Source organism: Phocoena sinus, chromosome 9 (genome assembly GCF_008692025.1).
Source record: "Phocoena sinus isolate mPhoSin1 chromosome 9, mPhoSin1.pri, whole genome shotgun sequence".
Taxonomy (NCBI): domain Eukaryota; kingdom Metazoa; phylum Chordata; class Mammalia; order Artiodactyla; family Phocoenidae; genus Phocoena; species Phocoena sinus.
This window is the reverse complement of record NC_045771.1, coordinates 75,416,013-75,560,191: the sequence shown is the minus strand read 5'-3', so window position 1 is coordinate 75,560,191 and position 144,179 is coordinate 75,416,013.

Here is a 144,179-nt window from a genome sequence, read left to right as displayed (position 1 = left end):
ATGTCCTTAAAACATTTACCTTTTAAGTAAAAGGTAAGAATCACATCAGAATGCCTGTTAATATGTAATTTCCTTCTCAGAAGAAGTGAATCTTTAATTTTAATCACAGTGAGACAGAGTTTCTTTATGGAAGTATTGGTGGAATGTAAGATACAAAAAAATTGAGCTCCACTTCTAAGCAACTGAGCAAAATGGGATTCAGGGCTGACCCACACAGCTTGAAGTTCAGCTTTCAGAGCTTCCCTAGTTGTGGATGTCTTTGGTGGTGCTGGGGAGGAGAGAGTAAAGCAGCAAGGATCCTATAGCATGCTGTGCTATGGAAATGCTGTGCTTATTTATTTTTCTTTTTGTAACCATTTATCATGGAAAATTTCAAGCATACACAAAAGTAGAGAGACTTATAATGAACCACCTCTGCAAACATTTATTTTTAATCGAATGCCTTTGACCTCATTTGGGAAAAAACAAAGTGGTGAATATAGGAAGTCCTTACAAATATGGTGGAACCTAAAAACCCTGGTCTAGTCCTGGGCAGTGTACCAGCGTATACCAGCATAATATGTCTCCAACGTACACCAGCATAATATGTCATTTTTAACAACAGGAACACTTTCTGAACTTTTGACAGTGACATCTTTCTTAGGACTCCTGTGGATTTGATAAGAGTTCAGGGCAGAACTCTAGAGCTCATGGGAACAGATCTGGGCATCTGTCCTAAGTCAGGTATAAATGGAGTCGATAGTAATAGACACAGCAGGAGAGGCAAGTGCTAAAAAGGCATCATCACAAGTCCACAGTGGCCTGGGGAAAGCTGTCAGATGAGGGACATGCTTGATTTGTGGGCTTTAAAAATGCAGGTGACCTGTGGTACCCAAGGGCAGGTCGGGGTGCAGCTGGAAACTGCACTTGAGCCCCCGATTCCCACTCACCTTTAAGACTTTTAGTTCCAGCTGCTGCAGGTGAGCGCTCCAGGGAGCAGAGGCAGCACATTCCTTTTTCATAGGAATGTCACTGTTCAATGTACCACTCGGAAAGCCCTAACACCCCCCAGGGCCTGCCAAAAATAGATGGGGTTAGTCACTAGTGATATTTACAGGGGTTTTTTTCCCCCCTCCTTCCCCCTTCTCAGGAATGACAAAAGTTTTTCTTCTGTTTGCTTAGTAAACTTATCTCCCTTGAGGATTTTCACCTTGTGAAGGAAAAACATGGTTAAATTCTATACTAGATCTACCGGATCTTATTGCAAAATGAAAATATCTAAATTGCTATAGCCAGTTTGGGGAGGTGTTTCAACTATGCTGATAATGGAAAGGGCTGAAATGGAAACTATAAATCGGGGAAAACTGGTGAATTAGTGAAGAATTGAAAGGAGTAAATCCTCTGAAGTAGTAAAACTCTGAAATTTCTCAGCTCTCCATTTGGATAATGACTGCTTTCCCACAGAGTAGAAACCGAGGAAATGTTTATCTAAATACTGCAAAATTCATTTCTAACCACATTGGTAGGTGTCCAGGACTCACACCTGCTTTGTAGACTGATAAAACGTAACCACACAATGTCTGGCAACAGGGATGTGCTAATTGAAAAAGGAACCCAGTGAGAGGTACCAGTTACCAAGGGTAAGGCCTGGCTGCCCATTCATTGGTTTGTTAGTTCACTCATTCACTCATTCATCCACTCATCTTCCTTCTTTCCCACTGCAGGGTCTTTGGGCTCATGAATGCTCCTAGTAGAGTTACCTCCTACTCTTCCTTCAAATCTCAGCCAAACTTCACTTCCTCGGGGACACCTGCCGAGCCCCGTTACCTCCACCTCCACCTAACAGATGGGTCAGGTTCTTACTGAACTGCTCTCTGTGGTATATAACAGACAGTCAGTAAATATTTGTTGAGTGAATGAACAAGCTAATCCTTCATCCAAGCATTCTTTCCTTTGTCTCTTCACTAAGCAAGAATTTACTAAACAACAGCTGTGTGAGAACTCCGGCCAGGTGAGCCAGGCAGGAGAGCAAACTTTCATACCTGAGAACTCAAACAAGTCAGGACCCACCTTTTCAAAACCAGAGGGAGCTGAGAGTGAGGTGGATTTCAGCCTGGGTCTAGGGGTAGAAGTTTGTGGAATTAACCAGAATGGATAGAGAGAGAAGAAACAGTGAAAACTAAGTTTACACTTGTGCCAAGCTCATGGGACTCTTAGAATTTGAAGTATCATTTTCCTGGTAAGGAAGCTGGGGCCTGGAGAGATTAACTGACTTATTTTGAACTGGTGGACATCGTTCTCTGAGATTCCTTTGAACTGATTAAAAAAGTCATTGTGTTGGGCTTCCCTGGTGGTGCAGTGGTTGGGAGTCCGCCTGCCGATGCAGGGGACACGGGTTTGTGCCCCGGTCCGGGAAGATCCCACATGCCGCGGAGCGGCTGGGCCCGTGAGCCACGGCCGCTGAGCCTGCGCGTCCGGAGCCTGTGCTCCGCAACGGGAGAGGCCACAGCAGTGAGGGGTCTGCGTACCGCAAAAAAAAAAAAAAAAAAAGTCATTGTGGATTGAACTATAGGAACCTGCAGCATGTTTTGGTGCCTTGGATTTGAAGAGAACACGTTCTTTCCAGAGAAGTGGAAGGACTCAGAGTGTGGACCCAGAGGAAACATCTGGAAAAGAAAGGGAACATCTCAGAGTCTCAGGGCTCTTCTACCCTGGGAGGGTGGTGACCAAGGGGGTATTAGCAACCTACCAGGAGAGTATTCTGGGATGGGGTTATTTCTTCAGCAGTTGATTTAACCACTGCAGAGTTTTACCAGAAAGTAAACTTCTCTCTTGGCAGTGTAGAAACTTCTGGGTGGTTCCGCTTCCTGGACATTCGTTCTATTTAACTCAGCTGTTCTACTTAATAGGCCATCACTTGTGTATTTTCTAAATAACTGCACCTCATTTGCAGGGTTTTTGTGGCTACAAAAGTAATACACTAGATTACTTGGCCCCGTGACACTCCTGTGAAGAAACTAAGACTGGAAACCTTGCCGTTTGCCCAAGAGGCACAGGGCAGGTTAGTGGAGGAACAATGGCTTGAACCCAGTCCCTGACTCAGGTCCTATATTGCGTACCACAGGCGGCTCACACCAAAGGAAATGTTTCTCCAACAGGCTGGAGACACATGGCAAAGTGTGATGGGGGTTTTGAAAGCACTCAGATGTCATTTTAAATAATCTATGTGCCGTTCTTCTCAGAGGTATGTTTACCTATTTTTCTTCTTACCACGCTCCATAGCAGAAGGTGACAGAGGTGAGCAGCAACTTAGGGTAATGATTGCTAGCAATCGATGATATGGTATTTACTAGCTGGTAGACACCAAATACTTCGTGTATCGATACATTTGTTCATTTCATCTCACAATAAGTCTGTGAGACAGGTACTATAATGATCCCAAATTTACAAATGTGGTGACCGAGGCACAGAGAGGTAAAGAAACTTTTTTAAGGTCTCACAGTGGGTTTAGTGTCTGATATCTGTCTTCTTGATCAACATTGTTTTTTTTTTTAACCTACTTTTTACCTATAAGATTATTAAGGCATTTGAGTACAAAGGAAAGGCCTCAGTATTGCTTTCTAGAAAATACTCTGAAAACTCTGGGTTTCAAAAAAATTACTTTTCTTTCTAAAGTAATTTTCTAGAAAATTACACTCCTTGAATAGGCAAACCATCAGCACAGCACAACACTCACAACTACTAAGGAGGGTATAAAAAAGCCAGTCTCCTTCCATCCTGTACCCCATCTGCTCTGTTCCCTGCTCCAGAGGCATCTGCTGTTAACAGTTTCTGGTGTTGAAAATGATGTTTGGAGACTTGCTTTCTCATCTGTGATTAAAGTAGAGAGAAATGATGTAGCAGGGGCCGCAGCTGCGGCCTCAGCCATGTCCTCGGTCAGGACTGAGGTGTCTCTGGGCCGTCTGGCACACTGGCAGGGCAGCCGGCCAGAAGCTAGAGGGCGGGGAAAGTGAGGAACTACCTGGGAAGGATGAGGGCCTACGGGGGGAAGGAGCCTGCTCCCACATCGAAGCTCTTAGGCTTAGTGGGGGGAGAGGGGGATTCTGAGGAAGCCGTGGTGAGTTCCTCAGCTCCCATGGCAGATCCCCTGATGGAGTCATTTCTGAGTCCTTAGGGTTGGAGGGAACCCATTGGGCTGAGGCTGCAAGGGCTGTGGAAGACACTAAGTGCTGCATGGGGACCCCTCTGTCACAGCAAGCCTCAAGAAGGAGGAGAGCCTTACTTCCTCAGCTCAGCGTAGATCTCTGTAGAGTGTTGGCACCTCTGAGTTTCCTGGGAGTGGTGATGGAGGGTCACTGAGGCAGTAGGGCCTCGAGGATGCACAGTGGGTGTTAGAGGTAGGCTTTCCAGGTCAGCCTATCCTGGGGGCTCCAGAACAAGAGAGGAACGAAAGGGCAGGCTCAACTCCACAAAATGGTAGCTGCATATAAGGGGTAAAAATGTTTGCTGATTCTTTGTTATTCTCCATGCCTGAATTGGCCCTTTTTCTTACCTTTTCCTGTCCAGTTCCTGCTTATCCTTTAAGATGTGGTCAGGCAACTTCTTCTCTCTACCCCTACCCCACCCCAGCACCTGTATATCTGTCATTACCTGAGTTGTATTAAAATGATCTGCTAATGAGTCAGTCTGAGACCATGAACTTCTTCTGTTTAGGGGCGGTTTGGATTAGTTTTGTAGTTCTGGTGCCTGGATTTCAATAAATATATTGAGGAAGTGTAGAGTTCATGCAGGATGATCTGAACTACACCAGGGGTACCATTCCTCCTTCCAAAAGTTCCCTCAAAGATAGTTTGGGCAAGCTAATGGTCTACTTTTTGTTAGCTTGGCAGACAAGAGAACTTGCCTTTAGGTTGAGAATGGGGCTAAGATGTTTGCTAAACTGTAGGCGATTTTGATTTAAGTATGAGCATATTTGGAACAGACCACACTGGAAAATGGGCCACATTCACACGTCACCATAACCATTTAATTATCTTAGATAGTCATCAAAGTACTGACTGTATTACTCAAGTTTGGGTCACTGAAAAAAAAAACAAACCCAATTGAGAAATCTCATCCTGTTTCTGTGAGGGAAATGTTCTATGAGTGTCTATTCAGATAGTTTGAAGAAAGACTCCATATTATTATTTGTTCCCCACCTCATTGTTTGTTTGTTTTTCTTTTTTCCAATGTCTTTCTGTATTCCAGATGTGGTGCTTTAAATAATTTGACTTGAAGGCAAGGTTGGGATATAGAATACAGCCAGTGCAGAGGCTGAGAAGTAAATGCCTAATTGTTTCTAAGTGACAGAGGGGAAATAGACCGTAACTAGTACACTTCTGGCATGTAGCCCTTTCTGTCTCTTTGGAAGATTGTCAGGGGCATAGGAAAAAATAAGTCTGGATTCTGTGAGTAGGTTCTGCTCTGTATCGTCTCAAGTAAATGAACTAAATCTGCACTTAAAGATTGCAAGTCCACATGTAATGGTGCAAGCTGAAGGTTTTACACTCTGTAAAAATGGTAATTTCCCCCCTCAGAAGGCAAGGAGACAGGAATGGGAGGGGTGGGTGGGGGAATCAATGTGTAGGTCAAAAATTAGAATTTTAAGTTCAATCTTCTTAGTCATCACTTTCATTTCTGTCTTCTAGGGAAATCTGACACAGCTAGAAAGCAATGGAAAACACTAAGGGTTGCAACAGTTGTTGAAGAGGAACTGATCATATCATGGAGATAAAAATGATCTCTTTAAAGGGGATTAGAAAAGCTGGTCATTTAAAGGTAACAGTCTTTGGGGCGAGGGGGCGGGGCGCGGCTAACAAGGGTTCCAGAGGCCAATTAGTCCCTTGTTAGCAATGTTGGCCCCATTTTAGAATGAGGAATGGAAGGATTTTGATGCTCTTCCTCCTTTTCTGAGCATGGATTTGCAAGGTGGGCCGCAAATAAGTTTCAACCCCTTTCGGGGTGTTTCCCTGTAGAGAAAGTTCTAGATTCACTGTGTTGGACAAGTGGTTTTCTTTTATTCATTCTTTCCTCTACATCTAATATTAGCCTTTGGTGTTCCTGGCACTATATATGAGCCAGGGGAGGGTTAGGAAGGGAGTAAAAGATGAGGCCTCAGAGGGCATTGGAGGAAAACAACACAGTAATGATAAAGTAACATTTGGATAACACTTGAAAATTTAAAGGTCACATCCCATTACTTTACCCCATTAGTTCTCTCCACAAACACGCTGCATAGCTTTACTGTCTCCATTTTACAAATGAGGGGAGTGAAGCTTGGAGAAGACTTCCCTAGGATCACATGCCCATAAATGACAGAGTCTGCGCTTAGAAACAGTACTCTGGCTCTAAAATTGTGTCAGAATCCATTGAAAATTGGCAGTTATAGTCCAGTATCTGTGCAAGCACATGCAGATAAGGCATCTCGAATGGTCGGAGTGGAATGAGGCTCCTCAGGGATGGTATCTTGGGGGGAGGATGCAGTGCATGTGGATTACTGAAGAAGCCAAGGAGATCCTCCCGAGGGGAGGAAGGTGGAAAACGGCACGAGAGGAGATCAAGGGCAGGAATGAGCTGCACAAGTGGGTGGGGGGAAGGAGACCGACCTTCCTAGGCAGAAGAAGCTTGGCTTCAAAAAATGAGAGACAAATCTAAGGGACATTGGAGATGTGGATATAAGGGGTAGGGGAAAAGCTATACCTGGAATTTTCTTTCTGTGGCCTCAGGGAGCCCATGGCAGAAGGACTGTGAGCTCTCCTAAGAACATATTCGGCACTGGTGCTTTAATGGGTAGAAAAGGGGGTTGCCAAATGAGTTATATATAGATTTTATGCTAGGGAAGTTCTTATGCAAAATGACTGAACACGCTCCATTGCCCTGCCTGGTTACTTATAAATGTTGCATACGTGCAACGTTGATGGGAAGTTGATGGGAGTCCAGGTGTCGTCTAAGAGACTGCTCAGAGAATAAAATGAGAATCAACTTGCAGAAGCTGATGACAATCTGTCCCTCTGTCATAGTGGAGACAGCTTTAGCCATATTCCCATTAAGCATTTCCTCTATCTAGCACTGTCACCTGGGAACGTTGGGGAGACAGAGCCTTATTCAAGGGAGGGACTGAGAGCTTGGGGGTGGGAAGAGAAGAGACTGAACCTGGATGATCTCTGCAGTTATGTAACTTTCTAGCCATATATCACTTCACAAACCACTGAATTCATAGGCCCAACATCACCGTGCATGGGGGTCACTCCAGCTACCTTGAAATCTGGGACCCACAGTGGCAGCTGGTCATGTCGAGGAGACTCCTCTGCACAGCGTCACAAGCACAAGAGAGAGCTTCGAACTCGTGAGAGATGACCCTGAGAACCCACAATCATAGAGTGGGGAGGCTTACGGAGCCTGGAGAGGGGAGTTGGGTTACAGAAGTGCCCTCCCTCCTTCCTCTGCAACTTCCCGAGGTCCCAGGAACACACAATGGAAGGAGACATTCGAAGAGGTAGAGTTGACGCTGCACCCAGCGTCTCACTCGGGGCGGTATTTGCCTGATTCGAGGACAAGGATTAGTGTTTGCTTATCCATTTTTGTTAAGCATGTAGGCTCTAGAACCAGGGAGGGTGCAAGTTTATTAAAATTCTTAGAGCTTGAGTTTCCTCTGTAAAATAGGGATAATAGTAAAGATGATAGTAAAACAAATACAGTCTCAGTCGTGGTGAGCAGCAAATGAGACAATGCATGCGTTGCAGCTCGGGTTCCTTGGGACATAGATTATGAGATGGAGGTTTGCGTGCAGGAAGGTTATTGGGGAGTCCTCTTGGGATCCATACCTTTGGGAGAGTGAAGATAGCATTATTGGGTGAGGGAGAAGGTGAACTGTGTTGCGGTTTAAGGAAGGTGTCACTAATCCCACAGGTGTCTATGCAGCTGAAATAGCCCTTCAGAGTTACCCTGAATTGAGACAAAGGTGTGGGTCTTATATCCCCACATTGACCAGTCATTGGATGGGCTGTCCCTGGGGAAGAGGGTGTGATCTTCCGCAAAGGACCTCTTCAGCAGAGGGTCAGGCCTGGAGGGATTCAGTGGCTAGCTGGCAGCTGCCATCACTCTTAGCAGGTGAGGGGAATGAGTGCTTGAGCCCTAAAGGCGGTGGTAAATCTGGGTAATGCACCACAGATCCACTGCAGCCCACTCTTTGTGCCTCTGCTTCCCTTGTTTCGTAAATAACTTCTGCAAATTGCTCCTCTGGGGCTGCGGGGCTTCTTTTCCTGGGGAAACTTGCAAGAGGAATGAACTAGAGCCTTCACCGCAGCAGCTGCTCTGGAGGCTGCCCCTGAACTCAATTGTCTTCCTTCTCTACAACCCATTCTAGCTTCTCCTTCCCCTTATCTGGACCAACGGCTTACTCGGGGGGTGCAAAGCGGGCTGCGGCTGCTGTACTTATCCCTTTTCCGTTAAGAGACACCAGGAGGCTTACCTGGGTGCCAAACACAGTCTTCCTTGTTCCCCAGTTGTAAAAGCAGCCCTATCACTTCCTGATTCTCGGGGTCAATTATTCATGCCAGAATGGTAACTCCTTTCCCTGTCTGCTGTTCTCTTGGTATGAGAAACATGACATAACTGGGTGGCAGCCACACCTCATCCTTTAATGAGCAACTTACTGTGTTACCAACATGCTGGGAGCCACTGAATCTTTGTAGCATTTTTCTCCTTCCATCTGAAGGGCACGTGTATTACTAAGACCTCCAACATACTTGGTCCAAGTAACACATTGTCACCAGTAGAGTGGACCAGTATGATGTTCTGCAGGATGTCCAGGGGGCCAGGCTTCTTTGGACTATATCTTGGCAGAGGCTGGGGGAGTTAACACACCCTTGAGCAAGGCTGTCAGTGTGTACTGTTGTCTGTCCCAAGTGAAGGAGAACGGTTTCTGATCTTCCTTTCTGATAGAGATTGAAAAGAATGCGTTTTTCCGATCTACGGCTGCAGACTATACACCTGAGGCGATGTTAATCTGCTCTAGCAAAGATATCACATCTGGCGTAGCGGCTGCAGTTGGGGCTAGTGCTTAATTTAGTTAGCACTGGTCCACAGTCATTCTGCATGACCCACCTGGCTTTTGTAGAGGCCAGACTGGTGAATTAAATGGCAATGTGGTAGGGATCACCACTGCCCCCGCATCTTTGAGATTTGCCATTCCCCTAGGGGTCGGATACTGTTTTCAATTCACTATCTGTGCTGGAGTGGGGAAGGGCAGTTTCAGAGACTTCCACTTGGCTTTCCCACTGTAATGTGTGGAGGCTCTGCCGACAACCTAGTGTGTCCATTCTAGTTATATATTCAGGTACAGGGAAAGGGATGACTGGGTGGGTCAGAGGAACCAGCATACCCACTGTGAGCTGAACCTGAGACAGGATCCCATTTACTAATTGGTTCCCATAGCCCCACCCTAATGGGGGTTGGGCATACTGTTGCTTTGGATCTCTGGGTTTCACTGTCAACCTATGTCCTACGTCTAACATTCCTCAAAATATTTGGGATTTCTCCTTCTCCAAGTATACAACTACCTGGGTAAATGACCACAGATCCCTTTAGAGACGAATTGAGGTAATCATTACTGTACATACTTACCATGGTGTTAAAGGTCCTCCCTCCTAGGGACTTTGTCTCTCTTTTAGTCAATTATCCAGATCAAAACACAGACTCAGATCCAGAAATTGAACTAGGGATCATGAGTTTTCGTTGGGTTGCCCCTAGTCTCTTGATCACCTATCCTTGATTTCCTTTGTATACTGAATATTACCCTTACGTCTTACCCTAAAAGTCCTGTGTTCTAGTACCATCTCTATGGATTTTGGTAATTGGGACCTATTTGCTTCTGGTGGTTAAGGGCAGCTAGCTGGCCTCTTCAGAATTCTACCATCCCCATTGCTATCAGTGAGGCCAGTTCTACAATAACATCTCCTACCATCAGACTGGCCCTACAGAGGGTGGCCAATGATTAATTCTCAGTGATTGATGTTGGTGCCCGTCTCAGGTGTCCAGGGCATTCCTCGTCACTTTGATAAACAGAGTGTCTTCTGTGCCTTCCCGTGGAATGAGGTCATCTGGTGCATTTCCTCGTCTTGTTTCGTGGATCTACTTTAGCACGCTCACTCCTCTGAGCACTTTGACCCCCCTTCCCACTGTTTGCCATGGCAGTTCTGGCACTTCCACTTCACCGCTTTCTCCAAACTTCCAAAACTCACCCTAGATGTGTCTCAGCACTGTCTTCTGGAGTGTTAAATCCTCTGTCACAAACCTAGTATCCTAGTTCCTGCTGCCATGTGCTAGCTGGGTCCTGCAGTTTATTTGAGGGGCATAAACCCTTTCTTTTATTAGAAGATCCAGTACTCCCTCAGTTAGGTTATGTTGTACTTTAACCGTAGTTATTGATGTGATGGTCAAGATGGGAGATGGGAGTAGATCCTGAGAGAGTATATTAGTTATGTATTGCTGTGTGACAAATTACTCCCAAATCTAAGAGCTTGAAACAATAAAATTTATTATCTCCCAATTTCTGTGGGTCAAGAATTTGGGCATGGCCTACCTCTGTGTTTCTGGCTCAAGGTCTCCCATGAGGTTGCAGTCAAGATGTTGCCTGGGGCTGTAGTCATTTGAAGGCTTGGCTGGAGATGGAGGACCTGCTTCCGAGATGGTTCCTAACGTGACTGCTGGCAGGAAGTCTTAGTTATTTGTCGGCTACGTGGTTCTCTCCATAATGCTGCTTAAGTATCCTTACAACATAGCAGCTGGCTTCCCCCGAAGTGGGTGATCCAAAAAAGAACAAGTGGTCTTTTATGACCTAGAGTCAGAAGCCACACCTGGTCACTTCTGCCGTATCCTTGGTCACAAAAGTCAGCCCCATTCAGGGTAAAAGGGGACTATGGAAGAGTGGGAATATCAGGAAGCAGGGGCCATTGGAGCCATCTTTGTGGCTGACTGCCACAGGCCAGTATGTGTTGTTTTGCAAGAAGAGGCCTCAGCATTATCTTCCGGTAAGAGTTGAGTGCTAGCCTTTGATAAAAGGAGTGAGCCAATTCTGCAGAACCAGAGCATTCAGGGAAATCTGGGGATTTGAGATTTTTTTAGTATATCAACTTATATGTCCCCATCCCAAGTGCCAGAGTCTTGCCTCCTCCTAATCAGAGACCAGATTCTGATGTGGAACAACTTGTGGGTGGAGAATTCAATCTCTTCTGGGGCTCTGCTATTCTTCTAATTAAATCCTGGGTCTGATGCTCAGCTTTTTCTGCCCTCTGGCTGCAGGATATGAGAGTTTCTTTATATGCTTCCAAGGAGGCCTTCTGGTGTTAACGCTTAGCCTCCATTGGTTTGGATTAATCACACTCAGTCTTTCATTGCCTTCTCCAGTGCATCTCTTATGATCTTCTTATGATCAGTATTTACCCCATCTCTCAAATGCTTGAAAAATTGCACCTGCCAACGCATTCCCTTCTGTTTCCCATCCTAGTTCGCCCTAGAGAGAGTTTTAATGTTTGCACTGCTAATACATTTGAGGATCTATTAGTGCTTCGTCTTATCGATGGAGATGAGGACCTCATTGTAGCCTGTATTAATGTCTGTTTTTTGGGGGGGCAACTCCTGCACCTTTTTCAGACAACTGTTGCCAGACAAGTTCACTAAGAAACAGCCTCTGAGATGGAGATTCGTATGTTGAAAGGTAGCTGGGGAACAATTTTGTGAGTGAAGGAAATAAGATGGGACAGGAGGAGAAGCTGAACAGCAATGTAATGACAGTCCCATGGGCTCAATCAGTCCCGTGGGCTGCTTTCGATGTGGGATGACGCTGCAGAGTTTACCAAAGCTGAAGCAAGAATGCTGGGCCTTCATATCTCTGCTCTTCAGTTATTAGATGGGGCTGCCTCCAGGAAGGGATGAGACTCTGGGGAAGGCAGCTCTCTTCAGCTGAGGGAAATTCCAAGAAGGATTCATCTGAGAGCTCCCAGCCACCCACAGTCCCAGCATCTGGGAGAATAGGTGCCTTAGTTCTGAACAGAGTGGTGAATCTGGGGGGGGCACAACACAGCATCAGGGCTGAAACTAGGTTAGGTAAGGCAAGTGAGGTCCCCAAGGCACAAAATTTAAGGAGGCACATTCTCTCAAGTGCCAGCCTGCACGTGCACAGCCCTGAGGGTGAGTGCCTCCTGAAATTTTGTGCCTAGCTTGTCTCACCTCACCCAGTCCTGGCCCTGCCCAGCATCCCCTACAGCGTGTGGTATAGGGCCTGGCATATGGTGAGGGCTCAGAATTATTTTGAAGTTGTCTGTGCTTACACAGTTCCGCACAGGTGTTTTGTCCACATAGCTGGAACGGGAAAGCTGGCTGAGTGAAAGCAGCTCTTTAATCCTTGCTCTATCTTTGTTCGATAAGGAAGGCATCTTCTTTTTAGTGCTGGAAATGCCTTTCTGGAAGTGGGGGCTATGGTAGGCACCAGTGGTTCCCTACCCATAGCTCTTGCTAATAGAACTCCAAACTTGGGGGTATCAGGGTGTTGGATGCTTCACAGGAGAAGGATCGCTCCTCAGCCCTGGAAGTGAATTGTAATTGGCCTAAGCCAGTCATGGTTGTCATTTTCCTCTTGCCTGTGATTGATTTAAGCATGGGCACTAGATAAAATTCTGACCAGTAAGATAAGGGGAAGTCTGCTGGAGGCTTCTGAGTAATATTTTCCTCATTGATAGAAAGAAATTCTCCCAAAGAACTATTCTGTGGATGTTGCCTATACTTGACTCTTAGGACTATGGCAGCCATCTTGGGGACATGAGGGAAGCCAGCTCACAGGTTGTATTAGTCAGGGTTCTCTAAAGAAACAGACCAATAGGATATACATATAGAAAGTGATTTAATATGAGGTGTTGGCTCCCACAGTTATGGAGGCTGAGAAGCCCCATAAACTGTTATCTGTAACCTGGAGGCCCAGGGAAGCCAGTGGTATAATCCAGTCTGAGTCCAAAGACCTGAGAAACAGGAGAACCATTGATGTCGATTCCAGTCCAGGTTTCAAGGTCTGAGCACCAGGAACGCAGACGGCAGGAGGAGATCAATGTTCCAGCTCAAGCACTCAGGCAGAAAGGGTCGAATTTTTCCTTCCTGCCCCTTTTGGTTCTATTCAGGCCCTTAATGAACTGGATGATGCCTGCCACATTGCAGACGGCGAGCGAACTGCTTCACTGAGTCTGCTGATTCAAATGCTAATTTCATCTGGAGACACCCTCACAGACACACCCAGCAATAATATTTAGCCAAATATTTGGGCATCCTGTGATCCAGTCACGTTAACACATAAAATTAACCATCACAAGTCCACCCCTTGTCAAGCTGGCATCCATATGCTTCTCCTTAAACCACATTTAATTTTCAAATAAGACAATAACAAGGTTATAATTCTTTCTGACATAATAACTCTCCTGCAAACAACCCCAAATGCATTAATCCCTTCCCCAGAAGAGGAGGAAAAGTCCCTGAATGGTGTTTCTTGAGATTCGGTAACTTAAATACTATGATGTAAAATTAACAATATTGAAATACTGATATAAAGTCAATACGTTTTATTTTAATAATGAGAGGAAAGAGAACAAAGACACATGTATTCATAGCCAAATATGGAGGAAATACTCATGACGATTACAGTCCTTATTTCTATAACTGGTCACATGGTCATAGCTGGTATTTATAACTACCTTCTTCCACTACCTACTCTGTATTCTCTTTCTGTTTAGCAAGTACCTCAACTGGTTGTGATTCTTTACCCTGTAGGGTGACCCAATCCTTTATTCCTGAAGAGCCTGGGCCATTCCTAGTTTTGAGTTGTTGTGGCTTTCAATTGACCTTAATCACAGGATATGGTAGCGCTAGAAGATGCCCTAAGGGACCCCCTGTGGACAACTCTGACAGTGAGGTTCCATTCAACTCAGACAGCCAATCCTGGCCTTGGTACTACTGTTGGCTGACACCTGTGTTTGTCACTGTATATCTCTACCTCACAGGTACTTTTTGGGATATCTGTCCAACTCACAAGCCAATACATCCCCTTTTCTAGGAATTGATTCCTCTTCCTATGTGGTCCACGGGCAGTCAGGGATCACTGACAGGTCCTGGCCATAGCTGGCTGGTGCAGGGGTGGACTCCTGAGCTAAACCAAACTGGTCATTTTCTCTGTTGGGATTTTGTAGTCGTGACCATGAGAAATGGGCATTCTCTGTGGTTCCATCCATAATGTGTAAACTTGGAAGCTGTGGAATGGCCATCTTCTGCCCACCATGAAAATGGATAAGGAAAAAAAACAAAAACAACACCACAACAGTCTGCCGAGAGAAGGACAATTTTCTCCTTGCCTCCAGTCTTTGGCCTTTCCCTTGGGCATGTGTTGCGCATTTCACCTTTGTCCCTCATTTGGTTACTCTGCAACATCCTGGCTTGCATTGATATCACTGTTTTGTGCATGTATTGCTTTTCTCCTCAAGTGTATTTATTCTAAAGTCTTTCATTTTCATAAGTGAGGACTCGATCTTATTTTCAATCAGCAGTCAATTTAGAATCATCAACAAGAATTGTACAAATGCTGTTATTGGAGCACACAAAGATAGTACTAGAGCAGAAAGCAGAGGAGCCATGATGCCTGGGGTTTGATAAGTATGCTCTCATTCACTGTGTATGTGTTTATCCTCTCTGCCTTTGTTCTGTTACAGTCTTTGTGTATGCCCTTGCCTCTGCACTTCCTCTGGAAGCTCTGTTGCCAAGATACAAGGAAAGGCCAAGCTCTTGATGTGAAACTCAATGTTAATAAGAGAAGTGGGAAGGAAAGTTGGCAGAGATCATGTGTTCTTTGGGTCTGCTTAAATCCATACCAGAAATGAGTTTTTGACAACACCAGGAAAATTGGAAGGGTGCAACAATGACTAAGGTAGTAACGTTATTCTGTTCCAGGAGTATTACAATAATGAGAATGGAATTGGTGCTCAGTCCTTGGCTTGAATGCAGTCAACCCTGCATTACAGTGGTTTTGATTCAAGTGAAGGCTTTGGATAGCAATGAAGAGTAGTTTGGGAACACTGGAAACTGACACATGTACTTGGTACCAGGATGATGGGTGTTTAGATTTTAATTTTTATCTTAAGTTATTATAACATTAATCCTAAAATTACTTTGGTATGGAAATCAGTCTATCATATCCACATGTATCAATGCTATCCAACTAAATATGTTAATTTGCCATTGTCTCTAGAATTTTTAAAATAATTAAGACAAATCATTTTTTTTTCTGGCATTATTGCCTTCTCAGTGCCTAACATCCTGCTTTATACACTGTGTTAAATAAATACTTGCACTTGTGCATGACTAAACAGCTAAATGATCATTTAGAAAAGTGCTTCTCCAATTTTTTTTTTTTTTTTTTTTTTGCGGTACGCGGGCCTCTCCCGTTGCGGAGCACAGGCTCCGGACGCACAAGCTCAGCGGCCATGGCTCACGAGCCCAGCCGCTCCGCGGCATGTGGGATCTTCCGGGACCGGGGCACGAACCCGCGTCCCCCGCATCGGCAGGCGGACTCTCAACCACTGCGCCACCAGGGAAGCCCGCTTCTCCAATTTTAATGTGCATTAGAATTACCCAAGGATCTTGTTAAAATGCAAATTCTTTTTCATTTAGTAGGTCTAGGTGGGGCCTGAGATTCTGTATCTCTAACAAGTTCCTAGATGATGCCTACACTGCTGGTCCAAGGTCTATATTGTGAACACCAAAGATCTAGAAGACTAGACAGAAAGATCTCCATAGAGATCGTCACCCTTTGGTGTTTTTCCTCCTGTGTCTGAGTCAGTAGTAAGGTGAGTTAAGGAGTGAATGCATTTGGAGGTCGGGAGACCTGGATCCTTGTCCTTATCTCGTCACTAATTAGCCCCATGACTCTGGGCAGACCCCTCACTCAGTCTCTTTGGACCTCAATTTCCAGTTCTCTAAAATGGTGGAGTAGGGCTTGGATCATGTTTCAGGCTGTCTTGAGGAACCCTATATAGTTCTACAGAGATGCTTCAGGGACCCCCAAGAAAAAGCGTGAGGAGGAGTGAAGGCAATGAAGAAGGGGTCATTCTTGAGAAAGGTGGGAAAACAACCAGGAATGTGTCCTGTCACCAAGAAGGTGGGTTTAAGAAGGATGCAGGGGTGGATTGTGCCCAATGCTTTCATTCAATTGTCAATCAACACAGCATTTAAGGCAAGTATGTTTCCTGCTCCTGGGATTTTAATGCATGTATATTCTAAGAAGTCTGAAAATGAATTCTGGACCTGACTCAGTGGTTGGTATCTAGATCACTCTTAAGGGCAAAGGAAGAAGGAAGGGAAATACCACTGAATGAGTTAGTAGCTGCAAAAGCTGTCCCGCTGTTCCTGGGGTCTGATTTACTCTCCCTCCTTCCCTCTGGTTTCTCCAGTGGACTTTTTTTTCCCCCGCAAATGGCTACTTGGGAACAGGGAGACGACTGATTCATTCAGTTGCCATTCTTGAGCAGAGCTCCAAGAGGAGATTATGGTCAAATTCTGACCATGGGTGAGACATACATGCTGAGATTACTTTTATGTCCTCTATTAATTTCCAGGAAAGAGAGAAGGGGAAGGAGAAAGGAAAATTTTCCAGTGACACGTTTCTATTGTTTGAGACCATTTTTTCTCATCCTGTACATTAGAATCACCTGTAATGCTTTAGGAGACTACTGATGTCCAAGTTATAGCCCCAGAAGTTCTGATTCAGTGGGTGTGAAGTGGGACTCAAGCAGTGTCTGTGTGTGTGTGTGTGTGTGTGTGTGTGTTTCCCAGATGATTCTAATGTGCAACCAGGGATAAGAACTGGTTTAGCACTTAGACTTAGCATTTCCCCTCTTCTTTCAGTGTGACTGTGGGCAATTTGCACTGAGTCTGAAACTGCTCAGTAAGATGCCTGTGATGGATGTAGATTATTTAAAGGCCATCTTGATCTGGACAGAACAGTTATGTTAACTTTCTGCTCAAAAGTGATTGTTCCCGGGCTTCCCTGGTGGCGCAGTGGTTGAGAGTCCGCCTGCCGATGCAGGGGACACGGGTTCGTGCCCCGGTCCGGGAGGATCCCACATGCCGCGGAGCGGCTGGGCCCGTGAGCCACACCTACTGAGCCTGCGCGTCTGGAGCCTGTGCTCCGCAGCAAGAAAGGCCGCGATAGTGAGAGGCCTGCGCACCGTGATGAAGAGTGGCCCCCCGCTTACCACGACTAAAGAAAGCCCTCGCACAGAAACGAAGACCCAACCCAGCAAAAATAAATTAATTAATAAACTCCTACCCCCAACATCTAAAAAAAAAAAAAAAAAAAAAAAAAAAAAAAAAAAAAAAAAGTGATTGTTCCCAGGCTCCTGCAATGTTTCAGCTTCCTCAGGTGACTCTGGTGGGTGCCTCCAAGGCAGAACAGTGGGTTTTAGGTAGCAGGGGACTCAAGCTGGTGTTCCAGGGACCCAGCAATTCTTCCCCTAACTTCAGCTTACATGGAATGTTTTAGCTAAGCGTAAACTCTCTAGGTGGTAGGGATTGTGTCTGTCTCCTTTTGCCAGACAAATGTGCTGGAATCTCGCCATTGGGAGTGAAATTTAGAGCCAGATCTCTAGGACCCTAGAGTAGGCTCCACAGTGGGGCCCAAGCATTGCATACCATGACCTCATTCAAGTGGTGATGCTCTCTCTCTTTTACTCTCTTATCTCTTCTCATGGTTTTGAAGGGGATCAAAATATGCCACCCCCAAGTATGCCAATTTGGCATAAGGATTATTTTGAACTAAAGATATTTGCGATTCAATAGAAGCAGAAGGAAGCCTTCTCAGAACTTCCTTTATCTGACTAAAAGCAGAAACTCCTGAGAAATAAGGACTGTCATAAATCCCCTGTGCTGGGGAAGTTTTATGGCCATGAAGAAGATGGAGAGTTGGCACTAGGTGGACCTGCACAAGCAAACCTTGCTAAGATAACCCTTATCTTCCATTAGTTTCTCATATACTTAATTTCCCACAGTTTATAGCTGCTAGAAGCCTAAAGACCCTTCTCCTTTATCTTGATACCTCTCTACAATTTATCATTGTTTGTTGTAATTTATATATAAGCTCTCAGGCCAATCCACTTCTTTGGGTATTCACTTCTTTTCTAGGAAGTCACTTGTGTCACATAAAAATTAACATCAAATAAAATTTGTATGCCTTTTCTCTTATAAATCTGTCTTTATCAGTCTAATTTGTAGGGCCCCAGTCAATGAATCTAAGAGAGTAAAGGAAAAATGTTTTCTTTTCGAGCAGATTTAAAACAGCTCTCAGATCTATGGGTCTCTCCCAGTTTTTGACTCATGACCTGTTGGAAGCCTCTACTTGGATATCTCATGGGCACCCTTGAAAATCAACATTTACAAAGCTGAATTCATTATTTATTTCTCAAAACGTTCTGCTTTTCTTACCACTCCTATCTTGTTTAACAGCAGCAGCTCTGTACTCGCCATCACTTGGGCTGAACACATCAGAGCCCACTTAGCTTTCTTCACAAGCCATTCATGGAGTAAATATTTATTGAGTGCCTACTACGTGCCACTCATTGTTCCAGCCACTGTATATACAGTGATGGATAAGCCAAACAAGGGCCTGCAGTCATGGAGCTTGCAGTCTCATGGGGAGAGAGATAATAGACAATACAGACATTACTTTCAGCTAGTGAGAAGTGCTATGAAGAAGGTAAAGGAAGGGGAGAGGGAGTAACGGGGGAAGCTACTTTAGGAAATGTGGTCAGAGAGAGCCTTTCCAGGGGCTCAAGGGGCTACTTGAATGATGAGAAGGGCCATGGAAAGATGGTTGTTCAAGATGAAGAGAACTGCACACACACACACACACACACACACACACACACACACACACACACACACACTGCATCTTCTTTATTCATTTACCTGTTGATGGACATTTAGGTTGCTTCCATCTCTTGACTATGGTAAATAGTGCTGCTATGAACATTGGGGTACATGTGTCTTTTCAAATTACTGTTTTTGATTCTTCCAGGTATATTTCTGGGAGTGGAATTTCTGGATCATATGGTAGATCTATTTTTAGATATTTGAAGAGCTTCCATATTGGAAAACTCACACTGTTCTCCATCATGGCTGTGCCAATTTTCATTCCCACCAACAGTGCACAAGGGCTCCGTTTTCTCCACATCCTTGCCAACACTTGTTGTTTGTAGACTTTTTGATGAGAGCCATTGTGAGAGGTGTGAGGTGATATCTCGTTGTTTTGATTTGAATTTCTCTAATAATTAACGATGCTGAGCATCTTTTTATGTGCCTGTTAGCCATCTGTATGTCTCCTTTGGAAAAATGTCTGTTCAGGTCTTCTGCCTATTTTTTGATTGAGTTGTTTGTTTTTATTGATATTGAGTTGTATGAGCTGTTTATATATTTTGGATACTAATGCCTTGTCAGTCATATTTGCAAATATTTTCTTCCATTCCAAAGGTTGTGTTTTTATTTTGTTGAGGGTTTCCTTTGCTGTGCAAAAGCTTTTAAGTTTAATTAGGCCCCATTTGTTTATTTTTGCTTTTATTTCTTTTGCCTTAGAAGACAGATCCAAAAAAATATTACTACAGTTTATGTCAAAGAGTGTTCTGCCTATGTTCTCTTCTAGGAGTTTTATGGGTTCAGGTCTTACATTTATGTTTTTAACCCATTTTGAGTTTATTTTTGTATGTAGTATTAGGAAATATTCTAATCTCATTGCTTTACACGGAGCTGTCCAGTTTTCCCAGCACCACTTGTTGAAGAGACTGTCCTTTCTCCATTGTATGTTCTTGCCTCCTTTGTGTTGATTAATTGACCATAGCTGTGTGGGTTTATTTCTGGGCTCTCTATTCTGTTCCATTGATCTATGTGTCTTTTTGTGCTAGACCACTCTGGTTTGATTACTGTAACTTCGTAGTGTAGTCCAAAGTCTGGGAGGATATGTTAGAACATTAAACATGGTGCGAGTGGGGAGTAAAAATGCAGGGTTGTTAAAATGCATTAAAACTTAAGATATCATCAACCTAAAATAATCATACTTAGAGAGAGGTTGTTATATATGAACCTTATGGTAACCACAAACAAAAAGCCTGTCATAGATACACACAAACAGAGGGAAAAAATCCAAACATTACGCTAAAGATAGTCATCAGATCACAAAGGAAGAGTTCCAGCTTTGTTCTTTTTTCTCAAGATTGCTTTGGCAATTTGGGGTCTTTTTTGGTTCTATATGAATTTTAGGATTATTTGTTCTAGTTCTGTGAAAAATGCCATGGGTATTTTGATAGGGATTACTTTATTTATTTATTTAAAAAATTTATTGAGGTATAGTTAATATATTACAATGTGTGTTAGTTTCAAGTGTACAGCAAACTGACTCAGCTACACATATATATGTGTATATATATATATATTTAGTTATACATATATATGTATATACATATATAAATGTTCTTTTTCAGATTCTTTTCCATCATAGGTTATTACAAAATATTGAATATATTTCCCTGTGCTATACAGTAGGTCTTTGTTTTTTATCTATTTTATATATAGTAGGGTGTATATGTTAAGCCCAAACTTGATAGGGATTACTTTAAATCTGTAGGTTGCTTTGGGTCATGTGGCAGTTCTGTTTTTAATTTCTGGAAGAATATCATACTGTTTTCCACAGTGGCTGCACCAATTTACATTCCCACCAACAGTGCACGAGGGTTCCCATTTCTCCACATCCTCACCAACACTTGTTATTTATTTTCTTTTTGAAGATGGCTATTCTGACGGTATGAGGTGGCATTTCACTGTGGTTTTGATTTGTGTTTCCTTGATGATTAGTGATGTTGAACATCTTTTCATGTGCCTGTTGGCCGTCTGTATGTCTTCTTTGGAAAAATGTCTGTTCAGGTCCTCTGCCCATTTTTTAATTGAGTTGTTTGGGTTTTTTGATGGTGAGTTGTATGAATTCTTTGTATATTTTGGTTATTAACTTCTTATCAGATCTATAATTGGCAAATATCTTATCCCATTTAGTAGGCTACCTTTTTGTTTTGTTGACAGTTTCCTTCACTGTGCAAAAGCACTTTAGTTTGATATAGTCACATTTCTTTATTTTGGGTTTTATTTCCCTTGCCTGAGGAGACATATCCAAAAAAATTGCTTTTTAAAAATTTTTATATTTTTTATATTTATTTATTTTTGGCTGCATTGAGTCTTCGTTGCTGTGTGTCGGCTTTCTCTAGTTGTGGTGAGCAGGGGCTACTCTTCCTTGCGGTGCGTGGGTTTCTCATTGCAGTGGCTTCTCTTGTTGCGGAGCATGGACTCTAGATGCGTGGGCTTCAGTAGTTGTGGCATGTGGGCTCAGTAGTTGTGGCTCACGGGCTTAGTTGCTCCATGGCATGTGGGATCTTCCTGGACCAGGGCTCGAACCCATGTCCCCTGCATTGGCAGGAGGATTCTTAAACATTGTGCCAGCAGGGCAGTCCCAAAATTGCTGTTTTTAATTTCCATTTGCTTGGAATACTTTTTTCCATCCCCTCACTTTCAGTCTCTGTCCTTAGATAGATCTGAAGTGAGTCTCTGTCTTGTAAGCAGCATATATACAGGTCTTGTTTTTTTATCCATTCAGCCACTCTGTGTCTTCTGATTGGAACATTTAGTCCATTTACAGTTAAAGTAATTATTGATAGCTATGTACTTATTGCCATTTTGTTAATTGATTTCTGGTGTTTTTGTAGTTCTATTTTTGGTTCCTTTCTTCTTTTGCTCTCTTCCTTTGTGATTTGATCACTATCTTTAGTGATCTTTGTGTTGTGTGTATCTATTACAGGATTTTGTTTGTGGTTACTATAAGGTTCATATATAACAACCTCTTTCTATGTATGATTATTTTAAGTTGATGATATCTTAAGTTTTAATGCATTTTAACAACCTGCATTTTTACTCCCCACTTGCACCATGTTTAATGTTCTGACATACTTTACATCTTTTGTTTGTTTGTTTGTTTTGTGTAGCCCTTAACTACTTGTGGATATAAATGGTTTTTACTGCTTTTGTCTTTTAACTTTACTACTGGATTCATAAGGGATTGATCTACTACCATTACTGTGTGTTTGCCTTTACCAACGTGATTTTTCCTTTTGTAATTTTCATATGTCTGATTGTGGCCTTTCCCGCTTAGCAAAGTCCCTTTGACATTTCTTGTCAAGCTGGTTTAGTGGTGCTGAATGCTTTTAGCTTTTGCTTGTCTGTAAAACTCTTTAGCTCTCCTTCAAGTCTGAATGATAGCCTTGCCGGGTAGAGTATTCTTGGTTGTAGTTTTTTCCCTTTCATCACTTTGAATATATCATGCCCCTCCCTTCTAACCTACAAAGTTTCTGCTGAAAAATCAGCTGATGAATTATGGGAGTTCCCTTGTACGTAACTAGTTGCTTTTCCCTGGCTGCTTTTAAGATTCTTTATTTTTAAGTTTTGCCTTTAAAAAAAATTTTTTTTTACGTGTACAGTACGGTATTTTTTTTTTAAGTCTTTATTGAATTTGCTACAATATTGCTTCTGTTTCATATTTTGGCTTTTTGGCTGCGAGGCAGGTAGGATCTCAGCTCCCTGACCTGGGATCAAACCCACACCCCCTGCAATGGAAGGCAAAGTCTCAACCACTGGACTGCCAGGGAAGGCCCAGTTTTGCCGTTTTAACTACAGTGTGTCTTGGTGTGGATCTCTCTGAGTTCATTTTGTTCAGGACTCTCTGTGCTTACTGGACTTGAATGTCTGGTCCCAGGTTAGGGAAGTTTTTAGCTAGTATTTCTTCAATTAAGTTCTCTACCCCTTTCTCCCTGTATTCTCCTTCTGGGAACCCTATAATGCAAATGTTAGTATGCTTGATGTTGTCCCAGAGGTCTCTTAAAGTATCCTTATTTTTAAAAATTCTCGTAAAATTAAAAATTCTTTTTAGTTCCTTTTCTTTGTTCAGTTTGGGTGATTTCCAGTACTCTCTTTTCCTGTGCCCTGATCATCTCTGTATCATCTAATCTCCTGTTGATTCCTTCTAGTCTATTTTTTATTTCAGTTATTTCAGTTTTTTCCAGCTCTGCCTGGTTCTCCTTTATATTTTCTACTCTCTGTTAAAATTCTCACTGTGTTCATTTATTCTTCTCCTGAGTTATTGAGCTTTTTCACAATCATTACCGTGAACTCTTTATGGAGTAGATTGTGCATCTTCACTTTGTTTAGTTCTTTTTCTGAGGTTTTTGTCTTGTTCCTTCAGAAGTATGTTCCAAACATATTCTTCTGTCTCTTCATTTTGCCTAATCCTGCATTTGTTTCTATGTATTAGATAAGGTGGTTACATTTCCCAATCATTGAAAAGAGGCCTTATGGAGGAGATGTCCTAGGAGGTCCAGCAACATGCTTCCCTCTGGTCACCAAAGCTCTGTGCTCTAGGGGTGCCCCTGTGTGGGCTGTAGGCCCTTCTGTTGTGACGGGGGCTGACTACGATGGGCATCCTGGTAGGTGGAGTTGGCCTCTGGCCTAGCTGGTTGCCAGCCCATGGATGGGCAGGGCTGGGTCCCAGGGCCATTGAATGCGTGGCCCGGGGGTACCGGGGCTAGTGCCAGCTTGCTGTTGGGCAGGGACAGCCCCCTCGTGGTTGGCTTTGCAGTCCAGGGGGTCCCGGGACTGGTGCCAGCCTGCTAGTAGACAGGGAAGTCCCCGGTGCTAATAGGCTAGAGGGAGGATTCCAAAATGGTGCTTGCCAGAACCAGTGTCCTCGTGGTAGAACAAGCTCCCCAAATGGCTGCTGCCAGCGTCTCTGTCCCCAAGGGGAGTCCCAGTTCCCTCCTGCCTCTCTAGGAGGCTCTCCAAGATAAGCAAGTGGATCTGACCCAGACTCCTTTCAAATTATTGCCTCTTCTCTGGGACTTGGAGCATGTGAGATTTTGTGTGTTCTTTCTAGGAGTGGTGTCTCTGTTTCCTGCAGCCCTCCAGCTCTCAGGTACACAAGCCCTGCTGGCCTTCAAAGCCAGATGTTCTGAGAGCTTGTCTTCCTGGTGCAGGACCCCTGGAATGGGGAGCCTGATATGGGGCTGAGATCTCTTGCTTCTTCAGGAGAACCACTTCTCCCCAGTTGTGATTGTCCTTCTACTTGTGGGTTGCCTACCCAGGGGTGTGGGTCTTGTGGGTATTGACCTCCTAACTGTGTCGTCCTGGTTCCCTCTTTATATATTTAGCTGTGGAAAATCTTTACTGCTAGTCTTCATGTTGTTCTGATAGATAGTTGTTCTGTAAATAGTTGTAATTTGCTGTACCTGTGGGAGGAGGTGAGCTCAGGGTCTTTCTACTCCACCCCCATCTCCTCTTCATCTCTCAATGCTCAGCACACCCCAAGCTTCCCTCTTGTCTCTTCCAGGGTTACCACCCTAGGCCAGCGTATCCCAGCTTCCCTTTTGACCCTGAGGAGTAGAGCGTCCGGTTCATCATCTTCTTTCGGTCCTGGAACTTTTTTTTTTTTTTTTTTGATACGTGGGCCTCTCACTGCTGTGGCCTCTCCCGTTGCGGAGCACAGCCTCTGGACGTGCAGGCTCAGCGGCCATGGCTCACGGGCCCAGCCGCTCCGCGGCATGTGGGATCTTCCCAGACCGGGGCACCCGTGTCCCCGGCATCGGCAGGCGGACCCCCAACCACTGCGCCACCAGGGAAGCCCCCTGGAACATTTTAAAATTAGAACTGGCGAGTCCCTCACTTGATAGAATTGATTTCCCTCCTCCCCCATCCCTCTCCCCCACCCCCATGTATATATTTTTAAAACTTGGATGCGTTCTTGTGAAATGTGCATTTATTTTAACGTAAATGATATTATGTTATATATCCCATTCTCTTTCCTGATTTTTTCATTAAGCATTATGCTTTTAAGACCTATCCATGGGGTGTGTATTTCTCTAATATGTTGCTCCTAGCAAATCTTAGTATTTCATGGTGGACACTTTATTCAAGGTAGGCTGGGCTATGTATGCTGAAATAACAAACAACTCCCAAATCACAGTGGCTTAACACACAGGAGTTTATTTCTCATTCACACAGAATCCTCTGTAGGTCGAGCAGTTCTTCAGTGCAGCTCCTTTCTAAGCTGTAATTCAGAGACCTTCACCACTTGCATTTCATGGCTATCACACTGGGGACATGACTTTCAGGATTGCTGAGACGGGGAAGGAGCGAGCATGGAGAATTTATACCTGCTCTTGCATTCTTCAAACTTGTAACACACGGCACATTGACCAAAAATGTTATATGGCCCTAATCAACTGTGTGGTGGCCAGGAAATGTAGGGAGCACAGGGGTAGTCTGGGAACTGTAAATATCTCTGATACAGTGATCATCCACCATATTTTAGCTACATACCGCCCAAGTGGGGGGCATCTGACTCCCAACCGGCACGTACAATGCTACAGTGAATATCTTTGGCTTATACCCATGTAAACCTAGGTGAAGATTTTTCTGGGATGTGGTAGTGGGTTGGGTGTTGGCTCCCCAAAAGACATGCCCGCATCCTAAGCCCCAGAACCTGTGAATGTGACCTTATTTGGAGAAAGGATCTTTGCAAAGGTAATTATTAAAGATCTCAAGATGACATCATCCTGGATTATATAGATGAGTTCTAAATCCAATGACAACTGTCCTTATAAGAGATGGAAAAGGAGAAGACTGACAATGAGGAAAAGGCCATGTGAAAATGGAGGCAAGTATCAGAGTTGTTCAGCCACAGCCAAGGAATACCTGGAGCCACCCGAAGCTGGAAAAGACAGGAAGGAGTCTGTCCCAGAGCCTTCAGAGGAACACAGCTTTGATTTCAGTGGCCTCCAGAAATGTGAGAGAATACATTTCGTCGTCTAAGTCACCAGTGTTGTGTTACTTTGTTAAGGCAACCCTAGGAAACTAACACAGATTTTGCTACCTGGAAGTACCGTGCTGCTGTAACAAATATCTAAAACTGTGGGAATAGCTGTGAACCTGGGTAATGAGCAGAGGCTAAAAGAATTTTGAAGCTCGTTATATAGAAAAAGTCTAGATTCTGGTTAGAACTCATGAGGAAGTGAGGATCACGGTGGAGAAAGCTTCTGCCATCTTAGAGAATACATATATTGCCACACATAGAATGTCATTGGAAAAATGAACATTAAAGGCAAGAACTCAGAAGGAAATGAGAAGCATGTTACTGGAAATTGGAGGAAAGGTTATCCTTATTAAATAGTGGTAGAAAACTTGGCTGAATTGTGCTTTCTTTGTTTTGCGGAAAGCAGAATTTGTAAGCTACGAGCTTGGATATTTAGCTGAGGAGATTTCTAAGCAAAGTGTTGAAGGTGCAGCCCGCTTTCTCTTTGCTTATAGCAAAATGTGAGAGGAAAAATAAATGGAGGAAGGAAGTATTAAATAAAAAGGAACCAGCACTTTAATTGGGGGAGATTCTCAGTTTACCCAGACTACAAATGATGCTACAATTAGAAAATTTACTGTTGGGAAGTGTCCTCTAGAGAGAAGCCTGAGAGTGTGGATGGACAACCTTTTGATGAAGAAATTAGGCATGTGACTCATGGATCCACTCAGCTGCCGCCGCAGAAGCTAGGAATATAGAGTTATGCAGGAAAGATCTGTGGAGGACCTTCTTCTCTAATGGCATGAACCCCTGTGACATGTATAGAAGACCCACGAAGTTTCTGAGAATATCGTATTAGCAGAAGCACTGCCAGCTTGAACTGAAAAGGACAGAGACAGGATGAAAGGAGAGGAGGCTCTCAGACTTCCAAAATTCTACAGACAGGAAGTGCGCTGATAGAATACTCGACTGCAGACATTTGCTACCCTTCAAGAAAAGGGAAGAACGACTCTCAGGTGCTGCTATAGGCACAAAGGATAGGGTCACCATGGGGCCAGAGGGTGCATCAAGCCACAGAGGATTATCCTCAGGCTTTGAAACCTAATGAAATTTTCACTATTAGGTTTTGACTTTCTTAGGACCAGTGGCCCCTCCATTCCTTCGATTTTTTTCTCTTTTGGAAAGGGAACGTCAATCTTATAACTGTCCCACCATTATGTTTTGGAAGCAGATAACCTGTTTTGTAGTTTCACAGGTCCACAGATGGAGAGAAATTTTGTCCCAGGATGGACCATACCTCAAGTCTCATCCATACTTGGTTTGGATGATTTACATGATGAGACTTGGAACTTTTTGAGTTTGTGATACTTAGATGAGATTTTGAACAGAGTTGACCCTGGAATGGGTTAAAAGTTGCGAAGATGTTGGGATTGGGTAAATAGATTTTGCATGTGAGAAGAACATAAATTTGGAGGCATCAGAGGGTAGACTGTACTGGGTTGAATAATGCCACCCACCCTCCCCCCAAATCATATCTATCTGGAACCTGTGAATGTAGCTGTATTTGGAAATAGAGTCTTTGCAAACGTAATCAAGTTAAAATGAGGTCATTCTGGATCTGGGTGGGCTTTAAAGCCAATAACTCGTATCTTTAGAAGTGATAGAAGAAGAGAAAATACCGAGAAGAGAAGCCCATGTGAAGACAGAAGCAGAAATTGGAATTATGCAGCCAAGGAACACCTTGGAGCTGCCAGAATCTGAAAGAGACAAGGAAGGATTCTCCCCTAGAGCCTTTGGAGGGAGTGAGGCCCTGCTGATATTCTCGATTGCAAACTTCCGAGCTCCAGAACTGTGAGAGAATACATTCATGTTTATTTTAAGCTACCAAGTTAGTGGTACTTTGCTGAAGCAGCCCTCAGAAACTAATATAGATATTTACCCAGGGAAGGTCATAGGTCTGAGTGTATTTTGTCTTACTAATTTATCTGCCAAATTTCTTGCCATACTGGCTGCACCAGTTTATGCTTCCACCTACAGTACATAGAAGTTCTTACATTTCTGCCAACATTTGGCATTAGCCAGCTTCCTAATTTTAACTAACCTAATAGGTATAAGCAATATCTCATCACTCCTTTAATTTTCCATTTCCCTGTTTTGAATATCTCATGGTATGCTTATTAGCTTCTTGAATTTTCTCTTTTGGAAATTACCTGTTCACAGCCTTTGCTGATTCTCCTATTGGGACTGCTTTCCTTTTCTTACTGACCTTCAGGAATTCCGTATATATTCTACTTATTAATGCCTCATTGGTTTTAGACATTGCAAATATCTTTCCCCATTGTTTTTCAGCTGTCTTTGCACCTTTTCTGTAGTGTCCCTCATGGAACAGAAGTTCTTAATTTGTTTTGTTTTCTCTTTGTTTGTCCTCATCCATGCTAAAGTACACTAACCCCTTTTACTGGCTTTGTGGGAGTTTACTAAATAATATGTCAGTGTCATGTTAGATAACTTGTTCTCTGCTCACTTGCCCTTCAGCTGTTGTGTATATATATATATATATATATATATTTTTTTTTTTTTTTTTTAACCCAGTCAACTGTGCAATCATGCATTTGCAAAAGTCAGGGCCAGGAATGGCAGGCCTTATTCTGTAACAGAAAACATTGCAACTAATCAGGAACATTTGAGTCTTCAGCACATTTCCTTGCAGTCAGGCTGTTTGCATGTGGATGTGATGTTTGTGGTTAGGCCAGAAGTTACACCTTCCTCACCTCAAGACCCCCTGGGGACCTGCTGAGACATGTGAGGACATGTGACAAACAGCCCTTTGGCCGGTAGTGTAAGTGAGATCAGGTGTGTCTTATCTCATGGATTTTTAGGAGTGTGTGTTCACTGAATCATACAGTGTGAGAGCTTGAAATGACCTCTGGGATCATCCAGTTTGACCCTCTCATTTTACAGATGCAGGAACTGAGACCTAGGGAAATGAAGGGGCTTCTCCAAGTTATTCAGCTGTCAGTGAATTGCTGCAACTAGCATTCAGATCTCTTAACTCCCATTTTGTGTGTTTCCATTTTTCCGCCTTCCCCTAGAGGATATCAGACATCATTATTTTGGAGGGCTGTGGGTCTGAGTTAGAACTTAATGTAGGAAATCAAGGGCCTACAGAATTTAGACCCATTCAGCCTGTCCAACCTTATCTCCTGCCATTCTAGCTTAGTCTCTGCCTTATTCCTTTAATGTTCCATGCTCTGCTTTTACCTTCAAGCCTCTGCTCATGCTGTGGTCATCCTAGCATCGCCTTCCCTCTTCTTCTTGCCTGTCTCATCCTTCAAGGGCGAATTCTTTGAGACTCAGTCCTATCTCTCCATGCCACTGCTAATCAGCATTATTCTCTCCCTTCTTTAGGTTTTCATAACACCTGCAGCCTATACAAATACAATCTAGGCTTGATTATTTGCTGCTTTTTTTCTGGAATGTTCCTGTTGTACAACCGACTGAGCTAGTCATTTAATATCTCTATGCCTCGCTCAGTTTATTCACTTAAAAAAAAAAAGACTTGATCAAGATAATTTCTGAGGATGCTTCTAAATCTAACATTCTTTGTCTCCATAAGATTTTAAACTCCTCAAGGAAACGGGCTCTGTCTTATATTTCTCTTGTAATTCCCTTAGTCTAGTGGTTCTCAGCAGGGGACAGTTTTACTCCCTCAGGGGGTGTTTAACATTTAGAAACATTTTTTGTTGTCACACTGAGGGAGGGAGTTGCTACTTGTATCTGGTGTGTAGAGGCCAGGGATGCTGCTTAACCTACAAGGCACAGGACAGCCTCCACAGAAATAGATTATCAAGCTCAAAGTTTCAGGCAAGGTAGAGATACTCTGCCTTAGCCTCTGACCCAACATCATAGACATATAGTAGACACTGAATAAGCAGTTTCATTCTTCTGTCAAAGAGAATTGCTCCCTTAAAAGGGATCTTATCAGATATGGAGCTGTCATAGGAGAAGGAAAAAAGTGAGCATTCATGCAAAACTAATGCAAAGTCAGAAAAGAGAATCTAATTTTCCTTAGTCAAGAGGGGGAGGAGAGAGTACCATAAAGAAGGAACTGTTGGATGGATGAAAATTGAGAACTGATAAGTTATTTACTTTGCAGGAGGTATTGATTTAAGCAGCTTATCTTCTAATTATCTCTGGGGGAACTGCTTGTGATTGTGGTAAACAACAGTAATGATGACATTGGAACATACGGGGGAAACTTCTGGGAACTATAATTTTTGTTGTCAGGAACACTTATGTTTACAATATCCTCATTCTTACCTTCCCTTGAAATAAAGTCAGGGTGACGAAAGTGGCCTTAACTTACAGATGAGGCAAGAAAATTGATTCCATGGGCTATGAGCTCTGGCAACCAAAAAAATTATAGGCTCTCTTTCTAGACCTCTATTCAGCGTGGTCTGGGAATAGGGATGATGAATGGCTAAATGCTTTTGGTGACTTCTCCTAGCCTCTGCCTTGGCTGTGTTCCCAACGTCCTCCCTCACTGTGTTACGTCTGCCTTTCTCTTTAGGTCACAACATGCAAGAAAGCCAAGTTGTTATTTCTTTGTCGCCCTCCCCTCTCTTCTGCATCATGAAATAAATATAATAAGAAATATCCTAGACGTGCAAAATAGAAAGCTCCCTAAAAAGTTGGGATCGGAGGGAAAATCCATGACCTAAAGACTCTCTTGAGATGGATACCATTATTCTCAGCCTCTCCAAGCACTTGGCAGGAGATTACATTGTGAATTCTCCTGGCTACCAGACGTATTTGGCAAAGTTTCTGTTTAGATTTCATTTGGGGAAGAAAGGCTTAAGTTAAACATTAAAATTCATGAGAATATTTCAGTTCCTTGTAAAGTCTTAATCACAGTTACTTCAAGTGAGGTAGCACTTAGGGCTTCTCACAGAGGAAAAGTTCTTCTGACGGGGACTTCCAACAGTTCATTTCAGAAGATCGCTGAGTCTATGGCCAAGTGCAGTGCATTGTAAAACAGGCTGAAATACATACTATAACAATACTCATGAACTATTTTTTATGGTTTAGTTTCCTCTCTGTTGCCTAAAATTATAAACTTGGTCCACAGGAAAATGAGTACTTCTCACCTAGTCATGCCTGCGTTTTTCTTCCAGGTCTTCCAGTAGAAGAAAAATCAAATATGGGAATTGAAGCCTCTCATTCTCTCTTTTTAAATTTTCCTGTGAAGGTTTTCGGGAAAATATTCTGGGGCAAGGGCTATCACTGTAACCAGTATAGAGATGTAGGTATAACAGAAATTTGGTAAATGTGTATTGCTGCTGCTGTATTTTTTGGCAGATGAATGCATGACTTCTTTTTATAGAATGATCTGGAAAAAACACAGGAAAGCGTTATAAAAAAAAAAAACAAACAAACCTGTAAGTGTTAATAGCACATTTTGTGGCCCAGTCAACATTTCTGTTGGTTTGGAATTTTATTTTTGTATCCATTCTTCAAGGTTGCCTTTTTCACTTTTCAACTTGCTTCCCCTATACACCAAATAGCAATGTGCAAGGAAGTTGTAAGGAACTTGATTTACCATCTTAATTTCCTTTGAGATCACTGCATGCATGAGTGGGCCCTGTTTGGGATGTTTTCCCTCTTTTCCCTTTTGTGATCGTTTTTAAAATGTGATGCCAAAAGAGTCTGGGTAACTCTTTGTTTGGTTTTCCTTTCATAGCCTTTTATGCCTGCTTGGCTGGTTTTACAAGAAGCCACCAGTGAAACTCAGAATGGGAAAAGATGCGTAAACTCCTGCTCTGGCGGCAGAGCTTGTGGAGAGGGAGAAAGTGAGATCTCCTTTACACTTCATGAGAATGCAGAATTTAGCAAGGCTGTATTTAAAAGTTCTCCTGGTCCTCTATGGGAAGGACTGGCTCAGCCCCTAGCTACCGCCTTGTACTCGTTAGGAAATTGTTTGTGCTCACCGGTTGATGTTTTAGCATCTCACTGTATTTCTGTTCTTTCCCTGAATATAGAGGATAATGATTTTGCAAGTAACTTGAAGAGGCCTGCAGTAGGCAGAGTTCTCTGATGGGCCCCAAGATTTGGCATGTCTCCCTTCCATGTAGGTGCTCTACATAATGAATATGCAAGGCTATGAATACGATAGATTTTACTCCTGTGATTAGGTTATGTTATACGGCGTGGTTGATCTTAAGGGAAATTATCTGGTGGGCCTGACCGAATCTCACGAGCCTTTTAAAAGCAGAGAGCTTTCTCTAGCTGGTCGCAGAAGAAGCAGAAGCTTGTGGTTTCCTGCTGAGAGACCTCAGCCCTGAGGTCTCTGTAAGAAAATGAATTCTGCCAGAAAGCAGGGAGCTTGGAAAAGGGCCCAGAGCTCTAGGTGAGACTGCAGCCCCACCTGATACCTTGATTTCAGTCAGGTGAGACCCTGAGAAGAGAAGGGCATGTAGGCCCACCACATTCAGACTTCTGACCTACGGAAATAGTGAGGTAATGCATTTGTTTTAAGCCATTAAGTTTGTGGCTGAAACTTTCCATTCCACACAGCAATGGAAAACTATTACGAAGGAGGAGAAGGCCTCTGAGACGAGAAAGCTAAGTAAAACCAACATTCCTATGTTTGGTTTGGGGGCAAAGTTGTTGGGATGGCTAATTATATGCTTTACCTTGACTAGGCCATGGTGCCCAGTTAGCTGTTTGGTCAAACCCTAGTCTAGATGTTGCTGTGAAGTTATGTTGTAGATGAGATGAACATTTACAATCAGTTGACTTTAGGTAAAAGTGATTACCCTCCATAATGTGAGTGGGCCTCATTAGGAAGGCCTTAAGAGCAAAACATGAGGCTTCCTGGAGAAGAAGGAATCCTGCAAGACTGGCACATCAAACTCCTACATGAATTATGGGCTGCAGACTTGCCAGACCCCACAAAGCCATGAGCCAATCCCTTAAAATAAATCTCTTTATATGTATCCTATGGGTTCTGTTTCTCTGGAGAACCTTAACTAATGCAGTCATAAGCTCAGGTGCCTTAGGGACCACACAGATGTCTGAGGTGTGCTGGGGCTGAATGGAAGACAGCATGGGGGCCAGCTCAAAGGCAGCAGCTCGTACACTGTGCCACAAATTGTACCGGTCTTTTTCTTTCTTTCTTTTTTTTTTTTTTAACAGTACACGGGCCTCTCACTGTTGTGGCCTCTCCCGCTGCAGAGCACAGGCTCCGGACATGCAGGCCCAGCGGCCGTGGCTCACGGGCCCAGCCGCTCCGCGGCACGTGGGATCCTCCCGGACCGGGTCACGAACCCATGTTCCCTGCATCGGCAGGCGGACTCTCAACCACTGCGCCACCAGGGAAGCCCCTGTACCGGTCTTTTGATGTTTCCCAAATGAAGCCAGAAATCCAGAATTTTGTACAAAATTGCCCAATTCTAAATGTAGGTTACTAATTCAAAAACATATTTCTTAAAAACCTTGAGCATACTGCAAGTAAACAATCAGACATATCCAGAATATGGATTGTCCTATAAGGCACACCACCCTCGTTCCTTCAATAAATCAAAGTCATAAAAAAGAAAAGGAAAGGAAAGAAAAGAAAAGAAAAGATCGGGGCTGGGCCACTGTTGTAGATGAGAAAAATTACACCACATGTAACAACCACATGCAATGAGTGTCTTTGGCGTCTGGCTTGGAAAAAAAAATCACCTATAATAGATATCTTGGGGACAGTTGGGGAAATTTGAGTATGAACAAGATTTTAGATAATATTAGTAGTTTCTAGTTAACTTATTTAGGTGTGATAATGGTACTGTGGTATAATGATATATAAGGGAAGTTCTTAAATTTTTTTAGACATACATGTTGAGATATTTAGACATGAAGTATAATACTGTCTTGAAATTTCTTTCTCTCTGTACACACATACACACACACACACACACACACACACACGTGCATAGTAAAATGTTAGCAATGGTTTAACCTAGATACTGGGTATATGTGTGCTTATTGTACTATTCCTTTTATTTTTCTGTAGGTTTTAAACATTTCATAATAAGTAAAAAATTTTAAAGTCACTGAGTATGAGTAGGTTGCACGTAATATGTCAGTGGGTCTCAGTTTGCAATTGTGATCCATAAGGTTGAATCAAAGAACTGTGAGTAACTGCAGTTAGACTTCCTTTTCCATGCTTCCAGCCTATCATCATCTTGTAGTTGTATGTATCTCTCCTTCTAAATCTGTGTTACTCTTGGGCTGCAAAGGAAACTTACTCACCTTTGTGTTCCTGGTGTCTGTGCATACATGAGCATTCACTACATTTCTGCTGAATGGATAAGGAGAAGCCCAGGAAAGCTGTACCAGTAAAAGTAACGACGACAATAATGATAGTAGCTAACATTAATTGAGTCCTTGAAACATTCCAGGCTAAGAACCTTACAATTGTCCTTTGAATTAGATTGAATTAGATGCTGATAGTAGGAGTTCTCAGTCCCCTTTTCAATGAAGAAGGTGAGGCCCTCGGATGATTGGAAATTTGCAAGAAGTTGAGGCCAAGCAGTCTGGCACTAGTCCCCTTTCAAAACAACTCCCGTTCACGCCTTGGAAGTCTCCTTAACTAACGCACAAAATTTCACTAATATAAGTTTTACCACATTCTGTGTGGCAAACAAGGGAATTTCAGGAAAGACCAGCCGTGGGAGAAAGGAGGCTGGCCTGTAGCACCCTCTGCACCTGAGCTGAGGAGTCGTTTCCGTGGCTGAGTCGAGAATGCCGGGAGCTGGCCACTCCGAGGTCTGTGCGACTTCAGTGCGCATGCGGGGGTAGAAGCAGCCAAGATCAGGTGGCCCTTGGTTCCTGCACCCTGGGGCAGCTTGACCAGAACACGGGAGGGAGAGACACCTCCCTTCTCAAAGCCCCAGGCAGCTGCCAACCTGCTCTTCTTTAATGGCCCTGGGTCCTGTCTGGGCCTGGGTGGTGGCATTGGTCCTCGCTGAGTGTTAAATAACTTCCAAGGATGGCAGCTCTACTCTCTGCCAGGCCTCCCTTGGGGACCCACCACAGGTCATCTCACTAGGAAGTGGAAGAAGACTAATTGTGCTTGTCTTACCCCCCAGAAAACCACCCTCAGGCACATTTTTTTAAATTAATTAATTTATTTTTGGCTGCGTTGGGTCTTCGTTGCTGCGCGTGGGCTTTCTCTAGTTGTGGCGAGCGGGGGCTACTTTTCGTTGCGGTGTGCAGGCTTCTCATTTCTCGTTGCAGTGGCTTCTCTTGTTGCCGAGCACAGGCCCTAGGCACGCGGGCTTCAGTAGTTGCGGCACACGGGCTCAGTAGTTGTGGCTCACGGGCATAGTTGCTTTGCAGCATGTGGGATCTTCCCAGACCAGGGATCGAATCCGTGTCCCCTGCATCGGCAGGCGGACTCCCAACCACTGCGCCACCAGGGAAGCCCCCAGGCACATTTTTAAATCATGCGATACATATTTCTAGAGATATTTGTTAAGTGGGAAAAATATGTTTAGGTTTTTTTGCTCTTGGCTGGTCAGGAGAGAGAAAAAAATTTAAAAATGAGTGTCCAGAATGAGGGTCTCCGCCAAGCTGTCCCCTGGAGTTCGCCTTCTTCACCTTGAAACCTTCATTGCAGGAGGAGTTGATATCCCCTGGTGACCCTCACCCCCTTACCTTGGGTCTTTTTGACTGCAAATATGGTCCCTATGCCCATCGGTTCCTCCCCAGCTCTTTTCTCTACACACCTACTCCAGCCTGCTAGCCCTTTGTGTTGAGCTGTTAAGAATACTGTTACACAAAACTTCTCACACAGAGGGGGGAAGCCCATATGGAGATCTCCTTTTTATTTTTATTTATTTATTTTTTAAAGTCTGTATTGAATTTGTTACAATATTGCTTCTGTTTTTGTGTTTTGGTTTTTTGGCAGCCAGGCCTGTGGGATCTTAGCTCCCCAAGCAAGGGTTGAACCGGCACCCCCTGCATTGGGAGGTGGAGTCTTAACCACTGGACCTCCAGGGAAGTCCTGAGCTCTCCTTTTTAAATGAGTGAAAATTTATGCATTTTCACACTTGATTTGGGCTAGACAAATGTATCAGTTTCCTACTGCTGCCATAAAAAATTATCACACATTCAGTGGCTTAAAACAGCCCAAATTTATTATCTGGAGGTCTGAAATCCAAAATCAGTTTCATTGGGCTAAAATCAAAGGTGTTGACAGGAGTGTGTTCCCTCTGGAGGCTCTAGGGGAAAATCCATTTCCTTGCCTTTTTCAGCTTCTGAGGCCACCTGCATTCCTTGCTCACGGCCCATGCTCCGTCTTCAAAGCCGGTAGTGTAGCAACTTCAAATTTCCTCTGACTCTAGCTTTCTGCTCTGTCATCACTAGCGTTCTTCTCTTACTTGGACCCTCTTGCCTCCTTCTTATAAGGAAGCTTGAGATTACACTGGGCCCACCACGTTAATCCAGGATAATCTTGAACATCTCAAAATCCTCAGTTTAATCACATCTGCAAAGTTCCTTTTGCCATGGAAAGTAACATATTCACAAGCTCAGGGAGAGGGACCAGGACATCTTTGGAGAGCCATTATTCTGCCTAACACAACTAACATTTGGAATAGGTAATAATTCCAGATAAAGTGGTTTTGTTCTTTTGCTGTTGGTTTTGGGTTTTATTTTTTATTTTAAAAAATCATATGAGTAACATGTTTTATAAGAAAGTACCAGGCTTCCCTAGTGGTGCAGTGGTTAAGAATCTGCCTGCCAATGCAGGGGACACAGGTTCAAGCCCTGGTCCGCGAAGATCCCACATGCTGTGGAGCAACTAAGCCCGTGCACCACAAGTACTGAGCCTGCGCTCTAGAGCCTGTGAGTCACAACTACAGAGCCCACGTGCCACAACTACTGAAGCCTGCGTGCCTAGAGCCCATGCTCCGCAACAAGAGAAGCCACCACAATGAGAAGCCTGTGCACTGCAATGAAGAGTAGCTCCTGCTCACTGCAACTAGAGAAAGCCTGCGTGCAGCAATGAAGACCCAACATAGCCAAAAATAAAATAAAAATAAATTTTTAAAAAAGAAAATACCAAGAAAAGTATTAAAAATAAAGCAGAATTCCTTTAATTCTAAACCCAGAGATAATCATTATTAAACTTTTGTGTGTGTCTTTCAATCTTTTATCTATTCAGATTTTGGGGGTTTTGTTCTTTTGCTTGGAATCTATTTTCAGATGGTGACAAGTCCAGCTGATTTGTAAAGTTATAGCCCAAACAGGCCTTTTCGTTCAGCACCACAATCCCCCTGTTGAAGTTGCTTGGTAACTTTAAACGTTTTTTGCTTTTCTACATCTGCAACTCTATTTCTGTTTTGTAAGTAAGTTCACTTGTACCATTTTTTGATTCTACATATAAGCGATATCGTATGATATTTGTCTTTGTCTGGCTAACTTCACTCAGTATGACAATCTCTAGGTCCATCCATGTTGCTGCAAATGGCATTATTTCATTGCTTTTTATGGCTGAGTAATATTCCATTGTATATATGTACCACATCTTCTTTATCCATTTCTCAGTCAGTGGACATTTAGGTTGCTTCCATGTCCTGGCTATTGTAAATGGTGTTGCAGTGAACACTGGGGTATATGTATCTTTTTGAATTATGGTTTTCTCTGGATATATGCCCAGGAGTGGGATTGCTGGATCATATAGTAGCTCTATTTTTAGTTTTTTAAGGAACTTCATACTGTTCTCCATAGTGGCTGTACAAACTTGCCTTCCCACCAACAGTGTAGGAGGGTTCCCTTTTCTCCACACCCACTATAGCATTTATTCTTTGTAGATTTTTTTATTATGGCCATTTTGACCAGTGCGAGGTGATACCTCATTGTAGTTTTTTGTTTTTGTTTTTGTTTCTGTTTTGCGGTACGCGGGCCTCTCACTGTTGTGGCCTCTCCCATTGCGGAGCACAGGCTCCGGACGCGCAGGCTCAGCGGCCATGGCTCACGGGCCCAGCTGCTTCGCGGCATGTGGGATCTTCCCGGACCAGGGCAAGAGCATGTGTCCCCTGCATCGGCAGGCGGACTCTCAACCACTGCGCCACCAGGAAAGCCCTCGTTGTAGTTTTGATTTGCATTTCTCTGATACTTAGTGATGTTGAGCATCTTTTCATGTGCTTTTACTTGTCTTACCAGAGCTGCTCTTTCCAATTTCTAAGCTTTAGCCTGCTCCTCCCCCACCCCTATCATAAACTATCTTTTCATTTTTATCCTTTTTGAAAATTTGGGGTACAAAATTCATTAAGAATTTAACGGCTTGAATGAAATAAGAGTGAGAATTTAAAAAGCATATGTAATCTTGAGTGAAAGACCTGTGCCTGATAAAATCTGTCAAAGTGTGCATGTTTGCCATTATGTGTTAAAGTAGCCATTTGTTTCTGTGAGTAAAAGGACAAAGGCGCTTTAATTTTTCACCACAGTGAAAAACAAAATAATATCCTTAAAAAGGTAAAAGCTGATTTGATGTTCTGACATTTTCCACATAGATTAGAATTTTGGAATTTTCAATCTAAGGCCTAACTCCAGATCAGTTCCTACAGAGTTTAAAGATGATACATGCATCTTTGTTTTCTAACCTCATAAATAATGTCTATATGGTAAAATGTAAAAAATACCTCTTTTTTTTTTTTTTTTTTTGCGTTACGCAGGCCTCTCACTGTTGTGGCCTCTCCCGTTGTGGAGCACAGGCTCCGGACGCGCAGGCTTAGCAGCCATGGCTCACAGGCCCAGCCGCTCCGCGGCATGTGGGATCTTCCCAGACAGGGGCACGAACCCGTGTCCCCTGCATCGGCAGGCGGATTCTCAACTACTGCGCCACCAGGGAAGCCCCTAAAAAATACCTCTTTTTTTTTAAACTAAATTTTAATTTTATTTAATTTGAAAATTTAACCAGGGAATTCAGTCAAACAATACCCCTTTTAATAAGTAAAGGGACTCTTCAGTATGAGATTTATTTCTTTTGAAAGAATATTTTAGCTATTTTTAGAAGTGAAATGCAAGTTCTTCCATTTACAGTAAGCAGCGGAGTCCATATGAACAGGCTGGCTATTTGTATCTTGGGGGAGAGAAGGGAAATTCCTGTGAGAGTTGCTTTTCCCAAATTGAGTATTGACATAAAATCATCTTCAGTTTGTAAATTACTATTGACTATGTTTTTAGTTCAAATATCTCTTTTCCTTTTCACAATTCACTGCAGTGTTTTCCTTGGATTTTGAATTAATCCAACTGAAGTTTATCAGAACATTTGGCAGAAATTCAGGAAATGACCCTTGAGCACTTTGGTATGTGTAAATCCAAGAGGGTTATAGTCAGATTGAGAGTTTGGGGGCACTTAGGCAAAATATTTCTGTGATTTTTCAACTATCTTAAAACAGTACCAAGAATCTGCAGGAATTGAAATGTGTCCAGTTTTTGAACAGATATAATTCTTATCATGGCTTGCCTTCTTTTGTATTGCTCCAAATATACCCACACTCAATAGACACCCAACCAAACACAGACAGGAATGGAATGCTAGTTTATTTCTTCCAGAGCAGATTGCCAAAGACCGAATCAACCGTCTGGAATCCAGAATGGGAAGCAAGTTGCTCCTTAAGAAAATTATGATAAGACCTTAATCAGTACATACTTGAGAAAGTATTGCAAGTCTCTGAGAGATGCTATTTTTCCAGTTTGGCAGTTTTGCTAACTAATTATTATCCAGAAGATATGGCAAAAATAGGAGGGGGCGTGTAACCTCTGTAATCCCTTCTCAATCCCTTCTTTGCTCTCAATCCAGAGCAAAGGTAAAAAATGAGACCATTTGGTAAACTGCCAACCTTATTTTCATTCATTCAGTCAGTCATTTAGATTGGAGAAGGGATATGTAAGAGCTCTTTTCAAACATTTGAAAAGAAAAAAGTTAGGGGACTTCCCTGGTGGTGCAGTGGTTAAGAATCCGCCTGCCAATGCAGGGGACACAGGTTCGAGCACTGGTCTGGGAAGATCCCACATGCCGTGGAGCAACTAAGCCCGTGTGCCACAACTACTGAGCCTGCGCCCTAGAGCCCGAGAGCCACAACTACTGAGCCCACGTGCCACAACTACTGAAGCCCGCATGCCTAGAGCCCGTGCTCTGCAACAAGAGAAGCCACAGCAATAAGAAGCCCAGGCACCACAACGAAGAGTAGCCCCTGCTTGCTGCAACTAGAGAAAGCCCGTGCGCAGCAACAAAGACCCAACGCAGCCAAAAATAAATAAATAAAATTAAAAAAAAAAAAAAAGGAAAAAGTTAGATCCCTATACTCACTCTTTACTGTGGTAAATAAATTCTAGATGAATGAAAGATTTACACAAAGTCAACAACAAAATCCCAGAAGGATGAGTATTTTTATCATGGTGAGATAGGAAAGGGCTTTCTAAGCATAACATAACACCAAGGATTTCTAAACAAAAAGAACAACAGACCTGACCACATGAAAATTTAAAATGTCTATGTGGCAAAATATTTGCCCTGAACAAAGTTAAAGGAAAAATGAAAAGTGGAGAGAAAAGGTGCAGCCTGTATCAAAGGGTTGATATTTCTAATATACAAAAAAAAGAAGAAAAAAGAAAAACCCAATTAGAGGAGAAACACTAGTAAGCAATAATAAACATGCTAATATAAAAATGTAAGTTAAAACACCAATTTTATCTACGTGGATATAGATAATACAATATTGCTCAAAAGTAATAACACACTTTCCTTTCTACCCAGCAATTCTCCTTCTACCACTAGGCAGAACTTGTCAGGGATGTTGCCGGGGAACTCTCATATCAATGAAGGAGCTCAACCCCTTCATGTTTATTGTCCCTGCAGTGCCAAGGTGGAGAGTCACATCTGTTTCCTGGTTGCAAGGTAGATCCCTCCCCCTGTCATAGCTGATATAGGGCTCCACAACTGGAATGAATTTTTAGGAAGAAGCCCGTCAAGCATGAATCTGCTCAGAGGCTTGCTGTCTGGTTTTGTCCTCAGTTGCCAGGATCCCACATGGATACAGAATAGGAGGAAATTTTGGGTGGAAAAACCTGTCCCCTGTATGTGGGAATTGAGGCAGCACCTCCCTGCCTCTGCTAACAGGGGAGGGTCTCCGAGGAAGCTGAGCAATTCCCAACAATGGTTAATGCCCACATGCCACTGGGTAACTTTGTAAATAATGGGCCAAATGGCTACTTTTACTCTCTAATAAATAAGGTAATTAAACGTAGTGTTTTATTTTCCACTCTTATGCTGATTTTATTTTGCTCATAGAATTTTAAAAATTCTGTTTGTGATAGAGGTGTTAGCTAATGCTACAATGATAATCATATTGCAATATATAAATGTATCAAATCAACAGGTTGTACACCTTACATACACAATGTTATACGTTATATCTCAATTTAAAAAATTTTAAATGAGAATTTAAACAATCTGTGTTCACTTGGGACAACGACTTGTTTGGTGTTATATCTAAGAGAAGACAACACTTTGGCTCAGAATTTTCAGGTGACTAAATGCTATAATAGCTCCCATCTACTCCCCTTCCCTTTCCTCCCCACCCCTCCCCTCCCCTCCTCTCCTTTCCTCTCCTCTCCTTTCTTTCTCTCCCCCCTCCCCTGCCCCCTCCCCCTCTTCCCCCCGCCCCCCCCCCCCCCCCCCCCCCCCCCGCCGCCCCAGTTCAGGCACACTTAGAAAACATGTAACCATAATAGTAGACCATTACTACAACCAGAAGCCCCCTTCCTTTCTGTTCCTTTCTGTTCCTTTCTGAGTATTAATCTAAGGGAGAGCAAACAATCATTATCCACCCTTCATGTAGACACGGAAGTCAGTTATGGCTGAGTCACCTCCTGAGCCAGGTGTTCAGCTGAGCCCAGAGGGTCAAACATTCCAGGCAAAGGAGGGCAGCGGGGGGAGGTGTACTCAGACTGCATTGCTAAACCCACGGGCAGGGCCTGGAATCCTGTGAGTGTAAAGGATCTTGGAAGCATGTCTACAACATGTTTAAATGTTTAAGAAAATAGACCAAGGCAAAGTAATATTTCAAAAATGAGAGAAAGTAATTTTAGATGGCTTATCTTCTCCATTTGAACTAAACTGACTGCCACTAATGAACATTTTAACTCAGTTCAAATATTGCTCATTCCTTCTTTTTAGACCCTGTCTTTGCTTGCCCCTATCCTCCGTCTCCACCCACTGTTGCTTCTGGATTTTCTCTATTAGGTCCCATCAGCATGCTGAATAAAGGTAAAAATTATACTGCTATGGTAGTGCTCTCTTCTATCCCAGAGCCACTGTAATTCTTTCTGTAGTAGTGATTACTCCTATGCTTTTGTAGCTTCTTCCAGGGCCTTTGCTAACCTACAAGGCACCTTGCTGCAAACTAAATAAAACAAGAGCCCCTTAGGGATAACACAGCCCCAGCCTGGGCGCCGTGATGCGATATGGGCTATATGTCATTCCTGACTTGCCGCTCAGCCTGGTGCCTTTGTGCAGTGAACAGCCTTTGCAGTGGTATATGGTCGCCCTGCTTCCTCCCACGCCTCTTGCTCTAAAGTACAAAGAAAGATGAGTGGCTAGAAAGAGAGATATGTGTGGTGCTGGAAGGAAGAAGTTATGGAATTCAAATGCGACACTGGCCGAGTCTGCCCTCACAGCTGTCCACACTGACTCTTTATGCACTCCTGCTTCTTTTTACGTACTTCCTATAGCAGGTTAAAATGGCACTTTTTTGCTCTCAGAGTTGTGGCTGAGGCCCTAAGTCTGAGAACCAAATATTCCAACATCTTAAAGAGAGGTATTAGGCCACCTCTGCAGAATACGCTTAGAGACTGACTTCTGTTCTGCTGGCATTAGTCCATGGCTCACCTCCAAGTGATAGAATAAAAGGGATAAAAGATGCCAGGATTAAGAGTATCTTTGGAGAGAGTTGTTGGGGAGTGGTAGGGGAAGTAGATGGAGGAGGGAATGTTTCTGCCATTTCAAACCAACTAAGGGGGTCTTTAAGGGACACAGAGAAGTTGTCATGTGTCCTCTGGAGTGTGAGGGAATACCTAAAAAGTCTGAAGAGAAGAGATTGTCTCTAGCTGGCTGGTCTGGAGCCATGGAGTAGAGTCTGGTAGGTCATGAGCCATACTTCCAGAGTTCAGTGGCGCAAGGGCATTTCTCCTTGGTCAGATGAGGATCCCATGGACCAGACTCGGTCATTTAGTAATGGACTCTACCCAAGAAGACTGCTTGGAGGGGGAAGGTGACACTCAATAGATGGGGGTGGCATCAAAAAACCACTTGCAGGAGTCCAGCTGTTGTCTTTGGGAGACTCTTACCTATGGGCAGTCTTTGAAGAATCCATAAAAATGCTTCAGAAGAGAGAGAAATGGCATTTCAATTCTGTACCCTGAAAGGGCATTGATGCCAAATTATAACTCATGCATCAAATAAGGCCTTTTTTCCTGTTTCCTTTCCTCCCTACCAGGCTCCAGCCCAGGAAAGGCCAAACATCTGCAGGTCAGACTAATAGATGAGGTAGAACAAGCAAGAAGGGAGAAGCGTCCTCTCCTTCCCCTTCCCTCACTGATAATTTCTGGGTGTGGGGTAGGCCAGAGCTGGTGTGTGGGAGAAACTTAAAATTAAATAAATTTTGGAGTTTTGATAATGTCCTGGGTGCTAAACACAATCCATGGAGCTCTTATGTTGTTGTCAAGAGTAACTGGGGAAGCCATGAGATGTCCTGGAAGTTCTACCCAGGAGCAGGGAAGTACAAGTTGAGAGAACTAGTTTCATAGGATGTTGATGGGAAGGAAAAATGTTGCTTTGTGTTTCTACCTTTTCAAGTTTCAGTTTCTTTACTGAGCCAGTTCTGTATGGAATACAAAGGGTCTTTCTTGCAGAGAAGTACGTTTATGTTCTGGATCGCATCCACTCTCACCTGCTCAAGGCTGTCAGCCCCGCAGTTGTCTCCTTCCTCTTGTGTATCATTGACTTCCCCCTCTCTACTGGACCATTCCTACCAGCACAAAAAATGACTTAATACTACCTATCTTTAAAAAGAAAAAATGATTCCACATCCCCTTTAGCAACTGCTCTGTTCCCTGTTTCCCTTCACTGAAAAAGTTGTTAGCTAACTCTATGGTCTATGTTTCTCTATCTCTCATTCTCTCATCAGCTCACTCCAGTGGGCTTTCATCTCCATCACACCACTGAGCAGGCTCTTACCAGGATCAACAGTTCTCTATCTGCATCTTATTTGATTTCTCAGCCACGCTTGATATGGTTGACCAGCTCCTCCTTCTTGAGCCATGCTCTTCTCTAGGCTTCTGTGTTAAACATTTATCTAGGCTCTTCCTACTCTACTGGCCATTCATCTGCTAGCCCTTCCTGCCCTACCAGCCCCTGTCCTTGGCCTTCCCATCTCTGTCCAAATTCTCTTCCTAAACCGTTGTGTCCAGTCCTGGGGGCTTTATTGGACAGGGCAGAGATAAAACTTTCCATCCTCATAGAAAGTTTAACTGGCCAGTGCTAGTCTGAAAGAAGAAAACAAAATGTTCTGCTTTGTAAAGCAGACTTTAATCAGACCCAACAAAAATAAAGAGAAAAAACAAGAGCATGTGCCTGTGCATTTGGAGTGTGAGTGTGCGTGTGTTCATTTAGGAAAACATTCTTTGGTTCTGTGACAAAAAAACCAATCCAAATCATCATAAGAGAGAAGGAAAGTATTGGCTGACACATGCTGAGAAGTTGAAAGGTTCAGGGCAGCCTCAGCAGCAGCCTAAATGAGGACTTAGTCTATGTCCTCAGGATCCCTCTCTCTGCTCTCCATCCCCTGAGCTGGTTCCACTTTTAGCTCTGCCTATTGACACCTCATCTCCAGCAGCATTAAGTGCACATAAAACTCGGTCAGGTTAGCTTGTTTCCTTCACAGCTAACACCACCCCACCCCCATCCTGAAACTGAGTCTGATCAGCCTCCAAAATCACATGTGCCAATTCCTTATAATAAATCTCCCTAAGGAATTGGCTCCCTAATCTATCACGCGATTATAGAGGCTGATAAGTCCAAAGGTTTGCAGGGTCAGTCAGCAAGTTGGAGACACAGGAGAATGGATGGTGTCATTCCAGTCAGAGGGCCAGCAGTTCTCGAGACCCAGGAAGCTCTGATGTTTTGGTTTGAAGGCATTCAAGCTGGAGGAATTATCTCTTATTTAGGGGAGAGTCAACCTTTTTGTTCCATTCAGGTCATTAGTTGACTGGATGAGAACCACCCACGTTAGGGAGGCAATCTGCTTAACTCAGTCCGCTGATTTCAATGTTAGAATCTCATCCAAAAATACCATCACAGAAACACCCAAATATCTGGGCATCCCTTGGCCCAGTCAAGTTGACATAAAATTAACCATCACAGTCTCACTGGCCTTCATTGGTCCATGCTGCTTTATCCACCTCTGAGGCCCAAGTATAGGGTCATCTACATATGGGTTATGAATGGGGTAAAATGATTCTTTCAAAGGAAAATTGTAGGACAGTTGCGCAAGAAGATAGAGAGGAAGCTAGGGGGAAAAAGAAGTGTCTACCGCAAGTCACTAAGACATACATTTGAAAACTAAAATGAGATAGAACTAAAGAAACATTAATAAGTGATTGCTGGGACTTCCCTGGTGGCGCAGTGGTTAAGAATCCACCTGCTAATGCAGGGGACACGGGTTCAATCCCTGGTCCAGGAAGATCCCACATGCTGCGGAGCAACTAAGCCTGTGAGCCACAACTACTGAGCCCGCGTGCCACAACTACTGAAGCCCACGTGCCTAGACTCTGTGCTCCGCAACAAGAGAAGCCACCGCAATGAGAAGCCCGCGCACTGCAACAAAGAGTAGCCCCCGCTTGCCGCAACTAGAGAAAGCCCACGCACAGCAATGAAAGACCCAACACAGCCAAAAATAAATAAATTAAAAAAAAAAAAAGTGATTGCTATGTGCTAGGAATTGTCCTACACAGTTTATATTAACCCTGAGCTGATGAACTTATTGAAAAAGTTCACTTGTATCTTTTAATTTCTTCAGCTGTAGATTTACAGTGAACAAAAAAGCATCCGTTTCTCTTCACCCTTCACTCCCAACCCACAAGAAGGAAAACTAGGATTATAAATGCGTGAACTTACCTTGACCCCATGGGAATATATCTTCTTTTAAATGTAGTATTTCTGATCAAGAGAGAAATTTTGCTGGAAGCTTGTAGGTCGCTTTGGAAATAGCCCTAGGATATTTGTCCTCATTATTTTTCTTTTAGACTAAATTCCTGAATTATCTAGCCAAGGATAAAGAAACACAGTAAAGTGAGATGGAAGAGTTTGTGTAAGACTGATATTATTTCTTCCTTAAACTGTGTAAAGAGTCACCATTGTAATCTTTGAGACTGAAAGATTTTTAAAATTCTTTCAATCTTTTTAGCAGGTATAGAACTATTCTATTTCTTAGAACAATTCAATATAGAGAGGATTTAATTTCTTTAATGGATACAGAAGTGTTGAGATTTTAAATGTTTTCTACTGTCCATTTTGATAATAAAAAAATACTTTATCCATTTCATCTAAATTTTTAAAGTTACATAAGGGTGTTCATAAAATTCTCTTGTCTATTAAATGTCTGTAGTGATGGTCTCCTTTTTATTCCTGATATTGGTCATTTATGTTTTCCTTCTCTTTTTTTCTTGATCAGTTTTATCAAGGGTTTATCACTTGTATTAAGAACCAACTTTTGGCTTTGTTTATTTCCTCTATTATATGTTTCTTATCTATTTCATTTATTTCTGTTCATAATATTTCCTTTTTTTCTATTTTCTTTAGATTTAATTTGCCTGAAATGAGAATTAGGCTTATTGCTTTTCAATAGCTCTCCTCTCTCCCCTTCCCTGACCTCCCTTCCCTTCACCCAATATACACTATGCATTTGGACCTGTAAGTTTCCTTTATGGCATCACTGTTTAATATGTCATTTGCATTATCATTCAGTTCATAATATTTTCTAATTTTAGTTGACTTTTTGATTTTTGAGTTATTTGGAAGTACATTATATAATTTACAAATATTTGGGGGATTTTCTAATTATCTTCTGTTACTGATTTATATTTCTATTCCTTTGTAATCAGAGAACATATTCCATATGATTTGATTTTTCAAAAAAAAGGAAAGTTAACACTTCCCTTAAGGCCAGTATAGTATGTATTTTGTTAGTGTCTACTGTTAACATAATGACAGCGGCTCTTTGTTAGTGTCTGCATTTTACCATACTTTCACTCTCACCCTTTCTGCATCTCTATATTTAGAGTGATCCTATTGTTGACAGCACATAGTTATGGGTTTTTAATTTATTTAGTCTAATAATCTTTAAAAACTTATTTGCCTCATTTACATTAAATGGAATAACTTCTATAGTTGGGTTTAAGTCCACCATTTTGCTATTTATTTTGTTCATCTGTTCTTTGTTCTTCATTCCTCCTTTTGGATTTACCAAGTATATTTCATGATTTCATTTCTCTACTCCATTAATAGATGGTTAGTTATAAATTATTGTGTTTTTCTTTTGGGATTTCTCTAGAGATTATAATATGCATCCTTGATTTAATACAGTCCATCCTAACCTTTGTGCGATTGTTGTCATATATTTTATTTATATGTTATAAATCCCACGAGACATTATTATTACTGTTAGACGAAGCAGTCAATAGTATTTTATGTTTGCCCACATAGTTACACCTTCTGATGCTCTTCGTTCCTTCCTTCAGTCTCATGCTTTCATATGATCGTTTCCTCTCATTGTTTCAGTAGCATGGGTCTGCTGGTGAAATGTCTCTCAGTTTGATTTTTCTGAAAATTTCTTTATTTTGCTTTCATTTTTGATGATATTTTAAATGAATATAGAATTCTAGGTTGACAATATTTTATTTTTGCACTTTGAAAATGTTATTCCGCTATTTTCTGGCTTCTGTAACATATGTTGAAAAGTCAACCATTAGTTTTACTGTTGCTCATTTGAAGCTAATGTATTTTTTTCTCTGGCTGCTTTTAAGATTTTCTCTCAATCCTTGATTATTAGACACTGACAAAAATATGTGTATCTGTGGTTTGTTTGTTTGCTTGTTTTAATCCTGGTTAGAATTTGCTGAGCTTCTTGAATCTGGGGGATGATGTCTTAGCAACTTTGGAAAAGTTTGGGCCATTACTTCTTCAAATATTATTTTTGCTTCAATTTACTTCTCCTCCTCTTCTAGTATTTTGTTGAAATATGGTAGACCTTTTAACTTTGTTCCATGTGTCTCTAATGCTCTGTTTTATTTTTATACATGCTTTATATCTGTGCTTGAATTTGTATATTTTCAATTGTACTATCTTAGAGTCTCAAAATCTTTTCTTCTCTGTCAAGTCTGCTGTTAAATGTGTTCTCACCTTCAGTATTGTGTTTTTTAGAGAATATCCATCTGATTTTTTACATAGATTTCATATCTTTATTAATATTTCTTATCTTTTCATCCATTTTCACTCTTTTCTTCTATTTCCTATAATACATTAATCAGCTAAAATCCTTGTCTGTTACCTTCACTATCTGGATTATCTGTACGTCTGGTTATATTATTATTTATCTTTCCTCTTGATTGTGATTATCAGTCATATTTTCCTGATTCTTTGCTTGTCTAGTAATTTTTTATTATTTGTCAGACATTGTGTGTAAAAGCACTGGAGAGGCTCTAGATGATGCCCTACAATGGAGAGTGTTTCCACTTTCCCTGTTAGGCAATAGAATGAGGGGTTTATCTTTGAGAGGGGTAGGGGTTACATCGCAGCTTTCATAAGACTTAGTCCACTTCTCATGTTCTCCCTGTTTCTCAAACATAGCCCTTCTGGGCTTTTGATTAGAGCCTACAGGATCTCTGTCTTCTCAGCCCTGTAAGACTGGGAAATTTAGTGCTGTACTTTGAGGTTTCGAACTTAGCGATTTACCTTTCACTCCTTGCCCCATCCCAACTTCAAAATCTGAAAGACGTCCCAAGGGGTGTCTGGCTATGTGTTTGAATGGCAGGACCACTTTCTCTGGTTGGACTTTTTCTCCTTAGCACTATGAAACTAGAGGAGATTGTATTATACCTTTTGGAAGTCTTCAGCTAAACTTCCCAGCCTTCTTTGCATAGCCCCTGAACTCAGAAGATGTCCCATGGGGAAAACCAGTTGTGTTTAGCACTTCTCAAGTTTTTAGTTTCTCTCACCAGCCCCATGAGATTACCAAAAACCTCTCTGGTTTCTCTTTCCTCAAGAAAATTCTTTACAAGCCAAGTTTAATTCTCAGTCCGTGCCCAGAATTGTCGAATATCCCCGAAGAAGAAAACAACTATAGTTTATGTAGCCCTCATTGCTTCCTCATTTCCTGAGACCCTTAAAAATGTAACTTTTGCAATCCAGCTGACTCTTTCTAGTTGTTGCAATGGGAATTATAGCCTCCCATGACCTACCACATTTAACTTAGGGATGGAAGTCCCCTGGTCCTTATGTTTTGAGGATAAAGGCCCATTAATACGGTTACAACTTAAAGAATTGAAAAGGGCCACAGCCTGCCCATAGTACTTGGATTCCAGGAAGTAGAAGGTTACACTGCTTAGCCAGACTTAAGCCCTCAATTGCAGAGGCCCTGAGCAAATGTGTAGCATGGACTTGGGAGATATTGCCGCACTTGATGTGGGGAGGAAAGTTGTCAGAATGAATGGTGGCTCTTGAACAGACCATGTAAGTTTGCAGCAATAACCACAGCTAGCAGCAATCCAAATTGACTATGCAAAGGTAGGAAAGGAGTCTTATCCTCTCTTTGTGGGTGGTGTTTAAACGAGATTAAATGTGACTCAAAAAATTAAATAAATTTGTACTCCATTTCACAGAGGGAAACATATTAATTACACTGTTATTTCTAGTAGTATGACCAGGCAACTGGGTACAAAATTAACTCAAAGCTGTGGGAGTTTGAAGAAGTTTTATAAATGCCTTAATAATTTTATTTTGCTTATAGTCTTTTTCATGTGTATATATAGATGCATAAATACACATATATATGTTTGTATGTATATGTATGTATGTGTATAATATACATTTTTTACACTACCCTCACTTTTCAGTCATTATTAATATAAAATGGGGACTTATTATTTTTTAAAAATTATGCTTTAAAATTTTATTATTCTTTTCAAGAACAATATGGATATTGTAAACTAGATCCATACCTTTTATACCATGACTTTAGTAGTTTTTAGTTCCTTTTTTGCTTCATGTTTTAGACAGTTGAGGCTGCCTTCAGGTTATTTCTTGGTATTTTGTAAGTACTTGCATGCCTGACTATGTCTCTTATCGTCTTCATGAATGAAAAATAACTTTGAAATCCTCAGGCTACAGATTTTTGCTCCCAAACCTCCAAAACAGTCGCTCTCAAACTTGAGTGCACATTATCATCTCCTGGGAGCTTTAAAAAATACTGATACCTGGGTCCCACCCCCAGAAATTCTGATTTAATTGGTCTGAGATGTGGCCTGGATATCAGGATTAAAAATGAAATAAAGCAACAACAATAAAAAGTATGCTTGGGGCTTCCCTGGTGGCGCAGTGGTTGAGAGTCCGCCTGCCGATGCAGAGGACACAGGTTCGTGCCCCGGTCCGGGAAGATCCCACATGCCACGGAGCGGCTGGGCCCGTGAGCCATGGCCGCTGAGCCTGCGTGTCCGGAGCCTGTGCTCCGCAACGGGAGAGGCCACAACAGTGAGAGGCCCGCGTATCGCAAAAAAAAAAAAAAAAAAAAAAGTATGCTTGGGCTCGACTCTGGGTCAATTAAGCTCTAATTTTCGAGAGTGGGGTTTGGGCATCAGCACACTTTTTCTGCGTTGTGTGAAAAATTCTCAAGCTTGCCAACCCCACTGTCAGTTTCCAACTGTGGCGATCTTGTTCTTTATTTTAATCAATGCGGATTAGAATTTTGCTTTTACATTTTCAGATTTTTTTGTGATCCTTTCTTACCTGTCCTCTCCCTTTTTACTTGTTCTGTAGTCTCTTTATGCCAGATGATCTTCTTAGAGCTTTCCCCTCTTTCACTATGGAGGTGAGTCATTTTACATCTTATAAAATAGTTTTCTAAAATTATCTTTTGTATTTTTCAGGAGATCATTTTTGGGGAGGCTTGCTTTTCTTCTATATTTCCAAAATGATGATCCCTTGCCCTTTTTTCCCATAGTAGTTTTTGGTCAGACCTCTGTTTTTCTTGTTATTGTAGTTTTGGTTTACATGATTTCTTCTTTTTTCTCATTTCAAATATGGCAAAACTGATCTCATTGGCCCTACTCTCAGGTAATACGGATGACAGGGGATGACTTTTCTCAAATCCCCCTCTGTAGTACACTTGTAAACACTCCCACCTCCCAGTCCAATCCCAAAAGTCAAGGAGGCTTTCTCTTCACGTGATTTTGCTTTATGAGGAAACTTTTTCTCCTTCTATTTGCCTGACCCTCTCAGATTCCCATGGGCCACAGCGTAGTTTAAAAAACTTTTTCCAGCATCATTCTTACCATGCTGTTTTTCATCAATCATCCAACTGTAGTGCTTTCCTTGCGGGGACCTCTTTTCTTAGGAAGCTACGTACTACCTCCAGGATACCTCCCCCTTTACTTCTGGCCCAGCTGTTTTCTGGGTTTTCCATGTCTGCCGGATGGTGACATGGACTGAGGAACAATAGCCACTCCAGAGAGTGACAGCAGTGGGCCAGGGAGTGGCTGATGTGCTTCGCTGTGGGTACGTGGCTGGCTCTGAGTCAGTGGCCTATCAAGGGGGACAGATTTGAAGTACCTTCCTGTACCTTTTATTCAGGTAGATGAAGTCAATTGGGGTAAAAACTGCATAGGCTATTCTCAACCCACCTGTGTCTGGATTATAACTGGTATCATCTACAAAGCTCCACGGGCGATTCTAGGACATAGAAGGTGATCAGTGGTTGGAAAAAGCTGCAGAAGGGACTAGTGGGGCCGCATCTCAAACTGGAAACCCAGGCTGAATTTGAGCAGAATAACTCCATGGAGTTGGGATTCAAGGGAGGACCAAGACAATAAGTGAACAGGTTTTGCAGTCGTCCGTGTGATGGTGTTACTGGGACAGGGACCCTGAGAGGGGAGTGGAGGGCGCAGATATGAGAAATGGTAGAGAAGCAGCCTTGACAGGACCTGGATCCTGAGTAGATGTAGCAGGAAAGAAGGGGAAGAGCCAGCGACCACACCAAGGATGCTAACCTCCTGAGTGTTCTTTGCCAAATAAGTGCCTGTCTGGTCCTTTTAGAAATGGCATACTACGGTTAAAATATAACAGCAGTTACTTAGCTTTATCCATTCACTAACAAGTGTTTATTTAATACCTACTATGCGCCCGGCATTCTGCTAGACCCTGGGGATGCAATTTAGTTAAAAGGGACACAGCCCTTGCCCTCCTAGAGCCTTTAGTCTACATGCTTTAGAGACAGCATCAATCAAATCAATCACACCAATGAATGGAATTCACTGGGGAATGCTCGGAAGGAAGGAAACTCCCCCGCTATGAAAACATGTCATAAGGGAAGCTGAGGAAGGAGGGGACAAGGGTCTGGCACACAGCATGCCAGGCAGAGAGAACAGGTGACAGCTTTTCTGAGGGAGACAGAAGAGCCCCAGGGTGGCAGGAACTCAGAGGGTGATGAGAGCGGGTTCCAGATGAGGCAGGAAGGTAAGCAGTGCCCAACAGGAGGGGAGACACCTGTTGTCTGAGAGCCCAGCACTGCTCAGTTCCATCCATATCTCAGACTTGTAAGGTATTGCCAACTGAGCCAGTCTAAGTAAGCAAGAAGGTTTTTTTATGCACTACCCATGAAATGCCGTCATGTATGATGATTAACAAAATAGTAAAAGCTTTATTCTTTTCATAAAGCTACTATGAATATTTAATCTGGCTTGGAAGGTCTAAAGTGGTCCAATAAATCTACGTTGTAAACTTGACCAGAACTATCTCTTCCTGTAAAAGCCAGTGGATTTTCAAGTGAGGAAATCATTAGTCTAGACGTCATCTTTGTCTGAAAAGGAACAAACGAGCACTTGCATGTCTGCACCGTGATTCTCAGGATTTATGAAGCCTCTGTCATCCTAGTATTCAAACAAATTTATTCTGATCTATGGTCACAAAGGTGATTCCTCCTTACCTGAGTCTTTTTTTTTTTTTCCTATTCGTCTGCAAGTCCTATCATAAGCTAGGTTAAACCCAAGTGGAGAAGAAATATGAAACCCCATCAGAAAAAATAAATCCTCAGCCTTCAGGAAGCACATCTGATGTTTTCCCATTCATGGTTCCTTGAGTGTGGTGGATCTCTCTGTCAGAATTACTGCGGGCTGATTTCTTTCCTCCACTTTTTAAAATTGAGGTATAGTTGATTAACAATGTTGTGTTAATTTCAGGTGTACAGCAAAGTGATTTAGTTATATATATATATTATAACTAAACTAAATAAATTTATTAGAAGGTCATATCCATGTGTGTGTGTGTGTGTGTGTGTGTGTGTGTAGTGTATATATATATATATGTGTGTGTGTGTGTGTGTGTGTGTATATATATATATATTCTTTTTCAGATTCTTTTCCCTTGTAGGTTATTACAAAATGTTGAGTGTGGTTCCCTGTGCTATCCAGTAGGTCCTTGTAGGTTATCTATTTTATATATAGTAGTGTGTATGTGTTAATTCCAAACTCCTAATTTATCCCTCCCCCCAAACTTTCCCCTTTGGTAACCATACGTTTTTTTTCTATGTCTGTGGGTCTATTTCTGTTTTACAAATAAGTTCATTTGTATCAATTTTTTAGACTCCACATATAAGTGATATCATATGATATTTGACTTATTTCACTTAGAATGCCTCCATTTTTAAATTGATTTTTTTCCATACTAAATGTCTTATCTATCCATCTATCTATCCATCCATCCTGGCTCATTTCCTAAGTTAGGGCCTTTATGTGACTTTAGTCCCAAGAGCAATTCACTTTTCGGTCTACAACTTCCTACTGGGGTCTCCAAGTCCCAGTACCTTTCTCTTATTCCAGTCTCCCACTGTTCACCCCTTGCCCCTCATGTCTCTGTCTCTACCTCGCTCTCACTTGCTCTTCACACTTTTCACACGCCAGCTTTGGCTCTCGTCTTGCCCTTGCCCCTACTCTCTTTCTTACTCATGCTTTCTCCCTATTTCTTTCTTTCACTCTCGCTCTCTCACCCCAGTCTCGCTCTCTCCCTCTTATTCTCCCTCCTGTAACTTGTAAAACAGTCTCCCCACGTTTGTAGTTTCAGTATCACCTGCACAGAGGTATCTTCTCTATATTTGTAGCTGTGGGGCTCTTTGAGTTGATAATAACAGAAACCAGCTTTGACTGGCTGCAAAAAAAAGGAGGGGAAATTTATTAGAAGGTTACAGAGACATCTCACAGAATCAAGAGTTGAACAGTCATGAACAGAAATGGCCCTAGGGTCTGCTGCTAATACATGAACTTAATACTAGTAATTCCCAGTCTCCTTGATTTTCTATTCCTGCTTTCAAATTCCTGGGAGAGAGAATTCAACTAACTCAGATCTAACTGTGGCTCAATCAGCTCTGGATGGAGGTGCAGGGTTGCCATATGCAGATGAGACCAGTTTGGGTTTGCCAGTGTCTATGGCAGTGTTCCCAGTGTTTATAAACTAGGCAGCAGCCCAAATGGATGTACCCTGAAATATCAACCCAGTCCTGGTTTTCTGACTTTTGGACGATAGACCCACTTGGATGAACCATAGTAGTGACTGAAATCCTCATCTTCTCACTAACATCCACTGTTCAGTGGGATTCACTCTCACTAAGATGATAGTCTTGCCTGGTCCTCCAGCCTGGCTGTTATCACCAATTCCTCTATATCCTCGCCCACACTACACATCCAGTAACAGTCATAGAAACTCAAGTCTGTGTGTAAGAAATAAAAGAGCACAATAAATAAGAAAACATAAAGTTCAGGGGATAATTACAAATAATTCAAAAGTGTTTTCAACTGGAGTTGGGCTTTGGTCACAGTAAGTAGAACACTTTAATATATGAATTGCCTAGTGATTCATGTATTTATCCATTTAAAATATTTTCTGAGCACTGATTCTGCGCTGTTCATTAGGCAAGTCCCAGATGTTGAATCCTCTGTTCTAACAAGGATGATCAGGAACTAGTTAAGGAGCCTCACAGAACTGTATGTAATTTACGACTGTCTTAAGTACTCCAAAGGAGAGGTATGAAGGTTTTGAGCACAGTTAATGGGAGGCCAGGGGAGTCTTTTTATTTATTTAGGCTGCACCGGGTCTTAGTTGAGACACGCAGCATCTTTTAGTTGCAGCATGTGGACTTAGTTGTGGCATTCGAACTCTTAGTTGCAGCATGCATGTGGGATCCGGTTTCCCGACCTGGGATCGAACCCGGGCCCCCTGCCCCAAAAGCTCAGAGTCTTACCCACTGGATCACCAGGGAAGCCCCCAGGGGAGTCTTTCCCTGAGGAACCGACGCTTGCTCTGAGATCAGAGGCTAGGAGTGGAGGTGCCGGGGACGAGAAATCGAGAAGAGACTTCGAGGCAGAGAGAGCAGGGTGTGGGTGGGCTCTGGTGCATTTGAGGAACTGGGAATCTAGAGTGTGATGGGAGAGCGGAGATGGATGAGGAGAAGGGTAAGAGGCAGATGGGACAGTAGGCAGGGCCCACCCTCATGAGCAGGTTACAGATTTTGGCTGAGAAGCCGTCAAGGGCTTTTTAAGCAGGAGTGTAACAGAATCAGATTCAAGTTTTAAAATGATCATCCTGGTTGCTGTGTGGAGAATGAATCGTAAGGGATTTGAGAGGATATGGGCAAAGTAAGGAACGCATTGAGTGAAATCTGGAAATAGCTATTGTGAAATATCTGCACATCCATAGAAGTGGCAGAAAGCCAAAATTCTCTGATAATTTTATGGCTGTTTTCATTTTGAACCTGCCAGTCATCGTAGTTCAGAGGTTGTGTGAACAAAGTAGTAATAACGTCAAGACAGAAATGTTAAATGACTAGGATTTGCCCCAGATGATGAAATAATAATATGAATCAAGGATAACTCCTAGGTTTCTGGTTTGAGAAATTAGGTGTTTGGTATGACTGTCTACATTGTCTCCTTTACTTCTCTTTGAGTGTAGGTATCCAACGCGAAGGGACCATCCTGGTTATGCTTTTTCTGCAGTTGGTCAAGTTCCTAACTCAGCCTACATATTTAATCGATTTCTTTTGTCATCCACCATATTGGAAATAATGTACCTTTTTAAAAAATGCTTGTACTTTCTCTAAAAGCCTCTAAATACTGTATTTTGGGGATTGCAGGAAATACCGAATTTAGGTACTTAAGTTATTATGAAAGATGTCCTTCAAAACACTCTCGTAGTTTATGACTCACTCAAACTCAAGTTTATTAGGAACATATTGAGACATTTCAAAAATATCATTTTAAGTGTTGACAATTGTTTTTGATTATGGGAAGTTGGAGGCAATCTGAGTATGCATTGCTGGAGACTGGGAAGGCAGAATGTGGTGGACACAGAGGCCTAAAGGAACGGAATAGATGTCCACACCTCAAGGGCTGTGTTCAGTACACAGTTATCTCCACGGGGAAGATGGGGCTGAGGCTAGAGTATTTCAGACTCACATTTTCCCTACAAGATTTTAATAATTAACTTCTTCCTTCTTCTCCCTTTCCTTCCCTTCACTCATTCAGTTAACGTTTTTTGAGTCTCAGGAACTGTGCAAGGCACCAAGCATACTGTAAAGAACGGCTTAGATGTTGTTCCTGCCCCAGTGGAGTGGGGAGACAGACAAGAACAAATGATCACATACATTAAAATATGGGTACAAAGAGTGGTGAGTTCCTTGGAGGAAAAATAAATGTTGCTAAACTACAAAGAGGTAGACCAGGGTAGGCTTTTTGACAAAGAAACATTGGAGTTGAGACCTGAAGAATGGTATTTCTTCAGAAGCTGGGGGAAGAGCATTCCAGTCCACAGGAATCGCATGTGCAACAGACCCAGAGACAAAAAGGGCCTGGTCTCTATTGTAAAATGAAAGGACATTGATATGGGTGCAAATACGAGCAAAGGGACTGGGGTACAAAATGGGGCCAGAGAAACATGTGGAGGCCAGGCCATTACATGCCCTCTAGGTCTTGTTGCTAATCTTAGATATTAGCCCACAGACAACCAGCATCTGTTGAAGGGTTTTGTGCTGGGGAGTAAAATGATTTGGTTGACATTATAAGACCACGCCTTTGGCTACTATCAGGAGAAAGGACTGGAACAGGAACATGAATGGGTGCCGGAAGAACAATTAGGAGGTTTTTCAGGAGTTCAGGTGAGAAGTGGCTTGGACAAGGAAGCAGTAGTGGAGATGGAGAGAAGTGGGTGGATTTGGGAGCTATTCTAATGGTAGAATAAATAGAACTTGGTGTTACATTAGATACAATAATTAGACAAAGGTGAAATCTAGGAAAACTCCTAGGTTTCTTGCTTGAGCAATTAGGTAGATGTTGGTACCATTAATGAGTAGGACAGGCTCCTACTCTTGAAAGTCACATTTTCAAGAAAAGATCAGGAGTTCCATGTTGGACATGTAAAGATTCCTGTGTAGTTGTGTACAGGTTGGTTATACGGGTCTAGAACTGAAAGAGCAATCAATGTGGGAGTACAGAGAGCAGAAAACATAGTTAAATTTGTTAGAATTCATTAATTAACCAAGAAGGAGAGTGTATAGTGAGAAGAGAAGAGGCCCCAGGGCCGAGCCCTGAGGACATCCAGTGTTAGGAAAGGAAGAAGCCAGGAAAGAGAAGGAGAGTCTAGGAGAAAATCCTAGAAGTGTGATGGCATTAAAATCAAGAGAGGAGAATGTTTTGAGAAAAAAGTGTTTGCTAACTGTGTCGAATGATGCTGAGATATTGAGTAAAATAAGACTGAATAACGTCCATTGGATCTGGCAGCATGGAAATCATTAGGGACCTTGAGAAGAACGGTGTGGGAGGGAAAGGAGGGGACAAAGCCAGTTTATACAGTAGAATTAATTGTGAGTAGAAGGTGAAAGACTGGAAGTAACTTATGGACACAAATCTTCCAAGATGTGTGACTATGAGAAGATAAACTATATGGTGGGGGGGACTGTATTGGACACCTCTTATATGTCACTTCAAATCTTGGCTCTACCTTTTCCCCCAGCCACTGCCTTGGTAAGCTCTAAGCAGCAGTCAACCAGCTTCCCATAGGTTTCACTTGACATTGCCTTGTCTTGGGGCCCTCCTACTCTGGGGCTTCTTTGCTTTGTGGCTGGGAACTCCTGAGGGAACCTTTTTGGCATTCATGCCTACATAACCCAGAATCCATGGGAGATAACATCCAAGGATAAAGTTTGACCACAGGGCCATGGGAGCTGATGGATAAATGCTTTTATTCCCTCTTATCCCTTGGGTGGATGATTTTCAGACATATTTCATAAATCTATGGGGAAGGACCTGTGAGGTTGAACATCAGGTACCTCTAAAGGCGGTAAAGAAAATAGGCATCTACGTATTAGCTTTACTTCTTTCCATGTTTTGCCCCTCTGTCCCCAATCCTAGGATCACTTCTAGATAAACCATCTACCTGTATGCAAACTTCCAACTCATACTAGAGCAGGATAGGAAGGATCCAGCAGAAAACAAAAAGATGAAGGCAGAAGAGGGAAGGGATAACTAATGGAGCAAGGCCTTTGAGAAGGTGAGAGGAGATGGGACCCAGAGTGCTATGGAGAAACTGGCTGTTAAAAGGAGGAAGGATATTTCCTTTGCTGTGAGACAGGAGAGCACGTGAAGATCAATTTGGGGCAGGTCTGTTTGTAGTTTTGAGACTGTGCTGATGAGAGAGTTCCGATTTGTACGAGTCAGGACTCAACCAGAGACATAGACCCAGTAGGAGGTGGGTAGATAGACAGAGAGAGAGAGAGAGAGAGAGAGATTGATAGATTGCAAGGAATTGACTTGTATGATTGTAGGGCAACTCCAAAATCTGTAGGGCAGGCTGTGAGGAAGGGCATAATGGCTGAAACATCCACAGGCAGAATTTCTTCTTAATCAGGAAAGCTTCAGTTCTGTTCTTAAGGCCTTCTCACTGATTAGAATCAGGTCCACCCAGAATATCTAGGATAACCTCCCTCACTAAAAGTCAACTGATTATGGATGTTAATTACATCTACTAAATACCTTCACAGCAACACATAGATTAGCGTTCGAATAGTTGAGGACAGCAACCTAGCCAAGTGGACACATCAAAATACGGTCACACTATTTCTACCTCTAAAGCTGTGCTACCTAACAGAAAATTTTGCATTGATGGAAATGTTTTATTTCTGCATCACCCAATACAACAGCCACTGGCCACATATGGCTGTTGAACACAATGCTTAGTGTAACTGAGGAACTAAATTTTGAATTTTATTTAATTTTAATTAATTTTAATTTAAATACGCTTATGTGTCTATTGGCATGAAGTTCTAGAGTATAAATCCGGATCATCAGTTGAGAATATTATTGCTAGCTAAAAGTAACAAATTGGTTGATCAAAACTGGCATGCAAAACCGTAGCATGTTCTCATTTGCCCTTCAGTCTACACAGTGGGAGTTTTTCAGTCACAGCTATCATCTCTGATATTGATCTTGCAGTTTGCCAGTATCACAGTTTGCAAACATTAAGAGTAAACACGAGATTGTGATTCTAGCTGAGCAGCTCACCATGCAAAGTAGGTGTGCATTCCAGCATGGAGCAAGCAACAGTTCGTTTCCTGTATGCACAAAGGCTCTTCCAGATGGCAAGCTCATTATAAACAACAGCAGTCGTGTACTGCATCAAGTTCTCTGATTAATGGGTTGTGTTATCTTATCAGCACACTGAGAACACATGTGGTAGGAGAAATGCCCATTCCGACAAAGAAACTCAATGGTTCCTTAAAAATAGGAAGCATACATGCCACGTTCCCAAACACAATGCAATAAAACTCGAACTTAGCCATAACAACATAACTTTATGTTTGGAAATGTAAAAACATTATTTGAAAAAATTCTTGGATCAAAAGGAACTGAAAACTGAAATTAAGACTTATTTAAATAAACGGATAGTGAGACTACTATATATTAAAACACAGTAGTTGCAGCCAGACCACATGAAAACACTTTTCTAAACAGCTTTAAAATACCTTTTCAGAAAACAGGATAAAAATATAAACATAGCTACACATTTAATTTCTGGAGGCTAGAAGAAGAGCATCAACATTAACCCAAGGAAAACAGAATATAGTAATAAAGACAAAAATAAAATTAAAATGTTGACTTGATAAATGAAAGCTAGAGTTTATTCTTTCAAATACACACAATTCTAGAAATTTTTACATTAAAATAAGAAGAGAAAATGCAAATCAACAGTTTTAGGAAAGAGAAAGTATAAATTAGGAAATATGGAAATATTTGTATGTTTATAAATAATAACAAGTACTTGTGGAGAGCTTTCTATGTTTCAGGCACTGTTGTTGAAATACACTATGATTAAATAAACTGTTCATACAATAGAATACTGTGCAACTATTAAATGAAACAAGGTAAATCTACACATATGACATTGAAAGTTGTCCATAACATACTGACAGAGTGAAAAAGCCAAGTTACAAAATTGGATGAATGTATGATCTCATTAAAAAAAATATATCTACTTGTATGTATCTATATCGATATCTGTATTTTAAAATCCAAAACAGTCTGGGGATGGAATTGAATCAGGGAAGAGAACTTCTGCATTCTACTTTATCCACTTCTGTATTGTTTAATTTTTTTTTTTTAACAATGGGCACGTTTAATAAGTCCGTGGATGATACTTTTAAAACCACTAAATGTGTTAAACATAGTATGAGCTCCTGAGAGCCTACAGGTTGAACATAATTTCACTTAAGGGTTGTTCAAAGCAAGTCCGCTAGAGCAATTTCCCTTCTGCTCCACGCTAGTCACCACCCACACTTCAATAAGCCGTGTGTGCCATGTGCCTGGCGCATTTTTGTGTTAGCGTTCTTCAAGCACGGTCATGAGCTAATGAATCTTCCTAACGGTACATGTTATTCAAGAAGGGAAAATGTGAACTTCTGATGCCAGAAGGTGTCCAGTTGAAATACGCAAGAACTGCAGGTCTGTGTCAGAGAACCCCAGCTGACGAAGACCTTTTGGTGGCTGTGCAGGAGGGACCAAGCCTGTGTCCAACAGGGCACAGGCATGAGAGGAGGCGGGTGTTCAGAGCCAGAGTGACTTCCCTGCAGAATATCTTGACAAGTCCCTCTCGCGTGGCACCCAGACCTATTTTACATTATAATTTAATCAGCATGGTTTTTTTATTTTTCTCTATGCTGATTTCATGTCTGACTGTCTCTTGTTTCTGGCATGTTCATTGTATTCATTACATTTCTGTTGAGAATTTCTAAAGATGTCCTGATAATGACATGCAAGTTTTCCCGACCAGTAGAGCAACATTTGAAATGACCAGCAAGCCGTTCCTCCACAGTTGAGAGCAAATATTACTATTTACTTTATGGCTGACTGACTGACTGACAGACAGACTTACAGAAGAATTTTGAGCTTAAAAGGGACCACTGAGATGAAATTACATTAAACAAAATTTATGAAGATCCTGTTATGCTCCAGGTCTTATTTTCCATCCCTTGGAGCTTACCTTCTGCAGCAATGGCACTCAAACTTCTGTGTGAATAAGGATCACCTGGCGCGTTTGTTAAACACAGACTCCTGGGTCCCACCAGAGCTTCTGACCCAGTAGGTCTGGGGTAGGGCCCCAGGATTTGCATTACTAGCAAGTTACCCTGCACTGCTGCTGCGTTTTAGAGAACCATTGCTCTAGAGTGGCGATGTGCAACAGAAACTTAATGCCAGCCACAAATGCAAGCTACCTATGGAATTTTAATTTTTCTAGAATCCATAGTAAGTAAAAAGAAGCAGGTAGAATCATTTTTAATCACGTTATTTGACCTAATAGATCCAAAATCTTACCGTCTCAGCATGTAATCAATGTTATAAAAATTATTAATGACTTACTTTACTTTTGGGGGGAGAGGTGAGGAATTAAGTCTTCAAAATCTGATGTGTATTTTGTACTCACAGCACATCTCAGCTGGAACCAGCCACATTTCTAGCGCTCTGTAGCCATAGCCCCATGGCTGTACTCGGTGGCCAGTAGCCCCATGTTGCACCGTACAGTTCATATTAACTGGTGAGTCTTAACCATTTTTCTTCCCCAATATACCTGAGGGATATGATACATTCTCAACAATAACAGTGACTCATTAAGGCTACATTTTCTGGAAAATATATGAGCAGCCCAGCCCTCATCCATTTGTAGTAGGGGTTCATGCAGCTGGAGCAGTTGTCCCATATTTAATCTGATGAGAATTGCTGTAATTTTGGCAGGAAGGCCAATTCCAAGTATAGCACCAAGTGCTGTCCATATATATATTTTTTCACCATCTTTATTGGAGTGTAATTGCTTTACAATGGTGTGTTAGTTTCTGCTGTATAACAAAGTGAATCAGCTATACGTATACATATGTCCCCATATCTCCTCCCTCTTGCGTCTCCCTCCCACCCTCCCTATCCCACCCATGTCCCGTCCATATTTACCTAACATCTGAATCCTGTGGATTCACAGGAGACATTGGCGGGGTGCAGGGGGTGGGGGGAGCAGAAAGAACTGTTTCACAGTGCCTCCAAGACAATTAGGCCTCAACAGCATTTTTGTGGGGGGCTAGTAGAGGGGCTCCCAAGTCCTCAGGAAGGAGAAGTTACATGTTCTCTCCACAACTTGCCACAGAATGGTGTTCACCTTTGGTATGGCAGGAGCATCAGTGCCTAGCAAATGGGGAAGGTGGCAGAGCAATAGGGTGGCTTGGAAGAAGTGTCCTTGTTCAGTGAGTATGTATGAAGCCCTCTGGGAACTTCTAGAAACATTGGTAGAATGGAACTTAAAGGGGGAGGCTGAGGTCCATATAAGCATGTGAGACAGAGCCAGCAGCACCTGGTTTATTACTATTAGGGTGACCTCATTACGTGGGTAAGTGGTGTAGGGGTTCAGAAGATCAGCTAGGGATATCAGGGAAGGCTACATATAGACCAGATCAGGCTTGCACTAGGCCTGGTGACTTTGGATGTGTAAGGATGGAGGAATTGGGCAATGAGGGGAGGTGGGAGGGAGTCATTTCAGGAGAGGAAACAGCTTGAGAAAAGGCCCAAGCGGCCAAGAGGCATTTTGGCAGAAGCAGTGTCTGCCTGAAGGAGCACAGGGAGAGCTATGGCTGCAAAAGATGGGCAGGACCAGACGATGTTGGGCCTATAGTATCAGGCTTAGAACTTTGGACTTCGCTTCATAGGATACGGGGAACCCTTGAGAGTTTTTTAGCATGGCAATGTTATGATTAGATTGTTTGTTATAGAGAAAATAATTTAGCAGCTGCATGTAGAATAAAATATTTTGAGAAAAGTCTAGAAACCAAGACCAGCTTTGCTGTCCTCAGGGAGGGTAAGTTGCTACCTGGGCCTGGAGCAAGGGCTGGGAGTGGAGGTACAGGAAAGATTTGAGAGACAGCAGGAGTGGAACTGATAGCACTTCCAGGGGATGGCTGCAGGGGTAGGAATGAAGAAGGGAAAGAGAAAGTGTGAAAGACAGATGCTGAAAAGAGACTAGCACTCAGGGAAGCAACGAAGGAAAGGAGAGAGGTTAGGGAGGAAGGAGAGAGAAGTGGGAGAGAGAAAGAGAGCCAGAGACAGACAGACAGGCCAGACAGACAGATATCAGATAGAGGAGAGGGAAGAAAGACACAGATGATACCAAGGTTTTGAAGCCAGTAGCTGGTGCAATCTGTGGCGACACCTTTAACAGAAATAGGGAAACACTCAGAAAAACCTAGTTACCTCAGTTTAGTTAATCCAGTCTTGCAGTCATCACCTTATTAGGACTATTCATTGAAACTGAAGGGCAATGGCTAAGTTTGTTCTGATTGTGACCTTTCCCTGGTACTTACTGGGAAAACTGTGGGCAGCAGAACAAGTGTCCTTGATGAGACAGTCCTACTGTAAAATGGTAAACTATCCCTGCTGGTCGAAGGCAGATTCCACCGTCTTCTGCTGAGAGAAGGGGCGATGCCTAACTCCTAACCAGGTGAGCTAATGTTCAGAAAAGATTTCTAATTCAACCCAAGACAGATACTGCTCAATTTTAGATAGGCCTTGGGGAGACGGCACTTCCCTGACTCCCTCCCCAGCCCCCCAGGGCGGCAACGTACACATTTCGTTGCCCATAGCCATCTCAGGCGGGTCTCTGCCGGGCTGCCTGGGCACCACTGGATGTGTCACAAATGCAGCTGTGGAAGCAGCTGGTCCATTTGTTTGATGCTCTCAGCCTCACATATCACCATATCGTACAGGCATTCTGCAGCACTCCCAAGACATAGATTCAAAGCCCAGATTTAGAGAAGTGGCTAGAAGTGATAATAAAAATCATCTGCAGGGAAAAATCCAAGCCCTTCCTTCATATTGTTGAGCCAAAGAGAGAGAGAGAGAGAGAGAGAGAGAGAGAGAGAGAGAGAGAGAGAGAGAGGCAGGGAGAGGGAGAAAGTACCCTGTGGTAACATAAATGGGAGAAAAGAAATTTTCACTTACGCTTTTATTTTATCTATGGGTCACATTTTGACCATTTCATAATCATTCTTTGGTAAGCTTTGCGGAAGGGAGACATTAAGGCATTTGAAAAACTCATTGACAACGCTGGCATTCGCTTGATAAGAAATTTGCCCTTTTGTTTCCCTTGGAAGAAATCTAACAACTCTGGACTGTTGACAAACATTCCCTTATGGTGTCTCAGCTCCTCATGAAGCCAAAATGAGGTAACTGAAATGTTCTAAGTAAACATGTAATTACCCTAATTTACATATTATTTGCATAACTAGGGATGCAGGGATTTTTCTCCTCCTTCTGTGGGAGAAACCCAACCACAGGACCTTCTTGGATTTCATCTTGTATGTAATTTCCTGCCTGAGACACACCTGCTAAGAGAATTTTTCCAGACGTATAATCTGACACCCCCGCAAATCTCTCAGTCTTCCTCCTATAACCAAATTAAATTACTCAAGCTGGTTCCTGCACAACAGCAGGAAATCTATCCTCTTCTGGAATATTCCAGAGGACTCTAGAGAGTGATTTCTTACTACCTAGTGACAGTTTCTCAAGGCTTATGCTTCTCCTTCCTGGTTTTGCTCTAAGAATACAGGCCATCCTTCATTTCCTAAGGCGTTGCTAACACAATCTACACAACAATGTTTAATCAAGTTTCCTAAAGATGAAGATAGCAAAGAGGATTCCAAAGTGCGAAAGAAAAACATGAAGCTCTCAGATATCACAGTCACGTTCAGCTCTTCCATCTCACAAGTCCTTCTTTACGTTTCCTCCTTGGGTTCTTGCTCGTTGCTGGAATGCATTGTTTCACTCACATCTTTGCTCTTTCCCTCAAATCCCCAGCTCCCAAATTGCAGAGGAAAATGAAACTCCCTTGATTAAAGCAACTAACAAAAACCTAACACTTCTCTTCTCCAGAAACCGATCCACGATTCTCTGCTTAAGGAAGACTCTTTTTACATTATTAAGATGAAGTTCACCTTTTTTTTTAAACAATTTTCCCCATTTCAGATTAGTCTAGGCCTTATCTTAGGCAATGAAAAATTCCTTTAGAGTCTTCCTAAAAAAAAGATATTTTTCCACTAAATATGAATCAACCACCTAGGAACGGCCACAGTCTGTAGGCAGATTTTTGTACTTCAAACAAAACCATTCTGAAATATTTACTTCTCTGCTGCTTACAATATCCTTATTTCTATTCAGTGGAAAGCAGTGGCAGCAGGGGGAAAAGAATGGCTATCTCTGGAATTAGAGAATCTATAAAGAAGAAAAGAGCCAACAAAGAAATTCATTATAAATATTACTCAAACTCTTTAAACCACGTGAAGGAAGATGGTGTAATGGAAAAGCTACATGCTTGGGGTTCAGGTAGACGACAGCCCTGCATTCAAATCCAAGTCTAAGAACCATTTACTCTGTGTTTTGGGTTGTTACTAACTTTTGTAAAATAGGGGTAAACATGCCTGCAACACAGGTTGTTGTGAAAGTGGAGAAAATGTATGAAGCACTTGGTATCTAGTAGGGGGCTCAAGAAATATTCCTTCTTGTCCCACTCCTCAGACTAGTAAACTGCTATTGTTAGTCAGTATAAACCAGTGCCTTAAATGCCTTGGGATTAACCAGTGGAATAAGCAAATGTTCCATTAGGCAGTTCAGAAGCCAAGCGCATTCAAACTCTCACCTGTTCTCCTGTCTTCTTGTCCCTTTTAGCATCTCTCCCATGTTGCCTCTGTTCTTTCTACTCTCCACCCCTCTTTCTTCTCACTCTCATTTACTCTTTACTGTGTAATAGGAAACTGTCTATTGTACAGTGCCAAAATAGAATTAGCGCTTATCCTAATTATTGAATAACATTTTATGTTCTTTTTCTTAATTCAAGTAAAAAATTTAAAGTTGTCTAAGAAACATAGAGCATAAATGAATTGGCTTTAAGTGTACTGATCTTAGTTGATTTGGGGAGGTGGGGATGGAAGATTATTGGTTCTCAATAACAAAGAGGTTCCTTACCCTTGCCTCCAACCACTTTGCTTCTTATTTTCTTTTATTATTATATACTCAGTAGTCACACATCTGCAGACGTTGTAGAACAAACAAACAAAGAAATCAGAATTACTCTCCCATTATCCATCCAGGTGTTGGAAACCTAGGCGTCATCCTTGATGCCTCACTTTCCTTCCTGCCTCACAGCATTTTGGCTCTACCTCCCAGATAGATTCTGTAATCCACTCACCTCCCCTCATGTCCAGGGCCACTACTCTAGCTAGCTTCCTGGACTTTTCAAAAAGCCTCTTAAGGACTGCTTTGTGCCTACCTCCTAGCCCCCAGGAAAGTTGCCACACCAGCCAGAATAGGGCTGCCAGATTTAGCAAATAAAAATACAGAACACCCAAATAAAAGGGAATTTCAGATTTATAACAAGCACCTTTCAGTTGTGTAAAATATTATAAAGATTATTTTTATACTGAAAAATTATTCATTGTTTACCTGAAACTCAAATTTAACTGTGCATCATATATTTTTTCTGGCAATCCTAAATTAGAATCTTTTTTAAAAACATTAAATAAATTTATTTATTTATTTGTTTTTGCCTGCGTTGTGTCTTCGCTGCTGTGTGCGGGCTTCTCCTCACGGTGGCTTCTCTTCTTGTGGAGCATGGGCTCCAGGCACGCAGGCTTCAGTAGTTGTGGCACACGGGCTTCAGTAGTTTTGGCTTGAGGGCTCTAGAGGGCAGGCTCAGTCGTTGTGGTGCATGGGCTTTGTTGCTCCGCAGCACGTGGGATCTTCCCGGACCAGGGATCGAACCTGTGTCCCCTGCGTTGGCAGGTGGATTCTTAACCACTGTGCCACCAGGGAAGTCCTAGAATCATTTCTTTAAAAATGTAGATCTGATAAGATCAATCCACCAATGATGTCCCACTGTTTTCTAAATAAAGGCGGAACTATCTGCCAAGGCGTTCCTAGACTGATACTGTCTACCTCTCTGGCCTCAGCCCTGCCATTCACTCTCTCTTCTCATCAAGCTGGTCCTCTTCCTGTTCCTACATCCAGTCAAGTCCATTGGATCTGCCACTTCCTTTGCCTGGAATTCTCTTCCTTAGACCGGCTCCTTGTTTCAATCAGACCTTGACTCATGTGTTTCCTCTTTAGTGGACCTTCTCTGTCCCCTCAATCTAAAGCAGCTCCCCCATCAATCCCTGTCACATCACTTGGTTTTCTTTTCTTCATGACACATATCCCACTCTGAGATTCTCTTGCCTGTTATCTGTTTCCTTCACTGAGCTGCATGAAGTCAGGGAACTTGTCTAGCCTCTTTCCTGTTGCATTCCCAGCATCTAGAATAGATTCCCAGCTGATACGCAGTCGGTCCTCAATAAGTGCTTGTTGAACAAATGACTCTATTGCTCTATCTGAGCAAAGAGGTAGGGTCCATCCCGCCTGGTAACACTACTCTGTCAATCCATGTCACTAGTTCAATCGGCATACCTATCAAGGCAGCAGACACAGCAGCCCAGAGAGGATGAGAGAAACTGCATTACTGCTTGTTGAATTACATTCTGTACTTTGTTGACTCAACTGTCTGCGCTTATAGGCTATGAACAAAAGTTCCATGATCTATCTTTAGGTGAAAAAAGCAAGTTACAAAATAGTATATGTAATCTGACCCTTGTAATACTCATACACAATAAATATATGTTGAATGAATCATGTTTTTCTAAAAACAAATGTCTGGAAAATGGCCTGAAAGAATGAACGCCCAGATGTAAAAAAAAAAAAAAGGTATTCTTGGGAATGAGATTCTGAGTAATACTTTTTTCCTTTGTATTTAAAAAAATTTTTATACCATGAGAACATAATTATAATAATTTTTATAATCAGAAACAGCAATACAATGATTCCCACTTTTAAAAGAAGAAAAAGGATTTACCTACAAGAAACTTGATATTTGAAATGAAGTGCATGAAAAGATATGGACAGATGGTTGACAGAAAAGGAACTACAAATGGCTTTTAAACATATGAAGATATGCTCATTCTCAGAGACACATGAATTAAAACTTCTCTGAGATATTCTTTTCACCTATTAGTTTGACAAAAATCCAAAAGTTCAGTTATACACTCTGAATTAAAGCTCAATAATACATTGACTGTGGCTTATCCATTTTTATTCTTCTTTTCTTATATCTGCAGGGCATCGCCCAAATGGTTATTTCATTGCTACTTTCTCTTTTAGCTCTAGAGAAGTGGTTCCTAACTATTGTGTTTTAGAATCAGCTGGGGGGCATTTAGAAGTCCTGCTGCCCAGGCGGCACCCCGTACCAACTAAATCAATGTATGGGGGTGGAAACCAGGCATCAATATTTTTTTGAAGATCTTCAGTTGATTTCAGTGTCCAGCAAAGTTTGGAACCAATGCTACAGTGTTTCTAGTCCATGCTCACTCTTTTTTTTTTTTTTTCTAAATTGGAGTATAGTTGCTTTACAATGTTGTGTTAGTTTCTGCTGTACAGCAAAGTGAATCAGCCACACGCATACACGTATCCCCTCTTCCTTGGATTTCCCTCCCATTTAGGTCACCACAGAGCACTGAGTAGAGTGCCCTGTGCTACACAGTCTGTTCTCCTTAGTTATCTATTTTACACATAGTAGTGTATATATGTCAAACCTAATCTCCCAATTCATCCCACCCCACTCCTCCCCACCTTGGTATCCATACACTTGTTCTCTACGTCTGTGTCTCTATTTCTGCTTTCATGCTCAATTTTAATGTGGCCCTCAGTGTTGAGCATCAAGACCACCTGCACCAAAGAGCTTACGGCCATCTCTGTTAACACAACAGCTATTCTTTCCAGGAAATTCTTGTCTGGGAAGAAAGAGCTGTAAACCAATAAATAACTTTCCTGTTTGCTTGTGTCTGGGCCAATAGTTTGCTCATCTGGTCAAACAGCTCTCTTCTCAGGACAATAGACCGTTTACCTGGGCAAACAGTTCGCCTGTCAAACAGTTGTATCCTGACTTGAACTTCACCTTGCTGCATCCACCAATACTAAACTATCATGTCGTGAACTTTGTCCAATCCCAATCAGATCCCCCTTAGAACTGCCTTAAAGCACCTGAACCCAGACCCCCAAACCCTGTAAATATCGTTTCCTTAGTGTTACTTGATTAACAGATTTTTCTGTGGTCTTCGGAGGACTTCTGATAATGTAACTTCATTGACCTTTATCTTCAGCCTCAATTTCACTCCTGTGGGCTAGGAGGAAGGGCTTTCTGACCTTGGTTACGTGAATCCCATACTTTCCTATAAACCCCAATCCTCCGGTCATTCTCTTCTTTGGAATCTTCCCCTCTTTCTAGGAAGACGAATCCTGTGTTCCTTTACTCACACCCTTGCAGTATTTCTGACACCAGATGTGTGGGTTTTCCACACCTTAAGCAATTCTCTGCAACACTAGCTGGGCGTCCCATAATTCAATTCAATTCTGACGTTATCTACCTGTGAGCATCGGATCCCACAGGTTAAGGGCTTAGTTCCGCAAGACGTCCCTCACTTCAGACACACATCAGAAGTCCCGGGTGGTCACCCGTCTTCTGAACAACAGGCTATAAATTAGGATTCCCACCACCCCCTACTTGGAATCGGTAGTTTGATAGAATGGATCACAGAATTCAGGAGAACACTTATGTTTACCAGTTTATTATAAAGGACATAATAAAGGATCCAGATGAACGGCCAGATGAAGAAATACATAGGGCAAGGTGCGTGGGAAGGGGGAAACCAAGCACTTCCTGACCTGGAAGCTCTCTGAAGCCCATACTTCTGGGATTTTTATGGAGGCTTCATCACTTAGGCATGATCAGTCATTAATCCAGTCTCCAGTCACCCTCCCTTTCCTGGAGGAAAGAGGGTGGGTGGAAAGTTCCAAGGTTCTCATCATGGCTTGGTCTTTCTGGTGGCCAGCCCCCATCCTGAAGCTACCCAGGAGCCCCCCAAGAGTCACCTCATTAGAACAAAAGACATTCCAGCACCCAGGAAATTCCAAGGAATTGAGGAGCTCTGTGTCAAGAACTGGGGTCGAAGACCAATTACTAGAACAAAGGATGTTCCTAGTGTTCTTATCACTTAGGAAATTCCAAGCATTTTAGAAGTTCTGTGCCAGGAACCAGGGGCAGAGACAAATATAGATATATTTTAAAAAATTATTTCCACAGCCTCCCTTCTGACTCTTTCCTTCCTGTCATCAGGTGTGCTGAGATTTGCCCAAATTGAAAAGATAGTCATTTGATCCTGGTACCTCTTCTCATTATAGATTAACGATTCTTTTCTGTCCAAATCCTTGAATATGTGAGCTGTCACAACAGCACCACCTTTCTGGGCAGCTACATCTCTCTTAGCTTTCTTTGCCTGACTCACCACACAGCTGAAACTTTTTCTTCCACATCTTATTAATGACCTCTTTATTGCCACATCTAATGGTCTTTCATCAGAGTTCCTTTTGATAACCCCGCTGGGTATGACACTGTTACCTCATCTCTCCCTCTCCCACTTTTTTTTTTCCTTTGTCTTTCATGAATGTCACTTTCCCAGAGTCACTCCCTCACTTTCCTTCTCTCACTTTCTCTCTCTCCCTGTTTTAGTTCCACTTCCTTGTCCCACTTGCCATCTATGAGTATCCTCCAAAACTCCAGTCAACTCACACACCCTCTCTGAAGGCATAAACTCCCTCGACTTCAACGCTTACCTTCGAGAACAACTTCTACGTCAGTAATTCAAGCACAGGATAGAACAGGTGCTTCACAAACGCCCTTGAATTTAATTAATCAAGTAGCTGACAAAGATGAGCACATCATTTCCAGGGAGTGTCTCATCCATAGTACCAGCTGGAATCGCCGGCAGAATTTGCATCTGGCCTGAGTAGGGATGTGTGCCCAGCACTGGATCTGCCACCTGGAGCAGCCTGTCCCAGTGGCTCTGTTGCATCTTGGAGACCTCATGGCTCTATTCTCATGACTGTCAATCCATCCCAGCTGCACTGCCTACAGGACACCAGCCTACAGTCTTTGGCCAACCCTCAACGTAATTGGGATGGAGTTTACAAAAGGAAAATAAGAAACACCCTCTTGAGGATGAGATCTCAAAATGGCAAGTCTTCACTCTCCCCCTCCCTCATGCTATAGTGTGAAACAGGCATGATCTTTCCAGTGTAGTGGGGACATGGTAACTAACTATCTTGCCCTACTGTAGTTCTATCATAGGCACTGAATTCGAGATGGAAGAGGAACTCCTCAGAAGGCGCCTTCATGAGTTATCCCTGAAATAGCTCCAGACACATTCAGAACTGCTGTTGAGCAAGTTATATTTATGATTTATCCACCCATCCAATAATCACTGTCTAACAAATATGTTTAAAGCAACATTTTAGCAGACACTATACTAAGTGCTGGTGATATGACTATCAATCCAACTTGTCCCCTGCCTCCAGAGAATGCACACTCTGGTCCCCACACAACCACATTTAAGTGTAACATGGAGTTAGGCTTGAAGAAAGATCAGGGCAAAGAGCTATCATATTTGTCCTAGTGTTTAATGTTTCACAAGGTGTTTTCACATCCGTTCCCTTCATTTAACGTTCGTAAGAGCCCAAGAAGATGGGCAGAGAAAACAGTGTTGATTCCATTTTACCGAAGAGGATATCAAGGCATAAAGAGGTCACACGCAACGTAATGTGTTCTGCTCATGGTTCAGAGCTGGGACAGCAACCCAGGCGGCCAACCAGAATCCGCTGCTTTAGTTACTACCCCATACTGCCTTCCCACCTCAGTTTCCTCATCTGTATAAAGAAGTTGCTAGGCTATGTGTCTTTCTTCTATGGTCCCTTCAAATATGAGACTCTGACTCCATAACCAGGGCCCTCGCCCAGGGAGCTCCCAGTCCAGGAGGGACAGATGGACCAGAAAACCAACAGCATGGTCCCTCTGCTACCTTGTAGGGTTGTTGTGAAGATTACAGTATGTAATGCACTAATCCAGCACTTTTTGTGTGTGTGTGTGATTCAATAAAACTAGATGCAGTGACCTTAGCACTTTGTAGGTACCACTTTGTAGCAGGTATTCCTCCAGGTTCTCCTTAGTTTTCCAGGTATCTGCCTACCCCGGGAGATTTCAGGGGCCCGGAGCATATGATAACCCCCACCACTGAGAACAGTGTGTTCAACAGGGATTGTTGTGGAAATAGTGGGTTAGTTGAGGCAGGCTGATTTTAGAGAGGGAGGTGGCTCGATCCATGTGCCGGGATTCTTTTCACCTCAACACACATTTTTGTGTTTCTCAAAATACCTAGTTGAGTATGTTGGTAGGAGCTCACCATGGAAGTTCAATGACTATAAAATGGGTCAGGGGGGCAGATTTTGAATACAGAGGAGGATGAGAAGGCAGAAGGAGGAAGAAAAAAGGAAAAGGAAAGGAAGAAGCTAGAGCATTACAATGTGTAAAAATGCTTCTATCTCCATGGACATTAAGTCCCAGGACTTAATTTGTTTTGCCATCGTCGTATTTTTCCAGTCTTCTAAATGGTAACTTCAGATCTGCCGTGGAGAGATGCATGGGCAATCTCGTGACTACCTCACGTTGCAAGAACTCTTGCTGAAGCCACGGCAGCGGCAGTGGCACTAATAGCTCCCCCAACATTCCTCCAGAAGGCTGGAGTTTTGCTTTGTGTTGTTTTAGGCTCTCTGGCTCAGGAAGCATTATTAGATGGAAACACTCCACCTCCCCGCCCCAGCTCCCAGTGCTGCCTTGTGGTCAGTGAAGTAAATGCATTTTGTGCCTCTTAAGAAATGTGGGACACGAGGTTGCGTGGAACGCTGCCAGCGTGACCGTGGAGGGGTGCGTCAGAGGCTCGGTGACAGGTGGCAGAGGCCAAGGGCCTGGGGAATCACTTACAGTCACGGAGATTTCTTTTTCTTTCACCCTCTGTCCTCTGATGGGAATGAGGTAGTGCACCGCCAAGCCACACAACAGGGAGCCTGGAGTAAGATGGTTTGAGCAAGTTTCACGCGAATTTCCGTCTTTAAATAATGACATAGTCAGTCACTATCCCTGGGGGCATTTGCTTCTTGGCCGCCTTATTAGTCCTTTTTTTTTTTTTTTAAAGCAAATCTGTTAAAGACACTTCTCTTAGTCTTGTATGCCCTTGCCCAGACTTGTCTTATTCTTGTAGTACTGAAGTTCTACCGTTCAACAGTTAGGAAGGAACTGGCTTTGAACTGGAAACAAGGGCAGCAGAAGGTCGAGACAGTGGGCTCATTTTGTGCATGGGTGCAGAGAGAGAGAGAGTGCCAGCTGTTGTGGGAGAGAGGTTTGAGGGATTGGATATGCAAAATTGGATCTAGCTTGCAGCCCCCCGGGGAATCAGCTTATGGTAGGGGTGGGAATGGCAACTATTGGAAAACACTGCAAACTGAGCTTGTTTCTCATCTGAAATATGGCCTCTACATTGATTGTATATTTTTCCAACATGGAAGCTAGGCAATGGTGTGCTGGTAAACTGGCTCTTTGGAAAGAAAAAAAGAAGGGCTGGTTTGTAACATTTGTAAATACTCTGCCTGTGGCACATTTCCAGCTACCATGGTTGACCTGCTTGCCAAATTCCTGAATATTTAACACTCCGCTCTCTGGAGCTGGTACCAGCAGCTCCAGCCTGCCACTGGCTAAGAAACAAATTTCTCCTTGCCACTTCCAGGCCAGCTTTGGGTCCGCATGCAGCCCCCTCCCCCCAAAAAAAGATCGGTTTCAGCTTTGCTGCTTATTAGATGTGTGCTCCTTGGCAAGGGCTTTACTTTTTCCAAACACAGTTCTCTCTTTTGAAAAATAAGAGTTTAGGTGACGAGGTGGATGCCGTTTAGAATCTCTGCCAAGCCCACGCCACTCTTCTCTGAGAACTGTACCTTCTTTCTCACGGTGCCATACTTGAATTAAGAGACTCTGCACCTGTGGCCTGAGCTGATTAAACAAATCCTAGGGAGTCAAGGCGAGGGGCCAATCAGATCTCTCCCTTGATGATTTGCCCAGAGCTATTCCAACCTTGGATTTGGGAGTGGAGAGAAAGAGAGACAGACAGACACAGACACAGACACAGACACACAGACAGACACACACACACACACACACACACAGACACACACACACACAGACACACACACACACACACACACACACACACACACAAGGAGGAGGTCCCCTTCCTCCTACTGCATCCCTCAATCTGCCTGCTCTTTGCCCGGATTGTTCAGCTTTGTCTTGGAGATATCCCAGCTGCTTCCAATAAACTTTATTCTGCACTCAGGCCAATTGGAGTAAGATTTTGTAAACTGCAACTAATAGAGCTTTAAATAAGGCAGAAATGATTTTCGGGGCTTTTTCTGAGCTCTAGTGTTACACCAATGGTTCTCCAAGTATGGTCTTCCCACCAGCAGCATTAACTTCACTCGTGAACGTGTCAGAAATGCAGGTTCTCTGGCCCCACCCCAGACCTATTAAATCAGAAACTCTAAGTGTGGGACCCAGCAATTTGTTTTTTTACAAGCCTTCCAGGCAATTCTGTTGTGTGCTCAAGTTTGCGAACTGCTGTATTACTATTCTAATGGGGTTATGTTTTACGTAAGAAAGGCATTTTCATAACAAGTGGTACAATTTTCTTTTCTAAGTTACTAGATTAAAGGTCAAAAGATGATTTTTACTGGTAAAAAAAGTTAATTTTTAAAATTAACATGTATTACTTTTACAACTTGAAAGAAATAACAACAAATTTTGTTGCTAAAAATTTTCGTTTCAGTGGACTGACTGACATTTCAGGGATTAGCCTAAAAGAATAGAAGGAAAGTGTGAAGAATGAAAATGCTGCCAATAAAGGACAGAAAGTAAGCACCAGATAATTTCAAAATGGTGAAAGGCTGGAAGGAAATACAGAACAGATAACCCAGATGCTGTGTGGTTTTGCACTGGACAGGATTTCGCAAAATGTGCCATTAAACACTGAAATGACTAATAATTTATGGCATTGGGAAACTGTGAAGTAATGATCGATTTACAGAAGTACAGTAAAAAGTGAAACAGGAAACTCTGACTTAACTTCATCCCGACAGCTTTCACTTAGGTTTGGAGAGATAAGTTTGGATGGGAATTTTCACTGTACTAGGATCTTAAACAGGCAGTTGGAATGGATAGGGCTCATTTGTAGGTTGGTTGTTTGAAACGAACATATTGTTTTCCTATGGAAAATCATGCTCTTGGAGAGCATACTGCAGGGAGCACAACAGAACCCTTAATGGAAGGACACTGCAGTACTGGTAATAATGCAGGTCCCTGGGAGGGCGGGTCCCATGAGATGCCCTGCACTTTAACAGTTCCCTCAGCAGCCCCTAGGGGACAACCTCTGGGCTGGGCTTAGAGAAAGCAGAGTGATGGAGAAAGGGAATCAGGAGAGGGTGGGGAGTCCTCTGGGGGAAGGAATGGGGGTTCCCTTTGGAGAAGTGTCAACAGTAGGGGGGACAAAGGGTGGAGGAGGGTTCTGCAGTTGAGGGTCCAAATATGTGTATTATTAGTAAATCGGATAACCAAAAGTTGGGAACTGCCCCTATTTGCTATTGGATGCTGTGTCTATTGTGGTGTCAACCTCTGAAACAAGCCTGAAGAGTGGTTACACTTGCTGGCTCTGCAGTCAGATGGATCCTGGTTTGAATACCAATTCCATGTCACGTTGGGCTAGTCACTAAAACGTGCTGTGTCTTCACGTCCTCATCTGTGAAAGGGAGGTGATGATGATGATGGTGTGTACCAGACAAAGTTGCTGTCAGAATTCAAAGGGAGAATTTATGTAAAGCACTTAACACACTGAGCATTTAATGTATGTTAGATATTGTTATATTAGTCCCTGAGATGCTTTAGTTAAATGATTCTTGTTCTTTTTGAAAAAGAAAATGATAGATTGGAGTTTAGAGTGGTTGATTAAGACACATAAGAAGTATAGAGAGGACTTTAATAGTTGTGGGAAATTGTGTCTGCTTTCTTATATGAGATGGTGACCCCCATCGCTGAATCTTCACAAAAGATTCCACCAATTGAAAATCTCACTAGGAATGTGTTCCATAGGAATTTAGGAATTCTAGAGAAAGTAAACATAGGAAAAAATTCGATAATAGTTCATGGTATAGAAAAGGTGTTTCTTATTATAGAGCTTATTTCCTTCAGTATGATTGCCATTTGAAGGTAATAGGATCTAAAAACAAAAACAAAACAAAGCCAAAACAAGCCCTTCCTAATAGTATAGGGAAACTGGCCTGGGTGTATTTAGTCATGTGTCTTGCTCTTCTGACAGCCCCAACTGCTGAAAATATTCATGAATGTGGTCTTGCCTTCACGGTCCTGGGTAAATACAGGTAATACACTGCCCTTCCGGGCTTTAAAAATGCTTTGAAAGGCCTGAAAGTTTACAGCCGTTTGGCTCTGACACAGGGTTTCCCAGGGCCCTCGCGGTGTGTGGACAATGCATCTTTGTTGTGTGGAATTTGGCGAGTGTGTTGGCTACAGCCAGTATCATCCAGAGAAAACTGCCGAGGAAGGACCCCTTGAGCCACAGGTGTCTGTCCCAGGGATTTGGAGCACTTCCCTGAGTGGTGCTTCTGTCTTCCAGCAGGGAGACACAAGTAGGTTCTGTTGGTGGCTCTTCTATTCACTGCAAATGATTCCATATCAGTAACACACCCTTAAAGTCCAAGCATTTACAGAATAAGGGAACAAACTTCAAAAGAACATGAATCTTTGCACCAGATGGAGTTTGAGAGCTCTCTTGCTATTTCTCTGGGTCTGTTCTGGTTAGCTGTAGATCCTCAGGCATTGCATGCGTCCCCTAAGAGTGCCAGGATGATGGGTTCAGACTAGAGTGAGCTCGAGGTAGTAGCTGAGTCATACAGAGACAAAAGCTCTGGAGTCAGGAGGCCAGGGGTCCTGGGTCTGGCTGGCTCACTTGTTAATGTAGTCATGTAACCGTTGCCAGTCAAGGAGCATCTCCAGTTAGGGCCCAGTCCAAGTGGTTTTCTGAAGAAGGAGTTTGTGCCTAGAACTCTCCCCATGGATGCCTTACACTGGAAGCAATAACTTTCTGTATTGACTCTCAGACAGACCCTGATCGTACCTGCCGGTTTGCTTGGGGTATAAGCCCTCCTAAGAGTACTCACATTTTAATAAGAATCAGTTGGAGACCTAAGCAGATTGTTAGGCAAAGAAATAGATCTTTATGTACTTTGGGTGCAAGGGCAGCTGATGTGGGAAATACTTTCGAATACACAGTCCTGCCTGGTAATCCTAAATGACTTTCATTATGCTTGCCTAACTGGACCGACTTTTCTCTTCTGCAAAATGGGGATAGCAACCCTTGACTCTGCTGACTTAGGAGGATACGTAATGACAACAAGAGATAACAGACATGAACTTTTAAAAGTATTGACACCAGGGCATTTTATTGTAATTTTTAATAGGCAGCAATGTGGCGTTAAGGAAAAAAGCATGAATTTTGGAGTCAGGCCGATATGGGTTCTGTCTGCTCTATGTTAGCTGTGTGTCAAATCACTGAACCTCTGTGAGCTTGTTTTTTTACCTGTAAATAGGGATGATGGGCCCCAACTCCCAAGTTAATTGTGAGGTAAGTGAGAGTGGGATGCTGTTTCGTGCTCTTCATGGTGTTGGCACCAATAAATGCTGGCTGTTATCATTCCTCAGAGTACCATGCAAATGTGAGGTTTTATTATCTACAAAGGGGCAGTTACGGTAGGAAATCTGGTCTAGTCTCAGGTTGATGGAAGGCTGCAGGACCTTTGAGGATCCAGGGGAGCTCTGGGGTGCCCCACAGAATGCAGTCTGGGCTTCTAGGTGGCTTCCTTGGCACCTTTGACCATTATTCTCCAGTTACCTTATCTTTCAGGCATTCCTTAAAATACCAGCTTTGAGTAGATGGAGCACAGTCTGTCTTATTCCCTAGTATATCACCAGCTCTCTGTACAGGGCCTGGGGCACAGTAGGGGATCTACCAACAGTAATTAAATAGACAAATGACCAGGGTCAGCCATCTGCACTTGCATGGGCTCCTCCACAAAGTCTAGTCTGAACCTGAGCTCCGGGAAATTAGGATTGGGTGAAGAATTTCTGGTCGCACAATGCGAACTTAATATCCAGATGGTACTGAGGGCAAAGAAAGTAGAGTGGAATACATGGGAATGATTGTGTGCTCGTTTCTACCCCATGTCAGCCTGGAAAAGTCATGTGTCTTGACGTTCAGAGCTGAAGGAAGTAAGGAAAACGTTAGCTTATATGTCAGGAAGGCAGATGAATGCCACTACTTATTGACACTTTGGGAAAGGGGTCCAGGGATCATTCACCCATTCAACAAATATTTATTGAGGCCCTATTTTGTGCCAAGCGTTATTCTAGGCACTCAAGATATATCAGTGAACAAATCGGACAAAATCCTTGTCCTCAGGGAGTTTCCATTCGAGTGGGGCAAATAGACTGCAAGCAAAGAGATCAATAGCAAAGGTAGGTGATGGAAATATGATGAAGAAAACTAGGGCAGTGTTAGGGGATGGAGAAAGGCAAGGGGTGCCATTATCGCTAGGATGGTCAGGGGAGGGCTTCCTTGAGGGGAAGCAGTGTGCACAGAGACATGCATGAAGGGACCATAATAATATCTCAACGGAGTACAAGAGGCTGAGGGAGAAGTGAGTGTAAAGTACCTGAGGAGGAGGACTGATTAGCACATTCAAGAGACAGCAAGAGGGCCTCTCGGGCTGAAGAGTGTGCAGAGGAGAGAGTGATGGGAAATGATGTTGGGAGGAAGTAGGAGCCAGGTCCTGGAGTACACTTTAGGCCAAGGCCAGGACTTTGGGTTTATTCTAAGAGTGACAAGAGAACTTTGAACAGAGGAGTGATTTCTGTTCTTAAAGGACTCTGGCTGCTGCCCAGCTGCTCCTGCAGAAGCTCTGGTGAGAGGTAACTGCAGCTTGGATAAGGATGCGAGGGGCAGAAGAAATAATAAATGAAGAAACGTGGGATATAATGTGGTGACTGAGCTGACGGGATTCGCCAATGGATTGGACGTAGCATTTCAGAAAAAGAGATCAAGGATGACTCTAAGATGTTTTACCTAATTAGGAGGAAGCATTTTCCTGAGATGGGATGTACAAGGGAAGGGCAGGTTTTGTGATGGGAAATGAAGGATTTGGTTTGGGGTACTATTATAGTCACCGGTTGCTATGCAACAAACCACCCCAAGACGTGGTGACTTAAAACTACAAGGTATTGTTATCTTTCCTGTTTCTGAAGTTTGACTAGGCTCAGCTCGGTGATTCTTGGTTGTTTGTCTCTGGCATTTGCAGTGAGACATGTGGGGCTCATTTGTATGGCCGGCAGGTGATGCTGGCCATCTGCTGGGAGCTCAGCTGGACCCGTCAATGGCAGTGCCAGCACATGTTGCTTGACCTTCTTACAGTAGGGCCGCTGGGTTCCAAGAGCGAGTATCCCAGGTAGTTGCATTCCAGGAGAGCCAGGCAGAAGTTCCACCATGGATTCTTACGGCCTAGCTCTACAAGTGCCAAACTGTTACTTCTGCTCCATTGTACTGGTGAAGTAAGCCACTAAGACCACTCCGTGTTCAAGGGGAGAGGAGTAGAACTTCACCTCCTGCTGCAAAAGGAGCAGCGTCCATGTACAGGGAGGGAAAGAGCTGTTGGCAGTCAGCCTGGGACACCATCTATCATTGATGCCCTAAGTTTGAGATGTGTACTGATATTCAAGTTTGAAACTGAGAAAGAGATCGGGTCTCTGGAAATTGGGCAGGGAAATTCTCTTCAAGATCTTTAGATTCAGAGACTTGATATATTAAACTAGAAACAAATTACTCTCCTGCCTTTTTTTTTTTTTTTTTCTTAAGTTACCTGATTGGAGCTATGTGATTCTGTTGGATATGTCTGTGGTGGCTAATAAAGGAACTGCATTTTTTAAATCATCATTAATATTTATTAATTACTTAACACAATGCCTGATACAGTAGACATGTAATAAGTGCTAATCATTATTCTTAGCGAGTACATTTTTTTTTTTTTACGTTTCCTTATTCACATTCTTTCTAAACTGCCCAAATATCCCATGCTGTCTTTGTGGCATGCATTAGTCTGGCTATAATCACATTGGGTTGATTGCTCCTGATCTTGTAAAACAGTTCAGATGAGCTTTTCTTTCATTTAACCCCATTATTAATATGTGCACCATTTCTCAACCTGACATATTTGAATCTTCTGACATATTTCCTGAGTCCACAAAATCTATGGGAATTAAACATTTTTGGATTTTCATATTTATGATCATTCTGGAACTCTTGGACTACTCCTTTTATTGAAGTACTCCATGCAATTTCATAGGGGCATTGGCATTGTACATATAGTCATGTTAATACAAAGTAAAGCCAAATTACGTTACATTAATGCACTCTGAAGTTTTGCAGTCATTCCGTAAAGAAAGGTGGTGGGAGAATGGAATGGCCCCATCACTGGCATGTGAAACTGTAAGGACCCCAGAGCTGGCCATCAGTTCATATTCACAAAGTCAGTGGCTATATCGTGAAATCTCATCTTTTAATATACAAATTAGCAATGGTTAGATAGCAGTAAATGCAGTTGTGAAAAACAAAGAATTTTTTGGTTAATTAGTATTTTTTAATTTCAATATTGTATTTTGGAGTGCGTGCATTGGCCCTTCAAGGTAATGGGTCAGTTGTTAAAAGAAAGCTTATTTTTTAATAAGATAAACAATGAGGATAGTGACAATAAAAGTTCAAATGATGGTCCAAGTTTTCTACAAGTGATATGAAACTGTAGTAACCAAACACTGGCAATTCGGTGGCAGCAAATAACGTCATCCATTACTCTCCGTTAATGTCAATAATTTGCACTTTATTGGTTTTGTAGCTTAGTTTGTATTTAATTTGTAAACTTGATTTAGTTTTAGATTTGCATAAGAGCTGTAAGCATAAGGCATTTACACTTCATTCGTCTTAAAGAAACATTATAATTAAAATGATTTAAATGAACACTGACAGTTTAAAGTATTTTTCCTTAAACTGGTTGCTTCATTACTCATATTTAAGAAACACTGACTTAGTGAATAAGCTCGTATAAATCCAATTAACATACAGTCTCATCACAGTCTAAGAAGGAAAAGAGCAAAATAGCTCAGGGCCCATTTTATCCTCCCAGAGATGTTTACAGGCTTGTAAAATTCTGGATCCAGTTGGTTTTTGTTGTTGTTTTGTTTTTTAAAGACGTTTTGTTTGTTTTGCCTGTGTAGAACATAGGAGAAATTTGAACATCCATTTTGGGGTGGTTTTTATGGTCTTTAGAGAATTTTGCTCCTTGTACTCCAATTATATCAATCTACTTTCAGTTCCAAGAATGTACCAAGCTCTTTGCCACTTTGTACTTGCTGTGTCTTCCGTCCGGTCTAGAACACCTTCCCTTGGCTTTTTGTGTTGCTCAGCCTTTTTATTAGGTCTCTGCTTAAATGTCCCTTCCTCAGAATGCTCTTGCATGATCACTCCTGTCTGAAAGAGGTTCCTCTTCTTTTCCCTCTTCACCTTCTTTATTTCCCTCATAGTGCTTACAGGATCTGTCATGATTTAAGATGTTTACTTCACGTTGCCACCGCTGCCTGCCACCCTCTTTAGACTGTGAGTTATAAGAGGGAAGATTGCGTGTCTGTCTTTTTGACCATTGTAGCGTCTAGCACACTGTATGGCACACAATAGGGACCCAGTAAGCATTGATTACATTGGGAAATACAGTAATCACTGCTTTTATGACAGTGTATGGCATCTATGAAGCTACTGTGAAAGTAACGAGGACTTATTCAATGGTGAAAAACATTCAGTTAATTAATTTAAAAAAATTATAAGGTCTAGGTGTATTGGTGGAGCTGAGTGGTGCAAAACAACCAAAAGTAGGAATCAACTTCCCAACAGAGTGTAGCTTTTCTCTTTGAGCTATAAATATTCAATTCTTCTCCTGAGTCCTGTGGGTTGTCTGTCCCCATGGTTTGATGAGGAGGTAAGAGGTAAATACGGCTCCCTTACGGACCTCTTCTATCAGCCATGGCCAGGATGAGTGCCTGAATCAGGATGAGGACTACGAAAGTCGATACTCAACTAATGGAGTCAGAGATAAAAATAATGACTAGTTTTTAAACCTTGGCTTTTTTTTTAAAAAACATCTTTATTGGAGTATAATTGCTTTACAATGGTGTGTTAGTTTCTGCTGTATAACAAAGTGAATCAGCTATACATAGACAATACATCCCCATATCTCCTCCCTCTCACGTCTCCCTCCCACCCTCCCTATCCCACCCCTCTAGGTGGTCACAAAGCTCTGAGCTGATCTCCCTGTGCTATGCGGCTGCTTCCCACTAGCTATCTATTTTACATTTGGCAGTGTATATATGTCCATGGCAGTCTCTCACTTCGTCCCAGCTTACCCTTCCCCCCTCCCCATGTCCTCAAGTCCATTCTCTACGTCTGCGTCTTTATTCCTGTCCTGCCCCTAGGTTCTTCAGAAACATTTCTTTTCTATTTGTATTCCATATATATGCGTTAGCATGTGGTATTTGTTTTTCTCTTTCTGACTTATTTCACTGTGTATGACAGATTCTATGTCCATCCACCTCACTGCAAATAACTCAGTTTCGTTTCTTTTTATGGCTGAGTAATATTCCATTGTATATATGTGCCACATCTTCTTTATCCATTCATCTGTCGATGGACACTTAGGTTGCTTCCATGTCCTGGCTATCGTAAATAGCGCTGCAATGAACATTGTGGTACATGACTCTTTTTGAATTATGGTTTTCTCAGGTAAACCTTGGCTTTTTATCCTTTCATCTTAGAATCTATCAGATATTTACCATTTTTCACTGACTCTCACATGCACATTTTCCCCACCTTTTAATATCTCTGCAGTTGAGATGCATCACAATTTTTGTCATGTCATGATTTGCTTGGTGGCCTTTTTCTTTTTAAATTATATATAGACAATGTGCATCTTAAAATCAGTGACATTTTACAGTCAAAAAAATAAAGTAACTCTCTCTTTTTTTGAGGCAATTGTCTAACATTCACTGGTTAAGTGGAGGAATTTGAAGCAGCTTCTAGGAGTCAGCCACTGTAGCAGCTTTTCAGCAAACAAATGACCATCAACATTTCCAGGACAGTCATGACGCTCTTTCAGCCAGGGAGTGGAGTCTGTTTTTCACTTGAATTTAGGTTGACCCTGTGATTTACTTTGATCAATAGAACATGGGAGACACGACACTCTGAGACTTCTGGGCCATAAGAGGACTTCCAGTTCTTTTGGAGAGCCAGCAACCTGTGTGTAACTAAGACTGCTGGATGAGGAGTGACTACATGGAGAGAGAGGCACTCGGAGGAGAAGGGAGGTCCCTCAGCCATCAATGCCCCGAGCACGTGAGTGAGGCCGTCTTCATCTCCCAGCCCCAGTCGATCTGCCTCTAATAATACCACGTGAAGCAGAGGTAAACAGTCCCCACTGAGCCTGATCTGAATTCCTGACCCCCAGAATCATGAACAATAACTTGGTTTTTGTTTGAAGCCACTAAATTTTCGGGTGGTTTGTTAGGTGGTAATAGATAACTGAGACAGCAATTGATTTAGGACTTAAATCCTACCAACTATCTTTCAATTTTCCCCAATTTGGAGCAAATTCTCCCCCTCAGATAAAGAAATATCCTTCAGTGGTATGAGCCTTAGAAAAACTGCCCATGTTTCTCCCTGATCAGCTTTCCTGGCACTAACAAAATCCATGAAGTACTATGAGAAGTCACAGTCCAAAAAGAAATCCCGCTGGGATCATCATTTCCTCAAATCACCTTCCCACTTACAAATGTTTCTACTCAATGTGACGGTGCTTCATTGGGTATCTGGGACTCCTAAAATGTGTTTTCCTACATAAACGAATGTAAAACTACATAATCACCAGGGAACCACCTCTAAAAATGTCCAGTGCTTCTAAACAAGAAATGATTACCTAGCCATGGCAATTCTATAAGAGGACAAATATTGAATGGTAACTGTTGTTCAAGACGGTGATTACCCAGAGAAACTGAACTGGATCCAACAAACCTCAGAACTACTAGGGCACAAGATGTGTTTGCTGAAGCAGCAGTCATAGTGGAGGCATATCTCGTGAGAATGGCTAGTCAGAACAACTAAACCTGCTCACCAAGCAGGATATCCTCGGTGTGTGGAGCAGTTTCTCAACAGGAACCGTGAGAATCAGGAACATTGCAAAAGGGAGGGCAAGAGCTCTGAAAGATTAATATCCGGTAAGGTGTGAGAGGGAAACTTAAGCTAGTTAGTTTGCAGTAACAAGCTCAGAATGGAAAGCTATTTTGGTAGCCAAGTGTGGAAAGTTAACGTTAATTGAGTAAAACCACGGGGTCATAAAGACAGGAATGTGCGCGAATTCGTGAGTCTGATTTTCCTAAGCTTCTTTGCTCTTTCAGAAGAAAATTCCCTCTATTGCTCCATGAAATATGAGTGTATACGTGTTTACCCTTTAAAATAAGCCACATTAACTCTTTTTTTTTTTTTTTTTTTTTTTTTTTGGGGTACGCGGGCCTCTCACTGTTGTGGCCTCTCCCGTTGCGGAGCAACAGGCTCCGGACGCGCAGGCTCAGTGGCCATGGCTCACGGGCCCAGCCGCTCCGCGGCACGTGGGATCTTCCCGGACCGGGGCACAAACCCGCGTCCCCTGTATCGGCAGGCGGACTCTCAACCACTGCGCCACCAGGGAAGCCCCACATTAACTCTTAAGGTACTATTATTCCTATTCCACAGCTTAATCCAGGTATGCAGTCCAATAATTATAATTGCTTTAACATTTCTTTAAAAGTGAACACACTACTTTTTCCTTTGTTTTGTGTCTGCCTAACCTTCTTAATGGGACAATAAAATTGGGGATGAAATATCTCCTGCGGCCTTTGGGTGTCACCTGAGACCTTCCCTGGGATCTAGCTGGGGTTATAAAACCTTCCATGAGTCCAAATCAATCTTTCAACCCAGAAAACCCATCCATGTGAAATCTGTGGACATCAGTCTACTGATGGATACAATCAAGCTGCAGATTAATGCTATCTTTATTATGATTTAGTGGCAAGTAATACTTGACTTTGGATTGCTACATAACACCCAGGAGAGACGTTAGCCCAGAAAGAAAACTATGGAACAGAATCACCAAGAAAAAGCAAGCCACAAAGAAAGGAGAGAATGGTGTCAGTAAAGTTTAACCTGACAGATACTGCCATGAAGTCAATGATTTTATTTGCAATGAGGCAGAAAGAAAGTATCCTTTCCCTACCAAATACAAAAGCACGTTATTTTGTCACTGTGGCAAAGACACATTGATCGACATTCAGTTGGCAACACCCTATTGAGGCCTCCTTGCCTTTTCCCTAGACCTCATCAGCAGACCTGGGGTAACAGTGCCAGATATCATAGGCTATGCGTTAAAAATCCTCCTTCGAAGCTAAAAAGAACCACTATTGGTTTTTCTTCAAATAAATCTAGAGAAAAACAAAAACAAAAACATTTCACTTTCTCTTCCAGCAAAGGAAGTAGGGGAATTCACACCAAATCAGAGACCCAAAGTTGAGATCCCTGAGGTATGACCCTTCTCTCTTGACAGGAATAGCTTTACGTAACTTTGGGGGTGACAGTGCAAGATGTCCTCATGACCTCTCCCAGGTCCTGAACATTTCCCTCACAGCATGTGTTTTCACTTTTCTTTGTGGTGCTCTGATGAGAGACCACCAGTTAAGCCTACCTCTAAAGATGCATATGGCCCCAGCAAAGTAGGTAGGGAGGCAGGAGCACTGCTTTCACCTCAGGACTGAGCACGGAGAATGGGAAAAGGCAGGGCTTGGGAAATGTGTACTGAAAGCTTGAAGGTTGAACGTGCATGGGACGTTGATCTTGTTAGGACTCCCAGGTGGGGCACCAGAGCTGGGATAGTGAGGCCAAGGAGAAGGGCAGCTGAGGGCGGGGGAGATGACCCTGTGGAAATTACGACCTGAGTGACATAGGACAAGGGCAGTGGGAAGCACTGGGCATTCAGGGAGAGGGACCTTCCAAGACGGCACAGGGTGCCAAAGGTTGGTGGAAGGGGACCTTTCAAGGTGTGTGGGGTCTCAGGTCAGCCCGATTTTCTGGAAGAGGATGAGGGAGTACTTCTCTTCCTTCTCTTCCTCCCTCCTTCTGTGGCCAGGGGCTAAGACTCTGGTGGGAACTGTTGGTACCAAGACTTAAATTCATGCTGGGCTTCTTTAACTTCTTTGGCATCTGTGGACAGGTTCTTCTAACTCAGTCACCCTTGTTAACCATATTACATAGCACATGATGTTCTGCAAACCACTGGCTTAGAAAAACAACTTGTGGACTGCTTTTAAGGTAAGACTGTCTATACCTCATTGCAGATCAACCTCTTGTGGCTACACCCAGAGCCTTGCTAAGGTCAAGCCCCCTTGGTCAGCATAGAGAGCCACAATTTGCTAATCAAGGTTGGGCTTGTAACAGTTGGGCAATGAACCAGTTTTCTTTATCTTCGTTTGCATTGTCAGTGGTCATAATGATTCATACGACATAGTTCCTCGAAAGACGAAGAAAAAAAGACAACAGAACAAAATACTTCATATTGCCTATGGCTTATGCATACATATTTTAATATTATTTATAACTGCATAGTTAAGAGTGTTTGGGGGCTTCCCTGGTGGCGCAGTGGTTGAGAGTCCGCCTGCCGATGCAGGGGACACGGGTTCGTGCCCCGGTCCGGGAAGATCCCACATGCCGTGCAGCGCCTGGGCCCGTGAGCCATGGCCGCTGAGCCTGAGCGTCCGGAGCCTGTGCTCCGCAATGGGAGAGGCCACAACAGTGAGAGGCCTGCATACCGCAAAAAAAAAAAAAAGGGTTTGGGTCTTAGAGTTGGAAGCATAAAATAAAACTATGGTAATTAAATATAGGTATTAGGTAATTGTATTTGTTTCTAATCTATTTTTTTGACTGACTTACTGCAAGCAAAGTAAAAGATAGCGACTATTAGCACAAAGCTGATTCCTCCAATGTGGAGGTAGACAGAATTAAGCCTTTATAGGTATATACGTGACACACACCAATTAAAAGTCTTTTGATTTTTTTTGGATTAAATATTATGGATTAAAATCCTGAGGCCTGAATCTTCTTGTAACAGTATAGTTAGAAAAGAAAGTCCAATCAGGACGTAACAAGATTATAAGACCACTAGTTCAGAGGTTCTCAAAGTGAAGCCAGAGGACCGCTGGGGATCCCTGGGCTTTCTTCAGGAAATTCACAAATCCCTGCCTTTTCCAACTACGTATCTGTGTAAGGCTGAATTTTCTTCACATTCTTCAGTTAAAACAGCATAACTAACAGATTGAAATGTGGAAGGAGATGTGAGATTCTAGCTGTCCTCTCTAAGGCTAGACATTAAATAAATTTCCCAAAATATAATACATGACAGTCTTCTCACTACATTTTGGGGGAGGAAATGTAGTTTTCATGAAAAGTATGTTATTTATGTTGACATGTAAAGGGTTAGTTATTACATTAAATGAATGAACACAAAAATTACAAAAATTCCTCGGTTTTAATTTTTAACATGGTAAATATTAACAGACAGAACCCACATAAGTTTTAAGAGTGAAAAACGGTCCTGGCACTAAGATGTTTGAGAATTGCTGCATGAACGTGCTTCATTTTCCCCAAGTGAATCCTCTAAACTCTGTAACCATCTAAAGCCTATTGCTTCAGCTTAAGCTAGTTTCCACCTCCACCCCTTCCCAATTTCTCTCCGACCATATGCTCATGCCCAGGGGTAATAAAAAAATTCAGCAACTGGTATGGCATGGAAGCCCACCAATCAAAACATTTGTACAACCAGTAAGCACAGATTGTGGCTGAAAGCAGTGGGGTTAGTCCCACTCTCTGAGCTTCCAGACCCAGCCACTGTAAATTCCACATGCCTGTGGGAAAGTGAGAATTCCCTCTCCCACCCAGCAAACTGCTCTGCTCACAGGTGAATCCTCAGGCTTTGCATAGTACCTGGTACTCCATCAGGGGCTGAGCCCTGTATGCCTGAGCCCGCATTTACCTGTCCTGAGTGCAAAAACTTTGCCTTACTAGCAGTGGCCCTCCCACCAGTTTGGAGAGACAGGAGGTAGGATTTCTCTGCAGTGACAAGAATGGAAAAGGTCACCAACCACTTTCATCACAATCCTAATTTGCCCCAAGGAGATGGAGCTTCAGGCGGTCTAATATTGTGCGGTGTCTTAAACACCGGGGTCAGATTTGTTTCGGTTTAAGGAATAGGTGAAATTCCTCAGAGATCTTCGTTTAACCAAACCTCTTCAACCACTTCAGTTAAAACCTAGTTAGCACACTGCACAGGGTGCTGCAGGGTGAGCTTCTCACCAAAAATTCATGGAATGTACGTAAATGTCTTTTTTGGTGGGGTGAGCTTGCTAGAACTGGGAGAACCAGATGCGGGGGATTTCTGAAGGTCTGAGGCCGAGCCGATGACAGCCAAGGCTGCACACTTAGCTGGAGTTCTCCTGCAACGTGAACTTCCCCACGCACTTGCTCTTTTCCTCTGACTTGCTGCTCTGGGTTGATTGGTGTCCTCCAAAATTCATATGTTGACATGCTAACCCCTGGGACCTCAGAATGTGACCTCATTTGGAGACAGGATCTTTACAGAGGTAATCCAGTTCAAGTGAGGTCATTAGGGTGGGTGCAAACCCAATATGTCTGGTGTCCTTATAAAAAGGGGAAGTTTGGACACAAGGATGCGTACAGAGGGGAGACAGTGTAAAGATACAAGCAGAAGGCCGTGTGAATATGAAGACAGGCATCTATAAGCCAAGGAGAGAGGCCTGAAACAGATCCTTCCCTCACAGCCCTCAGGAGGAACCGACCTTGCTTTTGGACTTCTCACCTCCAGAATTGTGAGAAAATCAATACCCAATGCTTAAGTCACCCAGTTTGTGGTTCTCTGTTACAGAAGCCCTAGCACACTTGCCTTCAGGTTTCCGAATCACAGCCCCACTTTCTCTCAGGGGAAGAATTCTAAGGAGTTCTTCATTTGAAAAAATGAGGTATAGAAGAATAAGGAGCGTTTCCCTCCAGTAAAGCTCTGGCAATTCCCTGAGCCACACATGGCTTATGAGACTGGCCTTTCCCTCCACCTTTGGACAGACAGGGACTTTGATAATAAATGAGCAGAAGGAAGTGTTAGGTGCCTTCAACAGTGGGAACCAAGGAGAGTGGCCTGGAAGATGGGCCCCTGCAGCCTCGATACAGCCCTGATGTGGGGACCTCCTTCCCAGGGATCCTCTGCTCCTCAGCCCTGCCAGAACCTGACCCCGCTGACAAGGGTTCCATGCATCCTGCACCATCTGTGCCGTCTCTAACCTGCAACAGTGTGAAGCCATGCAGGCTTTGATGTTGCTACTGACCTTAGCACGCCCCAGCCCAGTGCATCCTTTCCCGCAGTTCTCACGCCCTCTCTTGCTTGGCACCTCCCCAGTGCCTTCATTCTTCTCATCACACGCAGAGCAGACAGCCCTCTTTAGGCCCCTTCTGCATCGCTTCTGCTACTTTGTTGCCAAGCCTCATGGATCACTCCTTCCGATTTCCTCTCACTCTGCCTCTTATTCTATGTCCACTGCCAGTGTCCTCGGTCAGGCCATTGGTGGCCCATGTACGAACACTGGGCGACACTGTTTAAACAGCAAGGCTATTTTGACTTGGGGGCACCTGGAAGTATGGAGTGAAGGATATGGGGAGTTCAAAGAAGGGTTGAGGTGAAGGTCAAGGATAGGCTTGTGAGTTAGGGACCGGGAAAGGCCAAGGTGTGGGGGTTGGGGGGGGTGAGGGCATCAAGTGCACAGATTTCACAGTAATAAAAAGAAGTTGAGGACTTCCCTGGTGGCACAGTGGTTAAGAATCTGCCTGCCAATGCAGGGGACATGGGTTCAATCCCTGGTCCAGGAAGATCCCACATGCCACGGAGCAACTAAACCCCGTGCGCCACAGCTACTGAGGCCATGTGCTGCAACTACTGAGGCCCGCGTGTCCAGAGCCCGTGCTCCGCAACAAGAGAATCCACTGCTGTGAGAAGCCCGTGCAGTGCAACGAAGAGTAGCCCCAGCTCGCCGCAACTAGAGAAAGCCAGCACGCAGCAACGAAGACCCAATGCAGCCAAAAAATAAATAAATAATTAAAAAAAAATAAAGAAGTTGAGGGCTTCCGTGGTGGCGCAGTGGTTGAGGGTCCGCCTGCCGGTGCGGGGGGCGTGGGTTCGTGCCCCGGTCCGGGAGGATCCCACGTGCCGCGGAGCGGCTGGGCCCGTGGGCTATGGCCGCTGGGCCTGCGCGTCCAGAGCCTGTGCTCTGCAGTGGGAGAGGCCACAACAGTGAGAGGCCCGTGTACAGCAAAAAAAAGGAAAAAAAAAAAAAACTGGTATGAATGTCAAGAAATCAACAACTGCCACAGAATAGCAATACCAACATGTTATGCATCATTGCAGAAGCCTCCTCTTGTTCGCTTGAATTTCCTTCCTTGAATCTGGTACACACTACCACCATATTTAAATATGCAATTTTGGTTAAATGCACCATTTCATTTATCCATATAGGCAGCACATATTTACTGACTATACTTCTCAGTGTTGAGATTTGGTAGGAAATAAGACTGACTGAATCCCTGTTACTTTCCTACCATCCTCTCCAACAACTTCTGCTCCAAATAATATTTTAAAATTGATTCTTATCCTCAACAAAATACTAACAAACAGAATCCAACAGCACATTAAAAGGATCATACACCATGATCAAGTGGGGTTTATCTTAGGAATGCCAGGATTCTTCAAAATGTGCAAATCAATCAATGTGATACACCATATTAACAAACTGAAGGATGATCATCTCAAAAATGCAGAAGAAGCTTTTGACAAAATTCAACACCCATTTATGATAAAAACCCTCCAGAAAGAAGGCATAGAGGGAACTTACCTCAGCATAATAAAGGCCACATATGACAAACCCACAGCCAACATTGTTCTCAATGGTGAAAAACTGAAACCATTTCCTCTAAGATCAGGAACAAGACAAGGTTGTCCACTCTCACCACTATTATTAAACAGAGGTTTGAAAGTTTTAGCCACAGCAATCAGAGAAGAAAAAGAAATAAAATGAATCCAAATCAGAAAAGAAGAAGTAAGGCTGTCACTGTTTGCAGATGACATGATACATACATAGAGAATCCTAAAGATGCTACGAGAAAACTACTAGAGCTAATCAATGAATTTGGTAAGATAGCAGGATATAAAATTAATGCACAGAAATCTCTTGCATTACTATACACTAATGATGAAAAATCTGAAAGAAATATTAAGGAAATACTTCCATTTACCATTGCAACACAAAGAATAAAATACCTAGGAATAAACCTACCTAAGGAGACAAAAGACCTGTATGCAGAAAACTATAAGACACTGATGAAAGAAATTAAAGATGATACAAACAGAGGGAGAGATATACCATGTTCTTGGACTGGAAGAATCAACATTGTGAAAATGACTTATACTACCCAAAGTAATCTACAGATTCAATGCAATCCCTGTCAAGCTACCAATGGCATTTTTTTCACAGAACTAGAACAAAAAATTTCACAATTTGTATGGAAACACAGAAGACCCCAAATAGCCAAAGCAGTCTTGAGAAAGAAAAATGGAGCTGGAGGAATCAGGCTCCCTGACTTCAGAATATACTACAAAGGTACAGTACTCAAGACAGTATGGTAGTGGCACAAAAACAGAACTATAGATCAATGGAACAGGATAGAAAGCCCAGAGATAAACCCACGCACATATGGTCACCTTATTTTTGATAAAGGAGGCAAGAATATACAATGGAGAAAAGACAACCTCTTCAATAAGTGGTGCTGGGACAACTGGACAGCCACATGTAAAAGAAGGAAATTAGAACACTCCCTAACACCATACACAAAAATAAACTCCAAATGGATTAAAGACCTCAGTGTAAGGCCAGACACTATAAAACTCTTAGAGGAAAACATAGACAGAACAGTCTATGACATAAATCACAGCAAGATCCTTTTTGACCCACCTCCTAGAGAAATGGAAATAAAAACAAAAATAAACAAATGGGACCTAATGAAACTTAAAAGCTTTTGCACAGCAAAGGAAACCATAAGCAAGATGAAAAGACAACCCTCAGAATGGGAGAAAATATCTGCAAATGAAGCAACTGACAAAGGATTAATTTCAAAACTTTATATGCAGCTCAATATCAAAAAAACAAGCAACCCAATCCAAAAATGGGCAGAAGACGTAAACAGACATTTCTAGAATAGAAGATATACAGATTGCCAGCAAACACATGAAAGGATGCTCAACATCACTAATCATTAGAGAAATGCAAATCAAAACTACAACGAGGTATCACCTCACACTGGTTAGAATGGCCATCATCAAAAAATCTACAAACAATAATGCTGGAGATGGTGTGGAGAAAACAGAACCCTCTTGCACTGTTGGTGGGAATGTAAATTGTTACAGCCACTATGGAGAGCAGTATAGAGGTCCCTGAAAAAACTAACAATAGAACTACCATACGACCCAGCAATCCCACTCCTGGGCATATACCCTGAGAAAACCGTAATTCAAAAAGAGTCATGTACCACAATGTTCATTGCAGCACTATTTACAATAGCCAGGACATTGAAGCAACCTAAGTGTCCATCGACAGATGAATGGATAAAGAAGATGTGGCACATATATACAATGGAATATTACTCAGCCATAAAAAGAAATGAAACTGAGTTATTTGTAGTGAGGTGGATGGACCTGGAGACTGTCATACAGAGTGAAATAAGTCAGAAAGAGAAAAATAAATACCGTATGCTAACACATACATATGGAATCTAAAAAAAAAAAAGGGTTCTGAAGAACCTAGGGGCAGGACAGGAGTAAAGATGCAGATGTAGAGAATGGAGTTGAGGACACAGGGAGGGGGAAGGGTAAGCTGGGACTAAGTGAGAGCGTGGCATGGACATAGATACACTACCAAATGTAAAATAGATAGCTAGTGGGAAGCAGCCGCATAGCGCAGGGAGATCAGCTCAGTGCTTTGTGACCACGTAGAGGGGTGGGATAGGGAAGGTGGGGATAGTATAGCTGATTCACTTTGTTATAAAGCAGAAACTAACACACCATTGTAAAGCAATTGTACTCCAATAAAGATGTTTTAAAAAATTGATTCTTAAAGAGTGAGTCACCAAATATATGTGTATACGCACACTCATACCTACATATGTACATACATATGACAAATATATTACTAAACTCCCAGATATAGATTTTTAATTCGCTTATTATAATCAAAATGAAGATACTAAAGAGAAGATACATAAGGGTTCCTGAGGTGATGGGTTCTGTGATAATTATATTATTTCCTTTGATGGATTTTTCATTTATAGGATGAAATGGAAAAAATATGGGGACATTTTGGAAACTGTAAGAATTATCCCCTCCATCATTCCATACTTTGGTTGTCAATGTTTTTCAAATTTTAAGCTTGAAAACTTTTAAGTTTGCCTTTCAAATTTCGTGTGAGGAGAACAAACTTAGCTGCTTGCTGCTGAGTTGGTATTGTTCTAACTCCTTAAAGTTGTAATATAAATAGCTTTCATTTTTTAATTTTGAAAGGCAAAGAGATAAGCTGTTGTTTCCGTCCTTCCCCAATTCTCCTTGTTCAGATAGTCCAAAGCACCAGTGAGGTGGGCAGTTCTCCTCTCCTCTCATCCAAGGGCAAGACAACTTTTTCTCAATTTTTTTCTCTCAAATAATAACCAAAAGTTTTCAGAGAAGTCCATCATTTCAAAATATTATATGGCATTTAAAAAAAAGGAATGACACAGACCTCACAGAGGAGTCAGAGACAATAGTTTACAAACTGCTGGGTATTTTCTGGATTTAAACCAACTAAGGCAAAAGTTTGGTCCGTATCGGGCAAGCGTGAAGATGAATGCCATCTGTGATTAAGTTCTGGATTTGTCACGCTGTAGGTCTCCTTTCCACCATCCGCTGGTTTGCATAGACTTGGCGAGGGTCCAGGGGAGGCAGCTGGGGAGAGAGGAAACCAGTGGAAAATGCCCAGTTTTGGTACTCAAGTTTCCTGAAGGGCTAAGACTTGTCTGAACTTGTTTCAAAAGTTTTGGAGAAATACCTCACACAGGACAAATGGAGAAGTTCTGGTTACAGGAGTGGGAACTTATCTAGATTGTCCCTGGGATCACAGGCAGGAGGGGACAAAAAAGAGATGCCTTTGGTGACGGTGTCTGTATATGCAAACATGAAGAGACATGATAGAAAGATGGGTCCCTGGAGACTTAGCTCTTGTCCCTTAAATCCAGGCATCTTGCCTTCCCTTCAAGTCCCCAGGCCTCATGTGCAGTGATGCATGTGTCAGCCATTCTTGCCACGTGGTCTTAAAGTCAGCATTTATTGAATGAGCATTACCAGGTGCCAGGCCCTGGACTGTGCATTTTGCAAGCATTGTCTGGTGTAGTCTTCTTAGCACACAGAGACTACTCGGCCCCAATTGGTAGAGAATAACACTGAGACCCAGAAAAGTTAAAAAAAATTGTCCAAAGTCACAGACTTGGTCTGTTTATCTCCCAGCACTTAAGTACCAAATCCCTCAATGCTTTCACTAGTCTTGTTTTTTCATGCCCTTTCAAATTTTTCTACTGTACAGAGTATGTGCAGAAACTTTCCTGTGTGCCATTAATTCAAAATTCAATGAACCTTTCCAGAGACTTATTAGGTACTGGGTTTGTGCTAAATGGAGTCAAAACGTATAGCCTCTGCACCGAAAAAACTCATCCTCATTCATTCAACTATCCAGCAAACTTCTCTTAAGCACATCCTATGTCCCAGGCAGTGTACTAGGTGCTCTAAATAAAAAGCCAAATAAGATAATGTGTTTAATGTTAATAATGAGAGTAACAATGATGATAAAAACAGCTAACACTTACTGAGCACTTGTCTTGTGCCCCGTGCTGTTCTAAGTACTTTGTATCTATTCACTCAGTCAATCCTCACCACAAGTGATGCAGGTACCATTATCATCTTCATTTTACAGATGAGGAAACAGAGAGAGAGAGAGATTAAAAAAACAATCTTGCTGGAGTCAAGACTGAAACACAGTCAGTGTAAATTCTGTGCATCCTTGTGGGAAGCCAGTGCAACAAAAATATGTTTGTAATGCAGTGAAATTCTTGAGAACTGAGGTCAGTCCATTGTCATTTGAGCCAAGGGGAATCAGTGCTCAAATATGCCTGTCCAAGGGTTCGAGGTGGGTGTCTGGTCCTCAAGTGGGCGTGTGGCTCTTGGCAAACCTGCTACAGTGTGGAGAGCTGGGTATTCAAGAGGCAGAAATGAAATTATTACACCTTCTTTCAGGTTCGTTTCAGATCTATGGAGCTCTTTCTGCAACAGGGGAGTTCAGGGTTACACGGAAAAATGCCTTTGGTTGTGTTTGGATGGTTAGCCCATCCTAGTAAGAATCCTGAGATGGTTATTTCCCTTATTAAGATTCAAATGTAAGGTATATGTCGTGTTCATTCACTCATTCCACAGATATTGATTAAGCACGTACTATGCACTTAGAAACTGTTCTGGGCCTTTGGAATACACAGTGAACAAAACAGAAAAAATACCCTTACACTCATGGAAGTTACATTGTTGTGGGTGAGACAGTCAACAAACAATAAGCATAAGACCTGTGAAAAAGTATTACCAATAGGGAATTGGGAGTGTGGGCATGGGGACCTGCGGCTTGGACTTAAGTAGGGTGGCCAGGCAGACCTCACTGAGCAGATGATATTTGAACAAAGTCCTGAAGGATGTGGGAATAACCAGCGCCAAGCTTCTAGGGTGGGAGGTGCCCTGTGTGCTTCAAGAGCAGCCAGGCCAGTGGGGCTTGGAGATGAGCGGGAGGTGAACTCTAAAACCTTGGCTTTCCCTTTGAATGAAACAGGGAGGGCAGTGTAATGGAGGTGTTGAGGAAGAGTTTGATTCCGGATATAGTTTGACGTCAAAAGATGTTCTGATAGACAGTAGTTTGGGTATCAGAGAAGGAAGAGGCATCAAGGACCAGGCCATGGTCTTTGGCTGGGGCACCTGGGAGGATGGAGATGCTCTTAACCGTGACAGGAAGACATTCTGTGGAATCACCGGGGGAAGACCAGGCATTCTGTTTTAGGGGAGGCTGTGAGGCATCAAGTGGAGAGGCGATGCTGGGACTTGGGGATGTGGGCAGGGGTGCAGAAGAGAGGTCTGGGCTGGGGGGCCAGCTGGGGAGTCCTCAGCGCACAGGTGCTATGGAAGGCCGCAGGATGGATGAAATCATCACGGGAGTGAGATAAAGAGAAGAAGATGGAGAACTCAGTGTTAAGAGGTTGGGGAGAGGCAGCAAAGGAGACAGAGGAACAGCCCTGTAGTAGGAGGGCAGAGAGAGTGCAAGGTCCCCAAGGCCAGTGGAGCATGTGCGACGAGGAACGTCCCAGTCTGTCTGCCTGTCCACAGGGACAGGCACACCCCAAGTGGAAGTCATGTCTGAGCCTTACTCAGGGTCTAGGAGGCAGGAGTTAGTCAGACTAACAGTTTTAAGGCAGAGAAAGAGCTTCTCTTTTCCTGCCATAAGGAGAAAAAAGACTGTTTGAGCAATTTTCACAGTAGGGCCCTGTGAGAAGAACTGGTGTGAGTTCAATGATGAATGAAGGAGATTTTAGCAACATCAGCTAGTCATTTAGCCACTTCTTCATTTGCTGTGTACATGTGCTTTCTAACCAGGCAGGAATTTGTTTAACAAAACAATCATGGTCTCCATTTTCCCCAAATCCTTGAATCTAAAGATCATTTTTGAAATGTTAGGTCATGCTAGACTACACCCCTAGAGGTGTCTTATTTTCATTTTCCTAATTTTATAGGGAAAAAAGATATAGATACAGATATATGGGGCCTCAATGAACACATTTGAAACGAAAACCAAAGTTCTCCTTGTGTTCACCTACATCTTCTTATGCCTTCAAAATGCATTTTCCAGCCATCTGTAGTCCTTCGTGCCCCCGAGCTGTTCGTATGGTATTCATGACTTAAAATGGTCCATTCTTTAAATGGTTTCAATACTCTTTCATGCATCCTGTCCACACTCTCTGGTTTGGACTGGATCCCAAAGGAGCGGGGTTTGGCTGCATCATAACATGGGCTCGAGACAGAGGGAAACCAAAGTCTGAGTTCTAGGGAAACATTGGCAGGAGACACAAACCACCAGAAGCTTTAATTCTACAGGGTCCTATGAGGTCAGGCAGCAGGAGAGGCAGTTTGGAGAGCAGAGCCTGGAGTCATCCCCAAGGCCATGAGCTCCAGGCCTGGGCTTCAAAGGCCCTTGTGGCCAAGCCTGTGGGCAGAGGGAGCCGATACAGGCTCGGTCCACTCATCCGCTCAACGTTCACTTGATGAATGACTCCTATGTCTCATGTACTTTGTTTCTTCATAAGTTAACAGTATGTTTATTTTATTACATTGAAGAAACCAGACATAGCCTAAGAGTGAGAGGTCTGGAGATAGAAGATGGTTTAGGGTGGGGAAAAATAACAATAACTGTGCGTCAGGCTGGCACGGGTTCAAATCCCAGCCCCAGCTGGTGTTACTTTGAGGTGTTGCTTCCCCTCGTTGGTCTCAGCAGTCTCCTGAGATGTGCTCTTTGAGGAGCTATTGTGAAGATCACAGATGATACGGGGACGATACCTGATAGAGTGACTCTCACAGAGCAGACACTCAGTATATTGTAACAGTTATCATTATTTTGTTTGTTGTAGCAAGGTGTGGGTGAAGTAAGAGGTCTAAAGGAGACTTCCTGTGCAGAAGCTGAGAAGCTGAAGAATTTTTGTTCTAGAAGAGAGGCAGTGAACATTCGATATTAAGGCTATTTTCCATCACATTTTGCCTTTGGCAGACATTGAGCATCACCGCCACCCTCCTTCCACTCCAGCCAGGATGGCCTCGGGGTTACGGATCCAGGCCAATACCAATTCACTGGAGTTTGAAGTGGAATGTTCACCTATTTACCATGGTCATCCCAAGCAGGAAACCAAAAGAGGCCTTTCTGAGAGCTTGTATGTTGACACCTTTTTGAATGAGGTGAAGGGATTTGACTCAAAGACCGTCCCAAGCAGAGAAAGGCAAGAAGAGTCTGTAAGCCTCCTACGTAGCCTATAGGCAGCCACGGAAGAGGGCCCTCAGTCAAGAACACATTTAGAAAGTAGTTCAAAAGTCCTTGATTCTCTCTCTCTTTTTTTTTAAAAATTCTTTTGGAGTATAGTTGATTTACAATGTCACGTTAGTTTGAGGTGTACGGCAAAGTGATTCAGTTATACACATATATACATATATTCATTCTTTTTCAGATTCTTTTCTCATATAGGTTATCACAGAATATTGAGTAGAGTTCCCTGTGCTATACAGTAGGTCCTTGCTCCTTATATATAGTATATATACTATCTTATATATAGTATTGTGTGTATGTTAATCCCAGGTTCCTAATTTATCCCTCCCCCCTACAACATTTCCCCTTTGGTAACCATAAGTTTGTTTTCAAAATCTGAGTCTGTTTCTGTTTTGTAAATAAGTTCATTTGTATAATTTAAAAAATTAGATTCCACATATGAGTGGTATCATATGATATTTGTGTTTCTCTGACTTACTTCACTTAGTATGATAATCACTAGGTCCATCCATGTTGCTGCAAAAGGCATAATTTCGTTCCTTTTTATGGCTGAGTGACATTCCATTGTATATATGTGCCACATCTTCTTTATCCATTCCTCTGTCGATGGACATTTAGGTGGTTTCCATGTCTTGGCTATTGTCAAGAGTGCTGCTATGAACATTGGGGTGCATGTATCTTTTCAAATTATGGTTTTCTCTGGATATATGCCCAGGAGTGGGATTGCAGGATCATATGGTAGCTCTATATTTAGTTTTTTAAGGAACCTCCATGCTCTTCTCCATAGTGGCTGCACCAATTTACATTCCCACCAACAGTGCAAGAGGGTGCCCTTTTCTCCACACCCTCTCCAGCATTTATTGTTTGTAGACTTTTTGATGATGGCCATTCTGACTGCTGTGAGGTGATATCTCATTGATTTGCATTTCTCTGATAATTGGTGATGTTGAGCATCTTTTCACGTGCTTTTTGGCCATCTGTATGTCTTCCTTGGTGAAATGTCTATTTAGATCTTCTGCCCATTTTTTGATTGGGTTGTTTGTTTGTTTTGATACAGAGCTGCATGAACTGTTTGCATATTTTGGAGAGATTCTCTTCTTAATGATTGTGAATAGGCCTTCTCCACCATCCATGCCCCAGGAAAGAGTCGAGGCAGCTTTGGGCAGCCCAGCTTGCTGAAATCGCGTGGTTTGAGTGCATGTTCAAGTTTTCTCAGGGCCAGGAACTTCCCAGGAAGAGGGATCTCGCCCCGCCCTGCCCTGCCTCGCCACACACACCCCACGTGGCAGTTGCCACCTTCCTTCCCTCGTTCAGCTGAAGTCTAGACGCCAGGAAGACAGGAAGGGAGCTGGGTCCTCAGCTTCTTCCCCCCAACCACAGCCCTGTGGCAGTCAGAGCTGGCAGTGAGGAAGTGAAAAGTCATTTTCTCCCCCTTCTGAAGGTGAAGCCCATGGTTTTACTGCTCACTTGAGATCCCCATAGGAGAAAAAGTTTTAGCACCATTAATATCCACCCCTACACACAGTTTACTGAAAGTAGATCATTAATGATAAATAAGCACTCACTATGTGAGAGAGGAAAGCAGTGGGAGGTGACAGCCAGGGGATTCTTTGTTTTAGCTCCCTAATTTGGCCTGAAGGGGCATTTCTGCTGCCTGTTAGACAAATCTGGGATGCTGCCCAGACTGGTGGTATGTGTTGGCGAAAGCCGCCGTGGTGCACGTTCGCTGATGACTCAGCCCCTCTCAGGTCCTTTGAAAATGATATTTCCCGAGATGTGACCTCTTTCCTGCCAGGCTTCTCTTCAAAGGTCCAGGGGGGAAAACAACAAAAAAACAAAAAGCAAACAAAAAAACAAAACAAAACCCCAAAACAACCTATGAGCAAAACCGGCTGCTTCTAAACCCTGGATGGATCCTTCTGTATTCCAATGTCACAGTCATGTCAGCCAACATCCATTCTATCAGAGCAGTATGCATTTCATGGGATAAACTTAGGAAAGCAGAAACCCCAGGAATCAGCACCCAGGTCCCGGTATATAAATAATAGCAAACTTGTTCCACTCCATTAAACCAGTCTCTGAAGCCGTATTGTCAGAGGCAAAGAAAGTAGGAACCCTCGAAAACCACATGGCGAGTTCATTGGGGGTAGAACCTGATTCAGTCAAACCAAGGAGATAAAACTTTAATGAATCAGTTAAGCAAGAATGAGATTGGATGAAGTCATCATTGCAGATTCACTGAATAATCATGGAAAATAAGTAATTTCCATGAAAAGAGCAAGCACGCTGTGGGCACAGATAAGATACTATTGATAACAATGGATAGGGTGAGATCATGGAAGCTCTGGGGGTTGTTTTTCCTAGCATGATGGATGTCTTACAGTCACATAACCAGCAAGAATCCCCTGCTCTGTACCAAGAACCATGAGCAGCTTTTGCTATGCATTAGCTCATTTACTCCCAATAATAATCATACATAAGATGGATTATTTTCCTCATCTTTCAGATGGCAGAACAGGCTCAGAGAAACTCCATAACTACCCCAGGTCACACCATAGCAAATGGACCTTGACTGTGAACCTATGTAGTCCTGACTCCAAAACGTGGACTGTTAACTGGCCCATTGCACAGCTTTCCCAATGACAGCAGATGCAATAGAAAGCAGCAGAGAGAAACTTCCATGTACTTGTTTCAATGCCCTGGTGGGGGGGGCTTCCCTCAATATGGCCTCCTCTTTCTCTGGATCAGTGGTCCTCTGGCTTAGGATGTATCCTTGCTATCCCCTGATCCAAGTCCAGACTGCTGGGCCCTACCTCCAGTGTTTGTGATTCTTTAGGTGTGGGGCGGAACCTAAGGATTTGCATTTCTAACACGTTCCCAGATGCTGCTGGCCCAGGGGACTACTGTGAAGGACCACAGAGGGCGGTTGGCTGAAAAGGCCCCCATGTGTTGGCCTGCGCACCGACAATCAACTGTGATAACTGCTCTTTTCTTCTACGTAAAACTGCCCTCTGAGTTCGGGCAATTCTGTTTCAGACTCCACCTATTTGGGGAGTAGATGTTTCCTGAGTGTTTGCAGTCGGCTCAGATTCAAGCTGCAAACTCACGCATGGATAAACTTGTAGCACGGCCGTGGCTGCAGGCTGAGGACTTTTCTTTCCAGGCCAAGCTGCCAGGGTATGAGGCCTTGGTCCAGAAATGCTATTAGAATGCTGGCCGGGGTCAAGACTTCATCCCCTGAGCCTGCTATGCTTTGCCTCCTGCTTTCCACTCCCCCCGCCCTCCATTCCTGTCAAAGTTATTTACGTCTGCCAGCTAGTGGTGCCCAAAAGAAATAGATGCGGGCCACATATGGAATTTCATTTTTCTAGTAGCAATGTTAAAAAGATCTTTTACATTCTTTTTTTTTTTTCCCCTTCAAGTCTTTGAAATCTGGTGTTATCTAATCCTGTAGCACAACTCATCTCAGACCAGCCATATTCTAGGTGCCCAATAGCCAGGCGTGGCCCCTAACTGCCATGGCAGTGGAGTGCTCATGTATTTGGAATTATTGCTATGTCTGAACCTGGAAAGAACCCCTTTGTGAAAGGCAGAAATAGCCACATATTCATACCTTTGCATTGGTTTACATTTATTAAACATACAGATGCAGGTAGCCAAAACATGTCTGTGTCTCAGAATCGACTGGGACACCTGTTAAAAATATGACAGCCCTTGCCTAACTGCAGAGCTACTGAATTAGAATGGGGCTGGAGGGAGACGTCTCTGCACTTTTTTTCTTTCTTTTTTCCTTTCTTTTTTTTTGCGATACGCGGGCCTCTCACTGCTGTGGCCTCTCCCGCTGCGGAGCACAGGCTCCCGACGCACAGGCTCCGGACGCACAGGCTCAGCGGCCATGGCCCACGGGCCCAGCCGCTCCACGGCACGTGGGATCCTCCCGGACCGGGGCACGAACCCGCGTCCCCTGCACCGGCAGGCGGACTCCCAACCACTGCGCCACCAGGGAAGCCTGGCTCTGCACTTTTAATGGGCCCCTAGGGTCATTTTGCAGCATCCAGCCCAGGACTTTACACAGAGGGACATTTCCCATTTCCTAATCACCAGACAGAGAAGTACAAGACCCCATCCAGGGGTGTCGGCCTGGAGGCCAGAGGCCAGAGTCCAGCTTCTTTTCCTGTTTGTCAAACAGGCGATTTTACTCATATCTGAAGCCTGATATGCATGGGTACTAACAGATCAACATTCTGATCATTTAGCAGAAATAGGTTAGCATCCACTTTGTACAAAAACGCTATTCACTAGGCTTTTTAATCTTGCTTTTGTGACTTTTTTTTAATTTGTGGGAGACCTGTTTGTAGAGATCTGTAAGCACATGCTGCCACCTAGTGATGGAGATGCTACTGACCCACGTTGGAATAAACGTGGGCTTGCCCTCTGCTGGTAGAGACAATGGCAGTTTATACACGGGGTTCTCAAGTGTGCTTCCTAGAATGGCAGCAACAGTATCTCCTGGGTACTTGTTAGAAATGCTAAATCCTTGGGCCCTACTCCAGATCTACTGAATTGGAAACTCCGAGGGTGGGTCCAGTTATCTACGGCTTAATAAGCCCTCCAGGTGATTCTAATGCATGCTGAAGTGTGAGAACCTCGGCTGCAGCCTAAAATCATGGTTCTTGATCTCTTAGCTTTGTGGGCAGTTGCCCTAGGGGAAAAGGTACAAATGCACATACATCCAGACTTTTACAACCACTTTGGGAGAGTTCATAGACCACATAAAATTAGAACTTGTTCCAAATCCTTTAGCGGTGGGGCGTGAGGGAGGGGAGCGAGGTAGAGGTAAAGGATGGTCCAGCCTTCTCCTACATGGCGTCGTGCATGCTCTGATTTAAGGGTCTATGTCCTGGTCTGACTCGGTGGGTTTTAGAATACTGGTAGCCTATACAGTGGCTTTGTCTAGATTAGAAAAATGTACCTTTACCCAAATAAAATCATGTTTTTTAAATTAGTGTATTTAAAATTTTTCAATAATAAAACTATTTCAACAATATTACAATAAAGTTTATATTAATCCTCTATAAATGAAACAAATCAAGTTGTTAATGATCTGACAATAGGAAGCCTGCCATTTTCATCAGAATAACTAGGAATTCAATATCACTAGGATGTAATACTTTGTTTCAAAATTGTTACTTGTCTTGCTTTCACAGAAACAGTATCTTTTAGGGAGTTTCAATGCTTACTTGCTCCAATATCTCATTTTCTGTAGAGATGAGTGCTATATTTGACAGGCTTTCTGTGATATCATGATCCTCAGATATAGTACAAACTTTGGTAGTTTCTAAAAATAAAATAAGAGTTTGGGAGGCTATATTTCCCACTGACCATATTCCCCACTGGCCAAGTTAACTATATCCTGAAAGTTCCAAAAGTATCTGGAAATTCCTGGTAAATTATTGCTGTAAATATATGGCAATGCCTAAAAGAGACATATTAGAAGTTAGAAAACAATTTAAAGTTTTCAGTTCCTCAGACTTGGTGACCCATCAATATCTCATCTCTTACTCTATTTATAAATTAATTGCAGTAGCAAATTTGACATTCTAAAGAAGTGGTATATAATTAAAGTAGCTTACCTCTACCTTAATTTTTCAATTATGTGTCATCCAGAAAACTGGGATGTCCATGATATTCTTTCAGTATTGTAAATCTTTCTCTTAATAATGAACTTGCTAAAATTATTGTAGAAAAAAGAAATTGATTTTAAAATCAAATTTGGGGTCATGGAAGGCCTGTTTACAAGATTTTCAGCTGAAAATCTTCTTCCGTTTTATGCATTTTTAAAAAATTGTGGAGAAGTTGGTGTCAAAATCAAGAGACTCTGCAGTTTGTTTAGCATCACTAACAGATGCTTGATAAACTGGTTTTCTTCAAAGAGGTTCTTAGTTCCTGTCAAGAGCGTTATGCACATTGAGTTTGGTTCTTGCATAATTTGGCTTGTATCATTGATTTCACTTAATATATCATATAAAATTAGTACCAAGTAAATAAAATCTAAAGTTGATATTTCAGAAGCGTACTTTTGGCTCACATTCTGAGGTCTTTGTCAATAAAATCATCAACAGTTTTTAAATGAGTGCTGCATACTACTCTTTTAACTCAGCCCTTCCACTGTGCCTTTGAAAATGGCCTCAAATTTAGGTTTCTTGAATGTTTTAATGCAGTTCTATATTTTAGGTAGCTGTAAAGGTAATATTTTAAAAACTCAAAGTGCCAAAGTGATCTTTGCTTCATTATTCACTAACAAGTGAATGCCAAGTAAGACATAGAATGCCTAGAAGTGTCTTAGAGGGTTCTCTGTTGCAATTCACTATGTTTCCTACATATATTTACACTATTATGGTATTCTTGGACTTCAAATTATGCTTTCTTTAGATGCAGTTTTTTTTTATAAGTGATCTGCTGAAAACATGCAATATCCTCTCTTCTACTAGACAATATTTGAGAGGTCAAATGTGTATAGAGGGGAACATTTGCATTTGAGAAATGAACAACCTAACGATAATTACTATCTGTTCTTCAAAGTTTGCAGCAGGACTTGTATCCAGTATAACTGGTCGTTTTAAAAAATGACTTCTTCACTTATTCAAAATGATTTATTTAATTCATCACGTCTGTTATTTTTTAAAATTCTTGAGTTCTATGTTTTGTCTCCTAAATAAAGAGAAGTATTATTTGGAGTTGATGTTTGTATTCTGCATGAATACGGGGCCATAATCTCAATGTTCGCTGTGGTCTCTGCCAAATGAAGACAGTACACATTACCACAGTCGTGCAGCATTGTGGATGAGTCCCTGATTGTTAGGTTGAATTATGCTTCAGATTGAATTATGCCTATTATGTGTTCAGCAGAAGCTCACTGATGTATTTTCTGATTCTTAAGTGTCATTGTTCTGCAGCACTGACAGTTATGCATTTTAAAGTAAGATTTCACTTTTAAATATGTAGCCCTACCATTGGTGTGTATTTCCTTTTTGCTGTATTTACTGAAATCTGTGCTGCGTTCTGCCAGTCTTTCACGCACCCTCATGCTTCAGTTTTCTTATTCATCCGCAAAGAGTTTATAATAGAGACAAAACAGACTATTTCAAGGTAGAATAAAATAACAAGAATCGAGTGACTTTTTTTTTCACCATCTGGAAAAATTTGAGTGCAATACGTTTCTCAAAACTCCTACGTGTATCATCCTTAGAAAGTGGAAATTACTTTTCACGGGTGAATAATTTTCTTTTTTAATTTATTATGTTTTTAAATCGAAGTACAGTTAATTTACAGTGTGTATTAGTTTCTGGTATGCAGCAAAGTGATTCAGATCTATCTATCTATCATCTATCTATCTATCTACTTTTTCATGTTCTTTTCCATTGTAGTTTATTACAAGATACTGAATATAGTTCCCTATGCTATAGAGTAGGACCTTGTTGTTTATTTTATATATAGTAGTTTGTATCTGCTAATCCCAAACTCCTAATTTATCCCTCTCCCCATGAATGATCTTTAATGAGTGTTCCATTGTGTTATACTCAAATTACATAATCATGTACCTGGATTAAAGAAAGTATAGTATATTCAGTGTAATGGTTTCATAAGAGTTTCATCCCTTCCTGCTTTTCTATTATTCTTCAGTATGCCTGTCACAGAGGTAGAGGGTGCCCATCCATGACTTAATGCCTGCCATATGCTATTAAGACAAGGACCTCTGAAGTTCCTTTCCTGTCTCTCTGGGCATTTCTTGTACTTTCTCTAAAAATATATTCCAGGATTCAAATAATTGTCCTTTTCTTCCTTAATTGTTTTCATTTTCTGTTTTGTAATCTAATTTTTAAAATGGATCTGATATCTAGGGGAAAAAAATGTGCTTAGTGTTTTATCTTGGTATTTGTAGTATCTTATATCCATATATTAATAACAGTTAATATTTGTACTGATGAAATTTCCATAACAAAAATTGCTGTGACATAACTAGTGGATCACTATATAATAATGCCTAGAAAATATCTTTGGAACACTTAGTAGATTATAAATGGAAAATTATTAATTACTATCCAGTGATTTATCCCACAATGAAAGTACTTAGATTTAAGCTGAAAGCTCAATCATACCATTTAAGTAGAACAACAAATATCAGGTGACATAAGTTGTAAGATAGAGAGTAAATTTACCAGTAAATTTATCAGAGAGCTTAAAAAAAATTTTTTTTAATGTTCTCACCAGTCTTTATTATCTGTTAGAGCTCCTTGTTTGGAAGAACAAGTACAAAAATAATATGATATTAAAGCAACAAGGTCCTTCAGTGATGAAACTAATCATGTGTAAGTTGAAGCAGAACAACATGAAACAGCTCTCCCCAATCCCCTAGGATGGGTGAGGTCTACAGCATGGATGCAGAAGAGAGGCATGAGGCATAGGTGGGGCAGGAGAGTCTGATTTCACCTTGTCCTGACTTTCACCAAAGGTTGGAGCTGTCCTAGGCAACTTGCTCATGACCTATAGACACAGACTCCCAGAGTGGCAGGGCTCAGAGAGCCCACAGGAGCAAACTCCTTGACAGACACATGAATGAGGAGACCAAGCCCAGAGAGGCCAGTGATTGGATCAGAGGGAAATACGTTCTGAAGATTTATCTCGGAGCTTCTCAGAACTCACATGAGGTTCTGAAAATGAGCCAAGTATTGTTAGAAATATGGAAAAATCTAAAGAAAAGGAATGTTCCTGAAAATACCTTTTATTTTTCTCCTCCTGAGCAAAGAAAGTCCACAAGCAGCCAGCTTTTCCTGATTTCCCAGCATCCAATTCACCACATTCTGATGTTCAGTCTCCAGCATCCTTAAGGTCATGGCACAGCACAAGTAGTAACACAGTCCAGGGGCTGCAAGACACTTCCTCTTCTCTCCACCTGCTTTCAGGTGAGACTTGTCCTACCAGCTGGTCTTTAATCCTTTGCCTTGACCATCATGAGACTTCCTAATATTCTGTTCATAGATAATAACTAAAAGCAGGGGTTTTCCTACTAAATTTGATTGAGTAGGCCTACCTGGAATCCTGAAACAAATAAATTAAAGCATATATTTCATTGCTGTGACCAAACAACTTGATCAGTCTTCCTTCCTCTCTCATTGCCTGCAGCCCTCTGTGTAAGAGAAGAGGAAGAGGAAGGGGATGAAATCAGAAATACATTCATGTACCCATGTGTCTGCAACTTGGACAAGGACACCTTGTGAGGACTCTGGAAACTACCACCTAAATAACGTGTGGGAGGTTGTTTATGGATTTCAATTTGCCAAGAGGTCTGGTTGTACAGAATCAAGGTATTACAGGTACAGTTTCTCACTTTCCTTCATCTCAGAAAGGTCAGAATTGATGCTGTTGTCCTAACCACAAAATCAATCAGGACAGGAGAGAAGGATGAAGGTTCATCTGGAGAAATGAGAGGCTTACCCTCGTCCAACACCCTCTTCTCCACGACAGTGACTTTTGCCACTGTCAAACTGAGGTCACAGTAACATGTTCAAGTTGCTCTTCTGTGGACATTAGAAGAATGAGGGAATTGCTTAAGTGTATGAATTAGGATAGGCTAGGCTGTATTGTACTAACCAAAAAACAAATAAAAGTAAAAATCCCCAGATGTCAGTTACTTAACACAGAAAAGATGTATTTCTTATTAGCCTAAAATCTAGTGGAGTCAAACATCCCTACTTCATCTTGGAAGTTCACTTTCTGGGGCATGTGTCCTATAAAGTCCCCTTGGCAGGGGAACAGAGAGATGGAGGATCCCAGAATATTTGTAAGGGCCTGGCTCGGAACTTCTCTGCTTATCGCCCATTGACCATAACTTAATCACATGGCCCCAACCTAACTGCAGGGGAGGCCAGGACACATAGAGGAGCAAATAATGTAAGCACCACTGACACAAAATTATGTGTTTGGCAGGATATAAATAATTTCTGAGGTTTATCAGTTCTAAGTAAAACACTTCCATATGCATCTCTGCAAGACCAAGGCCATTGTCAGTTGACAATGCTCTTTGACCACAAAAATATCCAGTGCCTTCAGAAGCTGTGGGGATAGAGCTGGTGTTCATTCTCTGCTTCTCTGCATGAGGATATCCCCTCTAATCTGCATGCTGGAACTCTTTTACAGTGGCTGCTGGTGCTTGGAAGCCTTGGGAGGCCTGTAAACTTTGTTTCAGGAATACAGAACCTGTCCTTTTCAGGTTCACAGACTCCTCAGCAGCCTTCATGTTGTCAAAGCACTGTGGTGCAAGCATCTTGAAATTGCTGTGTCTCCAGGTCCCTAGGACTTAATGGGATAAAGATCAAAGCTGATGGTTAGACATACCCAAGAGAACAGCTAAAATTAAAAGATTGACGGGCTTCCCTGGTAGCGCAGTGGTTGAGAGTCCGCCTGCCGATGCAGAGGACATGGGTTCGTGCCCTGGTCCGGGAAGATCCCACATGCCGCAGAGCGGCTGGGCGCGTGAGCCATGGCCGCTGAGCCTGCGCATCCGGAGCCTGTGCTCCGCAACAGGAGAGGCCACAACAGTGAGAGGCCCGCGTACCGCAAAAAAAAAAAAAAAAAAAAAAAAAAAAGATTGACAATACCAAGTGTTGGTGAGGATGGGGGAAAACTGGAACCTTCATACGTTACTGGTGGGAATGTGAAATGCTGGAACCCATTGGGAAACCAGTCTGGCAGTATGCAAAGTTCATCAGACATTTACCATTTGCCTCAGTGATTCTACTCCTTAGGTATTTACCAAAGAGAAATAAAAACCTGTGTTCATAAAAATGTGTACAGTGTTGTTCATAGCAGCTTTATTCACAAAACCCCCGAACTGGGAACAACCCAAATGTCCCCCAAGTGGAGAATGGATAAACAAATTGTGTGTCCCCCTCTGATGGACCGCTACGAGCAATAAAAAGGAGCAAGATATGAAGACACACCGTGACACGGTTGAATTTCAAAGCCTACTAAGTGAAGGAAGCCAGACTTAAAAGCCTGAGTTCATTTATACGACATTCTGGAAAAGGGAAGACTAGTACAGTAACAGAAAGCAGCTGAGGACTGCCTGGTCAGGAAGAAGATGAAGAGCAGTGGGGCACAGGGAACTTTCAGGATGTTGGAACTGTTTTATATTCCTCATTGTGATGGTGGTTAAATGACTATACAATTACCAAAAGTTATCAAACTGTACACTTAAACTTGGTGGATTTTATTCTATGTAAGTAACGCCAAAAACAAATTTTACAAAGAAGGATGGAGGATAAGAGGACAGCTGGCAAAAATGCTGACCAAAATCAAACTAACAAACGGAGACTCCACCCAAACCCCGGGCGTGAATTCCTACCAGCCAAGTGGCCAAAGCTCAGCCTCCTCCAGCCGCTCCCCGGCTGAGCCCGGCAAAACCAGCGGAGCATCTGCGCCTTCCTCTGGCCAAAGCTGTTACTCCTTTCGAAGCAAAGCACTTTGCTGCTTGGCTGCCTGCTGCTCTGACCCTAGCTGCCACCGGTGTCACTGCCATTTCCCGGGAGACGCAGCCCCGGAGCACCCACTGGGAAACAGGTGCGCACGTCAGGCCATGGTGGGGGGGGCCCACTTCTGCCGCGTTTGCATTGGGGCCGTGGTGTTTCGTGGGGTGGAAGTCTCGCTCCTCCTGCCAGGCGCTTGGGTGCCTCGCTGGGTGCTGCACCTTAGCTCAGGGGCCACGTACAGCCGCCCGTTGCGCAGGTACCCTCAGATGCGCTCCCTCCTCGTCCTGTCAGGAAGGTCAGGGCCTGAAAGCAAACTGGAGGCAACCAGAGCTTTTGCTCGGGCTTTGCCGCCCCCTCACTTCCTCCCTCCCCGCACTAGTCACCCTCCAGGCCCCCGCCTAGCAGTCCCTGCGACGTCGCCGCAGTCACAGCAGCATCGCCCTTTCCTTCCCCCACCCCGAGGCCGGAGACGGTTTCTTTTCCTTCCCTGGCTCGGGCAACGGTGGCCACTGTTCTGTCCCGTCTCCTGGGCAGGCTTGCCGATTCCCACCCCCAAGGAACCAGGCGAGTCAGCCCCATCGCCCGCCGCCCCTTCGGCTAGTTTCTTCCCGCCTCCCACAGCTCTCCAGGATGAGAAGTGAACCGGCTACAGCTGAGCACATTTTCCTGTAGGTACATCCCCACGTCCCTCCAAGGCACCACTTGACCCTCAAGAGGATGTGAGTGAGCCTGCGATGGCCTGCTTGGCCTCCAGTCGCCACAAGGGGGTGCTATGCGTTCGATAGAGACAGCCAGCGCCAGACTCAACGGTCTCAATTTCGGTTTTAAATATTATTGTTTTAATTTTTTAAATCTAACACATGCACCTGGTAAACCGAAGCAGTATAGAGGTATACGATGTAGGTGAGTCTCTTTCCCATCCTTGCCTACTGCCCCCAAGAAACGTCCCCAACCTCATATTTTCTTCCAGTCATTTCCCAAGCATACATAAGTCCATTTGTCTACATAAGCAGATGAGACATACCTATCAGTCTTTTGTTTGTTCTTTTAATCTGTTGTGTCTTGGGGACTCTTTCTACATCAGTGTATAGAGAGCTCCTTCATGACTTTGAAGCAGCTGTTCTCTAAGTGTGGTCCCCTGCCAACTACACCAGCATCATCAGGGAACTTGTTAGAAATGCACATTCTTAGGCCCCATTCCAGACCAAGTGACTCAGAAACTCCAACTGGGCTTGATGGTGAGTGTTTGTCAAACCCTCTATGCTCAGATTTGAGAACCACTGCAGATTTACTCTATTCCTTTGTTCATTGTTTTGGTATCCCATAGTTTATTTAACGAATTAAAAAAGATAAACTGTTTTGAATTGTGTTTTAAATAATGAATCTGACATTAACACCATTTAAAGATTGTTTTACTTTCATAAACCAGTGACAGGACAAAACCCAAATGAAGCTACATTCTTAACTCCAAGAGAAACTTCACAGTTTTCATGTGGTTTTGTTTATTATTCTAAGACCCATGAGGTCATAGTGAATGGTTAAGTGTCTGGAGTTGATAAGCGGTTAAATCTGTTATGCAAACATAGTCTCTCAGAGAACAAACACAATCCTCTAAAATAAGCATTTATGTGCAGTTTCCAATGACAAATGTGTGGTTTTAAAGTTATAGGTCAACGGTCTTGATAGATAACAAACCTCTAAATATTAGGAACTCTTTTTGCCCTTTTCAGTAAACTGACTTGGATAGAAACGCACCTTCATCTGCACAAGGTACTGAATAAGTACTGACTTATTTTAATGTTACAGTGATCAGTTGGAAGATATTCTCTAACTTTTCTTTTTAAGCAAAAGATCACAGCTAACCAGGTGCTTCACTTATCAAAAACATATTAACAACTTCATTCAAAGTTTTCGTAATATCATGGAAACTTGTGGTTCACAGTTTCAAACTACAGTTTTAACCAAGACAGAGTCCAAGTATTCAGGCTTTCAGTTTTCTATTTCACACAGCCCTTTAAATAATGGCCATTTAGAGACCTTCCAGGTTTGATCTAACCAGTCATTGCTTCAGTGGCATCTTCCTACACATATGCAATTATCGTGGAGGATAGACTCTTCAAAGTGGAACTGTCGTGTCAAAGATGATGTGCATTTTACATTTGATGATGTCTTGCCAGATTATCATTTTTAATTTTTTAATTACAATTTTTAATTTTTTAATTACAATTTTTAATTTTTTAATTTTGGCCGCACCATGCGCCATGTGGGATCCCAGTTCCCCAACCAGGGATCAAGCCCACGTCCCCTGCATTGTAAGTGTGGAGTCTTAACCACTGGACCGCCAGGGAAGTCCCCAAATTATCATTTTAAAAGGTTGTTGCAATTTACATAATATATTAACATGTTTATTTTCCATATCCTTGCTAACATTTTGTATTTAAAATTTTTAAAAATATTTTACTAATGCACAAGGCAAAGAAGAATGGTTTCTCACTGTTGTAATTCCATCTATTTAATTACGAGCCTTTGGGATTTCTTTTTCTATTTGTGCTTCTTCCCCAATTTTCTACTGGATTGTAGGTTTCCTTAAGTAATTTGCAAGTGTTTGCTATATGTTAAGTAAATGAGTCCTTTGTTATCTGGGTGGCAAATGCCTTTTTTTTTCTAGTTATTTTATCTTTTCACCTAATTCTTTCATACAGAAAATTTTAACCTTTATATATTCAAATTGATCCATCTTTGTCATGATGGATTCTGAGTTTTAGGTCTTCCTTTGAAAAACTTTTCTTTCCCCCAAGGAAACCAAGAATTCATATTAAAAATCCGAAAGTACCTAATTAGTGAAAATACAGCCATTCTCTATGACCCATCAAGAATTTACACCAGCCAGGCAAGATGAGGGTGCAATAGAAATCACCACCTCTGCATCTTTCAAGTCATTGATCTCAGCGCTAAACTTGGCAATTCTCAGGGATTACAGGGGATTCCTTCAGGCCCTTCCAGCCATAATGGCCTCTACTCCATAGGCCAGGGAGCCAATGTGAGCGTTCTGCCAGTTGCCAGGTTTATGTTTTTCCTTTTATACATCCTGAGAATGAGAAAATAACCACACAAGTGTCCATGTTGGCCCTACTGTGAGAGGGACTTGGGCCAGGACACACAATCCATCACCTGACCTCCATAAGCTCCCATTCTGAGTGGTGGTCCTTGGTGATATCTCAGGTCTCTGGGGATTCATGTCAATTCAGAGCAAATATCTAATAACTCCTGGGAGGTTTGTCTATTTCCCTTTCTCCAGTCCCAGTTATCAGGGTAAATGGCCACAGTTTGTTCTGGGAAAGCTTTGGAAGAAAATTCTTATTATACTCTGTGGCTGCCTTATACTCTATGCTTGGAGATTCATCTGAGGGCTCCGGGTCTGGAACTGGGGAAGAGGTCACCCATTCCCCTAGGATAATTTGAGTTAGGTTTGTGCCCCCCAGTCCACATTTTCTTCTGCCTATATATGTCCAGCAGCATCTTAGTAGGCTACCCACTGATTTCATTTCTAAGGGTACCAAAATCAATTAACCATAGCCACAACTCCCTGTGGTACCATTCTGCTCTTGTGGCTGGTGTATTGTGGTAATTATACCCACCTTGTGTATCGGGTCAGTGGTGCCGGTTGTTATGCTCCTTGAGCTCAGGGACTCTAATTCCAGGCAGCACCGTCAGGTCATCTTCTACTTGCAGAAGACAGCCACCACGAGCTCGTCACAGAGCTCTGTGCAGTTGCCCCTCGCACACACTTCGCAATGCTTTTGTGTGTGGAGAGTGCTCCAAGATCTACCAGTGGGGCACGATTGGGTGTATGTGTGTGTATGTGTGTGTGTATGTGTGGTTGAAGTGGGGTGAGGGAGTCTGAGCAGGTCGCACATGTGTAGTACAGGTAGACCTCGGAGATGTTGCGGGATCAGTTCCAGATCACTGCATCAGAGCGGTATCACAATGAAGTGAGTCACATGAAGTTTTTGGTTTCCCAGAGCATATAAGAGCTATGTTTATACTCTACTATAGTCTATTCAGTGTGCAATAGCACATGTCTGAAAAGTAATGTTTGTACCTTGATTTAAAAATACCTTATTGCTAAAAAGTCTGAACCTTCAGCAAGGCATAATATTTCTGTACTAGTAACATCAAAGATCATTGATCACAGATCACCATAGCAAATATAATAATAATGAAAAAAGATGAAATATTGGGAGAACGACGAAAATGTGACACATAGACACAAAGTGAGCAAATGCTTTTGTAAAAACGGTGCCGATAGACTTGTTTGACTCAGGGTTGCCACAGACCTTCAATTTGTGAAAAAGGCACTATGCGAAGTGCAGTAAAATGAGGTCTGCCTGTAGATTGCTTCTGCTGTTCCCATCTCCCTGAGGCTTTGCCGGGAGGTTCTGATGATTCCCTCTGGCTGGAGGTCACTGTGGAAGGCAGGAGACTCGCAGATGGGATTAAGGGGCTTATCAGCTGACCTTCAGATAAGGAGAGGAGCCTGGGTCAGCCAGGTGGTCCCAATGTAGCCTCATTAGACGGTGAAGAGAAAAGCAGGAGAGTCAGTGTGAGTAACAGCCCCTCAAGGAGGATTCATCCTGCAGACGCTGGCTTGGTAGATGGAGGAAGGGGGCTGAAGCCAAGAAATGCGGGGCATCTGGAAGTGGTAAGAAAACAGATTCTCCCTAGAGCCCCCAGAAAGGAATGCAGCCCTGCTAACACCTTGATTTTAGCCTAGTGAGACCCATTTTGGACTTGTGACCTCCCAAGCTTAATGAGTCCCAGATCACACTTTATACTCTTGATATTACACCACCAAGTGTGTGGCAATTTACCACAGTAGTGAAAGGAAATGATCTCAGCCACCACTGAATCCAAGTTTCAACTTATGTCACTCCCAGGTTCCAGAGCAAACATATTACATCCTGAGTCTCGGACCAGTACGGCCACAAAAATTAATTTAGCCTTTATCAGGTGAGGGGTAGGCTGGTAAATGTTTTACAAGCAGCAAGCTAGGGAGAAAATCCTGACTTAAGTGTTCGCCAATTTCCAGGTTGTAAATATTCTCCCGACCGCTCACCTCAAGCTGTGAACATCTTGTTACTGAACACAGATTTAGGAAGAGATGCAGAGCAGCCTACCGTTACGCAGCGTTTCCGTTATAGAGATACGGTAGAGGCAAATAACCTCAAGAGCGTAGATAATTGTACGGTGTAGTGAAGATAAATAGAAGTGATGAGTTTTGAGTATTACCTTTATTCTTAATATACCTAACCGTAAGTTTATATGATTTAAGTTTTAAAAAGGGCTATGTCTAACAAGGATCTCATAAAATTCTTGAAAATTTAACCATTGGCCCTCTCAAGCCGGCTCCCGCGTGCCCCTGCTTAGATTTCATTCTCTTTCATCTATCAACCTTAGAACTCATTCTCATACACACTCCCTAGGCTCCTGCCCCACCGGTTGATGAGGTCAGAGCAGGCCTAGGGCTTATCTGGGCTACACTGAGATCTAAATCTTCTTGTAGGCCTGGAGGCTCATCCTGGTAGTCCTTGAAAGTTTTTCTGCAGGTGTAGGTAGCATCCTTGGATGGGAGAGGGACGCAGATTTTAGGGGCAATGGGGGGTTCAGAATTCTCAGCTTCATCCATGTCTGCCCAAATACCCCATCTCGGAGTCCCACTCCTTTCCCGTCAGAGATTGCCTTTAGTGCCGAGGCTCTCAAATTGTAGCCTGCAGTAGAATCACCTGGAGGACTTGGTAATCCTCGGCAGCTGGGCCTCACCCCTAGAAGTCTGATTCGTTAGGCTTTTGGTGGAGCTCAGAATTTGCATTTCTAACAAGTCCCCAGCTGACACTGTTGCTGCTGGCGTGGGGACTACACTTTGAAACTGTCTTAGTTTGAGAGACACGTGGGTTTGAATATTTACTTGTTGGTTGCAGTTTTGTAGCCCTGACAGCCAGGTGTTGGGCTTGGGCCCCAGCTACGTTTCCCTGGGGTTACAGGAGACGCAGGATTCCTTCAGAGCTGCCCTACAGGCTACCGACTTTCCACTTCTGGTCTTAGTTGTGCATTCCTGGCCTTCACTTTCTCCTGTTTCTCTACACTCTCTCTTGTTCCATTAGAACAAGTCAGTGGACCCTACAATCTCTATAATTACTATTTTTCAGTTAGCCTTTGAAGTGTAACAAACCACCCCAAAACAGAATGGTATAAGAAAATGATCGTTTTATTTGCTCACAATTCTGGGGGTCAGTTGGTCACTCTTCTCAGGTCTGAGCCACTCGACTGGTGCTGGATGGTCGAGAATGGCATGACTGGGGCCTCAGCTGGGATGTTGGAGATGACAGGGATAGCTAAGGTCTCTGTTCATGGGGCCTCATCCTCCAGGAGGCCAGCCTGGGTGTCCGCACATGGTGGCCTAAGGCTGCCCAGGAGCAGCAAGAGAAAGACAAGCTATAAATGCAGAAATGCACAAGCACTTCTGCAGCTTCTGTTTGTGTCACATTTGTTAATATCCCAACAGCCAACAGGAAAAAGATGGCTAAGGCCAGAATCGGGTGGAGAAATAAAGTCTAGCTCTTGGTAAGAGGAACTGCAAATGATTGTGTCTATTTTTTCCAGTTTTGTTGAGGTAAAATTGGATGCATTACACATTCCCCGTATCTTACACTCCACCTGTACTTTATCCTACGCAACCACTGGTGAATAGTGGGGTGATCACGATGCCGCTTCATGTCATGAATTACCTGTGTTCCATTTCCAACAAGAAAGGAGTTGGTCCGTGAAGTCCTCAAATACACGAGCAAAACATTCTCACAAATGCATTTTGAGGCTTTTGTTTCCTAAGGCCACTTCTAAGCTAATTCCTGAGTCAGTTAGAGTCCTGGCAGGCCAAAGATGGCATACTCGAACTGGATACTTTGAGGAGCCTTTACTAAAGGGATTATTTACCAGGGTACAGGTGGAATACAAGCAAATGGGTCATGTTTAGTGCAGAGCCCTACAGGGATCTGTTGCCTCCTAAGCCTGAAGGGACAAGGAGAGGCCAGAATTTCTGGAACCCTGAGAGGGTAGCTGTAGAGAGATAGTTGCCTGACAGTCGCTGAAGCCTTCCACAGATGACACAGTCAGCTCCTGGTGACCCAATGGGGAGGGCGCCAGGGGGATAAAAGCCTTAGCATCTCTGTTCTCTTGCCATCTGGTCAACTGCTGGTGCCTCCCTTTGTCCAGTCCCAACTGACAGCAAAAGGAAAGGGGGCATTAATTGATTCCCTACAGGTTAACCTCCAAAGGCATAGACAAAGTTGGTTGTAGGGGCACATAAGTGGCCTTATTCTGGGCAGAGCTGGCTGGGGTTAGATGGAGGCATAGTAACACTTCTTGTGACAACCATGTATAATTGTCACCCTTTCCAATTAATAGGCCACAGTCATGTGCGTGAGCTCATCAAGGATACATATCAACTCCAAGGAAGTTACTGGTGGTCCCATTTTCTAGACAAGGCAACTGGGTGAGTAACCTGCTCAGCATCTTTGAGCTTTACAGCCACACAACTGGTAAGTGGGGTTAGAACCCACTTGAGTTCTTTGGTTATATCACAAATGCATCTACCCAGTTGAGGCTACAATGTAAGCAGACTCTTCAAATGATAATGAGTGGCTGTATCAGTTTTCTAGGGCTGCCATAACAAAGTCTCACAAACTGTATGGCTTAGAGCAACAGAAATTTGTCTCAAGGTTCTGAAGGTGAGAAGTCTGAGACTGAAGTGGTAACAGGATTGGCTTCTTCCTGAAAGAATCTGTTTCACGCCTTCCTCCGAGCTTTTAGTGGTTTGCTGGCAATCTTTGGCATGTCTTGCTTGTAGATGCAACACCCTGATCTTGACCGTCATCTTCAAGTGGTGTCATCCCTGTGCGCATGGCTGTCCCTGTGTCCAAATTTCCCCTTCTTACAAGGACACTAGCCGTTTTGGATTAGGGCCCATCCTAATGACCTCATTAACTTGAGTATCTGCAAAGATCCTATTTTTCATTTCAGGTCACGTTCACAGTTACTGGGGTGAGGACTTCAACATCTTTTTAGAGGACACGATTCAGACCATAACAGTGCCCTGTTATCGTTCATATCAGTTGTATTTACTGAGGGTACCGCACCTTATAGTGTTAGGAAGAGTCCATTTACACTGCAATGAAGAGTTTAATATTGTTCGAATATCGTGCTTTGGCTATATTATGTTCCCTGCTGTTCCAAGAATGTTGTGAAAACTACTGATCAAAATAGGTTATTAACTACAACAATAGCTTCTATAACGGTACCAGGTAAATCAGAAATCCCGAATAGAAAGATCATGACAGACCCCGAGTCTTGGTTTCTTTTTACCAGGCTTGAATCTGTTGCAAACAGCAGGTGTCGCTGTTGCCCGCTCTGTGATTGTTCATTCTCAAAAAAGCCTTGGGTCAAAAAACACTACACACACCAAGGGATGAGAATGGTGTGTCTCAGGCTACTGTGACCCCAGTCTTTGCAACTGCTAGTCATTTTCTCATTCACCCGACTCCCCGATCCATCTGGGGACTTGTCATCAGCAAAATGTGAAATCCTTTTCCCTTTTCTCTAGGATTCTGCTCATTTTCCACCTTTGCATGTACCACCTTGGGGGACGGCAGGCCAAAGACCCTGTGCTTGGGAAGTTAGGGACGGGACCCCGGCAGGTCAAGTCTTCATGTTCCATAGTCCCCGTCACTGCTGTGCCCTTCAGGACAGCAGCCAGCAGTGGTTTCCTCGCAAGGGGCTCTTGGGATTATCATCTGTGATGATCCCCTGTGAAGCTTGGTGGGCCAGCCATGAACAGCAGTTCCCATCTTCTTTTGTTAGAGCTCAGGGGGTTACTTTAAATCGCGCCGGGTCTCCATTTCAAGGTTGGATTTAATATTTGGAAAGAAGGGTATAGTGCAGCACAGTAGGGGTGAGAAGCAGGGAGGGCTGGGGTCCACTGTCCAGAGGCGTGGAGCCCACAGGGTGACCAGGTCACTCAGGGACGCTCTCCTTTGCTCTGGCTCATAGGATAACAGATGATGGGGAAGTGTGGCTCAGATAATAAAGCTCTTCCTTTCTCTCTACTCCCCCCACCCACCCCCACCCCGTGACCTCCCAAACCCACAAAAATATGGGGCTCCACAGGAAACCTGCAGAAGGAATCTGGCGCTGTGGGAAGGATAGGTGGGGCAGGGGATGAAGAGGAAATGGCAGCCGCTTGGGCAACCTGCAGGGGCCTGGAGGCCACATGGATGGGGCTGCTGTCCCCGGGAGGGGAGTGGAGGAAGAGCCGGGAGAGAAGGGAAGTGGAGGTCAGGGACACTGTGTGGCCACCTGTTTTAGATGTGGCTGGAGGTTTCTGCAGCAACAGCATCTCTGTGGTGACTGGTGGGAGTGAAGCAGTCCCTTGTCATGGGTCTCCCACCTCAGGGATGGGTCACTGTGACTCTAACCATTTTGGGGGGTTGGTGCTAGAGCAGTCCTGATCTCAATACTCAAACAGATAAGGGCATTGGTACGATTTGCTCAGTCTTTTTTTTTTTTTTTTTTTTTGCGGTACGCAGGCCTCTCTCACTGTTGTGGCCTCTCCCGTTGCGGAGCACAGGCTCAGCGGCCATGGCTCACGGGCCCAGCCGCTCCGCGGCATGTGGGATCTTCCCAGACCGGGGCACGAACCCGTGTCCCCTGCATCGGCAAGCGGAATCTCAACCACTGCGCCACCAGGGAAGCCCTGCTCAGTCTTATATCTCTGTGCCTGTGTTACTTTTCTTGCTTTGGAAAGGCAGTATGGTAAATGTGTAACAAAATCTGCTTTAATTTTTAGAGCTTTTGTAAGTTTCCAAACAAAGAGTCATATAACTGAAAGAAATCTTTCTCAGACTATTAGTTCTGATTTTTAGTTGGGTTTAGACCCAAGATCATGGTGACATTTTTGGAAGCTCAGATCAATTGGATGCGAGCTCCTTGGAGCAGAGGTCGTTTTCTCATTTTAGTTTCTGCAAGGCTGAAAAACAAATAATGGAAATGATAGGCTAGTTCTTGTTATCGGTGAAGATTTCCCCTTTTCTCCTCTCTAGTTGGAGAGACAAACCGATCATTACGATGACCCAGTACTTATAGTAACAGCCTTTCTCATAACTGGACCTTTAGGGTGGGGAGTACAGCTTCTGGGATCTCTTCCTGGGAGGGGCCGGGTGAGCTGAGAGGGCTGGGCAGGGGTCAAAAGGCATGAGAGTCCCTGGGGCAGCCCAGATACGAGGGGCTGCGGGTACAGATGCCAGTGTGGCCGGAAGGAAAGGGTAGACCCGGTGGGAAGGTTTGCCTGAGAGGGAGTGAGAGCAGGGGCTGTGTATTTTAGTGGGACTGCCCCTTGGCAGAGACATGGGCAGACAGGAAGGGAGGTGAGGATTCCTCGAGGTGGGGGGAATCGGTGTAGGAGGAATTGTAGACATTAGATGAGGACTGGTGAGGGCCAAAACACACCGAGTGCATGGGAATAGAGAAGATGTGGCCTGATGCCCTCGCTCTCCAGGGGTTAGAAAGACTGGGCTCTGGGCACTGACGCCTGGCTAGCTGCTGGCTAGGACAGTGCCTTGGAGGGGCTTTTGTGAGGACAGCACTGCAGTTGGAGGAGGGGATGGGGCTGTCGACCATGCAGAGAAGTGAGCGGGTGAGTGCTGGAGAGGAGACCCTTGGGACTCTACACAGAAGGTTGGGAGAGGAGTGGAGACCATCAGTGACAAGGTAGGAGCAAAGGTCTTAGAGGCCAGTTTGGAATCACTGGAGCTGCGTGGTTCCCCTGGCCTGCTCAACTAGGCCCAGCGTGTCCTTCCAGAGGCAGCACTGGCCCAATGGTGGTGCTGGTACACCCGAGCCTTTCCCGTCAGCTTCCCTCAGTGGCTATTAGAAATCAGACAGAATTCGACGAATGCAAGTGACTCTAAGGTACCATTACTGCCGTGCAGCTGAACCCTGGCTGCACAGTGGAATCACCTGGGAGCTTCAAAAAGCAGTGATGTCTGGGACCCTGATCTGACCGGTCTGGGGTGCAGACAGAACACTGGAATTTTTACAAGATCCCGAGGAGATTCTAACGTGCAGCCAAGTTTGAGACCCACTGAGTGAGGCAGGCTTATATATGCCAGGCATTATACTGCTAGTTACCTCTGTACATGCATTATCTCATTCAGGCCTTGTAACCAGTAATTCTCAAAGTGGAGTCCCTGAACCACAGCATCAGCATCCCTGAGGACCTTGTTGGATGTGTGATTCTCTGGTTCTATTGAATCAAACTCTGGGGGTGAGACAGCAATCTTTTGGAGAATCATCCTTCATGGAGAACAACCGACCTAATTCAAAGGAGTGAATCTCTAATTGTGGAATTTGGAGTATTAGTAAGTTATGTTAAGAAATGTATTGGGGACAGAAAGATCCTCTCATTGCCTCCCAAATAATATCTACAAGAAGTTTTCCCACATTTCTTGCTTCTTTAATTCGAGGGTAAGTGGATATGTTCTGTCTGTATCCCTCACCCTCTGATAGAATAAAAATCTGTTAAACATGGCAAAACAACACTGGTGATTACTTCCTTCTAAGATGACACTTTTCTCCCAAGTGTCAGAATGAGCAAGTTTCGTTTTTTTCCTTTTCTCCTCAGTGTGAGGTGTACAGTTGGATGTTTTTTTCTCAACAGCTTTTTCTTTTTTAAAAAATTTTCTTTATTTTTTGGCTGCATTGGGTCTTTGTTGCTGCACATGGGCTTTCTCTAGTTGCGGTGAGCAGGCTTCTCATTGTGGTGGCTTCTCTTGTTGCAGAGCACAGGCTCTAGGTACGCGGGCTTCAGTAATTGTGGCACATGGGCTCAGTAGTTGTGGTTTGCGGGCTGTAGAGCGCAGGCTCAGTAGTTGTGGCACACAGGCTTAGTCGCTCCACAGCATGAGGGATCTTCCCGGACCAGGGATCGAACCTGTGTCCCCTGCATTGGCAGGTGGATTCTTAACCACTGCGCCACCAGGGAAGTCTCCCTCAACAGTTTTTTCTCTACAAAAGGCAAAAGAGCAATGCTCTCTCAATTCCTGAGCCTGCAGCACCCTGTGACGTGTTTCTCTCATGGGATGCCGAGAGCTCCCCCATCTGGCAGCTTCTGAGACATCCTGGGCTCTCTTGTCTTTGCTCTCCTCAATTTATTCTAGGTGCGGATGTCACATAGGAGGTGAGGATGGTGTGAGGTATCTACTGGGTAACAGGCCTGACATTAGCCAAGTGTTACTGCCTCTGATTCCAGTGAACCATTTAGCTGCCTTTATTTCTAATCCAGAAGAAACTAGTAATGGGGGAATAAGAGGAACCAAAGCAGACTCACAGATGCAGATGTTGGGGAGCGGGGGGCTCCTCGGGTAACTGCCTTTTGCTTCCCCTGAATGATGAGGTTATTCTTCGGAACTCCTGGTGTTCTGCAAACAAGTACATTAGCAAAAAGCTGAGTGTCTTTACTGTAGAACTTCTCAGGGCCTTTATCACACAAATGGGCCTTGTGAAGTTCCAGAGAGACAGCTAGAGTGTGCAGAGAAATCTCACTTATAAGGCGCCTATACAAGACTGGTGCTCCGTGGACCACATTGTGGGGGGACTGACTTAGTTGCAGCTGGCAAGGAACTAACCATCACTAGCAGTATTGATGAGGAAAGAGGAGATTCTGAAGTTGGGAATGTAGTTCCCGTGGCCTCCTTGCTGAGTCAATGGGCAACATCTTCCCTCTTTTCTTACCTGCCTCAATTTTGAAGTTGTTGGTCCTGATTACTTTTCACCTCTAGTTTTCTGCTGGGCTTTAAATGGGGCAAGTGCATCTCAAACATAGCACCAGGAATCTCTGTAGCTGCTGCTCATGGACAGTGTGTCCCCTATCCATCAGCTATCAAGTCCTTACAGCCTGGAAGGAGGGAACTTGGCGAGGAAGCTTTTCTCCCTCCCTCCTTTCCCATTCTGGTGAAACAACAGCCCCGATCTAGAAGTACCATGGGAAGAGAATACTCAGCCCAGCTCTCAGAAACACCCAGAGTAAGTCAGAGTTGACCTGGCGATACCCTGGTGATGCAGATCTGGTAGTTAGTGGATAAAGTAGGCCCCCGTGCCGTTTTTGAAAGCCCTGCTTACAGATCTGTTCCCAGTGGAAGGGGAATAAAAAATCCAGGGTTGGTCCCCAGTTTAAAGTCATGAGTAAGATGCTGAGGATTACGGGCCTGAGGATTGCCAGTAGGTGTGTGTTTGTTTTGGGAAGGATGTTGTGGATACCGTTGAGGCCCCAACTCTGACTGAGCACCGGCTGTTGCCAGCTCCCAGCTGCCCTGCATCTCTAGAGAATTGCTTTGGCCAAATGGGATCCACCTTCTCATCCACATGCCCAGCAGCCGACCGAGGCCGTTGACTGAGGGGCACAAGAGTACGGAATGCCAGCCCCCTTGCTCCAAGGTGGGACGCTTCTGGAATACACTCTGCCATTCTGGGTTCCCCATGGGCTCAGGCTCCAGCTGTGGTGACCTCCTGGCTAACTTAGCTGTCTTCCCTACTTCTCTTGCTTCCCTCACCTCCACTGTGGCCAGATCTAGCAAATAAAAATAACGACACTCAGTTCAGCTTAAATTTCAGTTAACCAATGAGTAACTCTTTAGTGTAAGTATGTCCCAGGAAATATTTGGGTCATACTTGTACTAAAGTTATTTGTTGGTTATTTGAAATTAAAGTTGAACTGGACATCCTGTGTTTTATCTGGCAACCCTGCTCGCACCCCTTCTCCTGAGAGTATGTCCCCAATAAATCATTGGAACAAGAGTTTCTGTCTCAAGCTCTGTTTCTGGGGAGCTCCTAAGAATGTGGGGATTGGGAGGGCAGGAAAGGAATAGGCACAGCTTGAGCCGCTCAGGACCCTTGACTCAAAGCTATTGATACCTGGTGAGTGGCCTGTAAGAGCTACTCTTGCAAGCAGAGCTCCAGGAATCTGAGGACCGGACCCAGATGTAGGTCTGCGTGGCCCCTGTGAAGAGCAGTCGGGTCCCAGAGAGAACACCGTGGCCACCCAGTGTCCCCAGAGCGGGATGCACCTTCTTGGTTTTGACCTAATTAGGCATGAACTGCTGGTGAGCACAGATGCCAGCAGATTTTATTTTACTCAAATGATGCTTCCTTCGCAGCCTTTGTGGATTCTGGGACCTGGACTGCTCGTGTTACCCCATTGACTTGAGTCCTAACAGCAACAGTCTAGCTTCATTTCCTCACCTTTCAACACAACAGTCCTGTGGTTTTACCCATCTGTGTTCATCTGAGGAGCACATAGCTCTCTGCATGTACATGTTGAACTAGACCTGTGATATATGCCTGGTCTTATAAAACCAGTTCATCTGGGAACTTACCTGTCTTAGGAAAAAAATGTATTGCAGTGTGCCATTTTCTAGTATGGGATGAGGATTTCAAGCTCTGATGTGCAAATAAACCTGGGGATCTTGTTAAAATGTAGGTTCTGACTCAGTCAGTCTGTGGTGGGGTCTGAGACTCTGCATTTCCGACTGCATTGTGGCATCAGGTGATGGCAGGCATCAGTGTCCAACCCTTCTGATAGGTGGAAAACCAGCCCAGATGAGCACACAAGTGGCTGGCAGCAGAGCTGGAACCTGAACCCAGATGGTCTGGCCCTGGGATGCATGTGCTTTTTCACTAAATCGGGCGAATAGGGAAGCTGATGAAAAGACTGGGTGGACTGGACAGGTACATATCGATGAATTGACAGCACACTGCACCAGAAGACCTGCAGAAACCCATAGCAGTGGTCAGATCGTCTGGGTTCAAGTTCAGCTACTACCTATCACTTCATTAACTTCTTTAAGGTACTGTGAGGTGGGGTTGTGACAGTGACCCTTCATAGAGCTTTTGGAGGTTTCCATGGCTTAATGCGTATTAAATGTTAAGCCCTGAGCCTGCCAGAGTAAACCCCTAATAACCAGTAACCACTATTATTTTATTTACTTATTTATGGCTGCGTTGGGTCTTCATTGCTGCACGCAGGCCTTCTCTAGTTGTAGAGAGCGGGGGCTAGTCTTCCTTGTGGTGCGCAGGCTTCTCATTGCGGTGGCTTCTCTGGTTGTGGAGCATGGGCTCCAGGCACATGGTCTTCAGTAGTTGTGACTCACGGGTTTAGTCCCTCCACGGCATGCGGGATCTTCCCGGACCGGGGCTCGAACCCGTGTCCCCTGCATTGGCAGGAGGATCCTTAACCACTGCGCCACTGGGGAAGTCCCAAGTAACCACTATTATTAATGTAACTTCAGCCAGTTGTCCTTGTGCAAGCAAGGCGATGCTCTGTGAAGGACTTGCTGTGGTCATCTCGGCAGGCAGCTGAACGGGGGCTAGGCATGGCCTGGAACGGACTCCTTTACCGTCTGCTTTTCCTCATTGTCTTGCAGCAGCTTCTGTTTCTTTAGGGTGGAACTTAAATGATTACATTCTGGTCCTGCTACTTCTAGAAATATGCGTAGGCATGCTGCAGCTGGCACCTATTACAAAAGGATAAAGGGTTTTAATGGGAGGCATCATTATACTCCAACGCTCAATATAGCAGCAACGACCTCTGTGCCATCTAAAGGCGTGTCGTCATTGGGGAAACGAAGGAGAACATCAAGCCATTGTGGGAACAATCAGTTGGTGCAGACAGTCTACCCAGGCAATCAGCCCCGAGCCCTTTTTGCCTCAATAGAGTTGGTAGTAAATGCCTTCATTACCGCATCTTTATGGCGACTCCCCCGTCACTTGGCTTTTATAGACCCAGTCTCCCTGGGGTGAGCCATAAATTGCCATAATTTTAATCCATCCAGACCGCAGGGCATTGCCTGTGTCCACTCTGAACATGGGTCCCCAGTTTCTCGTCACCTTTGGGGAGTAAGTGGGTCTTGGTACACTAAAGGCACTGCCGCTCACAGACACTGACGAGAGTGTCGGGGTATCATTGGTCCTCAGGAAGCAAACAGTTAAAGCTTCCAAAAGAAAGAAAAGTGCTGTGTGTCGCAAAACTTAGCTTTTTATTTTTAGCTATGAGTGCTACAGGAAATCATGACTCTAGATTATGATTCTCTAGGATGTGAAACTGGATGAGGTTTATTCTCATTTTTGAGTATAAAATAAGTTATTACTGATAGCAACCAAGAAATGGTCATTTAAACCACTTTTCTAGATGTGCGTTCAATAATCCCCCTTTCTAGAGGGTTGTATGACAGAATGTGAGGCAAGGGTGGAAATGCTCTGCCTCTGCTCTGGGCAGTAAGGTAGACCGTGGTCCACTGTGGCTCCTGAGCCCACGAAATGTGACTTGTGTGATTGAGGGCAGAATTTTTAATTTTGATTAATTCCAATTTTTATTTTTTAATATTTAAAAAAATGTATTATTGAAGTATAGTTGATTTACAACATGTTTCAGGTTACAACATAGTGATTCAATATCTCTATGGATTACTCCATTTAAAGTTATTATAAAATATTAGCTATATTCCCTGTGCTGTACAATATATCCTTGTACCTTATCTATTTTATATATAGTAGTTAGTGCCTCTTAATCCCCTACCCCTCTCTTGCCCCTCCCCACTTACCTCTCCCCCACCAGTAACCACCAGTTCGTTCTGTGTCTGTGAGTCCATTTCTGTTTTATTATATTCATTTATTTTATTTTTTAGATTCCACATATAAGAGATATACAATATTTGTCTTTCTCTGTCTGACTTATTTCACTAAGCATAATGCCCTCTAGTTCCATCCATGTGGTTGAAAATAGCAGAATTAATTTCTTTTTAATAACTGAGCAATATTCCAGTGTGTGCGTGTGTGTGTGTCACATCTTCTTCATCCATTTATCTGTTGGTAGACACTTAAAATCTTTTTTATTAGGGTGCATAGTGTAGTTCTAGAGAGAGAAGGAACTTTTGCATCACAGCCTCAGGAGGCTTAGTTAGCGTATGGAGTATTAGGAGAATCTAAAGTCAGCACATTAAATCTAAAATATTGGCCAGCCAGCAAGTGATTTCCCCTACTAGCTCACTCCCTCCACGGGGGTGTTACTCTCTGAGGATGATAATGTAATGAATAAAACATCTTTGACTTGCCTAGCAGAAAGAATTAGTTGTTACAGTTCAGAGGCTTACAATGAACAAGGCTGTAAATTGTGAAATACTAGGCACTGTCATGTGACTCTATTAAGGGAAGGCAGAGAGAGTTCTTGGTGTGGGCAATCGGATCGCCTTCATTCAGCGTAGTATTGTATTTGCCCCCTCGTTTATTTTCTCCGTCTACCTTCTCCCCATTCTCCACCCGTGTGATTCTGTCCCACCCAGGGAAGCTCTGGGAATTTCTTATTTCCTGGTGGAAGTGATAATGATAATAATGTAGCATGAATGGCTCTCAGTCCCCTTGGGTGTGAAGAAATGTCTTTATTTTCTTTAAATCAAATTGCCAAGCTGGTCGGGAGCTGAATCTCTGCATTTTGGCAGGCAGCCTGAGAGGCAGTCTCTTGGGTACCACACTGAGCCTTCCTCCTCTGATGTTCTGCCACCACCGGAGTACAGCCGGGGAGCTGGGCAGGAACCCTGGAGCTGAGAATGACCTCCATTCCATCGCTGCTTTCCCTGTCCACCCAGGGTGACCCCTCCATGAGCTCAGGTTTACAGAAACCACAGAGTGACAGCAAAGTGGTTTTGGTGCCCCTGAGTTAAGGAACAAGATGGCCTGATCTCCCTCTTAGACTTGAGGAAGGAAAAAAATTGAGAGAACAAAACCCAAACTAGCCACATTTTAGGTGCTCACCAGCCGCACGTGGCTGGTGCTACTGTATTGGACGACATAGATCTAGAACGTTTCCATCCTTGCAGCAAATTCATTGGTCAGTGCCAGGTTAGACCAAGCCCTGTGTTCGGATTTTATGTGCATGAACCCATTTAATTTTTTACAGCATATAAATGAGTTAAGTAGTAGTAACATTCTCATTTTAGACAGGAGGAATAAAGGCCTGGAGAGGCTTAAGGTTAACCAGGTGCCTAATGGCTGAGTTGAGTTTTCAATACAGGTCTCTCCAACTTCTAATCACATGTTACCTCAGCTCGTGAGAGTCTCCTCACTGCTGCTCCAGCGTGTGGCTTTCTTAAGACTGTGCTACGGGAAAATGTTCAGAATATCCTGTGAGAACATTGTGGTTAGAAGAGATAGATGGTGTTTAATGACTGGAGAAATGGCCGCTTATCTCCGAGTGCAAGGCCTTATGTGAGAGCAGGCATTTCTGCCTTATTAGCTACAAATCTCAGCGCCAGAGAGATGTGGGAAACTCTGGTCTGTCCTCATTGCCTTAAATAACCAAAGATAAAGCCCAGACTTCTCAAACAAGGGTGTGATTGTTCGCTTCTCTGCTTTAAGAACAGCGTCAGTTATCCAGCAAATGGAAGCCTAATTGTGACCAGATTCAGGTCTCACCAGTTTGGTTCGGTAATAGGGACCTGTCTGGGCCTGAGTCTCAGCATCCTCCCTCTACCCCCATCCAGGCCCTCCCGCAGCCTCAGCTCCCAGGTCTTGCTGACTGAAACTAGAGCTCTAGACTCAGGTGGGCAGCGCAGGCCCCCCGAGTGGAGTGGGAGAGAGGCCTCTGTGCTTTTCCTATACTTTTGGATTTCAAGGGGGTTTTGAACAGACAGCTTGGTTCTCCCAAGATGAGTGGTTCATTCACAGAAATCGCAGGACTAAATAGGACACCTGCTGAGAGAAAGCAGAAAAGAACAAAGGAAGACTAAAAAGAGGAGGTTTAAAAAGAAATTTTTAAATTAATTTCTCCCCATTTATGACTTGTAGACTACACATGGATTATACTGGAAGCATTTAAAAAGATTTAACTCTTGCTAATGGGTCACAAAGCTACATAAACAAAATTTTGCCTAGATGTGGGGTTTTCAAAGGGCAAATGCAAGTGAGGATCTGTTTTATTAAGCCAAAAATCCTTGATCTTAATGAGTGAAATTCTTTTTTTTTAACTTGTTTTATTTACTTTATTTTTATTTTTTTATTGAAGTATAGTTGATTTAAAAACATTGTGTTAATTTCTGCTGTACAGCAAAGTGATTCAGTTATTATACGTATATATATATATATATATACACACACACATTCTTTTTTATATTTTCCATTATGGTTTATCACAGGATATTTTTTTCTGAATTTTAGAATTTTTATTTCTTTATATAGCAGGTTCTTATTAGTTATCCATTTTATACATATTACTGTATAGGTGTCAATCCCAGTCTCCCAGTTCATCCCACCACCACCACCACCTGCCACTTTCCCCCCTTGTTTTTTACATCTGTCACAGGATGTTGAATATAGTTCCCGGTGCTATACAGTAGGACCTTGTTATTTATCCATTCTACATATACTAGTTTGCATCTGCTAACCCCAAACTTCCACTTCACCCCTCCCCCACTCTCCCTCCCCTCGGCAACCACCAGTCTGTTCTCTATGTCTGTGAGTCCATTTCTGTTTCGTAGATAAGTTCATTTGTGTCATATTTTAGATGCCACATATAGGTGATATCGTATGGTATTTGCTTTTCTGACTCACTTCACTTATCTTACCCAGGTTCAGATTTCATCTGTACTATAATCTATGTGACCTTGGACAAGACACACTTATCCTCAATCAGTTTCCTCAGAGGATAGATGGCATTTATTTATCAAAGCTGATTGCCACCAACATGTTGAATTACATCATCTAGGAGCATCTGGAGGAGGGAGAAAGTGTCAGGGGAAGGGAGGGACTTAGTGGGAAGCAGTCAGGGATCAGTAACAAAAATCTAGGCCAACTTCAGGCCCGGCAAGAAGGATCAAAGAGGAAATCGAATCCTGTAGTCTGTGTCAAATACAAAAGCAAGCGTCTGAGTGTGGCAGACACACCCTAAGATCACCCCCAATGAGTCATACCCTTGTATATCCCCTTCCTCTTGAGTGCAGGTAGAGCCTATGGTTATTGGTTATTTCTTCTAACCGATAGAAGATGGCAAAAGCCATGATGTCACTCCTGCGGCTGGGTTACATTGTGTGGCGAAGGCGATGGATGTTAGCAGGTAACTTAGGTAATTTAGCAGACTGCAGAAAGAGACTCCCTCTCTGTGGCTTTGAAATAATAGGCTGTCATGTTGTGAGATGACCACACAGCAGGGAACTGTGGGTGACCTCTAGCAGCTGAGCGTGGCTCCCAGCAGAAAGCAAGGGCCCTGAGTCCTACAACCACAAGCAGCTGGATTTTGCTGACAACTTCAGCAAGCTCGGAAGCAGATTCTTCTCTAGTCGAGCCCCCAGATGAGAACCCAGCCCAACTGACAGCTTGGTTGTAGCCTATGGACCCTGAGCAGAGGACCCAGCCAAGCCATGCCCAGACTCCTGAGCCACAGAAACTGAGAGGTGATAAATGGGTGTTGGTTATGCCCCAAGTTTGTGGTGACTTGTTATGTAGCAGCAGAGAACTAATACGCTGAGGTTTGGGGGAACTACCACCAGCTGCCTGAAGTGGGGATAGGGATCCAGCTACTCAAGGCCCCATTTGGAAGGTAGCCCAGGAGTCCTGCCTGGCCACCCACGGCTGCGTGCTGCAGGGCCACCCTTGCTCCAGGCAGATGTGACTCTTTAAACCATGCTGTGTATAAGGCAGTTGCTGCTGGTATCCTGACCACCACCCCCCCACTGGCTGACAGAGACAGCCAGGTGCCCATTAGGAGGAAAAGCACAAATGCCGGGACAGGAAGCCACTCCTTGGGCCTGCGGTGGGGATGAAATGAGCTGATGGATATACAGCCCTGCCTTCAAGCCTGGAGGGGCTCAGGTATATGTTATTTTTCTCCTCCTGTGAGAGATGAGGATACTAAGAGGCTTGTTGGACAATCGCAGATGGATACCAGGGAGTTGATCTTATTTCCAAATATGATGGTTCATTCAAAGCGTATGTGACTAGTTGTTTAGCAATCAGGAGAGGTTTCTCATCTGGCTTCAGATCCTGTCACCTTCTAGGGCTCAGACAGCCACTTGTCTGGGGCTTATCTCTGCCCTGAGATGGTGAGCTGTTGGGCAGAGGTGTTCAGAGCTGTCTAGTCAGGTTGAGGGATGCCCAGATGCTACAAGTGACACAACGCCACGGCTCTGCTATGTAACTGTGTTAGATGAGTAACATCAGAATCTCTGGGGATGGGAACCGGGCATCAGTATCTTTTATAACTTCCCAGATGATTCCAGGGTGCAACCAAGGGTGAGTACCGCTGAACTAAAGGGTCTTTTCTATATCGTCTCTAGCATGTAGGCCAGATATTCACTGATCCCTGGATATCATATATATTTGAATATATAAATGTATATGTGTAGGTATATATACATACACGTATACTCTTTGAAGGGAGGTATATAGATCTCTGTCTAGTACATTTTACACATATCTATATCATCTCCCTTCAAAGTGATAGGCAATGAATTTAGCATCCCATAACTGTTCATATTACCCTTTTTAAACTTTTTTTTTTTTTTTTTTTTGCGGTACGCGGGCCTCTCACTGTTGTGGCCTCTCCCGTTGCGGAGCAACAGGCTCCGGACGCGCAGGCTCAGTGGCCATGGCTCACGGGCCCAGCCGCTCCGCGGCATGTGGGATCCTCCCACACCGGGGCACGAACCCGTGTCCCCTGCATCGGCAGGCGGACTCTCAACCACTGCGCCACCAGGGAAGCCCACCCTTTTTCAACTTTAACAATAGAACAAATCATTTACTGGTGACCAATGGGTTTTAGCAGTAGAGCAGGACTATACTTTCCCATTGTTTTCTGTTTGCTGTCACCACCGTTATAGCTCCGGGCTCGGACTCATGGCATGGTCTGGTCTACATGCTGCTCTGGCATGACCTGGGCCTCTGGAGCACCTGCTGGCACCCAGAGCCTGGGCTGCCTGCTAAACCTCCAGCCTGGGGATGTGGGGTGTCACGCTGGGGATCTCAGCCCTAACCCTGCCCCACAGCCATCTGTGGAGCAAAACCAGCATCTTCAATCTGAAGAATCCAGTCTTCTCCCAGACCTACTGAGTTGCCATCAGATTTTGGTTAGGAGATAGGTTTTTGAGTTTTTCCAAACGTTTTAGAATTACGTTGTTTCTGTGCTATCCTTGGACTCAAGACACAGATTCTATGTTGTCTCATTCCCCTTTGCTGGTTTTTATAAGAAAGTTGGGTGGTAGGAGTGGCATTGGAAATCAAGATAAATGTCCTGTGTGCCTTCTCAGATTCCCTTGACTGTCTTCTCTCTCTTGTTTGGCACCTCACCTGTTCCAAGTTGCCTTCTATATCCGGGCTGAGATGAAATGCAACAATTTGGAACATGGACTCTGGTTTTCTGAGAGACCAACAAGGAGTTTGGACGATAGGACCGTTGCTCAACTGGAAATAGGAGATGGAGACCCTCCCCTTTCCCCTCTAAGGACTGCTCAGAGTTGCAGTTTCTCCCCACAAACATCCCAGAAAAATCCCACTGTGCCCAGTGAACATGCCTGCTTGACAACCTGATGTGATCAAGTTGCATTGGTCACAACTACCGTGAACTTAGGCCTGTCCTCCTGAGGCCTTAAGAAGCTGGCCTAATGCCTGGAGAAAGGGACAGAGATGCTAATTCTCTCATCCCCAAAGTTCCAGTAATCCCTGAGCCTCAAAACATAAACATTTCCAAAGTGTCTTGAGCCTATTAAAAGTATTCCCACCTAGATGGTGTCTGCCTGAGTATCTGTTTTTTGTTGGTGGTGGTTTTTCTCTCTTTTTTTGGTAGGTAGCCCGTTCTTCCATTAGCTAGAAACATATTCTTTTAAAGTAGTTATTTCCAGTGATTCATATCATCAACGTCAAAACATTTTATATTAATCGGAATTGGCGTTTACCTTGTGAGCTAACTGAAGGGTCAGGGACCAGTCTCTTCACACAATAGCTAACACCTTAATAAGGTAAACTATCTGCCTTCGGATTAAAAAAAGTTTTCTTTTAAACCCTGCCTTGTGGGAAGATAGAAGACGTAGACAGCCCTGTGAAATGTCACAGTTTGGCAGCATCTTCAGATGGCAGCAGATGGTTTATACTTCGTTACCCACTAATAGTTTATTTATACATTCAGCAATGGGAGTGATTTTCCTCAAAAAACGAGGCAACTGGGGATTCTTAAGACCAGGCCTCGCAACTCTTGCTTTGGGTGAGATTCCTCTGCATTGCTTTTCTCACAAAAATTCTAGAAGGGTTTGCAGACATTCTAACAGCTTGTGGTACCTCCGGGGGAACGCATTGCCCCCTCCCAAACCTGCACTTAGAAAGTGTAAGTATAGCAGAGGCTGAGAAGGGGCACAGCCCACCAATTGGGCCTTGTCGCTATGTGAGGCTTGGAGCTGTGTGGGAGACAGACAGAGCTAGCTGCATGTATTCAGCGGGAAATCCTGATTTAGAAGTTTAAAGAAGGAAAGAGGGAGGAAGAAGACTCTAGGATTCCTGACCCAATTTGAAGATGAAGAGAGGACTAGGGAAATGATTTAGTAGTCTAAAATGTGGTCCCCTGACCCTATTCTTGCAGCCCAAATTGGCTCTTTAATAATTTTTTCTTTTGCTAGAGTAAGGGATTGTGTGGGAGAAATGAGGGTTTTATGGTTTGGGGGTAATATTTTTATTTTTAGGTACTTTTAGACTGAGAAGAGTTGCAAAAATACAGAGAGCTGCTGTGTATGCTTTACCTACTCCTCCCATGTTAATATCTAATAACCACTGAATATTTATGTAAGCTAGGAAATCAACCTAGTACAATATATTAAATTTACAGAGTTTATTTGGATGTCACCACTTTTTCCACTACTGTTCTTTTTCTCTATTCCAAGATCCCACATTTCATTTAGCCTTCCCCCATCAGTCTGTCATCCTCTTAAATGAACTTGATGCATTTTGAAGAGGTCTGGTCAGTTATTTTATAGGATGTCCCTCCATTGGGATCTATCTGATGTTTCCTTGTGATGAGATTCAGGTTATGCAGCTTGGGGAAGGGTACAACAGAAGGGTGCCCTTCTTGGTGCATCAGATCAGGGGTACACGATTTTGATGTGTGTTACTGGTGATGTTAATTTCAGTCACTTGGCTAAGGTGGTATTTGTCAGGATTCTCCATCATAAACTCACTATTTTCCTCTTGCAATTATTAAACATTTGAGGAGATACTTTGAGAGTATGCAAGTATCCTGTTTCTGCTTAAAGTCTTACCCTCTGATTTTTTTTTCTTTTCCATTATAGTTTATTACAAGATATTGAATATAGTTCCTTGTGCTTTCCAGTAGGACCTTGTTTATCTATTTTATACACAGTAGCTGGCATCTGCCAATCCCAAGCTCCTAATTTATCCCTCCCCCAACCCCACTTTCCCCTTTGCTAACCATAAGTTCTCTATGTCTGTGGGTCTGTTTCTGTCTTGTAAATAAATTCATATTCTAGGTTCCATGTATAAGTGATATCATATGACATTTGTCTTTCTCTGTCTGACTTCACCTAGTATGATAATTTCTAGGTCCATCCATGTTGCTGCATATGGCATTATTTAATTCTTTTTTATTTGCCCCCTGATTTTAGCACCTTTCGGTGGATCTTGCTTTTGACAATAATTACGGTGGTGGTCTAATAATGACTTTCTACTTCCGTCATTCTTTCTACATTTGTTGATTGGAATCTTTCTGTTAAAGACGACTTGTTGGGGCTTCCCTGGTGGCGCAGTGGTTGAGAGTCCGCCTGCCGATGCAGGGGACATGGGTTCGTGCCCCGGTCCGGGAAGATCCCACATGCTGCGGAGTGGCTGGGCCCGTGAGCCATGGTCACTGGGCCTGCGCGTCCGGAGCCGGTGCGCCGCAACAGTGAGAGGCCCGTGTACTGAAAAAAAAAAAAAAAAAAAGACTTGTCCATTCTCCCTCATTTATTTATTCAGTTATTTATTTACAGCAGTATGGACTCAGATGTTTATCTTATTCTTTTGGTTATAATCCAATCATATCCTTTAGTTTGTTGCTCAAATGGTTCCATCCTTGGTCCTTGGGAGCTCTTTCAGGTGGCTCTTGTGCCCCTTTGATATGCCCCCATCTCCTTTGGTATAATTTTTAGTACTTCCTTACTTTCTGGCACCACAGGGTAAGCCTGGAGCTCATCTTGCTATTTTTTTGCTTAACCCTAGGATCAACCAGTTCTCCAAGGAGCCTTGGCTCCTTTCAGTGGAGAATGGTATTAGAAGCCCAGATCTGGGCAGTGGGTGTACTAATTTGCCCCTGGGGTGGTATTGCTTCTGGCCTGTCTGGAATCTATACATACATGTATACTAACTCATGTATATACACACCTCTGTTTTTATTTCTGTATCTATTTGTCTCTGTGTATGTATCTTTTAAGATGCAAGTCAATATTGGTAACTCTGACTTGCATTCTAGCACCTGAGGGTTCACTCTAGCATTCTTCCATTCTTTATTTGTAACTTCTTTTTCCAATATTGAGAAATTGGCTGTAATTATTTGTAATTAGTGTTTCCTCTCTAGTATACAAATAGTTTCTAAATTCCTAATGCTTGACCCTGTGAGATATAGATTTACCAGCTAGCGTACAGTGTGTGTGTCCAGTTATTTTTGACTTTAGCCTCACAGTATCCAATCAAAACTTTCCCAGAGTGCTTTTTTTTTGTTTTTGTGTGTTTTTTTTTGCGGTATGCGGGCCTCTCACTGTTGTGGCCTCTCCCGTTGAGGAGCACAGGCTCCGGATGCGCAGGCTCAGCGGCCATGGCTCACGGGCCCAGCCGCTCCACGGCATGTAGGATCTTCCCGGACCGGGGCACGAACCCGCATCCCCTGCATCGGCAGGCGGACTCTCAACCACTGCGCCACCAGGGAAGCCCTCCCAGAGTGTTTTAGCAAATGATACTGTAGGTAGTATCATATGGTAGGTGCATATTAACTTTTAAGAAGCTGCCAAATGATTTTCCTAAGTGACCGTACCATTTTGCATTTCCACCAGCAATATATGAGAGTGCCAATTGCTCTGTATCTTTGCCAGCACTTGGTATTGTCAGATTTTTCAAAAAGCAAACTACTTAGACTCTTCCTCAGTTTCCTCATCTGTAAAATGGAGGTAATAATTGTACTTCCCTTATTTAGTTGTATGAGAGTTAAATGAATCAATATATGTAAAGCAGTCAGAATAGGGTTGTCAGATAAAATAGAGGGCATCCAGTTAAATTTGAATTTTATATATTTTTTTAGTATAAATATGTTCCACATAATATTTGAGACAAACTAAAAATAGTTTATTTAAAATTTGAATTTAGTAAACAAGAGTACAGAACATCCAGTTAAATTTGAATTTTATGTAAATAAGTATTTTTAAGTATAAATATGTCCCAAATGTTACATGGAACATATTTATACTAAAAAACTATTTATCTGATGTTTTAGGGGCTACCTATTCTCAGGCCTCCATGTAGGTCCAAGAGGGTCAGAGCTCTTTGCCAAAAAAATGTTCAAATATCCATGAAGAAGATGGAGAAGAAATTCAGAGGGTCTCAGGTGATGTGGAGCTATATTTCTGATAGGGTATTTTTAAGTAAAATTTGTATTGAACATATATATTTTTAAAAAGGTGAACAAAACGGAAGTGCACAGCTGGATCCACTTTCACCTAGTAAGCGCTCCCAGGGACCCTCAAGACATAGCATAGGGCTTCCCTGGTGGTGCAGTGGTTGAGAGTCCGCCTGCCGGTTAAGGGGACACGGGTTCGTGCCCCGGTCCGGGAAGATCCCACATGCCACGGAGTGGCTGGGCCAGTGAGCCATGCCCGCTGGGCCTGCGTGTCCGGAGCCTGTGCTCCGCAACGGGGGAGGCCACAACAGTGAGAGGCCCGCGTACCAAAAAAAAAAAAAAAAAAGACATAGCATATTACTAAGCTGCTCTTTTGACTTGTAATGCAGTAGACTAGTTTGAGGCTGGCTGGCTTTTAAGCAGGTTTAAGATACTGCTATTTTTTCCCCAGCAGATTACTTGGGAATTTCCTGAGAAATTTCCTCTCCAAGTGACTTCCTCAGGGCTTTCTACTTAAAAGTAGGTCATTATTCTTTTGAATAAAATCAGCAAAGGGAGGCAAGTCCAAGCCAAGTACAGGGATCTTATAAATAAGGGTCTGTTGGAATGCTGGCAGGTGCTTCATTGACTGGAAGAAGCTGTGATTATATGTCCTCTTAAGTCTTTTACAAAGACCAGGTAATGACAGCAAATACGTTCATAGCCTTAACCCTGTGCTAGATGTTTGAAGGCCTTTACATTTATTAACTCATGAAATCCATACAACAACGCTATGAGGGAGGTATTGTTATCCCCATTTTTCAGATAAGATAATCAGGGCACAGAGAGGTAAAGTAACCTGCTCGTGGGCAGCAAGTGGCAGGGCTGGGATGTGAACCCAGGCAGTTTGGCTCCAGAGTCTGGGCCTTTAACAACACATCCTACAGCCTCACCAATTTGGTTCCCTCTCGCAGATCTATTCTCCAAGCTGGAAACAGCGCTCTTACTCATTTTGCTTTCCTGAAGTACATTTTGCATTATCTTGAACACTTGGTGGAACAAGTGAGTTTTGCCTTTCCTCGTAGTGGTAATTGGCCTCAGTTTGGCATCTAAGCACATGGTATTAAAGAGCACCCAGTTGGATACAGGAGTCTGAGGTGCAAAGCGAGTCAGTAGAGCAAACCCTCAGTAAACCCAAAACAGCCATCCACACAGCATCAGGGGACAGAGAGGGAGAGAGAGGTGCTGGGTAATGATCTGAGCCAGAGGTCTCCAAACTAACTGGAAAGGGGATTGCAGCTAATGGAGCACTGATTTCTCATTGCAGGTGATAAATCTTCCTAATGGCATTTCAAACGCATTGTTCTAAATTTAAATATTTTAATATTAATTTATTCTAATGCCACCTCAAGTGGATCATGAACAATATCATCAGCTGTATTAAAAAGAGAAAAGAAAAATTATAGGCAAATCCTCGCAATTTCTCCATTCCGGCAGTGAATCTGGGGAGAGTAAAAAAATTTCCAACAAAACTCATTTCTTTTTCAGTTGGGGAATGATGATAGTCAAAATGGTAATAAGTATAAATGACTATTAAATTTTTTGCATTTTGAGGAAGACAAGGCACAGTTGGCCATTTCTCGGGGAGTTTGAGTTTTGGCTGTCTGTACAGCATAATAACAATGACTGTTACCAAGTATTTCCTGTGCTTTATACAGATTATCTCATTTAATGCCTCTAACAATCATATGATGGGTGCTCTTTATCCCTATTTTATAGATGGCAAAACTGAGGTTTCAAGACTTAATGCATAACTTAACTAAATATTGGGACTGGGATATGTCTGATTCTGGAAACTGGGCTCTTAACCATGGTCTCTCATGACAGGAACATGTTTGCACCATCAAGAAAATTAAGCAACCACAGCAACATGTTGTTTTTATTTTCCCCCCAAAGAGAGATGGTGCAAAGTGGAGCATGCTGCGGGAAATGTGAGCATCCCAGACAGCGCTGTGAGTGGGTGGGGGAAGGGCAGCTGAGCACTGGAGCGGAACTGCCCAGAGAGCGTGCTCAGCGGCTGGAAGGAATGAGCCCAGTGGAAGCTGAGCTGAGCCTCTTTAGAGCTGTGCCTTAGCCGAGTGCTACAAGGTGATACCCAGGATGAGAGAGAAGCAATTCCTCAAGGTCTAGGGTTGCCTAAAAAATCTAGCCCTGCTAGCTTCTTTGGTCATGGAGCTAAAACAGCCAGGAGAATGACCACAATTTTCAGTTCCCCCTGGAATGTTTGACCTCCTGTGTCACCTCAGTTTATTGCCTCCCAGCCCCAAACACACCCTTCAACATGCTCTGTGATAAACATGGGATTTAAGTATTCCTCCTTTAAAGTGAGCAATAAGTAAAATTATATATTTTTAATAATACACACACACACACACACACACATATATATATAGTAAAATAACAATTAAAAAATAAGTGACCTTATAGCCTAAAGCTTGCTCAGTAGAGGACGCTGGAGGGCCTCTACAGGAGGAAGAGGCTCTCCTGTGGCTTCTGGGGTGGGCCAGGGCCTGGTGGTGGATGAGGTCACCTGATAGAAGCCGTGCCAGCCTCAGGCCCAGAATGTGGTCCCTCTGCAACTTTGCAGCCTTGGCCTGGAGATCACTCTTCTGCTGCTGTCTCTCATGAGAACCAGAGCCCCCCACTGAACCCGCCAGCGCCGGGATACCCACTGCATGCCCCAGCCACCGGTTCTGATGGTCAGTTCCCCCAGTCTGCACCCCAGAGAGTGTGGCCTGTTATTTGTCCAGCAACTCAGACCAGCTCCGCAGCAAGCTTCCCTGCTATGTGGTGGGCTGCACCACCCTTCTCCAACCAGTGAACCCCTTCCAAGTTTGTCCTTCCTGGGTACTCCCCCTCAGCCCTAGGGCGCCATATGGAGTTTCCTTATATCTTCCGGTCTTTTATCATAGTAATAATTCTTTATATTAAACTCCCTGTTTAACCCACTGTGTGTTTTTTTTTAAATTAAATTTATTTATTTTTGGCTGCGTTGGGTCTTTGTTGCTGCGCGCAGGCTTTCTCTAGTTGCAGCGAGCAAGCGCTGCTACTCCTTGTGGTGCACGAGCTTCTCATTGTGGTGGCTTGTTGCAGAGCACAGGCTCTAGGCGCGTGGGCTTCAGTAGTTGTGGCACGTGGGCTCAGCAGTTGTGGCTCGTGGTCTCTAGAGCTCAGGCTCAGTAGTTGTGGCACACGGGCTTAGTTGCTCCGCGGCATGTGGGGTCTTCCTGGACCAGGGCTCGAACCCGTGTTCCCTGAATTGGCAGGCGGATTGTCAACCACTGCACCACCAGGGAAGCCCCCACTGTGTGGTGTTTATCATCTGATTAGACCTAAACTGCTACACTTGCCACAGGACTGCCTGCCTGAACCAAATTAGGATATTGTGGTAGAAAATCTGGGTGCTAAAACAAAATTTTGTGTTTTTTAAAACTTATTTTGCCTTTTTATTTTATTTTTGGCTTTGAAGGTAGTTTTAGGAACAAACTTTCATCAATCTAATCTCAATTCATGTTGTATAAGATGTTAATTATTAGCAAGGAGAAGCTTCAGTGGTTGTAAATACGATGTTCCAGAATATTAGCGTATTACACCCTACCTTAAAACTTCCTTGCCTACCCATCCCCTACTGGATAAAATAAAAACTCAGCACAGCTTCTAATGCCCTCCATAATCTAGCCCTTGCCTCCCTTTTTGTTTTATGTCCTGCCATTACAGCTGTGCACTTTATAGTCTACAAAAATTAAAGTCCTACATTCCCCTCTGCTATGTTTTTTTTCTGGCCTCCATGCCTTTGCCTATTTGGTGTATACTTTTCCTGAAATACACTTCCCTCCATCCTGACTACATCCTACCAAGGGGTGTGTTGGGAAATGTTTAACAACCATCTCTCCAGGGGGAAAATGCTTGGTTTGTAGGGCTTGCTGATACCTGAGGTGTGAATACTCAATGCCACTACTGACTTCAAGTTACCAATCTGGTCACTAAATGCAGAATTGGGAAAGAATGTATGTAATTGGCTTTTGCATGCCAGTGTGAGTGGCTTCAGTCCACCCTTGACTCTACCTATTTGCTCAAGTAGCAACTCTTCCGGGAAGCCTTCCCTGATTACAGCCTGCTGGCTGCTCTCATGACATACTGTGCATTTCTCTATCATTTCCCTTTAATACACTGACTTATACTTTTCTACATCTGTTTCTTTCCCAGACTCAGCTCCATGAAGACAGGGATCACATTTTTTCCTCTAAGTTTTTGACACCTAGCACAGTGCCTGACATACAGTTGTTACCTGATCCATGTTCGTGGAATGAATAAGTATAGCTCTCCCTTGCCAAATTGAAGGATTTTTTTCTCCTTCAACTGGATCGTACTGTGTACTGTTCTTAGCAGTGAGCCGTATCCAAACAACCTAGTGGAATGGCTCATCTGGGCTTGTTAGAAATGAGCGGTGAAGGTTGGCTGGGTGAGAATTTGGTCAGGATGGGAAATGGCTGGACAGCTGGTTTCTCCAGCTGGCTCTTGGTGCCACAGAACACCCAGATTTCAGTGTAGAGCAACACCACTAATTACAGTGCCTGCTAACCTCATGGACTTTCTTTTTCTAATACTATGTCATTATACAGGCAGGCGGGACCTCGCCGTTGACTTTGCACTCTCTAAACCTCAGATTTACAAAACTTTCCCATCCGTTTGCTCCTACTCTGTACTTGACCTAAGCCCTCCCACCAAATGCCAGTTGCACTCACATGGGAACTGTGTTACTAATGTAAGCTGGCATCAGCAGGATATATATAAAGAAAACTCAGATTCAGAAATAGCTAGTACTTCCTTTGCATCTTGTCAATAGTGTATATCATAGAATCATAGGCTTTCAGAGTTGAGGCTAACTCACTGGTGAAGACACTTACCCCAGGATCCAGTTCCCTGATCTGCAGGCTTATGCCTGGGGCACACCGCCCATTGTAAGGCATCCACTCTCCTTACTGTGGCCTCAACCTTGTAATTGCTAAGATGACTTTACCACAGGGTGTGGCACCCTCAGGGTACACAAGGGATGAAGTTGGTTCATTGTAGCAATTGTAGCTAAAAGAGAGATCATTGGCTAATTGCGCTTTTTACTTAGGATGTTCACCTTTTCTGCTTCCTAGGTCACCTTATGTTTTCTACCCCAAGTTCAAAGTCAGAACTTTCTTGTATTGCTTTTCTCTCCACGGTGAACAAAAGTGAAGTCCTCAATACTGAAGGCCTAAGTCTACCTCTCAGATCTAGGTTAAAACTACTCACTTTACAGCACTCAGAGCTCTAATTGGTGGATCTTCTGGATTCTTTCATGGGAACTTATATAAATCAGCCTTTTCTTAACACAGACTTCAGGGTCAAGTTTGGACAGAAGCCCTCTAGCCTCACTTTGCTCTGGAGCGGGTGTTCTCAACCTTCACCATATATCAGAATCACCTGGGGTACTTGTTAAAAAAAAAAACCCACGGATGCCTGCTCCACCTGCATTCTAAATCTACTGCTCTTTGGTGCCGCCGGGGACTGGTATGATTTAAGTCTCCTCAGGCAGGGAGCTGGGGTCTGCTAAAGGGTTCCCATCTCTTCCAGCCATCCCTCTGGCATTGCATCTTCTGATCCCTTACGATTCCTTTTTGGTCTGAATGAGACTCTGTTTCCCGCTCTCTTATCAGTTCGCATCTCCAGAAGATTGGTCTGGAGCTTCCAATTTCCCATTTTTTATGCCTCGGGGAATCAGACTTTTCGTCTAGGTTACCATCTTTCCCCTTATTAGCCACCATCAGCCCCAACACCGTTTATAAGCGGACAAAGGTAAATACCCAGTTTGTGCCTCATCCCACATTTGGAATAGATGATTGCTGTGATTCAATCAAGACATTCAAGAAATGTTTCTTGAGTGCAGAGGACACACCAATTCCTGGGCTAGCCCTAGGCTTATACAGATGAATAAGAATGTTTTATTCCTGCTTTCAAGAAACTTAACCTTGAGAAGGAAAACAGATAGCCAAGCACATAAGTATCAGGCCCCATGACTGGGAAGGGTGGGTGCCACTGGAGTCCTTCGATGTGGCGCTGTCCTGCTGTTGATTTTTAAGCAGGATGTCTCCTTTAGAAATTGAGACAGACCATCTGAATGATCTCAGAGGAGCATTCCGTAATAAATTCAAGCCCTGAATCTTTTCCTCAGCTTTAGAAATATTTGACTTCAACAATTAACGTGGCAGAGGGAGAGGAGAACAGTTATTTTAAGTGGATTAGATTTTTTTATTTTGGGTACTAGAGGTAACTTCTTTTCTTTGCTGAAATACAGTTGACCTACAGTGTTAATTTCAGATGTACTACAAATGACTTGACATTTACATGTGTGATGAAATGATCACCACCATAAATCTAGAACCATCTGTTCCTAAAGTTATCACAGTATTATCGACCATATTCCTTACGGTGTACATTACATGCCTGTGACCTATTAATTATATAACTGGAGGTTTGTAC